The sequence below is a fragment of the Cervus canadensis genome, chromosome 15, assembly GCF_019320065.1.
Source record: "Cervus canadensis isolate Bull #8, Minnesota chromosome 15, ASM1932006v1, whole genome shotgun sequence".
Lineage (NCBI taxonomy): Eukaryota > Metazoa > Chordata > Mammalia > Artiodactyla > Cervidae > Cervus > Cervus canadensis.
Window position 1 is genome coordinate 37,821,190 of NC_057400.1, and position 144,179 is coordinate 37,965,368.

The 144,179-nt window shown below is 37.2% G+C and overlaps 1 protein-coding gene across 5 annotated transcripts; it reads right to left on the reverse strand.

The window, feature by feature from the left end:
* Positions 1–20,171: 20,171 nt before the first annotated feature.
* On the reverse strand, positions 20,172–106,899 carry ACVR1C (activin A receptor type 1C). Of its 5 annotated transcripts, none has more exons than XM_043488104.1 (9): positions 106,592–106,899; positions 77,831–78,061; positions 54,287–54,526; positions 48,578–48,808; positions 45,833–46,000; positions 44,365–44,521; positions 42,376–42,500; positions 37,904–38,034; positions 20,172–27,514 (listed from the first exon to the last, which is right to left on the reverse strand). In XM_043488104.1, the coding sequence occupies exons 1-9, from the start codon at positions 106,662–106,664 to the stop codon at positions 27,389–27,391; spliced, it is 1,482 nt and encodes a 493-aa protein (XP_043344039.1). In that variant the 5' UTR covers positions 106,665–106,899; the 3' UTR covers positions 20,172–27,388. The 5 variants fall into 5 exon arrangements, with proteins under 5 accessions (XP_043344039.1, XP_043344041.1, XP_043344040.1 ...); XM_043488106.1 differs by lacking the exon at positions 106,592–106,899 and adding an exon at positions 106,006–106,028; XM_043488105.1 differs by lacking the exon at positions 106,592–106,899 and adding an exon at positions 103,075–103,675.
* Between the last annotated feature and the right edge of the window lie 37,280 nt (positions 106,900–144,179).

Genomic DNA, 144,179 nt, shown 5'->3' on the forward strand with positions numbered 1-144,179 from the left:
TCTAAAAACCCTTTATTACGCAAAGCTGCTAATAAAGAGAATAATATAAGTTAAATAAATTATTCAGTTAAAAAATATACTATTTTTATTAAAAAGCTACAATAATATCAACATCATTGCCATTCAGCTTTTTACCCTTTAAATGAGCCAAGACAATATTCTACTCCAATTATAATAATTACACTGAAGAGAAAATGGTATGCTTATGGAATTGCTACAGAGGATGAGAAAGCTAACCATTGAAGCAGTGACAATACTAGCTGAAGCTATTTATTTCCGGTTTCAAATGAAACTGGACAAGAGAAGTGAGGGATAGGAAGAGCTCAGAAAAAAAGAAGAAAGAAGAAAAGGGAGGTTATATTGCTGTCAAAGATTATCCTTCAGAATCACTTTTGCCATTTTTCTCTTTATGACAGTGAGAAAAATAGATGTTCTTATAGGTTGTACAGAGCATAGTGATAGTCAGTTGAAGATAAACACTGCTTAGTTAACAAGCTGTTTTGTCTCTAGAGTTTCTTATAAAAATTATTTACAGGATATCCTTTCTTTTCATTCTCTGCATTTGAAATATTGATGATTTATTTTCTAGTTTTACTCAAATAAATTTCAGGAATTCAATAACTGAACAATGTGGATTTGTACGTTAGTGTGAACTTTTGTGTGGTCTGTCTTATGTAAAGTTAGTTGATAAAGCAGCAACAGGGTTTGAGAGAATTGATTCTAATTTTGAAATAAGTTCTACTTTGGATAAAATGTTATTAAACAACATTGCAGACTGCAGAGAAATCATTCATGAAAGGAAGAGTCAACCAACGAAGCAAGCTAACTGGTATCCTATTTTAAGAAATTGCCACAGCCATCCAAGCCTCAGCAACCACCACCCTGATCAGTCAACAGCCATCATCCTCAAGGCAAGACCCTCCTCCAGCCTTGCTGAAGGCTGAGACATGGTTAGCAGTTTTGTAGCATAATTTATAATTTAGGTATATACATTGTTTTTTTAAGACATAATGCTATTGCACATTTACTAGACTACTGTATAGTGTAAACATAATTTTTAATATGTACTGGAAAACCAAAAAGTTTATGTGACTCAGCTTATTGTGATACTTGCATTACTGCAGTGATTTGGATCCAAACCTGCAATGTTGCTGAGGTCAGCCTCCTCCATATCACTTTGTGTGTGTGTATGTGTGTGTTATGTGTGTGCATATTCTGGTGTGAACCTGTGAATAGCATATATATTTAAGATGTCACACTTTCAGTGGACACAGTGAAGTGCTTTCTCATTCCTTATTAGTTCATCTGATCCTCACAGCAACATTTTTAGGTGGGCAGTCTGACAGTACTCCCAAGGTTCTTCCATCATAAACCGTGTGAATACTTCAAAAATTATTAGAGATGCAACTTTGATTCTTTACATTTCTTTAAAAATGTTAATATTGTACCCCTGTTTACTGAGCAAGAAGTATGCATATGCTACACAAAATTTTTTATTTTTCTTTCCCTGATAATTGGAAGTCTTGTAAGAAGCCACATGTCATTCAGGGGATGCATTCCTTGATTAATTAGTCCTCATCAACATGCAAGCAAATATTTATTTTCAGATAAAACCCCGAACTCTCAACCTTCATTAATTCTTTAACAGGCAATGCAAATTCATTTTTCCTGCCAAATCCAGCAGAGGGCAGGATGCTCCCACCAACAGCCAGCTAGCTGGTGCCACCAGCCAAACCAGGGTAACTACTTGGTGGAGAGTGTTGTGATGTTAGAGCAATCATCATTTTCTCCCCTGAATCCAAGAACAGGTGTGGGCTTGACCTGAGAATAGTGGCTGTGGTACATGGTCTGAGAAATGTCAGAAAAAGTATTACTTTGAAGTTTGCCCACATTTTGTTTGGAATTTGATCTTTAAGATACCTGGAAACCAGCCAATTCCAATTATCTTCCTGAAATATCTTGCTGAAGTAGGCTACATGAGAGAATTAATTTAAAAGGTGGCATGATAATTTCTGTTTCTGGGGTTAGGCTGTCTGAGGTCACAGGTGGGCCATTATACTCATATGCCCTGTCTCAGGTCACCATCTCAACCTGTTCTGCACTTCCTGTCTCTCTCTGCTCTTCAGAACTTCTCATGGCTTCCCACTGCTTGGCCTCCTCTGCTTGTCTTCACTGCACAGTCCCCAGTGATAAGGGCTAGTGACCTCCTGCTCACTAATTCAAATCCTCTCTTTCTCCAGGCCTAACTCAGGACCCCACCACCTCTAGGAAGTTTCTGGAGATCCCAGCCCCAGTGATCATTTGAGAAACTTTCATTAAGTGAACTACTAGATGAAGGCTTTGTACCAGGCTTTGGGTCATAAAAAGTATTACCCATTCCCCTAGTCCAGGTCTTAGCACGGTCAATGCAAAATGAAAGGAAGCAAGGATAAACACCACAGCTCCCAGGAGAGACAAACCAGGGCATCTGAAGGTGGTAGAAAAATGGTAACAATCTGTGAGAGTTTCCAAACTACGGACTAGAAATTTATCATTGGTACCATTTATATCTCCCTTTTTCACTCTCCCTCTCTCTCTTCCTGTATATATTATATACATAATAATTTATAGACAATTATTATAAATAAATATATTTATGCTTTTGTGTGTGTTAGTCACTCAGTGATGTCCGACTCTTTACGGCTCCATGGACTGTAACCCTCCGGGCTCTTTCACTCATGGGATTTTCCAGTCAAGAATACTGAAGTGGATTGCCCTTTCCTTCTCCAGGATATCTTCCCAACCCAGGGATCGAACCTGGGTCTCCCACATTGCAGGCAGACTCTTTACCGTCAGAGCCACCAAGGAAGCTAATGTTATGTTTTTACGTGTATATAAAACCAGTAGTGAAATTGATACCTATAATTCTAATACATAAGGTTCCCTCTAGTCTTCTCCCTTTTCCTCATTTGTAACTCCTTTTTCTGACAGTGATAATTCAGCTCTCATTCTACAAAATTTATTTACTTATTTACTCAATTTCTGAATATACACAGTTTCAGAATTACTAATATACATAACCTCTGTGAAAAACAAATTTACTAAAACGAGTGCAATATTTACATGTAGCTCTTTTGTCTGTGGGCTTCCTTGGAGGCTCAGGGGTAAAGAATCCTCCTGCCAATGCAGCAAATGCAGGTTTGATCCCTGGGTCAGGAAGATCCCCTGGAGAAGGATATGGCAATCCACTCCAGTCTTCTTGCCTGGAGAATTCCATGGACAGAGGAGTCTGACAGGCTACAGTCCATGGGATCGCAAACAGTCGGACATGATTAAGCAACTGAGCACTCACAGGAGCTTTTGTCTTTGACCTTGTGGAATATATTCAAATCACTGTTTTTCAACAATACTTAGGTTTATTACTTTTTATCCATTTGTTATGGTTGTGGTATCCATTTCTAGTACACTTATTGAAAGTGAAAGTCACTTAGTCATGTCTGACTCTTTGCAACCCCATGGACTATACAGTCTGTGGAATTCTCCAGGCCAGAATACTGGAGTGGGTAGCCTTTCCCTTCTCCAGGGGATCTTCCCAACCCAGGGATCAAACCCAGGTCTCTCACATTGCAGGTGTATTCTTTCCCAGCTTATTAGTAATCTTTTATATTGTTTGGATTCCCACACATCTTGGTTAGTACTCACATTTTTCATATGTGAACAACTACTTGGTTCTCAAAGTCAGAACAATACAAGAAGATGTGTTTACAGAAGTGTCCCCATTCATCCCTTCTACCCATTCCCAAACATCTCTACAGATAAATTAAAGTTTTAATTTTAATAACATTAAGGTTTTAACTTATTCTTGCCATATTCATTTTTGCCCATATTATATATGTTTAATTTCTTCTATCTACTTCATTTTTACTTGAAGTGTACCATACTCTAGATGTATTTTTGACACTTTGCTTTTTTATATGAAAGCATATTATGGACATCACTGTATGTTGGTTCAAAATGGTCTTCCTCATTCCTTTTTATAGCTGCATAATACTCTCTATAGAGAGGATGTATCATAGTTTATTCAACAGCTCTTCCACAAATGAGCATTTAGGTGGTTTTCCAAATTTTGTGTTTACAAACAATGTTCTAATGAATAATATTGTGCGTTGTGTTACTAGAGACAGTTCTTCAAAATAACTTCCTTGAAACAGGATTGAGTCAAAAAGTAAATGCATATGTGCCTTTGTTAAATATTGCTAAGTTTTCCTGGAAAGCTTTTAATATCTGTTAATGTCCAAGCCCTACTCCCAGAGGTTCTTGTTTAATTGACTGAAGAATATGGCCAAGCATTATATTAGTATCATGTTTCTATACTTTCTGTCACTTGAGAGGTATAATTTGCCCCATAAATCCATATAATCTAAGTGCACAATTAAATAATCTTTAAAATAAATGTGTAGATTTGTTCAAATATCACCACAATTGGTATCTTTTCAAAGCTTCCTAATCATTCTAATGACAATGAAGTCTAAGGCCCACTACTGTTGGTGCTTTTTGCTACCACATGGTGTCGCTATTAAAGGCCCATCTGCTACTTGGAGGCAGAAGGCTTTTTTTTCCTGCACTGCAGCGGCCCTGCTGGTTTAGATTCAGTGAAACCTGTTTCACGTAGAGCAAACTACCCCTCAAAATCAGTTCTCATTCTTCAGAGTGAAATCAAAATCCCTAAGCTACAAAGGCTGCATTTGAGGGAGCTTCCAGCAACAGTTCCACCCTTGTCCCAATCAGGTCTCCACTAAACTAGTGCGCTTAGAACCTTGTCATTAAGCCAGACTTCATTTGCGACTTCTTTAAGGATAATCTCTTTTACATGTCATTTGGTTCCTTCTATCTCAGCAACAATCTGAGCATAACCCTAAGAAAGGAAAACTCAACATAAACTTTAAATATCTCCAGTATGAGATACTCCTTTGAATGTCTCTCTGAAAAACCACTCATACTGTTCCTTATAGAAAGGGTGTAACTAGGGCAGACTCAGTCTGGGAGATGTTGAAAGGGTTTCCTTAGTAGGAGATATTTCAACAAAGCTTTAACCTGGTGAAACAGGTAGATAAAGAGGACACATCCCAGCCAAAGCAAGAGACATGTATATGCAATGACCTTGCAGGAGGATAGAAAAGTAAGGCCAGTGTGACTGGTGCAAAGAGAGATGATGGGGGAATATGCTGCTAGATAAGATTCTATAGAAGCTGAAAGATTTTGCTCCTAATCTTAAAAGCAGTGGAGTCCCACTGAAAAAAAATTTAAGTCCTGTATTAGGGAAAGCTAGGCGGACTGCATGACTTAACAACATTTACTAAGAAAAATTCACTGACTGCAGCAAAGAAAACAGACTGGCAAAAGTAGCTAGTGGAAACCCAATTAGAAAAGTGATGCTTTGAAACAGGGAGAAATGATTTTTTTTTTTTTAATCCAGTGGGTGACTGAAGTGGTGCTAATATTGAGAAATGCAATAGACTGACAGGACTTAATGACTGGCTGACTCTGGAGGCTGGGAGAAAGATATCAAAGATGACTCAAGCTAACATACTATACCACCCACTTCCCCTCCTTACTGCAGTCATCTTCAGTCCTCCTCATCATTCATTTTAAACTTTTAGCTCATAACTCTCTGTCGCCTTCTTGACAATAATCAAGAATTGTCGCTTGGAGAAAGCAACAATAATCTTGAATTGTGATAATTCTTGATTATTTCAATACATCTACAGGAAATCCTTCCATTATCCTGGTTGCTTTAGTTCTTTGATTTCCTCTCCTTCAGTCATTTTGTATTCTCTGTCACCTTAGTAACAGAATCCCATGGACACATACCTGACCTTTCACTCTTGTTAATCGAAATCCTTTCATAGTCTCATTTGCGAAAACCCCTCCTAGCCCTGCAATAACTTTTTGACTCTACTTGGCCCTGTATCCATTGATTCTTCCACAACTGCACTGTCCATCGTCCCATCGTATGCTTACTTTCATTACTAAACAAATTACAGAATTAATTATCACAATCACCCTCTTTCATATACCTTCAACTCACTTAGATCCGTTGCAATCTGTAGACACTCATGGCCAACCCACCATTATGATCATTAAGCGATGCCCTTTGGGGTTGTGTAAAAATAAGGCATATGCCCGGTATCTTATGTTTTTCTCTTAAGATCTAATCTCTTTCCTCTTCCTTCCCACTCGAGGCCCTGAGAAGCTGATCTGTAAGTATTATGTCTGTAGTGTTCTCATGCCCTCTGCTTTCAAATGTGCAAACAATGGAAAGTCCTAGCAGGATATAGAAAGGATAGGGGATTATAAAGTTCTGGTTATTTATTCCATTGGTTCTGTCCCTGCAAGTTCACCAAAGGTTGTCTATATCCCTAAATGAAGTCAGTTCACTGGCCCATTGTAGGGGACTCATTCTCCTTGTGGATTTCGGAAATCTCTGCTTTCACCCAGGCCTTCTATCTAGAGATGTTAGTAGCTCTACTGCTAGTAGACCTGGATTCCTGCACATACCTATAGTTTGACTGCACTCCACTCACAGCTTTTGTTTTATATTTATTATCAAAGTATAAGTGACACCGTGTAATGCACATGAGATACTCTCCTTTGACAAATGTATACACCTAAAAATCCCACATTCGAATTAAAATATAGAAGATTTCCATCACATCTGAACATTTTCTCATGACCCTTTCCTGTCAGTAAAACGCTATTCTGCCACAGCAAGAGCTATTCTGATTTCTGGTCACCATAAATTATATTTATCTACTTTAAACTTCCATAAATTAAATTACATAGTTTTTACTCTTCTATGTCTTGCTTTTTACTATCAACATTATGTCTATGAGATTCATAATATAGTTGTATCTGTGGTGTATCTCCTTTTCCTTAAAATGTTATCCCAGTGTATGGATATACTATATACATTAAAGTGGTTTCTAGTTATTGCTTTTTATACATAAAATATTATGAGTATTCTTCTAGAGTCTTGTGGGCATACATTTTCATTTTTCTTAGATAATTAAAGAGGAGTTGAAATGCTAAGTCATAAAGAAAACCTGTGTTTACATTTGTAAGAAATTTTCATTTGTAAGAAATTTTCAAAGTGATCAAATGATTTTATATGCCATAAGTAAGGCATGATGGCTCCAGTTGCTCCATGTTTTCACAATATTTTGGGTTTTCTTTATAATTTTAGGCATTTTACTGAATGTGTGGTAGTATCTCATTGTGGTTTTAATTTGCACTTCTAATAGTGAGCACCTGCTCATGTGCTTTTTGCTCATTTGTCAACCTTCTTTTGGGAGGTGTCCCAGTCTTTGGCCCAGTGGATAAGGGAGCATTTATCTTTTTATGAGCAAATTATACACAGTTCTTTTTATATTTTCAATGTAAGGCTTTTTCATAGACATATATTTTGACAGTGTTTTCTTTCATTTAGTGCCTTGCTTAATCCACATTTTCTGTAGATAAGAGACCATTATATCGATGTTAATTTCCTGTTTCGATTGTTACATTGCTGTGGTTATCTAAGAGAATGTCCTTGTTTTAGAAGATACACACTGAAGAAGGCAGAAGTTAAGAAACATCATGTCTGATATAGGTAGCAATCTCTCTCTCTCTCTCTCTCACTCTCTCTAATAGAGATAAAATGCTATAGCAAGTATGATAAAATGTTAACATGGAGAATCTGAGTGAAGAGTAATAAGGAAGTCTTTACATTAGCAACTTTTCTGAAAGTCTGAAATTATTTCAACATAAAATTTTAAGAAATAATTTACGATATGAAAGAAATCATAACAAGAAAGTCTTTTAGTGAGAAGGAAGGTGTTAGAGACTGAATCTTTGTTTGGCTGCGCCATGCAGTTTACAGGATCTTAGCTCCCTGACCAGGGATCAAACCTGGGCCACAGCAGTAAAAGCACTGAGTCCTAAATACTGGAATTTAGCACCCAGGAATTCCTGGACTGAAACTTTTTATGTCCCCCAAATTCATATGTTGAAGCCCTTACTCCAATGTGATATATTAGGAGGTGGGGCCTTTGGAAAGTAATTAGGTCTAAACAAGATCATGATAGTGGCACCCCAGTGATGGGATTAGTGCCATTTTAAAGAAGTGAAAGGGAAGCCAGAGTTCCCTTCTCTGCTATATGAGGATACAATGAGAAGTCAGCCATCTACAAACCAGGAAGAGGGATCTCATCAGACACTAAACCTGCCAGCACCTTAATATTAGACTCTCCAGCATCCAAAACTGTGCAAAATACTTATTTGTTTTTTTAAGCTATTCACCCTCTGATATTTTGTTATAGGAGTCTAAACCAAGATGGAAATATTCCTCAGACTTATATACTAGTGGGATGACCAGTCAGATAAGGATGGAAGTATATTGAAAATGTTATGTAGAAGTTAAATTATAGAAAATTTAAATGCCACACTAAAGATAATTTATTATGTAACTAACAATAGAGCAACAATTATTAACAATAACAATAGCATTACAATACATTAATAATTGTTAACAATATGTTAGCAATTATTGACTATTGGGACAATATGTGTGATGTACTATTTTAGGAAAATTAATATGGCAAAGGCATTCTTGGGGAGACAAGAGACTAGTTGGAGGAACCAATTAATAGATAATTGCAATAACCCAGCAAAAGAAGGTTTGAACTTGGGTAGTAATGAGAATGAAAAGGAAAGAACAGATATGAAAAGCATTATGATGCAGTACCTCTGGATGGGCCTTAGAAAGCCATAACCTTCCAAAAGCTCCTCAGGAAATTCCCATACACAGCCAGCCTTTGAGACTAGCAGAGGTAACAGTACCATATAGTGACATAAATGAAGCAAGACCACTGGACAGAGGAATTTGTGATCCAAGAGAACAATGATGCTAAAGAAAGTGAGGGTTACCATAATAAAATTGTGAGTTTAATTATCATCAGACAGAGCACTTAAGCAAAAATGAAGTGAAGTCGCTCAGTCGTGTCTGACTCTTTGCAACCCCATGGACTGTAGCCTATCAGGATCCTCAGTCCATGGGATTTTCCAGGCAAGAATACTGGAGTGGGTTGCCATTTCCTTCTCCAACTTAGACAAAATGAAAACTCAAAATAACAAATCCTAAAGGAATGTAACGAAATGGAAAACTTTACATTGACTAGAAATGAAGCCAGAAATTTAGATGAAGGCTGATTAGTACTGTTTAGGACAACATTTTTTTCTTATATCTTTACTAAATTATAAAGAATTTTAAGTTTTGTTTTATGTATTTTGGGGATTATGAATTAATAAAAATATGTATGATACAATACAAGCTGTATCTACTCTTATTCCTTTTCTTCATCTCCCTCATTGACCCGAGCTGTAAAAAAGTCTCTCTTGCATATTTCCTAAAGAATGAACCAAATACCTGTTCCTAAAACCTTCTAGTTATACATTTAATTCTCGGTAATTTCTACCTCATGACCTCTGCAGGACAGCACAGCACAGAGAAGTTCGTGCTTTACGCTCAAACAAAATGGAGTGAAGTCACCCTTCCAGAGTTATAAGAACAAGGAAAAAATCCCTTTCTCCCACCCCCTCCCTCTCTAATAGAATTCAAATAATTGAATATTTGAATATTTTTTAAGAAAACAAAGTTTGGCTGATCCAGACAGTAAATACACAAGCAAGCAGTGGAATAAAATGAGAGCTACATCAAGCACTTCACGGTGGTCGATAAATGGTATCTTCCTCCACCAACCAACTCCACCCACTATGAGAGGAGAGCGAGAGGTAGAAGAGAAACTGCTGTAATTCTAAAATAAAGTTCATTCGTGTTCTTGCTGGCAACCTCAGTTCTCTCCTCAGGCAACAAATTCATTTCTCTTGGGCCCTCTTGGGATATAGAGTGTTTTACCAAAGGAGTGCAGAGAGGTTATAAAGTAACATTCAGGAGTATTTTCTGCTTATTGTGGGAGGAAAGAGAGAGCAGGCAAAGACCTCTGGGAACAATCTTCTCTCTCCCACTAATTCTACCAGTTAGAGATTCATAGTGGTTAATGAGCTGTTCTTTTAAAGTGCAAAGTTCTTATACGGTTAAGCCTCACTTGCACCTGAATGTCATCAAACAAATATTCTATTTTAGCTAAAATTCAAGGCAGAAAAGCTTATGGTAGAGGAAGGAGACATGAAGAAACCCTTCTTTATGAGGATTAGGGGTAGTGGCAGACTTCTGATAGCTAAAGACTCAAAGAGCAACGAGTATCTGAAACTAAGGGAAGAAATGGCAGGATCTCTAAAGTGAAAGGGGCAATGGGAAGTTCAGTGTTGACATTTTGATCAAAGGTCAAAGAGCAATGGATGTGTGCCACTCATATTCCAGCAGGACTTTCAGATGACTACAGTAATATAGACAGATAATAATAGTTTCTCTAATTTTTATACAAAAAAATATATAATTCTTACAACAATTTTATGACAGGTATTATATCATCATTTCCTCATTGAGAAAACTTGCACACAGACATGATATAGCGTGCTCAAGTTTTACACTAAAACTCATTAATGTAAGGACAGAATTTGACTATCCTTTTTTTTTTTTTCTTACAAAATGTACCTTGTCTTCAGGGAAGGCCTCTGCATTTGGCAGACTATAAATCTCATGTTCCTTCTGCTGGCCTCAGTCTTCTCAGTCTAGAGCTTCATGGACTTGTCTAGTTCAACTCAATGCCTATCTGGTCAACCTATGCCCTTTTAAAGAAGGGTGTCAAAGAGTGGAAAGAATTCAAACTGTGGATTAACTCTGGGACTGCATCTCAGCTCTGCCATTTATGTGTTATGTGCTGTCAGCGTAGCTCTTTGTCTGTAAAATCCATGATCATTCCTCTTAGAGTATTCTTGGTGGTTATTTGAGTTATCTATTGCTGCATAACAAAACACATCACAATTTAGTGGTTTAAAAAACTGATATTTATTGGGCCTTCTCATGTGGCTCAGTGGTAAAGAATCTGCCTGCAATGCAGAAAATGAGGGTTCAATCTCTAGGTCAAGAAGATGGCCTGGAAGAAATGACAACCCACTCTAGTATTCTTGCCTGGAAAACCCCATGGACAGGGGAACCTGGCAGACTACAGTCCATGGGGTTGCAAAGAGTCAGAAGTGACTGAGCACACATTTTGCTAATAATTCTGCGATCTGATCAAAGTCTGGTAGGGACAGGTCATATCTGCTCTACTTAGCATCAGCAGGGGCAACTTGAAGACTAGGGCAAGCATCATGTAAAGCAGGGTTCTCCAACCTTCAGGATCTAATGATGATCTGAGTTGGAGCTGATGTAATCATAATAGTAGAAATAAAGTGCAAAATAAATGTACTTGAATTACATTTACAATTCAACTGAATTACAAAACTTTCCTTTCAGTCCATGTAAAGATTGACTTCGATGAAACTAGTTCCTAGTGCCAAAAAGATTGGGGACTACTGATGTAAATGCTTAGTTACTCACAAGTCTGGCTACCAATTCTGGCTGTAGTCTGATCCCTTCACTGGTGCTGTCAGTCAGAACATCTACATCTCCCTATAGCTTGGGCTTCCTTGCAGAATGGGGTTCCAGAATTATTCAATCCAAAAGAAAGAGCTGTTAGGTGGAGGTTCTATTTCTTTTTATGCTCTAGTCTCAGAAGCCACATAACACCACTTTTTATAGAATGCTATTCTTTGAGGTAGCCACTAAGGTTTGCCAGGTTTTAGGGAATGGGACATATATTCCATTAATGGAGGGGGGTGTGACAATGTTCTGGAAGATCACTGGGAACCAAAAGTAGTGTAGAGGCTGCTCTTGGAAACTAAAATCTGCCAGGATTAACTTTCAGTCATACCAATTCATATCTCTTCCACAAGCAAAATGAACTCACTCTTCCCAAGACCTCTCTTCCAAGCTCATCAGGCTTAGACTTGAGGTTTGGGATCTTGTCATCTAAATCTGATGAAGTTCTTTGGGTGTGACTCCTTGGGTAAGCACCACGAGTACCATTTCTCTTGATTTGCAGATCTGTGAACTGTAGAAATGATTCATCTATTCCACATATACCTGAGATACAATAATGTATTAGATGGGAGAAAACCATTAAATGTATTCATATTAAAAAAATGTAAAACACAGCAGTCACTGGTTCATAACAGTTCTTAAATACAGCCAGATACATGTTATTACCAGTTCCCTGATTAGTGCTCAGTTCTACTACCAGAAATTCTCCATGAGTCTTTGCTTTTGGGGCTCTTTCCAACCACTAACATATGTTTTCTATTCTATAAAATGTAGGTTACCTTCGTAGTTTTGTGTGTTTTTAGTCTGCTTTCTGTCCACAGATTTTAAGGGGTCCAAAGTGCAAAAGGGTAAGTCACTCAGTCATGTCAGACTCTTTGCAACCCCATGGTCTCTAGCCCTCTAGGATTCTCTGCCCATGGGGTTTTCCAGGCAAGAATATTGGAGTGGGTAGCCTCCCTTTCTCCAGGGGATCTTCCTGACCCGGGGATGGAACATGAATATCCCACATTGCAGGCAGATTCTTTATCATCTTAATATATCTTTCAAAGTTATACTATCTCTATCTTTCTCAGTAGAAGGAGATAAAATTCCTTTAAACACTTTGTGGGTTTCTTATGAATCAATTTACAATTCACCCCATTAGACAATAGAAATATGTCCAGATCTCACTGGGATAAACTTTTTTCTGACTTCAGGTCTCCTTAAGGCCATTTCCTTTAAGATTCTTAGAAAGCTTATTATTTTTATAGAATGAATCTGTAAGGCACCTAGCGAGATCCCTAGAGGGCCTTCGTCTGTTTGAAATGGTCTATAAGGTACTATCTAAAAACTTCATGAGGCTTTAACAAAAGATTTTATATTTAGACCACATTTTCCTGACAGCACCCTGGATTTGATCTCTGCTCAGAAGCCACATCTTAATTTTAGAATCATTTGCCATCTGGAGAGGCTGGGAATGAGAAACAGTTTTCTTTTCCAACCCAGCAAGTCCTAGAGAATTTATATATAACATTTCTTTCTTTAGCTCATCTTTCTTCCTTGCATTTTACTACAGGAAGCTAAAAGCAGACAAGAGGCAAATCACATTCAACCCTCTTTCAGCAATTCTTCTTAGCTAGAAAATAGGTGTATTTCTTATTTTCCACCTTATTGCAGGAGACATTGTTGCTAAACTTTCTTTTACTATGTAACAAGATTACCTTTTCCTCCAGCTTCCGATATTTTCCTCTTTCCTTTAAATTTTCACCAAAAGTTGTTTTAAGGTCCGTAAAGCTTTCTCATTTCCTCTATCCCTTTCAGATCTAACACTATCCTAAAGATGCTTCCCATTTCTGCCTGCTTCCAAGTCCTAGAGCCACTTCCTTATATGTTTGGTCTAGTTGTGGCTGAATGTTGCTTCCTGAGACCAAAATGTGTTCCAGCTGTTTACTCCTGCCTATAAAACCACCTTAAAACTCAATGACCTAAAAGAATGACATTTATCTTGCTCAGAAATCTTCAATTAGAGGAAAACTCTGTTCGACTCAGCCTTAGCAGGGGCAGCTTAAAAGCTGATGACTGAATTCCTATTTTGTCTCTGCTCCATGATGTTTGGGATGTCAGCAGGTGAATGATTTCTAGGCTGGGGACTGGACGTGAAGACTTGTTAACTCAAAATTGATATTGGCTGTTGGCTGAAATCTTTTGGGGCTGTTGGACAGAACAACTACACGTAATCTTTCCATGTGTCCTGAGCTTTCCTACAACAGGTGGCTGGATTGCAAGAGTTAACATTTTGAGAGAAATAGTGAGCCAGAAGAAGTTGTATTACCTTCTATGATTTACCCTTAGAAGTCGTGGATGTCACCTGTGTTGCATTCTTCTCATTTAAATAGTCACACAGGCCTTGTAAGTTCAAGTGGAAGAGAAATGGTTTCCCCAGAAAGGACAGTGGCAAAGTTCTGGAACAGTATGTGAAACCAAAATATATTATTGTCATTTTTGGAAAATATGCTCTGCCTCAAAAGGGAAAAATGAAATAATTTACATTTTAAAACATATGTCAGTTCACTGTCTCAAGTAAAACAAATTCCTCTTCTATCTTCACCCAAAATACAACCAAAATAACATGGGGTATATTCATGGTCTTTAAAGACACCTTGGATTGAAGGTACAATCTTATGAGTGTATATGTGTGTATAATTTTTTTATGTGGGAAGAACACATCACATTCTTAAAATATCATTGACAAGAATCTATTACTAAGAACTGTTGCTATGATCTATATTACAGAGTGGGCGTCCCTGTTAGCTTAGATGGTAAAGAATCTGCCTGCAATGCAGGAGAGCTGGGTTCGACCCCTGGGTTGGAAAGATCCCCTGGAGAAGGGAATGGCAACCCACTCTAGTATGCTTGTTGGGAGAATTCCGTGGGCAGAGGAGCCTGGTGGGCTACAGTCCATGGGGTTGCAAAGAGCCAGACATGATTGAGAGCGACTAACCACCACATATTATAGAGTACAATGTTTTAAAACTGTATTTCCTATTCCAGTAATAGGACCTATTTCCAGTAATGCAGAAGGTCAGTTTTACAGATGTTTCCCTCAGAAAAATTAACAGAAGGAAAAAGGAGCATCATTATAGAAAGTTATATTTCCTATCATTTTTATAATCTAATTGGTATGTATTAGATGGTCTTAAGCAAACACATATTGTCTCTTTGCTCCATTCTGCCCTTAAATAAACTCTCTCAACTGAAACCACAATCAATTTGCAGTAATTCAGCATTCCTGTTTCTTTAGCTGCTGCTGCTAAGTCGCTTCAGTAGTGTCCAACTCTGTGCGACCCCATAGAGAGAGTGGGCATCAAAAGGGGTATATTATGATAGTACTGAAAGCCATCAGGGACTGTGTCAACCTGCCCCTAGAGTTGTTCTCAAATTTCAATAACAAGCTCTAGTTTCATAAATCTAGCCTCAAAAGATGTTAAGTCACATTCATGTGGGTCACAACTCAAAAGTGACCAAGCCATGTGAAGAAGGAAGTAATAAAGCAAAATTCTTTCCCCTTCTAAGCCAATCCTCACCACTATAATTCCCATTATCTACTGCTTCTTGAGTCACTAGAGTGGGAAATGGAAGAACACATAATCAGACAGGAAAAGAAGAAAAAGTGGTAGTAAGAATGAGGAATGTAAGTATTCCATTAGGAGGTGTGTCAGGCACTTGCCTCTCCAATCTCCAGTTCCAGACAAGAAAAACTTGTTATCATCAGAAATAAGATAGAACTGTCAAAAGTATATATTATTACTTATATTCATTTAGAATATGAATCAATGGTTTTGTTTCTAGTGTTCTATAAAAATTGCAAATTGATAGGGATCTAGAGCTAAATATCCAAGTAACATAATCATGCTAGAAAATATTATTTTCAAGTTACTTCAACACTGACATTGAACATTGCAGAGACAATTTTGAAAATACTTACAAGTAGTCTGTACCTCAGAAGTCAATATTCACCAGCCCCCACCATCTGTCTATACTAACTCCTCAATATGAACAAATGACTGTGGTCTTTCTCTCTCTCATTGCCTGGTCCTACCTCCTTTAATGAATTGGACCTGTCCAAAATTTTGTTGCAGTTACTCTACTTGATTCAGTTTCAAAAGACCTAGTCCATTGAATAGACGAACTTATTGATAAGTAATTAGGAAAATACATATAATACATTAAAAACTTAAAAGTAAAAATAGATCCTTCTGCTTTCATCCATGACAGACTATCTGGTGCAGTAATTGGTTCTCTGCCATCTAACAACATGAATGATTCCCAAATATATTATGCTAAGCAAATGAAGTCAAATACCAAAAAAAGGACATTTTAACATTTGAGTCGTTAGTAACTGTAGCACATCAGAGCGGATACATCAGGAAGCAACTAAAAATCAGGACTGCATCTTAGAAGAGAAGTTTGGACTATAAGCATGTAGGTTTGTTAAAGACAAAAGAGCAGATGAGATCACGAAAAGAGAATTTTTAGGTTGCAAAGAGCCAAAGCCAGAATATTAGCATTTAAGGAATACACGGAGAAAGGAAACTATGTGAAGAATGCTGAGAAAGAGAAAAAGAGGTAGGAAAAGAAGAACCAGGAGAAGAGATCTTTCAGAAAATAAGGAAAAGTATCTGGGAGAGGACATTCTGTGTCAAAGACCCGAGAAGGACTAAGAAAGAGAAGGGTAATGTGGTTTTTGCACTAGGCTATGGACGGTCATTCCTGAGCATAGAGAAGGTAATTTTATAGTGATGAGAACAAAAGTTCTATTACAGTGGATTGAGGAGTGGATGAGAGGGGGAGATGGGGACAGAGAATATATCCCACTTCTGTAAAAGTTTGTTTCAGAAAGTGAAGAAGAAATCAAGAAATAGCCAAGTCTATGTATCTCTATGAATATTTCTATGAATGTAATCTTCCTACCTGATTGTAAATTTAGGCTATTTTAATAAGCACTTTTCAGCAAATGGATTCTCAGTAAGAGGTTCAGGATATCACCCATGCATATCTGATAAAGGAAAACGGGCTTAGAGAAAAGCATATCTTATGAACTATACTTCACATATAGAAAATCACATTTTATGAACCATAGTTCACATGTTATATGAAAGCAAAGATCCAGATCGTGGTATAGAATTGAAATGAAAGCCTTGTTTTTGTTCTGTGCAGAAAACTAGGCTGCACTTCCTCGTTCTGGTTCACTGGTATCTCATGCGATTGTGCCACCTTGTATTTCTCCTTTTGAAAAGAAAAGGCAAGCTCAGCAGTTCTTTTTCCTAAACTGCTTCAGTAACCAGCCGTTGCCACATTAAAAGCTTTAGCTGGAAGATTATAAAAATAGTCTAATGCTTCCTAGCAGGTAACTACTTGCGAACCAATTCTCTTTTCAGGGACGTAGTGAAGTTAAATCAAATGGCCTAGGAAAGACAGCCTATGAGAGAGAAGAGAGAGCTGGTAGACATTTAAATGGCAAAAGTGCATTGTGTTTGGAATGTTTTGTGTAAATGTTAAACAGAACCCACATTTTAACCACCTGCTTCTTGTTTGGAAGGGTTCAAATGAACAATTTCAAGCACAACTGAGTAACACTCAAAAGAAAATCAAGTGTAATTTCCTAAGTTGCTGAAGCAAGGGTTCTTCTATGAAATCACCACTAGTATTTCTAAACTGAATTTGATTATATTTGAAATTTACTACACACAGTTTGGTGGCACCTGGAAACTTCTTCATGCAGAGATAAAATTATAAGAAAGACTTTTTTAAATGATTGTTTCTGTGTGTGTGTGTTTTAAAATATCTTGGATCATATTTAAGATAAAACCAAATTATAAAAGATGCAATCTTTAATAATTTTTAATTTTTCTCTTTCTTGTGAAAAAAAAATTGTTTTTAAGACATATTAAAAAGTAAGGGGAAAAGTACCATATGAAAACACCTACATGACACCAACCATACAGCTTGTCTTAAAATTCTTTACCTGTCTGCTGTCTCTCAATTTTGGCGGGGGCGGGGGGGGGGGGGGGGGGGGGGGGGGGGAGGAATGCTGACGGTAGAATTTTCAGGTTTCTTAGATAAATCTACTAAGATAACTCTTTTAATACCTTTGTTAAATACCAACTTCACATTGTCATTGCTGCTTTAAAACCTTCAGCCTCCCTCAAAGACAGAACCAAGTTTAAATGCTATAATCTGAATCCCATCAGACCCTCAATTCTAATTCTATAGTTATTCACCAACTACCAAGGACTTCTCGGTCTATTGTACAAATCTTTCCTATCTTACAGCACCAACTCATTAATTTTCATGATGCTTTCAACTTAACTCATACTTCATTTCCATTTCCATATTATTATCATTTAATATATGTACCCATACTCAGCCTTAATAATTTTCTTCCTATGACATCTCTGTATTACTAACTTCTAAGGTTGGATAGCAATTCATGTACATGATTTGTCCTCCTAAATAGATTCTCTTCTTAAGTACAGGAGCTTACTGTTTCCTTAGCACCACCTACAGTGACTGTTAAGATACTATGCATTTAACAACAATATTTGACAAAGATTTGTTGACTAATATATGCTGCTGCTGCTGCTAAGTCACTTCAGTCGTGTCCGACTCTATGCGACCCCATAGATCGCAATCCACCAGGCTCCTCCGTCCCTGGGATTCTCCGGGCAAGAACACTGGAGTGGGTTGCCATTTCCTTCTCTGACTAATAAATGAGAGGAAAATAATTTAACTTATTTTAGAAGTGACTGTAATTACAACTTTGTTAGATATAGCGTTAGCAAAAATTAGAGAAAAATGCTTCTCACCAAATAATTTTGAAGAAACTATTCAAATAAAAGTTTTAACAATGCTCCTTAACTGAATGTACACTCATTTCCTCTAAAAGTCATAAGGCTTCTCTTTAAAATCTCACTTCTAGAACAACCCATAAAACAGCCTGGATTTAATCATTCTCTGATGTTCAGGAATCCATCCTAAGAGAAAAAAGGTAACTCTTCAATTTTAAGTTCATCCATTAGGTAAATTATTTCATCAGCTTATTCAACTTTTAAACACATTAGTGTAAAAACAATCTAATGCTGGGGGAAGAAGGGGGTGGGACAAATTGAGGAATAGCATTGACACATACGCACTACAATGAGTAATAGCACGGGGAGCTCAGCTCGATGTTCTGTGATGACCGATAAGGGTGGGATGGAAGGGTGGAACAGAGGTTCAAAAGAAAGAATATATGTATACTTACGCTGATTCACGTTTATGTACAGCAGAAACTACCACATTGTAAAGTAATTACATTCCAATGAAAAATAAATAAAAATCAAGTTAAAAAGTTATTACAAAATTAGAACTGAAGATAAAACACAACCACTAGTGCTACTGAAATTAAACCACTAGTTTTATTTATTGTGTAGGTTTCACTTAGATTGGTATAAAATATTTTGTCTTTCTCCTCAAATTCAAGAAGTTAATGATGAAGCTTGATTTAATGATTATTGAACAAGAATATTTGGCTTGTGAATCTGGTTAGTACTCACTTAATGCAAGATAATGAGGACACAACAAAACTGCCCCCCAAATGGAAAAAAAAATGAAGAAGCTACACCAAAAACAAAACCAATGCAGAGTTCTGTTTCTCTATGCTAAGTCCTAGAAAAATCTTTGTAGGGTTAAAACTATAAACCAACCTAATTTTCTCCTAATGTCAGTCTGGAATAGCCACTATGAATTTGGCTAAACTATTCTTGATTGGGTTTTATAAGAGACATTTGTTGGGGAGTAGGGGAGGGGTGTTAATGCATTCCATACAGTATTTCTGACTGTGCAAAATAATATGTTAGTCTTAGTGATTAAAAATTACATCTTCAAATTTGACTGAAATTATCCTTAATTCTAGTGCTCAAGTACTTACTCATCATGATTCTATATACTACAGGATACATGGTATAATATAATGTCAGTTAACACACAATGCCATAAAGAAAATAAAACAGACTGAGTGGATAGTGAATGACAAACAGCACTGCTCTAGAAAAGGTGGCCAAAAAAAAGGCCTGTTTGCTGTGACAGTTTTCAAACAGAAACTTAAGCCACATAGATATCTAGAGAGGGAACATTACAGGCAGAGGAAACAAAGCAAATCCCTTGGACAGGTATGTGCAGGGCAGGTTCAAGGAGCAGCAAGCTGGAGAACAACTAGGGGTGGAGGTAATGGGATATGGGAAATAAAGGCAGGGAAGTTTTCAGGGTTCGTGTCCCTAAGGCATTTGTAGACCTCTTGAGTATTTTAGGCTTTTAAGTGTGAAGGAAGCTATCTTAGGCTTGAGGACAGGCCAGTAGTCTTTCAATAAACACTCAAATATTTTTCCTGTTACTCAACAGGAAAAATAAAACAAAGACTATAGTCCTAAGTCTCATGTAGAAAAATAGCTGTTAAAAAAGCAAATGTCTCTTCTAGGAAGGAAGGAAAGAAAATTCCAGTGCCCAAGGAGCCAGCATTTAAATTTCCAAAGCCCCCTTCATAAACTGCATGCAAATATAAATACGATTTTAAAATGATAGAACAATTGTACGGAAACTGGAATATGACAGCTTTTATTTAAAATAGAGCTCTATATGCTTCACAGAAACAAGTGCAAGGAGTGCTTAAGTTATTATCTTTGCCACTTACAAAACAATACATTTTTGGAAAATGCATACATAAAAATATAACATTTAGGCAAATATCTATTTACATCTGGAGACAGCTGAAAGCTAATTGCATAAACTATTGTTATGCAATAATATTTTTAAAAGCTTTAAAATAAATACTTTGATGATTTGCTGTTGGTTAAGTTAAACATTTTGGTATGAAGGCTATCACTGAGTTCTTACTAAACACTAAAATACTCTTATTTTTAAACAAAACAAGTATACATGTATTACTATAAAATGCGTATTTCCACAGATTAGAAATTGATGAAACTTTCAAATATCATTCATTTCACTTTGGAATTTGGAATTCTCTTCAGCTTCAGTGATTCAACTGCAACTACTAAAATCTCCATCTGCATATTTTTCATGTAATTTATTGTCTAATGCTCATTTTAAAACCTATTTTATTTCTTCATACTTCATATATACATTCATTTGTGCCTGTCTGTTGAAAGGTAATATCTTTTTACATTCTTAAGAATTTCAGCTAGTTTATAATAAGCCTTTACAACAGCGATTCTTTTCACAGTAGTTCAAGAGTTCAAGGCATGTTTTGCAATGTCAAAAAGCAATGGTTTTGACATTTGTAATATGTTCTTAGGTATAAGAAAAGTCACACTACCAAAAGAAAAGTATAATTAGTATTAGTACTTTGAAAGTCAATCCAAAATTCCTTTTTTTGAGATCTGAATCTAATTTTCTGTTTTTAGGACAACTTAAAACCTGAAACACAGATTAAGTTTGAATAATTTTCTCCAGCATAGGATGAGAAGAGTATAAGAACTTAACACTAATCACTGTGGAAATGAACTAGAGTTTAATGTTTCATCTAAATTAATCTTACTTTATATAAGAGAAAAAATTATTGGATTTTTAAAAATATTTAGCTGCTTATATTTAGCCTATTGGAAGAAATGGAGATATAGGTAAGTCACACTCTAATCCTGCACTAGTTAGAATTTAGGCAAGTAATTCCCTTTTTAAAGGCAAAATGAATGAATAGGTTTGGGCATGGAATAAAAACTCAGTGGAGATATAAAAATCAGGGTCCCTGTGTCTTGCTGCCTATTTTCTGGGTTGAAAAATTAAGTCAAAAGGATAAACATGCAATCTCTTTTGCTCTCTTGGGGATGTAGCATGAAAATTTAAAGTATTATTTTTTCCAGGTTCTCTGTTCAATTTACAGATGTAAGAAACCATTTTGAAATTTTGGTTTTCATTTTGTGAAGATGTATAAGCAGGCCCATTTCTGAAAATATATAAGCTAATACGGTATGTTTCTGCAAAATATAAAAATATTTATGAGTTGAAGAGCCAATTGCAGGTTGGAGTTCAACTCCTACCTACCCCTCAAATAAGACGATTCATGCAAAGTATATGCCCAGCTGGATTTTGCAGACACTCAATGTGGGCCTAATTTCCTTAATGCAATCAGATTCTTAGTGGCTATGCTAATACTCAGGTTGCTCTACTCTGGGTAAAAATCTATTAGTTAAAACAATTAGATATGGAGAGAAAAACTTCTTGTAAAATAACACTGACCAATGATAAGAAAATATAATCATATTTTTAAATATTAAAATCTAGGATGAGATAGAGCTCATACTCTCCCAATTGTATTAATCTATGACTGAATTAAAAAGTATCTTGGAAGTTATATTAAGAGGGATTTTTCAATGGGGATTACTACTTAATTTCAAAATAATATTATATTCCAAACCATATGGCATAATGGCTTAATTTTAAGAGATGGTCAAAGCAAAACAAAGCAATAGTATGAAGTATAGCAGAAAGAAATTTAGCAATCACATCATGGGACATATATTTCACATTCTCTGTCCACACCACCATCTCTTAAGTGGAATTTATCATTAAGGCAAAAGTAGACATTTCTTGTATATTAACTAAAAGCTAAAATTTAACTAGACTGCTAGTCTTTTTAAAATTTAAAAGAAAGTCTTCTCTGCCATTAACAAATACATTCTTCACAATGCCAAATGAAAAATTGCCAGAGAAGGCCTGAGATGAAAGTTCTCATATTTGGATATGGGAAATTAAAGTCTTGTTAGGAGGTTTAGTGTGTAGCGATCTGGACAGGAGCTAGAATACTAAATGAACAGTGATTGGAATTGATGAAATCCAGCAAAGATATTTTTTTAATGCACTGAAAGAATGAGGATGAGCTCATGAGAAACTAAGAAAAGAAAGAAGATAATGTGCTACTAGACATGGTCCCACATTTAACAAATCATTTTTCACTCCTGCTCCAATGTATGCAGAGAAAAAACAATCACTATAGAAAGGAGACAAGAAGAGCCATGAAGCATCTCCTATCACTACTTGCAAGAAGAAATTCTATATTCTCACAATTCCTAAATTTTACTCAGCACTCCAGTGGCTACCTACCTAGCTTGACAACTATTTTACATTTCTTCCTTAGCCTACTTTGGTTTTTCTCACTAATCTCATCATAAGTGAGCAAATTGTTTTAGCAGAAATCAAGAGAAGTAAGATTTGATCATTTCCATGTTCATTAGTTTACGTTCAAGGTAGGTGCAGATGGATGCTAATTATTTTTTAGTTAGTAAATGTTGGATATGGCAGGGCACTGTGGTAGGTATCACCACTGGGTTCTCATATTAGTTCTGCTAATAACTAGCAGTTGTTTAATCTCTGATCTTTGTTTTCTTCATCTACAAAATATGGGAATTGAATTATAAAATCTCTTATATTCTTTGCAATTCCCAAATACTGGGTTTCAATTTTGTCTGACACCTCTAAAATAATTTAGACCACTAAGGGATTCTCCCTTCATTAGAAGGCTAAATAGTAGCATGATTAAGTTACATAGTAACTAGTCTTTTTTTTTAATTAGGGAGTAAAGATAATTTGGGGAGACAGTGAGGGAGAATATTTTAAAAGGAGGTGAAAAATAATGAAATAAAAAAGAAAAGCTAGAGGGAGAAAAGAAAGTCAAATAACTAAAAATCTGCATTAAAACACTGAAAATTTTCTATACTACAGAAATTCTATTTAACATTGCAATGAAATTTTTGTATTCCAAATGACATTTTTTTCTGTCTAGAAGTTAACTCTCAGGAACAAAGGAATTACTGTCTTTACTAAATAACACATCAAGTCCATGTAGTAGCTTGTGGAGGGAATTAACACAAAATATTATCAAATATAGAAGTAGTATGTTTCACTAAAGAAAAAATATTTATAAACTCTTTGAAAACCACAATGACACCATCTTAAGATACTAATTCTTAAACACTTCCAAATAACTTAAAATGCTGCAGTTGTAAATTCATCTAAAAGAACAATTATTGAAAACATCAACTGACATTAACTTCACTCATTTGCTATTGTTTCCTTCTTGATTTCCTTATGGGAAATAAAATATCCATACTTTAAATTTATTTAAATTAATTATATTTCCAAATTTATTTTAAATAATTAACCAGAAACTATTCCCTGCTAAGTGTTTTCAAGTTGAACTTTGCATAATGGCAAACGTGGATTTCCTGCCTTCAGATGATTTGCTAGTAGTTTCCCTGGAGCTCTAGTGCCAGTGCGTGTGGGTCGCTCAGTCATGTCCGACTCTGCAACCCCATGGACTGTAGCCCACCAGGCTCCTCTGTCCATGGACTTCTCCAGTACTTTTGCATAAATTCTAAGATAGCCCTGAGTTTTCTCTGCCCCAGTAAGTCAAATGGTGGCAAAATTCCAGGATAGTAGAAGTAGTTTTGTTTTATTTAATAATCCTACTAAGGTCAAAGTATTACAAATAATAAGTGTTTACGGGACATCTAACCTAGTGAATCTATTGTAGATTGCCATTTTAAAATCAAAGCTGATTTTGAAGTCTTCAGACACTAGAATCAGGTTACTATTTTCATATAATCATGGAAATTTAAAATGCAAAGTTAATTGAAAGTATAAAGATGAGAAGCAAGTGCTATACCTAAAATAGTGCCCGACACAGTCATGTTTCACTTAACTTTCAAGTCAGAATATGAATTAAGAATTCTAGATGTGACATGCCAAATATTTTAGACAGAATAAAGCATACAACAGAAACTGTACCAATTACATCCTTAAATGCTTAACTTATAAGGCAACAAGTTCATGCTGAAATATTGACAACAAATGATGTTTCCCTTAGTTTAAGGAAGTGATGCTGCATATAAATTCCATCACCACTTTATACAGTACTGAAATTTCATACATAGCATTTTCCCAAGCTTCACATTACACCCAAAGCCAAAATATTTGAAAGGAGAAAAGAACACTGACACTCTGAGTCTAAGAAGAATATTTTTTTGCTTATAACAAAATTCAAAAGAAATAAATATTACACAGTAAGACTCTATCAAAAAGAAGTAATATAAAGTTTAACAGCATAGGTTATATACAATAAATTTGTCTAATGCTCTAAGCTATATCCTATTTTGTAAGCATTTCCTATTTATAATCATTCTGAGAGTTAAGGTCCTTATCATTTTTGTTAACCTACCCCTTTTCTTTAAAAATATGTTTTGGAAATTGAAATATAAGACTATTCAGTTAGGAGGTACAGTTAACCAACACAAAAACAAGAAAAATATCTCAAAATGTACAGATTTCTCTAGAGTGAAAGTTGAATCAATAAAATTATGGAATTATGGACACTTTCAAATAGAATATAAAACGTAATGTCAAGGAAAATGGGGATTTTAAATCATCTCTTAAAATTAAGTAAGTATATTCACCCAACATACATGAATAAAAGAGAAAATATTATTCTTGTTTGAAAGTAACACAATCATAGTACATAAATAATTTCATTCTCATATATGCAGAAACAATCTATGAGAAATTAAAGTAACAAGTACAAGCAAGATTACCCCTTCACATAAGCTCTTTTTAGAATCCCTTCCCATATGTACTTTTAAAAATTGATTACATAATTTAGATTGTCTGGAATAACTAAATAAAGATACTTTCTAAATGTGCTGCAAATTGGGATTTGTTTTTGAAAACCACCATCACACAGAATTTGAGACACCCTAATTTGTATCGTATTTATTTGCCAATTTACTTCCCCCAAACACCCACACCCCTGTTCCTATTCCCAAATTAGACTTCAAAATCCCTGAGAACAGAACCTATCCATCTTTTAATTTCCTTATTGGACCCAAAGTTGTGGCAAGGAAGATATTCTTTAATGAATGGATAACTGCATGAATGAGAGTGAAAGTATATGCAAACCAGAGCTGTCAGATTCTTGCCTTTGATATCTCATCCTAGTCAAATGAAGATGGGCTCAGTAACATATTTTCATAGTAGAATGAAGTGTAATTACTAGACTGTGCTCTACATAGGTGTATCCTTTAGAACACTGTTACCCAAGCCATGCTTTGTAGAAACTAAAATGTAGGCTAATAAAAGGTTTCCCCTGTTTTACATAAAAAGAGTGCCATTGGTCAAATAATTTGGGAAATCCAGTTTAAAGAAATTCAAGTAACATTTTTTACTGCTAGACTCCACAAAGCACATAATATGCTAATATGCAGTATCACTTTCTAAGGTCTATCAAAGAATACTTTTGGTCTTTGATCATCTCAGAAGAGCATTCTAAGGAACAGAGTTTAGGAAACAATGTTTTAGAAGAATAAAAACACTCTGAACAATGTTTTAGAAGATTTAACATTGCACCATGTTAAATCTTCCTTTGCCAAAGCAGAATTATAGATTTGAAAAAAATATTTAATGTTCCATGTACTATTCAGAATGTTTCACTTCTGTCTCTACAGGAAGTAGAAGCAAAATTATCATGAGCATTCTTCCACACTCATTGCTCATTTTGAAAGGACAAGAGAATATCCTTTACAGTTACTGATAATCCTTAGTTGGGTTTGGTTATTACACTTCATTTAAGAGTTTTCTTAATTTTTCCTCAAAATATCTCCTAGTAACCTCTTCCTCTCTTGTCCTCTTTCTAAATGTATATGTACAAAGGTGGTAGGGACCTCTGAAATGCCTTAAAAACATCTCTGACAATGGATTTTTATGACTGATTAATCTCTGGAAGTATTCAGAAAACATTAAAACTATTTAACAAATAGGTTGACTATGGAATTTCCATGAGGAAAATGTCAGTGGATATTGTCCTGAGAGTTCATCCAGGTCCATTACGATTCTGCAAAATAATTTGCCTTCTGTTTGACTAAACCACAAATATCATGAAAGATGTTGTTTCTCCACAGGGAGAAGAAATGCTATAGGAATTAAAGGAAAAGTAGGAAGCTAGCTAAACCTACCATGTGGATTATCACAAGATTTGGATCTAACGCCGGCTCTATCACTAGCTGTGTCACTTTGGGACATTTCTCAATGATTCAAAATGTCAGGGCTCTCATGTGAAAATAAGAGAAAGTAACAATCTCAGTGACTTTCAGATTGTTTGTCTCAGGGGCTGCTGTGGTTGTGCATTATGAAGAGTAGGAGGACAGGGAAGGAGAAACCAAGTAAGTGATCTGATCTCACTTCCATCTTCCGATCAAGCAGTTCTAGTTTTACGTATTTTGTATCCTAAACTTCAGAGCACTGTTTAATTTTTTAAAGGCCCTATTCATTTTTTTAAAAAAATAGAGAAAAACAGATTATATAATTAATGTTTTGTTTAGATATAATATGTTCCAGTTCACATTTTTAATGAAAAGTTTTCATCTTGGGGGAAAAAAAAATGGGCTTTTATATCTTTTTCTATTCATTCATGTGATCCTGATTCAAGTAAAATAAAACCTTAATAACTTTTATTACTTTATATAGCTTATTTTACACATTTGTAATATGTTCCTTAAATAAAAAGATGAGCTGATGTGTTGCTTTTCAAAATAAAATTAAAGACAACATGGGGAGTAGATGACATCAACTCCAGCCCACACTTACTTTAGTTATTTTTTCATGGTGCCTTTGGGCACTTAAATACTGCGCTGCATTATCTTTGAGGTAGAACAAAACAAGGACGAAACAAAGGCAAAAAATTCACATAAAAAGGGAAAATGAGAAAGAGAGTTGTGAGATTATTTCTTTTTAACATGATTTTCATCATCAGGCTTTGCAGTCTTCTTTGACACAAAGTTGAGATATAGTCTTCTTAATCCGAAGAGCAGTTAGTCGTGCTGCCCCATTGGCATACCAACATTCGCGCATTATTCTCCCCATGACTCGGAGTGCCTTAAGAGAAAAAAAATCAAAATCTTTAGCACAAACAATAGTACAAGAGAAGAAAAATCACAAACACAGGAATTGATGCTAAGCTCTGATATAAAAATAGTAAGTTTAAATCAACAGGAGAAGGAAATCAGGGTCAAATCACCTCAAAAATCCTGTCCAGGGTGTCTCCCCTCAGACAGACACCAGGGTGTCTCTGTTCAAACGCAGACTGGGTCATCTCCACTCAGACAGAGATCAGAGTCTCCTCTGAGACAAGGATCACGTGGTAACCAGAAGAGAGGACCAGTCTTCTCTCAAACAAGATTCAAGATACCTCCCCTTAGAAAAATATTAGAGCATCTCCTCTCAGACAGAAACCAGGGTGATTTCTTTCAGAAAAAAGACCAAGGCAACTCCCTTCAGAAAGGCATCAGAGTGTCTCCCCTCAGAAAAGAACTAGGGCTTCCCTGCTGGTCTAGTGGTTAAGAAGCTGCCTGCTAATGCAGGAGTCATGGGTTTGATCCCTGGTCCGGGAAGATCCCAGATGCTGGAGGAACTAAGCCTGGGTACCACACTACTGAGCCTGCTCTAGAGCCCTCAAGCTGCAACGACTGAAGCCTGTGACCTACAGCTGGTGCTCTGCAACAAGAGAAGATGTCACCACAATGAGAAGCCCACGTACTGCAACAAAGAGTAGCCCCTGCTCATGGCAACTAGAGAAAGCCCAAGCACAGCAATGAAGACCCCGTGCTGACAATAATAAACAAATAAATCTGAAACAAAACAAAAACCAGAAACTAGAGCATTTCCCCAGAGACAGAGACCAGGGTCCTCCTCTCATAAAAAGATCAGAGTGTCTCCCCTTGACAGAGACCAGAGGGATTTCATTTAGAAAAAGACCAGAGCTCTACCTTCAGACAGAGACCAAAGTGTCTCCCCTCAGACAAGGACCATGGCTTCTCCTTTCAGGCAGAGACCAGGACAACTTTTCTCAGAAAAAGACCAGGGTGTCCCTCCTCAGAAAGGCACCAGAGCATTTTTCCATACAGACAGCAAGGTGTCCATTCTCAGGGATCAGGGAGTCTCCTCTCAGACAAGGAAAAAGGCAGCTATCCTCAAACAGAGAGCAGGACGTCTCCCCTCTGAAATGAACCAGGGCATGTGACCTTGAACAGAGACGGGCATCTGCTCTCAGAGGGACCAGAGCATCTCCTCACCAAAAGAGATCAAGGTAACTCACAAAAAGACTAGGGCATTTCCCCTCCAAGAAAAAGGTTTCTCCCCTCAGACAGAGACCTGTGTGTCCCCTCTCAGAAAGGGACCAGAGTGTCTGCCCTCAGATAAGGACCAGGGCATCTCCCCTCAGAAAGGGGCCCCAGCAACTTCTCTCACAGACTAGGGCTTTCCCTTCAGACAGAGACCAGAGCATCTCCCCCTAGATAAGGACCATGGCATCCCAGACAGAGAATGACCAGGAAAATTTCTTTCAGAGAAAGTTCAAGATGCTTCCCCTCAGCCAGAGACCTGCGTGCCCCCCTCAGCCAGTGTTCAGGGTGTCTCCCCTGTGACAGAGATCAGGGTGTCTCTTCTCAGAAAGGGACCAGGGTGTCTCCTCTCAGAAAGGGACTAGAGTGTCTCCCCTCAGACAGACACCAGGGAGACTTCTATCATATAAAGACTGGGGCTCTCCCCTAGACAGAGGGAGGGCCTCTCTTCAGACAGAGACCTGGGGGTCTCCCCTATGACAGAGACCAGGTCATGTCCCCTCAGAAAGAGACCTGTCATCTTTCCTCAGACAGTATCCACAGTGTCTCCCCTGTGACAAGAACCGTGTGACTTCTCTCAGAAAAAGACCAGGGTATCTCCTCTCATAAAGGGGCCAGGAGGTCTGCTCTGCACTCAGGCAGAGTGCATGGCCCATTGCTTGCTAGATGGTTTGCAGCTATCATCTGTGGACCTTGAAGGTAGCTATAGGAGATGATAGGGAGCCTTTGCTCAATGGCATTTTGGTTTATGGAATTACACTATTATATTTAAGGGCATGTTTGATTAGCATAAGGTGAAATGAAGATCAGTTTCATTTGTTTAATCTTTTCTGTAGAGATTAGTGTTTATTTGGCTTCCACATACTATGTTAAACATAATTTTAGGAAAGAGAATATGGTCACCTTATACTACATCCTTTTAGAGTAAGTGAAATCAATTGAATATTCTTTATCTTCTTGAGAATATCAATAATCATTGAAATGCAATTAGTTAATATTTTCATGCATTTTATGAAAATTTTCCTCTTCCTTCAAGGTGCATAAAAATAATATGCTTTCAATTAAGAAATTATATACATTATATATAAAATAGCTAACAATTTCTACCCTTGGACTTTCAGAGCATATAAGCTTTCTTTAAAACCTTTGTAGTGAAATTAATACCATGACCTGACAGCCCCACCCATCAACAGAAAATTGAATTAAAGATTTACTGAGCATGGCCCTGCCCATCAGAACAAGACCCAGTTTCCCCCTCAGTCAGTCTCTGTCATCAGGAAGCTTCCATAAGCCTCTTATCCTTCTCCATCAGAGGGCAGACAGACAGAAAACCACAGTCACAGAAAACTAACCAATCTGATCACATGGACCACAGTCTTGTCTAACTCAATGAAACTATGAGCCATGCCATGTAGGGTCATGGTGGAGAGTTCTGACAAAACGTGGTCCACTGGAGAAGGGAATGGCAAACCACTTCAGTATTCTTGCTTTGAGAATCCCATAAACAGTATGAAAAGGCAAAAAGATAGGACATTGAAAGATGAACTCCACAGGTCAGTAGGTGCCCAAAATGCTACTGAAAATCAGAGGGGAAATAACTCCAGAAATAATGAAAAGACAGAAGCAAAGCAAAAATAACACCCATTTGTGGGTGTGACTGGTGATGGAAATAAAGTCTGGTGCTGTAAAAAGCAATATTGCATAGGAACCTGGAATGTTAGGTCCATGAATCAAGGCAAATTGGAAATGGTCATGCAGGGGATGGCAAGAGTGAACATCGACATTTTAGGAATCAGCGAACTAAAATGGACTGGAGTGGGTGAATTTAACTCAGTTGACCATTATACCTACTCCTACTACTGTGGGCAAGAATCCCTTAGAAAAAATAGAGTAGCCATCATAGTCAAAAAAGAGTCTGAAAGGCAGGACCTAGATGCAATCTCAAAAATGACAGAATGATCTCTGTTTGTTTCCAAGGCAAACCTTCAATATCACAGTAATCCAAGTCTATGCTCCGACCAGTAATGCTGAAGAAGCTGAAGTTGAACGGTTCTAGGTAGACCTACAAGACCTTCTAAAACTAATACCCAAAAAACATATCCTTTTCATTATAGGGGACTGGAAAGCAAAGGTAGGAAGTCAAGAGATACCTGGAGTAACAGGCAAATTTGGCGTATAGAATGAAGCAGGGCAAAGCTTAACAGAGTTTTGCCAAGAGAACACACTGGTCATAGCAAACACCCTCTTCCAGCAACACAAGAGAAGATTCTACACATGGACATCACCAGATGGTTAATACCGAAATCAGATTGATTATAACTTTGCAGCCAAAGATGGAGAAGCTCTATACAGTCAGCAAAAACAAGATCAGGAGCTGACTGTGGCTTAGATCATTAATCCCTTATTGCAAAATTCAGACTTAAATTGAAGAAAGTAGGAAAAACCACTAGACCATTCAGGTATGACCTAAATCTGTTGCTGCTGTTAAGTCACGTGGGTCATGTCCAACTCTGTGAGACCCATAGACGGCAGCCCATCAGGCTCCCATCCCTGGGATTCTCCAGGCAAGAATACTGGAGTGGGTTGCCATTTCCGTCTCCAGTGCATGAAAGTGAAAAGTGAAAGTGAAGTCGCTCAGTCGTGTCCGACTCTTCATGACCCCATGGACTGTAGCCTACCAGGATCCTCTGTCCATGGGATTTCCCAGGCAAGAGTACTGGAGTGGGTTGCCATTGCCTTCTCCATGACCTAAATCTAATCCCTTATGATTATACAGTGGAAGTGACAAAGAGATTCAAGGGATTAGATCTGATAGACAGAGTGCCTGAAGAACTATGGACAGAGGTTCCTGACATGGGTGCAGGAGGCAGGGATCAAGACCCATCCCCAAGAAAAAGAAATGCAAAAAGGCAAAATGGCTGTCTGAGGAGGCCTTAAAAATAGCTGTGTAAATAAGAAAAGTAAAAGGCAAAGGATAAAAGGGAAGATATACGTATTTGAATGAAGAATTCCAAAGAATAGCAAGGAGAGATAAGAAAGGCTTCCTCAGTGATCAATGCAAAGAAATAGAGGAAAACTATAGAATGGGAAAGACTAGAGATCTCTTCAAGTAAATTACAGATACCAAGGAAACATTTCGTGCAAAGGTGGGTACAATAAAGGGCAGAAATTGTATGGACCTAACAGGAGCATAGTTTGGGTAAACTCTGGGAATTGGTGATGGACAGGGAGGCCTGGCATGATGTGGTTCATGGGGTCGCAGAGTCAGACACAACTGAGCGGCTGAACTGAACTGAACAGAAGCAGAAGACATTAAAAAGCGATGGCAAGAATACACAGAAGAACTACACAAAAAAGACCTTCATAACCCAGATAACAATGGTGAGATCACTCACCTAGAGCCAGACATCCTGGAATGTGAAGTCAAGTGGGCCTTAGGAAGCATTGCTAGGAACAAAGCTAATGGAGGTGATGGAATTCCAGTTGAGTCATTTCAAATCTTAAAAGATGATGCTGTGAAAGTGCTGCACTCAATATGCCAGCAAATTTGGAAAACTCAGCAGTGGCCACAGGACTGGAAAACATCAGTTTTCATTCCAATCCCAAAGAAAGGCAATGCCAAAGAATGCTCAAACAACTGCACTGCACAATTGTACTCATCTCACACGCTAGCAAAGTAATGCTCAAAATGCTCCAAGCCAGGCTTCAACAGTATGTTAACTGTGAACTTTCAGATGTTCAAGCTGGATTTAGAAAAGGGAGAGGAACCAGAGGTCAAATTGCCAACATGCATTGGATCATTGAAAAAGCAAGAGAGTTGCAGAAAATCATCTACATCTGCTTAATTGACAATGCTAAAGCCTTTGACTATGTGGATCACAACAAACTGTGGAAAATTCTTCAAGAGATGGGAATACCAGACCACCTGACCTGCCTCTTGATAAATAGGTACTCAGGTCAGGTGGTCTGGTATTCAGAATCTGTATACAGAAATCTGTATGTAACACTTAGAACTGGACATGGAACAACAGACCGGTTCCAATAGGAAAAGGAGTACGTCAAGGCTGTATATTATCACCCTGCTTATTTAACTCATATGCAGAATACATTATGAGAAATGCTGGGCTGGAGGAAGCACAAGCTTGGATCAAGATTTCCAGGAGAAATATCAGTAACCTCAGATATGTAGATAACATCATCCTTATGGCAGAAAGTGAAGAAGAACTAAAGAGTCTCTTGATGAAAGCGAAAGAAGAGAGTGAAAAAGTTGGCTTAAAACTCAACATTCAGAAAACTAAGATCATGGCATCCAGTCCCATCACTTCATGGCAAATAGATAGGGAAACAATGGAAACAGTGATAGACTTTAATTTGGGGGGGCTCCAAAATCACTGCAGATGGTGACTGCAGCCATGAAATTAAAAGACAATTGTTCCTTGGAAGGAAAATTATGACCAACCTAGACAGCATACTAAAAAGCAGAGACATTACTTCGCCAACAAAGGTCCATCTAGTCAAAGCTATTCCTTTTCCAGTAGTCATATATGGATGTGAGAGTTAGACCATAAAGAAACCTGAGCACCAAAGAATTGATGCTTTTGAACTGTGGTATTGGAGAAGACTTTTGAAAGTCCCTTGGACTGCAAGGAGATCCAACCAGTCCATTGTAAAGGAAATCAGTCCTGAATATTCATTGGAAGGACTGATGTTGAAGCTGAAACTCCAATACTTGGCCACCTGATGTGAAGAACCGACTCATTGGAGAAGACCCTGATGCTGGGAAAGACTGAAAGTGGGAGGAGAAGGGAACAAAGAGGATGAGATGGTTGGAAGGCATCACCAACTCAATGGACATGAGTTTGAGTAAACTCCGGGAGTTGGTGATAGACAGGGAGGCCTGACGTGCTGCAGTCCATGGGGTCGCAAAGAGTCAAACAGACTGAGCGATTGAACTGAACAGTGAAATTAAGATATTTTTTTTAAATTTTGTAAAAACACAGATATTAACACTATAGAGGATATACATTTTCCTTTAAATGAAAATTAAAAATTAATTTAATTATGGGAATATGACAGAATAACTATTGTACAAAATATTCTAAGAAAGGACATGAAGGACAAAAATGGATATGGGATGGGCTGGAAATTCCCTGTGTTGATCTTGATGGTAAGTATACATGTATACTTTTTTTTTTAAGTCATCAAGCTGTACACTAAAATTTATGCATTTTATTATATGCAAATTATACCACAATAAAATAATGATAAAAATCAGTATAAGTGAACTGGTAAATAAATAGGATAAATAACAGAGGGGAAAACAATGAGAAGGCATGAATCCAGAGTGGTAAAAGAAATCACTGTAGCAAGGAGCTGCTCTGGGGGCATCTTTGGATCTTACAGTCTAGAATTTCAGAACTGACGGACTACATGAGAAAGACAGGAAACATAGTCTAAAGCACACAAAAAAATGTCAGAAGAAGATGCTTACAAATTCTAGACTGTAAGGATGAATTGGCCTTAGAAGGAACTTTGTAAAGAAAATTGCCTAGATCTTGACTCTTGGGAAAGAAGAAAAAATCAAACCTTAGCCTTATGATGTTGCAGTAAACCTGAGTTCATAACGAAAATTCACAAGCAGACGAGGAAACAAACCATCTTTAACAAGAGGCAGTTAAAACAAAAAAATAGGAAAATCAAACCTATCAAAACACTAGATGTTAGAGTTAAATGATATGAAAAATAAAATAAGTAAAAAGCAAAGAGAAAAGTCTAAACATTAGCATAAAAAAGTGTATTTATAAAAGAAAAAGTACTTTTCATGTCAGTAAAACTTGACATGAAAAATATAACTATTATAATAAAAAACCTAAATGGATGAGTTAAATGACAGACTGTGCTGTGCTGTGCTAAGTCGCTTCATTTGTATCTGACTCTTCGTGACCGTATGGACTGCAGCCCACCAGGCTCCTCTATCCACGAGATTCTCCAGGTAAGAATATTGGAGTGGGTTGCCATGCCTTTCTCCAGGGGACCTTCCCAACCCAGGGATGGTAGAATTCGCATCTTTTGCAGCTCCCTCTTTGGCAGGTGGGTTCTTCACTACTAGTGCCACCTGGGAAGCCCAAATGGCAGATTAGACACATGTAAATATAGAATTGGTGAACTAGAAGATAAATATGAGAGACTATTCATAAATACAGGAATATGAACAGTAGGAAAGAATAAGAGACAAGCAAAGTAAAATGAAAGGTCTAACATGCATACAGTGAGTTCTGTAAAAATGGGCAATAAAAAATGCAAAGATGAACTATTTGAAGAGATAATGGCTCAGAATTTTCCACAACTGAGGATAGTCACAAATCTTAAGAATCAGAAAGTCCAAAACATCCAGACAAAATTGATCAAGAGATATCCATACCAAATACATCATAGAGAAACTCAGAATGCAAAAGACATAAAGAAGTTCTTAAAGAGGTCTGGAAGAAAAGATAAATTAACTAAAAATAATCTAAAATTAGCTGACTTCTCAACAACAATAATGGAAGTCAGAAGCTAGTGGAATAACATCTTTAAAGTACTTAGAGAAAATAACTGCAAACCTAAATCCTAATGCCCAGATAAACTATTTGTTCAGAATTGAGGACAAAATAAAGATGTTTTCAGACACCCAAACACTGAAAGAACTTACAACTTTTAGATCCTCACTAAAAAGCAATTCAAATAAAATACATTTAAAAGATGCACATGAAGAAATCAGAAAATTACCTTAAAATGAAGCTCTGAGAGCCAAGAAGGAATGTTGAACAAAGAAAATGATAAACATGTTCATAACTCCAGAAAAAAAATGATGATGGTATAAAAATCTCACAAACATCTAATATGTGGGATTAATACAAAACAAAAGAGAACTAAAATATTGGGCAAAAATGAACAAATTCATTGCATAAAATGTAGAAAATTCATTGTATAAAAATGACATTATTAGGCTTATTCTAGGAATGCATGATTGGTTTAACAGTGGAAAATCCACAAATGCAATCTATCACAATAAAACCCTAAAGCAGAAATGACATAGCACCTCAGAGATAGTAAGAAAGCTTTTATCAAACCAAAGTCAGTTTTTATGAGCAAAACCCACAGCAAATATGACATTCAAAGGTGAGACATGCAAGTTTTTAAGGAGCAAAACTATCGTCCCTTTCAGGCAACATTATACTGGAAGTCCTAGAAACTGTAATAACAAAGCTATGAGGATTGGTTCTAGAACTCTCATTATTTGGAGGTAATGATCATCTATGTGGACACTCCAAAAGAATCTACAGTTTTATACCCTAAAGAAATAATTTGTACAGACATATACACTTCCCTGGTGGCTCAGACGGTAAAGCGTCTCCCTACAATAAGGGAGACCCGGGTTCGATCCCTGGGTGGGGAAGATCCTCTGGAGAAGGCAATGGCAACCCACTCCAGTACTCTTGCCTGGAAGATCCCATGGGAGAAGCCTGGTAGGCTACAGTCCATGGGGTGGCAAAGAGTTGGGCACGACTGAGCGACTTCACTTCACTTCACATACACACAGAGCAGCATTGTTCTAAAAGAAGCTAAAAATCACACATATGACAATCAACAGCAGAATGAAAAACAGAAATTGTGCTATATCCATACAATAGAATACTATACAGATATGCAAATAAACCAATAATAGCTGTACTATATACGGTAAAGTTAAAAAAAAAAACTAACAAGAATATCCATAGTATCAATAATACATTTCACAAATAAACAAAAGTTAGCCATAGATATATAGCTAAATTCTAAAGAAAAGAAAAGTAATAATAAAATGATTAGTTACAATAGCAGCCTCTCAGAGGGATGAAGAATGTTCAAAGGTATTAGAAGTGTTCTATTTTTTAAACTTGGAATTCTAATATTATCCTTTAAATTTATATATGTGTTAATATTCTTTCATTTATGCATGAAATGGTTAATGTTAGAAAAAGTTTTAATTTCAATTTTGTTATAAATGCCTCAAATTCTGCTTCTAAAATAAGTATATTTTACCTATATAGAATACTTTACCTGTATTCTAAACAAAATGGAAATATCAGGACATAAATCTTGCCTTGAATAGAAAATGAGTTGAGTGAAACATGAAGGAGAGGAAAAATGAGGGGAAAAATAACTGTTTAAGACATGACACATGACAGAGACAAAACTAAAAGATGTCACCTAAAAAAACACCTCAAGCATTATACTTACACATGGCAGAAGATAAACAGTCATAATTGGGATAGGGAGATTAAAGCATTAAAATAGTTTTGGAATTTGTTAGATGCTTTATAGTCTTTCCCCTACCTTCCCTTCTACTTTCTGTGGGAGTTAGAAAAGTCTTTCTCTTCACATAGGCAAAACAAGCATTGCAATATGTCTGCTCTATGATGGTTACTACGTGTGTGGTTCAGAATAAGGAGATAAACAACAATGATCCCTGCCACGGAGAAGTTTTCTGATGAAAGAAAGCCATACATTAGGGATTAAGAATAACTTGTTGAATATAAGGATGACTAAAATTGTAATAATCGTGTAGCACAAACATTGACTACCCTCTGAATATGCCTGTGTTTCTGACATCCCCAGTCCCCCTCAGTTAGATGGGACTGTGTAACTGGTTCTGGTCTATGAACCACGAGTGGAAGTGCTGTGTGTCACTTGGGGCAAAGCATTAGAGAGCTGGTGTCTGACCGTCTAGCTTCTCCCTTCCCCTGACCTATGCCTCTGGAACTATGTGTTGAAATAGCAGCATCCCAAGTCAAAGTCACCTGGATTACTGAGTCGCCAAATATAGCACAGATGCTGATGAAAGTTGCCTAACCTGTAAGGGACTTGGCATAGCAAGAAATAAAGTCTTATGTAAAGTCACTGGGATGTCAAGGTAGTTCCTGTCACATAATTTAGCATTATGATACCAACAGCTAAAGGGAATAAAATCCTTCTGAAGCTTATACAAACACATATACCCACGTATGTGAAATGAATTGGAGGCCTAAATTAAGAGAAAGGAACTACATGGTGTCTGAAAATCCTCTCTGATACTTGCCTCAAACTTATAGTGGGAAAAATATATATAAGAACATAGCCTTACTTCACAGCTTTGCCACTGGTTTGGAATACTTGGTCGTAACTTCTGGTCACAAACAACCTTCCTCATTTCTTCTACTGAGGGATCTGAAGGCACCACGTCATAATAAGGCAACTGGTACTCCTCAACAATTCCTACAAAAAATTTACATAATAAATTTTCTGGTGTGAATAAAAAACAAAGATGTTTATTTGAAAATAATACCAATTAAGTTTTCTAGGCACAAGTGGCATGCTGGAAAACTGGAAAATCAGGTTTATTCAAATTATGTATCACTGTAATACCAAACCTACAAGATGAAAGCTCTCAGTTGAGTAGTTATATGTTTATAAAATTATTATGAAAATTTATATAATTTTGATTATCATTTATATGATATAAAACAAAAATATATAATTATTATATAAAATATACTGTTTTATATTATATATTACATTTAATTTTATATAAAAACATTATTACATTTATAGAACTTTTAATAATTATAAAAATACTGGTCACAGCAAACACCCTCTTTCAACAACACAAGAGAAGACTCTACACATGGGCATCACCAGATGGTCAACACTGAAATCAGACTGATTATACTCTTTGCAGCCAAAGATGGAGAAGCTCTATACAGTCAGCAAAAACAAGACCAGGAGCTGACTGTGGCTCAGATCGTGAACTCCTTATTGTCAAATTCAGACTGAAATTGAAGAAAGCAGGGAAAACCACTAGACCATTCAGGTATGACCTAAATCAAATCCCTTATGACTATACAGTGGAAGTGAGAAATAGATTTAAGGGACGAGATCTCAAAGACAGAGTGCCTGATGAACTATGGACGGAGGTTTGTGATATTGTACAGGAGATAGGAATCAAGATCGTCCCCAAGAAAAAGAAATGCAAAAAAGCAAAATGGCTGTCTGAGGAGGCCTTAAAAATAGCTGTGAAAAGAAAAGATGCGAAAAGCAAAGGAGAAAAGGCAAGATATACCCATTTGAATGCAGAGTTCCAAAGAATAGCAAGGAGAGATAAGAAAGCCTTCCTCAGTGATCAATGCAAAGAAATAGAGGAAATCAATACAATGGGAAGGACTAGAGATCTCTTCAAGAAAATTAGAGATATCAAGGGAACATTTCATACAATGATGGGCTCAATAAAGGACAGAAACTGTATGGACCTAACAGAAGCAGAAGATATTAAGAAGAGGTGGCAAGAATACACAGAAGAACTGTACAAAAAAGATCTTCACGACCCAGGCAATCACGATGGTGTGATCACTCACCTAGAGCCAGACATCTTGGAATGTGAAGTCAAGTGAGCCTTAGGAAGTATTACTACAAACAAAGCTAGTGGAGGTGATGGAATTCCAGCTGAGCTATTTCAAATTCTAAAAGATGATGCTGTGAAAGTGCTGCACTCAATATGTCAGCAAATTTGGAAATCTCAGCAGTCATCACAGGACTGGAAAAGGTCAGTTTTCATTCCAATCCCAAAGAAAGGCAATGCCAAAGAATGCTAAACTACCACACAATTGCACTCATCTCACACACTAGTAAAGTAATGCTCAAAATTCTCCAAGTCAGGCTTCAGCAATATGTGAACCATGAACTTCCAGATGTTCAAGCTGGTTTTAGAAAAGGCAGAGGAACCAGAGAACAAATTGCCAACATTCGCTGGATCATTGAAACAGCAAGAGAGTTCCAGAAAACCATCTATTTCTGCTTTATTGACTATGCCAAAGCCTTTGACTGTGTGGATCACAATAAACTGTGGAAAATTCTGAAAGAGATGGGAATACCAGACCACTTGACCTGCCTCTTGAGAAACCAGTATGCAGGTCAGGAAACAACAGTTAGAACTGGACATGGAGCAGCAGACTGGTTCCAAATAGGAAAAGGAATATGTCAAGGCTGTATATTGTCACTGTGCTTATTTAACTTATATGCAGAGTACATCATGAGAAACACTGGGCTGGAGGAAGCACAAGCTGGAATCAAGACTGCCGGGAGAAATATCAATAACCTCAGATATGCAGATGACACCACCCTTATGGCAGAAAGTGAAGAAGAACTAAAGAGTCTCTTGATGAAAGTGAAAGAGGAGCGTGACAAAGTTGGCTTAAAGCTCAACATTCAGAAAACTAAGATCATGGCATCCGGTCCCATCACTTCATGGCAAATAGATGGGGAAACAGTGGCTGACTTTACTTTTCTGGGCTCCAAAATTACTGCAGATGGTGATTGCAGCCATGAAATCAAAAGATGCTTACTCCTTGAAAGAGAAGCTATGTTCAACCTAGACAGAATTTTAAAAACCAGAGACATTGCTTTATAAACAAAAGTCCATCTGGTCAAAGCTGTGGTTTTTCCAGTAGTCATGTATGGATGTGAGAGTTGGACTATAAAGACAGCTGAGTGCAGCAGAATTCATGCTTTTGAACTGTGGCACTGAAGAAGACTCCTGAGAGTCCCTTGGGTTGCAAGGAGATCCAATCAGTCCATCCTAAAGGAGATCAGTTCTGGGTGTTCATTGGAAGGACTGATGTTGAAGCTGAAACTCCAATATTTTGGCCACCTAATGTGAAGAGCTAACTCATTTGAAAAGACCCTGATGTTGGGAAAGATTGAAGGCAGGAGAAGGAGTCAACAGAGAATGAGATGGTTAGATGGCATCACCAACTCAATGGACATGAGATTGGGTAGACTTCGGGAGTTGGTGATGGACAGGGAGGCCTGGCGTGCTCCGATTCATGGGGTCGCAGAGTCGGACACAAATGAGCGACTGAATTGAACCGATAAAATTACATAAATTTGGATTTCCACAAAATGCCATCGTGCAATTCAAAAGTAATACATAATTGCAAAATTTACAGCAGAGCCTCATTGATCTGTGAATGATGTATATTTCTCCATGAATAAAGTATGTTTATCCTTTTCAAAACAAAATGGCTTTCTTCTTTTTGAAAATTGTTAGGTAACCTTTCAAAGGTGAGTTTTTTACATTTGGATTTTAGAAGTGTTACACCTGAAAATGTTCCAGAGAAATGGCCAAAAGTATTTGAAGATGATCTTAATTATCAAAATGATACTTAAATTTAAGAATTTTCTTACAAAATCAGTCTAATTAACTATCGATTTTTTAAAAATTTAAGTATCTAAGAAGTGCCATAATTTAGAAAGTGAAATTCAAATCATGTTACTAAATTAGTATATCAACTATGGAAGAAATTTTAAAGATAAAAATCTAAAAAAAATCTAGGCAAATATCAGTACAAAATTTGAAAAAATAATAACAAATATGTTTGAATCTTGCTATTTACTGAGTATCTTTCTAAGCCCTTTACATGTTTTAACTAATTATTCCTCAAAACCAGTGACTAAAGAAAATACCAGATTATCCCGTGTTTACAGAATCAGGAAACTGAGTCACAAAGTGTGGTGAATTTGTTCAAGGTTATGTCACTACTGAGTGGCAGATCTGGAACTCAGTCCCAAGTTTGGGAATTCCAGTGTCCATGTTCTGTTTCTGCACCACTCTATTGCTTCTATAAATAGTTTCATCTTCCTGAATATTTTACTATCTAACCTAGGAATAAAAGGGGAAAAGCATGTTTTCTCATTCAAATATAATTTTAACCTTGTAAGCTTTTCATTTTTTATTGAATAAGATTGATGTAAGGCAAAATGACATCAATACAAAATGCAATAACTGACCATGGTTTAATCTTGACAGTTATTGTTTACAGAGTAGGCCCTGTACTAAAAGCTTTACATGAGTTAATTGAATTAGTCCATTAAATCCTTAAAACCCAAGAGGTCAGTTTTATTATCTTCATTTTACAGACAAGTGAAGTGAGACCACATACCTCACCTATAGTCAGATATTCAGAAAGTTGCTAAACCAAAGCTTAGGCCTAACTCTGTCTCACTTGAAACTGAAAACTCTAAATCATTTTCTATCAGGATTTAACTTTTCTCCACTGATGCAACAATTTCCTCAGCCTGTGTTTACAGGGTTTCATCCTCCCAAATTCTTCCTCTCATTAATCTCTAAACTGCTGGGAGCAGAATCAGGAAGTTAGTCTTTGCTCACCTCTGCCCTCCACTTTAATTCTCACATATTCATCATCACCGGAAAGAAAAGAACAAGAAAAGCCTGAGAACCAGAACACTTGAATTTAAATCCTGTAGCCTTGGCAAGGCATTTAGCTTCTTTGGGTTTCATTTCTGATAAAAAATAGGAAAACAGCTTAAACAAAAAAAAGTTCAAGGGCTTTGCAAAATATTATTATGGAAACCAGCATTATCAGGAGAACTAAGCAGTAATTACAACTTAAAATCTCCATTCTGTTCAAGATGCTCCATTTTTACCACTGGAAAGATATCAACAAAAGATAACCTTTTAAATGTTTAGAAATAATTTGATATAGTGCATTGGATTCAAGCACCAAGGAAAGGCAGACACAAAGAGTATTTCCAAAATCTTACCTCCAACTGAACACCTCCGGGCTATTTCCCAGTAAACCAGACCAACAGAATAGATGTCAGCTCGTTTGAAGGACTCGAAGATATTCACATTTATTGTATCATCAAGCATTTCAGGGGCCATATACCTTCAAAAACATGCATATTTCAGATTCCGTCTATGATTTTATAGCAGTATGGTAAAACACAATCTTAATTCATCCTGATATATAAGTTAAGGCAGTTTACATCAAATTTACAGGGGGATCTGAGCCACTATAATAGAATAAAATTAAATAATACAGTTATCAAAAGATAAGTTTAAAAACTTTAAAAATAGAACCAGAGGTCATCCTAGTGTTAAAGCATGTGGGTCAGGAGCCAAATACTTGGAATGCACCCAACAGAAAAGATGGAACTCAAGTTCCACCAGCAGTTTGTAGCCAAGAAAGCTCTTTGAGGGCAAGGAGTATATTTTATTCATCATTGTGGGCCTGGTACACAGTGCTCAGAATTATTCCACAAATACTTGCTCTGAATAAACAACTTTATTATATTGGCTTGGCCAATGAACTTTTTGGCCAACTGAATACACTGGCTTCAAAACATATATTCATATTGCTTATTGGCACCAAGATAATTCAGGCTGCTTGAATAGAATTAAATCAAATTCTACAATCCATGGGACCTGACTGAGCCAAGCTGTCCTAGGGAGATTTCGAGGATTTCTCAGAATAGTGACGTGAGGACACAACACTCTTCCCAGTCTTTTAAGTTTTAGATTCTCTGAAGGAATCCAGTATCCAAGTCTTCCCTGAAGTACAGGTTAAAGCTTGCTTTTTAAAGGGAAAAGAGAAGGGCTTAGGGCTTAGGGCTTAGGGTTTAGGGCTTAGGGCTTGCCCAGTCGGAATAAAACATCCTGAAGTGTTTCTGGGGCCCACTAAAGTCTCCCACGAAACCAAGTGAAGGACTCAGCCTGGAATCTCAAATATGGCTTGGACACTAACTATACCAGCTTAGAAATTCTCTACTCTCAAGGGCCTTAACAACTCCAGGAAAGTGTTTTGGTTGTTTCTGATTTCAAGGTCAATAAACCTGGAATTATGCCAAATAGCACAGATCCTTAAATTCAAATGAAAGGAAATGGAAGTATGCTGGCCATATGGCTACAGTCTGGCTATAATAGGAAAACACCAGAAATTCCATTACTAATGGGCCTGTCTTGACATATGTGTGGTATGCTTTATTTATATTATGTTTGTTCTTAACTTTCAGAGATTCTGTTCCTTGAAAGTGGGAACTGTGTCCAAACTCATAGTATCTTAATACACATCAACTTGGGAGACTTCCGGATAAGTACAACCATAGGATAAGTATAACCATATATTATATAATATTTTTAAGTATTGAAAGGATATAATAGCACATATATACATTCACTGTAAGAGTCCCTTACTTATCTGTATATTGATTCTATATCAATTGTTTAGAGTCGGAATATACACAACTAGCCTTGAATTTCAGATCATTTATAAAATATAGAGGCTTTGAAAAAGCTATACATTGCTGATGGTTTTGTTTTTTTTTCTCTCTGTAAGAAAATGTATTCTCAGATGTGACAAACTAAAAGTAATATACCACCATCAATTCCATCATTCCTCTGTACTGATTCCCCACCCAAATAGCTACTTTCTGTAAGATTCAATGCCAAACTCTCCTTGCTTTATAACCATTGTGCCACTGATTTCTCAGTGAACCAGAGAAGAATTCTTGCTTTCTTAGGCCTAATGATGTTGGATATGCTGCCGTCCTCTCTAAACACATATCCCAGGCATTCATGTTTATGGGGCAGTCATAAGTCTTTGGAGTAAGAAATGGCAACCTATTCCAGTGTTCTTGCCTGGAAAATGCCATGGACAAAGGAGCCTAGTGGGCTACAGTGCGTGGGGTAGCAAAGAATCAAACACGACTTAGCAACTAAACAACATATGCTACCAAAGTATGTTATCTTACCTTTTGGTTCCTACTTTAGGGTTCTGAGGTATGTCAATAGTGTTCAGTATTGAATCATGCTTCACAGCCAACCCCAAGTCTGCTATGGCACAAGTTTCACATTTTTTCACTAAGATATTCTTTGATTTTATATCTCGATGAGCAATAGCAGGTTTACCTATGAAGCATAAGATAAATGTATGCACTTTTTCCATTACTGAAGATTGAATCTCTCCAAGAGGATTCATTTTGAAAGACTTGGTTCAGATGTTACCTTCTAAGAAAGGTCTTTCCTGACCCCTAATCAACATCCCAATTCACCATCATCAGACTACCCCCATTTTGCCTTCTTCATAGCTTTTACCGCTATCTGAGTTATCTTATTTATTTGTAGGCATTATTTGTCATTCCCAAGTAGACTGTAGGCTACATAAGACAGTGGTTAAGTCTTACTCATCACCATCCCTCCTTGCTTAGAATACTAGGTGACATTTAGTAACCACTAATAAATATTTGTTGAATAAGTAGGGAAAGTATTAGCATTGTTACATCCACATAAGAACATAGCAAATATTCTCCTAAAAAACAAGTTTCAAACGTTTATTATCCTAGACCAGAAGTCCTCAGATTTGGTCCAAAGATCCCTGGGGGCCCTTGAAGCTCTTTTCCAATGACATATCTGTGTGATGTCACCTTTTCTTTACACACTTTAACCAATAACAACATACTGGGGCAGACTAAATGAAGAACAGGTGTGAAAATCCAGACATTAAGGAGATTTGCAAATGTGTAAAACAAAACCATTATTTTAGCTAGATTGGGTTTTATACTATAAAAATTATGTTTTTAAAACTGTTATTTATTTTCATATTTAATTATTAATTATTATACTTTAAGTAAATTAATAAATATTTTAAAATCTATTTTCATTTCTAATATAGTAAATATTAACAGATATAACCCACATCCACAAACTTTTGGGTCCTCAATAATTTTTAAGCATTTAAAGGGATCAATAATCCAAATCTGAGAAGTACTACAGTGACAAGACCAACTTTCTAGAGCCAATTCTCTATTAACTCAATAAATAGACAAGACAGTGTGTATTATTTGGCTTTCAAGTACATGATATAGAAGTATTTTTAAGATCACCTTACCCTTTCCAATTTTTTAAAAACAGTTCAATTATTTGTAACTTCTGAGAATGGAGCATTTGCTACCAAAGCAAGATCTCTCAGATACATATGCTAAACAGTGACAATAGAGCCACTAGGAATAAAAATATTATTATGGCTAGTATACAAAATGATGAGTATGTAGGTAAGAGTTGGCTATATCATGCCAAAACCTTCAGCTTTATAAAGTACTTTTAGAGTTTCTTTACATTTGAAAACTTTTTGTAATAAACTAAAACCCAGCTGAACACTAAAATACAACTTAGTGCTTCTATCCTCATATTCAAGGAGAAAAAAAATTAGAAAATACATACCTTGTGTACCAACAATCTCCATATGAAGGTGGGCCAGACCACTAGCTATTGATAGTGCCAGCCTGATCATTCCAGCCACTGTCACTGTGTTTCTATTCAAATAGTCATATAAGGAACCCTGTTCATGATATTCAGAGACAAGCCAAAGCTGAGTCCAAGTTCCATTATCTAACAGAAAAATTATTTTGTTGCTGTAAGTTTATGTTAAGAAAGAAGACAAAAGCTTTTAACAAATGTCAGCATTTAAAGTACATCTGTATCGTTAACAAAGCAAAGTTAATTCCGCCAATGATAATACAGTCCGAGTTAGTAGAATGAAAATTTTCAGTGAATTCCTATTGATAGAGCAGAACCTATTACATGTACCCACCATCACCATAGGAAACTGTAAGGCAGTGATTCCAACAACTGAACTACTCCTTTCTTATTCCCTCTATATCAATACCTGCTGGTAATAGCAACCACATTATAGGAGAAACTACTGAGAGATGCATTTAGGCTCAGCATTGTGTTATAAATTATTCTTGAGCTTTTAAGAAAGATTGTACCAATAGGAAACAGAAATACAGCAAATTTACACAAAGTATTATTACTATCATAAAAGCTCTACTATTCCAAGCATGTTCATCTTATTCAGCTTTCAAAATAGGAAGTTTACAATTCCTTTCAAAGCTTATATTAGTACCAATCACAATTACTAGGCCTTTTCAAATAATTTGCCTTATTTAACCAAAAGCTAATCCAGTTTATAAAAGATTTTTAGCAGAAGAGAAATTAGCCTAAAAATTATCTACATGTTAGAGTCCCTAGACTTCGCTTTAGCTTTCAGAATAAAATGCCTACAATAGCCCTGGGAAGTCCTGACCAGTTTTATTCTCAGTGAAAGGAAACTATAATTAATGAACATTTGGTAAGGAATTTTTCCACCTAGTGCTTTACATACAAGAGCTCCTATTTACCCAAATATTTCATTTCCAAATCCAGGTAGTGATAAAATTTCTGAAGAATTCAAAGATCAACATAACATGATAAATTTTGCTAATAAAGAAACAGCCTACATATATTAATAAAACTAATCCTTACTCACACCTCTCTCCCTGCTCAACAGCAGCGGTTATCTTTGCCCTCTCGTATCAATGTCTTAGTCAGACAGTTGACTAAAAGTGAAATTGTAAATGTTGCAAAAGACATAGAAATGCATGAAGATGAAAGTGATGTTAGAGACCATTTGGGATCAAAGCCACAGACAAGGAGGCCATCAACAAAGGTAAACCAGTTAAACTGAATAAGAAACAATCAAGGGTTATCTTTCCTGTGAACATTATTTTATAATCCAATAAATGTAATGATTAAATTAGGTCCATCAGGATAAACCACATAACTACAGTCATTACTACTTTCATAACATTGCAAATTAAGCTAATTAGTAGATAGATTCGCTCAATGTTATACAGAAAAAGTATAAGTTCTTAACAACTTAATCAGAAATGCTTCCTTTTCAATAGTATAGTTAAGAATTTGGAAAGAATCTTCTTTTTTAAGCTCAGTTTCTCCCTGGCTTTACTTGGTTTTACTCACTTTCTCCCTGGCAAATCAGAAAAGACAAGGCATCAACAAATGTAACTATGGGCAAAATGTATAACAACAATAAGATTCTCTTTGGCTATCTAATTAATCACAAATACTTTCATGACCAAGCTTATATTAAATAGAAGTAACCATAGATTTTTAAATTTCATAGGTAATGGTAGGTTTCTAATAGCCACAGATAATTTGGTTTTTTAGAAAAAGGTTACAATCAATACCTTTCCAAGGTTCTTAATGAGTATTACTGATTCAAATAATAAAATAATTGACTGGATCAAGTTTTGCTCACTTTTGTTCTCTGTTTCTCTTTAAGGCAACTATTTCATAGCCAAATGAGTAAAAGCTATGCAAAAAGAAGAAAGACAGCATAGGTAATACACAGGCTTTATATTCAGTCCCTGATTACTGGGCATGTGACTACTGAATTATATACCAAAAAAGTGATGATCTGTCTTGTTCCACAAATCTCAGAATGTTGTGTTATTTGGGGTTGTTAATGTTAAACCTCAAGATATAAACCATACCCAAAGTACATTAATTTCACTAAAATTACCTTGCTTGCTACCATTCTAATAATGTTCATAGAAAACTTGAGTCCTGGAGTTGAATTGTGATGTGCAGAGGAAAGTATAGTCCTAACAAAGATGAATAGTCAGCCATCGTTCACTGGTATTTTTGTATCAATTATCAAAATATTGAAACATTTCTGTCCTGTTTAATTAACAGCTGCTATTCAAAACCTCCAGTGATAATCCTTTGCCCTAGACACCAAAGGCAACTCTGGAACCCTCAAGATGCCTCCGGATCTTTTTATGACTCAGCAACTAAAGGGATAAAACCTAGCCTGGCAGGGTTCTCCCAGAACTCTGTTACAGTTGAAGTTTCTGTTCTGATTGGTTAGTTCCTGTGCCATACCAGTCATCAAATATTTTAAATATCAAACTGGCTATAGTGTCATCATGACTATATATCACTCATCTGCCCTGCTTTCTTGTACATTTATTGCACATTTACTTGTGGACAAGAGGAAAGCATCTTCTTTTCTCAAAAATGAGATCAGACTTTCATGGAGATTTTATTAAAACAAAGAGATTATTTATTCTCCTTTGATAATAAACATAAAATTTTATTTGCTGAACTCAATTAGGTTGAAAATACCTTTGTTGTCAGCAGCAATGAAACCAAGGATGTTTTCATGTCTCAGCATAACTGTCTGATAAATTTCTGCCTCTCGAAACCACGATCTTTCATCTCTGGAGGAGAATATTTTCACAGCCACATCTTCTCCACACCATCTTCCATGCCAGACCTCACCAAATCTACCTTTTCCTACTATTTCCTGAAGTACAATCGTCCTTGCAATTGTTCTTTGAACCAACAGAGGTAGACCTAACCAAAGAAAACATGAAATTGATTATTAAAAACAAGTAATTGCCGGAAAACAATTGTCATGATGACCATTATTTTCACATAAAAGGCAAACATTTAAGCACTTTAATAATTTTACTGATTTTGAAGAAATAAGCACCAAGATACCAAACTTAAATGTCAAAGCATGCTCAAAAAACACTATAGGTTCTTTCTATGAATTTCTCTATTCATATTCACAAATAAAAATTTCATGAACATAGGCTGCCATGGCAGATATCTAAGTTTCCAAAATTATTGGAAATTTCTTTGATTTTCACATTAAAAGCAGTCAGTTTACTAAATATACAAAGGTTAAGAACTATATGCTATTATAAGCCTCTTAAATAAAATATATGGTTCCTAGTACAACTGAGAATGCAGAATTATTTATAAATTATTTTTAAAAAACAAATTAAAATTGGAAAATGAAGAATCGGATTCAATAATGAAGTGAAGCAATCATGTTACATTGAAAGCAAGGTACAGTCATGGAACATATCAAATGGATATTTTCTGTGGAATAAAAGAAAGTCAAAGAAAATATATTCTGAGTGTATTAAAATGTTTAGATTCTTTTGAACCAATAGCTTTATACCTCTAGAATTCTAAAGATGTAACATAAAATGCAGAAGAATTTGTCAAAATATTTAATATATTATTACTTAGAGAAAAAGTAGGGGAAAATGTCTGATAATAGAAAAAATTTTAAATACAGTGCAGAGATTAAGACCACAGATAAGAAAGATGGGTTTCAATTTTAGCTGAACCAATGGTAATCATGAACAAGTTATTGAACTTCTCTAAGCTTCAGCTTCCGTGCCTGCAAAACTGCAATAATATTACCTCTCTCAAAGGAACACTGTGAGAATTCATCAGCATGTTAAGCACCCAGCATGGTATTTGGCATATTACATGCTCCATAATGGCTTGCCCTTAATATTAAGTCTAAGGAGGGGTTGTTGTTTAGTCACTAAGTCACACCCAAGTCTTTTGTGACCCCATGGACTATAGCTCACCAGGCTTCTCTCTCCAGGCAAGAATACTGTTTCTCAGGCAAGAATACTGGAGTGGATTGCCATTTCCTTCTCCAGGGGATCTTCCTGACTCAGAGATCAAACCTGCATCTCCTGCATTAGCAGGCAGATTCTTTACCGCTGAGCTACCAGTGAAGTCCAAGGAAGGATTACTTAGAGCCAAAAATAATGCTGTTGTTTATAGAGATATTTCTTAATGACATAGGAAAATACTTTTGCTATAATAAAAACAATACTTTGTTAAATGAAAAAAATACTTTCGCTAAAGAAAAGCAGCAAATTTTATCCATCTAAATAAGTGTATCTAGCTATTCAAAATATGTCTAGGAAAAAAACTAAAAAGAATATATGCTAGATGCTATGATGGGTATTTCTATTTAGTGGGAATTGGGTGAAAAATTGTGAAATTCTTCTTTCTAATGTTGTACATTTTCTTGATTTCCACAACATTCCACAGATATTTATTACTTTTGTAATTAGAAAATAGCTTGAAGAGATCACAGTATAATTTATTCAGAAGAGTGATGTTTAGTGATCACTGTACTCTGATGTCTGGGAAACTCTGATAGCATCAATCCTGTAAGCTCCTGTAGGCTTCACCTCTACTCCTGAAATGAGCCACAATTTGTTCAAATGTTCTCTTCTTCATGGGAACCACCCACTATGACTAAATAAGCACAGACTATAAGTCTGCTATTATAGGTCTCAACAATTAGTCACAAAGCCCCACAGCCAGAAATTTCTTGAGATCACCTGGTTCAATGTTATCATTTTAGAGATGAGAAAATTGGGCCTGCAGGGTAATAAAAAACTTGCCCAGGAATAACTGGAAGACAGACCTACAACTAAAACACTGGCTTTCAATCCAAATTCTTGCTCTCTCACCATCTCAATGGATACGACTACAGTCCTTGCCTGTTGGAAACATTTTTAGCAGCAAACTTTCCAGGCTATTTTTGTAAGCTATAGTCAGTTTTACTACCTGACACATAATGAAAGTTGTACGAACAATTATTAAGCCAAATTACAATTTCAATATCTCTCCTCCCTCCCCTCATTTTGCACGCACAAATTCAAAAAAGCATAACCATGACCAATCACTACCTATGAAAACACAACAATGACAACCGGCTAGAAAACTGCATAAGTCAATATTTTCAAATTGCAAACTTATTAGGCACATGATCAATACTGCAAACCAGGGACAAAGTAGGATATCATCTAAAGTAATCAGCATAGCAATTAAGTTGAGAGAGTAAAATTCAATGAAAGTTGCTTCAGGATCTTTGAAAGCAACCACCAAAAATAATCTGAGTAACTATTACACTCTTAGAGATTTCCTTTGCAGACACAGGGACTTTGGTTTTCCCTGTAAATCGAAGATCCCCTGGAGGAGGGCATGGCAACCCACTCCAGTATTCACACCTAGAGAATCCCAAGGACAGAGAAGCCTGATGGGCTACAGTCCATGGGGTCCAAAGAGTCGGACATAACTGAAGAGACTTAGCATGCAGCACATAGAAACTGAGGCCTCTCTGGTAGAAACATCATCATTTATCAGGAGTGTGACATCACAACAGAAACCAGCAACCTACCCAGCCCCTTTGAAGCCACCTGAGACACCATCATCTCTCAGAGACAGTCCAGTCAAACATCAGTCGGTTCTCCTCTCTTGCAGGCATTGTATTGCTTTGAAATTTGTCCCTGACCAGGTTGGGATATGCTTCACAATTTTCATCTCTCAACACCTCACAAAGTTGCTTCTTGTTTAAAGTCACCGGCCAGGGAAGAGAAGCAGAGGGGAAGGAAAATGCCCAATTCCCCTCCGATCGGTGAGCTTTTGTGACAGAAGCCTTGCTACACATGGACATATTCTTCCTGGTGATCCAAGGCAATATAGCCATCCATTCCTGTTATCCAGTGGTTACCGCCAAACATATGCCACTTGCTTTGGAGAAAAATGCCTGGAATGCTTTTAGGTTGATCATTAAAAAAATCATCCATGTTTGGGTACATTTACAGCTTTCTTTTAAGAAGGAACTTAGAATAATCTAAAGAGAGGGTCCAGCAATTAGTTAAGTCTAGATTTAGGTTTCAAGATGAACAAAAATACCAAAAAACTTAATTTCTGATTTTATGCCCTGGCTCATGAATATTTTCTTAAACTAAATATTCAGCTTCCAGTTATAAAGTCTCCACTACTTTTATTAGAAAGGGAAATCCTTGATGATCTTAAACATACTCAAGAAGTAGTTCCAGGGTTTCCCTGTTGGCTCACTGGCAAAGGATCTGCCTGCCAATGCAAGAGACACAGGTTCAATTCCTGTGTGGGAAGATCCCACTTGCTGAAGAGAAACTAAGTATATGAGCCACAACTATTGAGCCTAGGCTCTAGAGCCCAGAAGCTGCAACTACTGAACCTACATGTTGCAATTACATGTGCACCCTAGAGGCTGCGCTCTGCCAGAAGAGAAGCTACTGCAATGAGGAGCCCACATCACAACTAGAGAAAAGCCCTCACAGCAACAAAGACCCACTACAGCCAAATATAGGAAAATAAACAAATTATTTTTAAAAACAGGAGTACCTCCAAAACATATATTTCTGCTTTACATCTTCATATGAACTGAAATGTTTTGGTGGGGATGAAATAGATGGTTATTTAATCACTTAAACATTTCAGAAATTATGCAAGATTTCAAGGAAGTTGGCACAAATCAGAGCTTTCTGAGCCTAGAACATCACCAAGGCTCAAGAAATTAAGGCCCAGTGGCCCCCAGAATATAATACTCAAGGAAGAAAGAGTATTAAATCCTAATAGATTTTACTTTTTTTAAAAAAAGGGCCATCTTTCTATCCAACAATGTAATTTGGACTTCAGTTTTACAAGTTTCGCAGTTTGGAGATATTCTTTTCAATATTCCTCCTTTGAAAACATGCCTCCTGATTTGTGCAGTGGTGTAAACACTGAGGCTTTGGTCAGTCAGCAAGCGATCATGCCCCCAGAGGCAGGAAACTACTTGGGCTTTCTGGATGATGTAATTAGGTCTCTTTTCTGATAAATACTTCTGAGTCCAAAGCTGCTATGTGCTAAATATGGTTGCCCGTGCAGAAGCCACCCACTCCTCTATCATCTGCCCTTGTTAATTGTGCCTGCCTGGATGCTCCTAAAGGCCATGGGCAAGGGAGGTCTTCAACATCTGTTTGGGGTAATCATCCTTAATGATCTTTCCAAAGCAGGAATGACCGAAATGGTTCATTCACTGAGGCTCACCCTAGTTCATGTTTCTGCAGCTCCGTGTGCTGAAATATACACGATAGCTGGGAGTCCTCTGCCATCTTAGGGAGTTTGTAATTACTGGGGAGAAGCTGCTCTGTCCCCGGAAACCCAAAAAGCCCTCAGATGCTTTGTGCTACGAGAAAGGCTCGTCTAAGCCATAACACAGCCTGGTGTTTTGAACTGCTTCATCAGGGGTTCTGAAGTTCCATTAAAGAGGGAAAGAGTTATCATGTAACCACAGCAGCTGCAGCAGCCAACACCGGAAGGCTGTACCCTTCCCTTTTGTCTTCTGTTTCTAAGCTTTAAGAACATAGTCTTGATTTGAATTTCAGGTCAGCTCCCTACTAACTTCACACACACACACACACACACACACACACACACATACCCCAGGGGCTGACTACAGATTCCAAAGACCTTCATAATCATAAGCAAAGAACACTACTTTGCATAACTAATATCTTTTCCCCAGAATTCAATGCTTAAGCCCTGTTACACTTTTGTGCCCCTGAAACATGACCAAGACAGCAACAACTATTATTACTAACCAGAATGTGGCAGAGAGCTGAGAAAAGAAACTCCTGGCTTCAGAAATAAATTCTGAAGGCATGTGAAAATGAGAATCTGAATACCTAAAGGCACAAAAAGCAATTGAGAAGATTTAATTCTTTAGGCCAGGACAGTTTTCACTCTTCATCAAATCCTAAAAGAAGTTTCTATGCCAGAATTTACCATGTACCATATCAAATATTTTAAACAATGCAATTAATAATATTTGGGCCCCTTTTTTGTTAAAAAGCGAGGTACCTAGAAGACTCAGTCATAGAGCCAGAAAGTACATAGGTAGATGGCAGAGGCTGGCGGGTAGGGGGAGAAATGGGCGAGGGGATGGAGAGTTAGCATTTAATGGAGACACAGCTTCAGCTCAGGAAGATGAAAAATTCAGAAGATGAAAGATAGTGAGAGTCGCACAACAATGTGAATGTCGTTAGCGTCACTGAACTCTACACTTAAATATAGTTAAAATAGTGTGTTTTATATTATGTGACTTTTACCACAATAAAAAAAAATTTAAGAAAAAAAATGGGATTTATTTTTAAATAAGAGTTTTTCTTACGGAAAAAATGAACAACAGGCACATACCAGAGCCAGATCCAGAGGCAGTCACATCGTAAATCAGATCTTTTAGAGTTTTCCCAGCATTTACCAGATTGCATTCAGAGAGGGGCTCCTCCACGTTCGATCTCTTTTTCTTTCTGTAGGTGCACTGTCGACCTTGGCATGCCCATACAGTCAGCACTGAAGCCATGGACAGGAGGAAAACTGGCACAGTAATAACAATGGTCAGCTCCATGGGGCCAAGCTTTGGGGCATTTGGTGATGCTTTAATTAAGAAAAGAAAGAACATGACCATAAGTCAATCCATGTTAAGTATTTTAGAACTGGAAATGCAGTCACCAAAAATTCACATCTATAATGGGCAGCTACACAATATTCACTCATGCTAGCTGCTAAAGACTTTCTGTGGTAAAAAGCGAAGGCGGGGAAAGAGAGTTGAGGTTAGGATGCAACTGAGGTTAGGTTCCGCCAAGTGACAGTGGGAGACAGAAGCAGGATCATGGAAAGCACTAGCTCCTGGGATCCTTTTTAAAGCCTCCAGACCATTTAACATTTTATGACTATTTTCTCCCCACTTTTCAGTCATCCCTTCTTAAGGCATGTTCATTCCTTTTTGCCACAGATAATCACTGAGCTCTTACAACACGTTGCCACTATTCCAGGTGCCTGAGATAGAGCAGCAAGTGAGGGAGCCCAAATGCTTGCTCTGTGGTGCTTGATGGTCTCACATACCCACGGACGGAAGTGTGATACAAAAGCAAAAGATCATAAGTTGAAGAAAATAAAGTTGAGCAAAGAGACAGACTGATGGTGGGATGATACTTGTAGACAGACTGGTCACGGAAGGCCACTCCGGGGAGGTATCAGGGAGCAATAAGGGAAGTAGCTCCAGGAAGCCCGTTCTCAGCAGAAGGAAATCAAACGTAACAAGGGGCCCTGAGGCAGAGACCTACTGGGCATGTTCAGGAACAATCTTCGCCTGGAGCGCAGTAAACTAGGAGAAAGGTGAAAGGAAATGGGGTCAGTGAGGCCAAAGAGAGAAGGATCATGTGGGCTCTTGCAGGCTAAAAGGACTCTGAATTTTATTCCAAGTAGAAGCTGTCGCAGGGTTTTGAACAGACAAAAGATAGTATCTAACTTATATTCTGCGTGGCTGCTATACGAACAGACGCTAGGGGCATGAAAGTAAAAGCTAAGAAATCAATTACAATGTGTCTGGTATTTTCAGTGTAAGCATTTTTGCCGCAAATATTTTTGCTGAATAACTATTTGGCCATAAGGCAATTTTGCTGTAAAAGATAAAATCAAAAATAAAAGAGTGACATTAAAAAAGGAAACAATGAGGGACTTCCCTGGTCATCCAGTGGTTAAAACTCCGTGCTTCCAATGTATGACTGCTGCTGCTGCTAAGTCGACCCCAGAGATGGCAGCCCACCAGGCTCCCCCGTCCCTGGGATTCTCCAGGCAAGAACACTGGAGTGGGCTGCCATTTCCTTCTCCAATGCATGCAAGTGAAAAGTGAAAGTGAAGACGCTCAGTCGTGTCCGACTCTTAGCGACCCCATGGACTGCAGCCCACCAGGCTCCTCTGTCCATGGGATTGTCCAGGCAAGAGCACTGGAGTGGGGTGCCACTGCCTTCTCCTCCAATGTATGGAGCACGGGTTTAATCCCTGGCTGGAGAACTAAGATCCCATATGCTGTTTGGCATGGCCAAAAAATAAATAAATAAACATTAAAAAAAAAAAAGGAAACAATGAAATGTGAAAATGAATAACAAAATTTTAAATATTTTATAGTGAATATGAAATACTTGAATATATTTTTAAATGTGTAAAGATTCATGGTGATACTGCATAAATAACTAATTTTATTTAGTGAGTTGTACCTAAGAACTTGTCTTCCAAGTCTTTTGTTCATAGTATTATATATATATATATATACACACACACACACACACACACACACACACAGGCTTGTTAATTCATCTCCTCGTTTAGTGTAACACCTTTTTGATAAAATGTAATCCTTCCTTAAGAGAGGTACCAGGGCTTCCCTGATAGTCCAATGGTTGAGTCTGCCTTGCAATGCAAGGAACACCAGTTCAGTCCTTGATCCAGGAAGATCCCACATTCGCGGAGCAACTAAGCCCCTGTGCCACAACTACTGAGCCAGCCCTCTAGAGCCTGGAAACCACAACTACTGATCCCATGTGCTGCAACTACTGAAGCCCGCGCACCCTAGAGCCTGAACTCTGCAACAAGAGAAACCACCACAATGGGAAGCCCATGCCCCACAACTAGACAATTGCCCCTGCTCGTGGCAACTAAGAGAAAGCCCATATGCAGCAACAAAGACCCACTACAGCCAAAAAATAATAAGAAATTTAGAAAAGAAGAAAAACGTATCAGTTTCCAAATACTCAGGTGTATATTTGTAACTGAGTTCGTATTGCTTTGTGAAAGCCTCTATGCTGTTGTTTGTTCTCAGCAAACTGTCACATGTTGATAGATATGTCACATGTTATTAGTCCATGTCCACTGACAGACATTCCAAAGTGGCATGGAAAATGTGGGTTCAACTCTGCACCTTCAAGTTACAGAAGGATTTGAAAACCAACGTTATCATTTTCTAGTATCATATACAGTTTGGCTTTACCTTCTCTTATTTCACATGTCAGTAATTGCTATCATCCAATATTTTAAGATCACCAACATCTACTCATCATTCTATAGATCATTATGACAGCTAACATTCATGTAATATAAAAATGGGGGCACTCCATCAATGGAGAAATGAAACCAAACTATCAAACCAAAGTATCAACCAGTTATTTCATCTTCTACAGCAAAATTGCCTTAAGGCCAATTAGTTATACGACAAAAACTATTTGCTGCAAAAATGTTTGCTGTAAAGATGCTTACCTGGAAAATACAAACAGCTCAATTAGAAACCTGATGCAATAATTGAGGCAGGAGATGATGGTTTTGGCTGACAACTCCATCTAAAATAGTATCTCCTCATTTCTTGTTTATTCTCTACACCTTTTTCCTGTTTTACTTAACTTCCTGAATCTTATCACTACCTGGAATATCATATATTTATTTACTTATTATCCCATTCCTTCCAAAGCACATACGCTAGTTCTTCATGAGAGGAAGAACTAAGTCATTTCTCAGACTTCCTTCTCTGCAATGACAATCCAAGAGAGCTTATTATATTAAATGTACTTGAATTTCACTTACAACATGTTAATCAGAATATGAGAACATAATTTGAAAATAAATATTATTTAATTCTAAAGGAAAAATAATCAAATTCCTCAAAAATGTGTTCACAGAAGTTTCACTATAATCCTATAAATAGTATTCTATCTACTATTAACAAATAAAAAATTTAAAACTGTTAAGTGAGCTTTGGAAACATATTTCATGCTCTTCTATTTACTTTGCCAGGTGAATTTTGGCAGATCAGACTGTTCTTCTGAGTGTCACAGGGTTCCTCTGAAATCATTAGAAGTTGTACAGGTGCATAGAAGGACAGCTTGGCCTACAGTGTTCTTAGGACAAGGTGCTAAAAGAGTTCTCAGACTTGACTTTGATTAAGAAACCATCAACCATGGAAGCTGCAACTTCAAAAGTTTGCTGTTATGAAAAAGTTTTATTGTCCACTTCAAAATAGTCTTTCAAATCTACATTTCAAGTTGCATCCATATTTTTACGTCCTCACAAAAGTATTCCAAGAATTCTAAGAAAGCCACAGAATGCACTTAATAATTTTCAATTTACATAAACATGTACTGACACACGGAGAAGGCAATGGCACCCCACTCCAGTACTGTTGCCTGGACAATCCCATGGACGGAGGAGCCTGGTGGGCTGCAGTCCATGGGGTCTCGAAGAGTCGGACATGGCTGAGCAACTTCACTTTCTCTTTTCACTTTTATGCATTGGAGAAGGAAATGGCAGCCCACTCCAGTGTTCTTGCCTGGAGAATCCCAGGGATGGGATCGCACAGAGTCGGACACGACTGAAGTGAATTAGCAGCAGCAGTACTGATACATGATTTTAAAAAGTAAAATTCCACTATTGGATACATTTATATGGATAAATTTTATTTTGATACGTGTTACTAGGAACTATCAATATAAACATTATAGTTAAAAAGCTTATTGATTGCTTTCATGTTAGTAAAGCTCTATTAAGCAGAGCTCAGATCATCACTATAGCAACCAATAAAGAGGCGAAAGGTCAGCAAGCCTGAAAACAGCACAATATCTATAAAAGTGCTCTTCTCTGGTGATGGTTACTGCACTCAGGGGTGTTTATTACAGATGGGCAATGTTTCTACTTTTGTAAACAAATTTACAGATATGAGTTAGTAAGAAAAAAAGATGACTCAGCTAGAAAAAGGCTAGCAACACCATCCAGAAAGCTCCCTAAGCACTGAGCAATTTTTAAGGCAAACATTTGTAAAACTATCTTCTAAACCAAATGCTGATTGTAATCTCTACAAGGGACAAATGAAGAAAACTGTAGTCTACACCCAATGAGTCATGATAGAAAAAGACAGTAGTGCAGTTAAGAATACATTTTAGTAAGTTATCTTGGATGAGCCTATTAATTTTTCTAGCAGGTTTTACAGTCTTGATCATAGGAGAACTCCTATTTGACAATTTCTAATTTCTCAGACCACGTCAACTGAGATGATTTCTCCACGGAATAAACAGCTCCATGGTGGGGTATACATTAATCCCAAAAGTGAGTTCTAGGAGTGCTGCATTGCTAATTCTAGTTATTTCACTCCCTAGTAAATTAAATAGAAGATGGGAGAATAGAGACAGGTACTAGCCCAGATGGATGAGTGCTTAGCTTACAAAAGTCTCCGCTATGTAAGTTCTGCAATACATTAAACCAAGACAGAGCAGGGGAAGGAAGTACAAATAGGGCAGGAAGAAGGGCATGTATGAGGTGTGAGATTCTGCACAGCTCGAGGGAATCATGCGGAAGTCAAAAGATTGTAAGAAGGTGCATTCGTGCGTGCGCAGTCAATTCAATCATGTCCAACTCTTTGTGACCCTGTGGACTGTGGCCCTCCAGGCTCCTCTGTCCATGGGATTCTCCAGGTAAGAATACTGGAGTACCTACTCCATGCCATGCCCTCCTTCAGGGGATTTTCCTGGACACCAGGAATCAAACTGGTGTCTCCGATGTCCCTTGCATTGCAGGCAGATTCTTTGCCCACTAAGCCACCTAGGAAGCCCCTGTAAGAAGGTAAGTAATACCAAAAATGGAGAAGGAAATGGTAACTGACCCCAGTATTCTCATCTGGAAAACTCCATGGACAGAGGAGCCAGCAGGCTACAGTCCACGGGGTTGCAAAGAGTCGAATATGACTTAGCAACTAAAGAACAACAACAAAGACCAAGGGGAAAAAAATAAAGAAGAGGAAAAAAGAAGAAAGGAAGGAAGGAGGGAGGGAGGAAGGAAAGAGGAAAGAAAGGAGAAATTTTTCAATCTTTGTGAATTTACAACTTTCCCTAGAGGAAAAAAGAGTGAAAACTGGTGATGGTGAATGCAGAGGTGGTTACCAATGCTAAAATAAAGTTCAGAACCAGTTTAGATACCTCAGCTTCTCCCAGGACAGTTTTCATGACCTCCTCGCCATTTCCTATTTCTGGCTTTAGGGAAACAAACTCCTCAAGATTAAAAGAAAAAGATGACAAAATGTGAGGATGGTCCCCATGTTTCCTCCCCTGCTGACGTTTTCTGTTTGTTTATTAAAAATATGAAAAATTATTGATGTGTATGAGATTTATGTGACCTTCACATCAATTAATTTGCATTTCCTTAGTACATTCTATGAGGAGGAGACGCCTTAGAACTAGGCAGAGATGTGGACTTGATCAATTGCTTCAAATAACTCGTATTGACCATGGGCACAAAAGTCTGTAGTATATTTATGTTCAACTTAAAGGTATATTTCTTCATTGTATGTGAATGACATTCAACTGAATAGAAACTAAGATACTACAATGGAGAGATGTATAGAAAATGAACATATATCTTTCTGGCTTACTTCACTCTGTATAAGGGGCTCCAGTTTCATCCATCTCATTAGGACTGGTTCAAATGAATTCTTTTTAACGGCTGAGTAATATTCCATGGTGTATATGTACCACAGCTTCCTTATCCATTCATCTGCTGATGGGCATCTAGGTTGCTTCCATGTCCTGGCTATTATAAACAGTGCTGCGATGAACATTGGGGTGCACGTGTCTCTTTCAGATTTGGTTTCCTCAGTGTGTATGCCCAGAAGTGGTATTGCTGGGTCATATGGCAGTTCTATTTCCAGTTTTTTAAGGAATCTCCACACTGTTTTCCATAGTGGCTGTACTAGTTTGCATTTCCACCAACAGTGTAAGAGGGTTTCCTTTTCTCCACACCCTCTCCAGCATTTATTGCTTGTAGACTTTTGGATAGCAGCCATCCTGACTGGCGTGTAATGGTACCTCATTGTGGCTTTGATTTGCATTTCTCTGATAATGAGTGATGTTGAGCATCTTTTCATGTGTTTGTTAGCCATCTGTATGTCTTCTTTGGAGAATATACTATCTATGGTGAAACAGATCCCCAGCCCAGGTGGGATGCATGAGACAAGTGCTCGGGCCTGGTGCACTGGGAAGACCCAGAGGAATCGGGTGGAGAGGGAGGTGGGAGGGGGGATCGGGATGGGGAATACGTGTAAATCTATGGCTGATTCATATCAATGTATGACAAAACCCACTGAAATGTTGTGAAGTAATTAGCCTCCAACTAATAAAAAATTAAAAAAAAATAAAAGAAAAGAAAATGAACATATAGTGACTGAAGAGATGTGTACAGACTGGACAGCTGTCTAAAAACACATTCGTGCAAAGAAAACAGAGGCCTTCATCCAGACAACGTGAATTTTTATGAACCATTTCAAGGTTAGTGCTTCCTTCCCAAAAGTTGCTATAGCAAGCAGCTACATAAATTTAAAAGGGTCCAAAACATCCCTAAAGAAACCACAGAGTAATTTATCATTAAAACTGCTCCCCTTCCTTTCATTAAATTTTTCCTCAAGTGAAAAGATGCTATTATTGCAAGGTTGAATCCATGAATGTATTAATATAAATATCAAACCTTCAACTGCCTCCTTACTACCACCAACTCCCCCACAAAAGAGAAGCATTTCTTTCTCCAAGCTTGTGGCTTTGAATAGTTCTCAGAATAAATAACCAAAAAGACAGTGTTGCTGGGGATGCCTTCTGATGGGTCTGTTTCTATCCTGGCACCAGAAGAAATGCCACCAGGAACATATAAATGACATGGTGATGTACTGTCCGTCTATCTACCTTATAAACTTCTATGACCTCTGACTTCAATTAAAGAGCTTTTTGTTTACTTCACACATTTCTGGGGGGGAAAGTGTGGAAATAATTGCAGCTGAAACAGAAAAAAGAAATACATTACCTTTAAGATATTAAAAGCTACCTTGTTAATTAGCTCAACAGCAATCATTTCTTTGGTCAAAAACAGAATGACATGTTAAGAAATGAGAAATCTCTCAAATCTTCATGATTAACCTACTTTACCTGCCATTGCAATGTTACTTTAATATGGGTAGCATTATTTCAAACATTTGCTTGATTGTAATGAAAGTACATATCTAATCTAGTTGCTTTACTACATGGGTTCAAAACCTGGAACCAAAAGGATGGGTGTGTTCTGTATAATAATCCTCTGAGAACAACTCTGGGGTTGGAGGCAGGAAGTTGGGCAGACTCCACATCTTTGTGTAGTTTAAAACCTATTAAGGATACATGACCCATCTAGGGTGCAATTCCAAAACAACTTTGTTGTTGTTCAGTCACCAAGTTGTGTCCGACTTTTCGTGACCCTATGGACTGCAGCAGGGCAGGCCAGGTTTGCAGGCAAAACTATGGAGAAAACTTTATAGGAGCAAGGGATATGGGAGATAAAAAGATCATAATGAAGAGTTCCTTTCAAGATGAATCAGTCTAATATAAAGAATATGTAACTAAACTTATATGTGTGAAGTACACACATGGGAAGTAGAATGGGTTGAAGGAATTACATCACAAACACTAGTTTTATTTGTATGACACGTCAATGTAATTCTTTACTCCCGATTACAGGGACCCTCCACACCACCATCACTTACCAAAGCTTGTCCTAGCCTCCTACTTCTTCACAGTGACCCTTATAAATGTTATCAGGAAAACTCCAGTTAGAAGTTAATTTGGTTATCCCTCCAAAATATGCTCCACTATAGGGGGCATTATATGGTCCCTCTTCTTCACAGAGAGAATAATCATGTCAAACAGGTTGTTTCTGATAAATGTGAACCTCAAGCAGGTGAACAATGGCAGAATATTTTCTGCTCTAGAGATTCAACCGAACTCTGACAGTGACAGAAATAATAAGAGAATTATTTCTGCCTTTTGACCAAATCAGATGAGGTATCGACGGGCGTTCCACCGTTCGGTGCTCAATCTGTAAATGGCTATCTGCATACACGTTCTACATGTATGGTCTGATTTCATGAGGGTGGAACAGACAGGGAACTCCACACATTAAAATATTTCCTGGCTAATTCTCCTTGTCCTCCTGGTTTCCGGGAGGAACACTGAGAAGCTTCAAATCTTCTTTTGTCCACCAGCACCTGAATTTAAGAATAATAATTACTTTATATTTTAAGGAAATAGGAATATTAGATTGAAGAATATAATCTTTGGCATAAGGGGTAGGAAGAACTTTGACTCAAGCAGAGTTGAGACTCAAACAATGTAGAATTTAAGTTGGTTTTTCACAGTTTTTCTTCATTTCAGGGCATGTACAAGGGTTAGTTTCTTAATCTGTCATCAAAACACATATTCTTTTATTTATTCATTTTATATTAGAATATATTTGATTTACAAAGTTTTGTTAGTTTCAGGTGTAGAGAAAAGTAATTCAGTTATATATTCATATATCCATCCTTTTTTCAGATTATTTTTCTATTATAGGTTATCACAGAGTATTGAGTAGAGCTCCCTGTGTTATATAGTAGGTCCTTATTGATTATCTATTTTATATGTAGCAGTGTATTTATATATATATATAAAATAGTGTATTTTCTATTATTCTATTCTATTCTAGTCAAAGCTATGGTTTTTCCAGTAGTCATGTATGGATGTGAGAGACTATAAAGAAAGTTGGGCTATAAAGAAAGCTGAGTGCAGAAGAATTGATGCTGTTGAACTGTGGTGTTGCAGAAGACTCTTGAGGATCCCTTGGACTGCAAGCAGATCAGTCAACCCTAAAGGAAACAAGTCTTGAATATTCATTGGAAGGACTGATGCTGAAGCTGAAACTCCAATACTTTGGCCACCTGATGCAAAGAACTGACTCAATGGAAAAGACCCTGATGCTGGGAAAGATTGAAGGCAGGAGGAGATGGGGATGACAGAGGATGAGATGGTTGGATGGCATCACTGACTCGATGGACATGAGTTTGGGCAAGCTCTGGGAGTTGGTGATGGACAGGGAAGCCTGGCATGCTGCAGTCCATGGAGTCGCAAAGAGTCGGACACAACTGAGCGACTGAACTTAACTGAGTGTTCTTAAATGAGGCTTCCCTGGTGGCTCAGGCGGTAAAGAACCTGTCTGCAATGAATGAGACTGAGTTTGATCCCTGGGTCAGGAAGATCCCCTGTAGAAGGAAATGGCCACCCACTCCAGTGTTCTTGCCTGGAGAATTCCATGGACAGAGGAACCTGGCAGGCGTTCATGGGGTCATAAAGAGTCAGACACAACTGGGCAACTAACACTTTCACTTTTACTTTCATTTTCATTCTTCAATGATACATTTCTATAAAGAAATTAGATAGTAATTACTCAAGGAATATGTTTTTTTTTTCTTTTAAAAGTCAATCTTTTCCTTAAGAAAAAATGAAATTTCCTTGGAAACAGCACCCAATCTCATAGCAGAGAGCATTGTTCAGAGAAAGTACTTAAAATATTGATGGTGAAGGAAAAGTTACACTTCTCTGTCTTAAAGTTCCAGCTAATATAATTACTCCTACAGATAACACGAGGGCAGGAGGAGAAGGGGACGACAGATGATGAGATGGTTAGATGGCATGACCGACTCAATGGACATGAGTTTGGGTAAACTCCGGGAGTTGGTGATGGACCGGAAGGCCTGGCGTGCTGCGGTTCATGGGGTCACAAAGAGCCGGACACGACTGAGCGACTGAACTGAACTGAACAGATAACACATTCACACAGAGCAGCTTGTTCACTTGAAAGGGCTGACATTGAGATAATGATATTTTAAGTCAGTTCAATGTCTGTATGTTATAATGACCTCCAAAAGCATTTGAATAAACAGGTAATAGTATTTACATGATTGAGAAGAGTATGGCTTATATAGTGTAAAATCCTCAATTTAGGATTGCTTATAAATTTCACTTTCAATTTCCTATTATATCCCTATGAAGAAAATTTCATAATTAAAATCAGTGTACTTGTTCCTTGAGACAAGAAATGCTTCCTATATTAATCTCTTAGAGCAAAAGTTTGACTTTTGTATGCTTACATTTCACATGCTTTCCAAAATGCAAAAATTATAGCATCTTTCAGTTTATGGGGAAAAAAATATGCCTGTCTGGCACACCTGTCAGGTGTGGGTGAGTCCTCAGAGAATGAGCTACAAATGGATTTGTTGATGTGATGGCAGAACAATTCCACAAGGGGTCCCATGAGTATTTCTCAGCATGCCCTGTCACCTTACACTGCCTAGAGCTATGAATTTATGTTTAAAATAGAAAACCATAAAAGTTAAGAGACATCAATGGGTTTCTTTAAAGGAATTAAGATAAGGAGACTTTTCAACTCCCCAAAGAATAATACTTGGTATCTGAGTCTGCAAAATTTTATAATTATAACATGCTTTGAACTTATTAATTTTTGATAAATTCAATTCTAATGTTTTGGCACTTTATCTTCCTTTAAACGTAATCCTTCAGTTTGGTTTCAATAAGTCTAATTTAGACATGCACCTAATCAATATGCATTGTTCATCCACCCTAGGTTATATAAATAACAAATTGTTCTTTTTTCTTTACACAACTGAGAATAGGAAGGTGAAAACTGTACTGAGGTTAAGAAAGTACCCACATTTTACAGTTATGCACAAATTTTCTGTATTGAAACTAATTATTTAAATTAGTCAAAAATACAATAGTATTAAAATAGTGTACTGAAATCCAAAAGGAAAAATCAGAAATTCTTATTACATTTACCCTTTAAAGCACTGTATGCTTTGGTAGCAAAATAGGAACAAAGACACTCAGAACTTGAATGCTTTGCTGAATAGTCTATTTCCATATGAAGTTTGGTAATTAGTGCACGCATAAACTAAATAGCAAGTCTTATAAAAATTAACCCTATAAATAACAGGTTTCTCTAGCCCAGGTTTCCTGACCTTATCCTGGATGAATTTTCATGACAGTTTTAGTGTGCTCTTGATGCCATTTGACATCACCACTATTTCTCTGAGCATCTTTCTGATGTCACCTACAGTCACCAAAAATCATTTCTGCTACAAATCACAATGCAACACAGCTATGAAAGAAACAAGCAACAAAATATGATTCCTTCATGTAGGAAAAGACATGTTTTAATAACAAGAAAAGAAAATCAGACATAAAATTGTGTTAAACAGAATAACTCGACTATATTAAAATAGAAAATATACTAAACTACTGAAAGTAGGAACTCTGAAAGTGAATGTTGCTCAGTCTCCTCTGACTCTTTGTAACCCCATGGACTGTAGCCCTCCAGGCTCCTCTGTCCATGGGGATTCTCCAGGCAAGAATACTGGAGTGGATTGCCATGCCCTCCTCCAGGGAATCTTCCCAACCCTGGGATCGAACCAATGTCTCCCTCATTGCTGGCAGATTCTTTACCATCTGAGCCACCAGCGAAGCCCAAGGTTACCAGAATATAAGCTCAGTAAGTACTGAATGAGTGAATGAATTAACAAGGAAAGCTCATGCCCAAAAAGGAAGTCAGTCACTTCTGTTTCAGCCATCTGATACCAAGAGGGAGACTTCAAGGATGCCAGATCTTCTGATTTTTAGTCTATGGAATTTTCTAGGCCAGAATACTGGAGTGGGTAACCTCCCCCTTCTCCAGGGGATCTTCCCAACCAGGGATCGTACCCAGGTCTCATGCATTGTGGGCAGATTCTTTACCAGCTGAGCCACAAGGAAAGCCCAAGAATACTGGAGTGGGTAGCTTATCCCTTCTCCAGCAGATCTTCCTGAACCTTGAATTGAACCAGGGTCTCCTGCATTGCAGGTGGATTCTTTACCAACTGAGCTATCAGGGAAGCCCCAAGATAAGCCAGATATCTATATTTTTATATTACGACTCAATGTTTAACATTGTAAAGAAATTCACTTTTTTCCTAGAAATTATATACATCAAATGAAAGCTGTCTTTTCAGATACAACCCATAAGTAGGTAGAACTCTGGATGACTTGTTTTGCTGTTTCTATATTCATTAAAACTGGGTTTAGCTAGTAACGACAGAGGAAGCTATACAGAAATTTCCTTTTCTCTTTCATGTAAAAGAAATTTGAAGATAGGCAGTTCAATGTTTGGGCCCCCCTGGTGGCTCATCAGTAAACCAACCCACCTGCAAGGCAGGAGACACAGGTTCAATTCCTGGGTGGGAAGATCCCCTGGAGAAGGAAATGGCTACCCACTCCAGTATTCTTGCCTGGAGAATGCCATGGACTGGGGAGCATGGCAGGCTACAGTTCTTGGGGTCACAAAAGAGTCAGACATGACTTAGAGACTAAACAACAAGAGTCCAGTGTTAGCAGGTTGGCTCCATGAAGTTTTGGTCATGCTCCTATTATCTCCCCTATTTCCATCCCTGTGGTGTAGTCATTATCCTCATGGTACAAGCAAGCTGCTATATTTCACCCTTTATCTTCAGGCAACATGATGGCATAATAAGGTGCTAGTTGTGTTTTAAATGAGTCTTTTCAGAAGTTCTAAAACACTGCCAGAACTTAGTCATATGGCCACACTTACCATTAAGACTAGCTCAAAATACTGTCAGTTAGGTAGACAGCCACACACCCATCTAAGTCTAGGTTCTGCTACTAAATGGGTATTGGAGGAAACTAGATGTCTTTGAAACATAGCCTTTGTAAACTTTGAGCCGTTAGATTTTTTCCATTAAAAAAGAACACATGTGCAGCAAAACAGACAGCATAAAAATTTATAAGGAAAGAACTGAATAATGTCCTTAGCCTGATAGCTCTCCAATATCAACTCCACATGTTAAGAAAATGTGTAAGTTTTGTAAATTCACCCATTGTCAAAAGTTACTTTGAAACTTGATGTTTTGCTCTTCTTTTGTTGTAAAATATAATAAATACACAGAAAAGTGCATATAATATATACATACAGCATATAATTATAAATCCCCATACATCTCTGACCCCCATATCCCTTCCCTGTTTCCCACTCAAGAGATAACTCACATGATCAGATCCTTTCCCATCCCCCAGGGTATCATCCTGATTTGGGGAATAATCATTTCTCTGTCCTTGTACTGTTTTTCCCAGAATCCCTTTTCCTATATTGTTCCAGGTTAAAGTTGGGATATTTGCATGTGTTGCGCTTTGCTTAGTTGCTCAGTCCTGTCCGACTCTTTGAGACCCCATGGACTATAGCACACCAGCCTCCTCTGTCTGTGGGGATTCTCCAGCAAGAATACTGGTGTGGGTTGCCATGCCATCCCCCAGGGAATCTTCCCAACCCAGGGATCGAACCCAGGTCTCCCACATTGCAGGTGGATTCTTTACTGTTTGAGACACCAGGGAAGCCTGGGATATTTGCGTATAATGTTCATAGATGAGAATGACTTGCTATTTCTTTTTTCATACTGTCTTTTTGGGTTTTGATATCAAAGTTATGCACAGAATGGGTTAAGGAGTGTTTCCTATTTGTGCATGGTTTGGAGGAGTTTGTGTAATAATTACACAATTATCTATTCCTGGAAATTTAGTAGAATTTTGTGGTAGAACCTCTTGGGCTTTGAAATGTTCCTTACAGATATGTCATAAGACAATTATAATTTATGTTATAATTTTCTAAAAGTTAGGTTGTTCATAAATCATGTTGTTTTAGCCTCATGTAGTCTTACCGCTTTTTTCTAAATCTATTCTATTACCAAGACAATGGTATATTAAAATCTCCTTCTGAGATCATGAACTTCTCTATTTTTCCTTATACATCTGTAAATATTTTCTCTATTTCTGAGACCATATTCTTAAGTACACAGAAATTTTAATTTATTAAGAATCCCTTGTAACTTGAAACTTTAATCATTAAAAAGTGATCTTTTTTAACTCTAGTAATATTTTTTGCATTGAAGTTAATTTTATCTTCCACTAATAGAAATGTCAACATTTTTATGTAATATATGCATTGTATATTAAAGCACATATATCACATATATGTATATCAAAGCACATATCAACTTTCTTATACTTTCCTCTAATTATCATCCTCTCTTCCATATTTTCCATTATATATTCTCTATATTACTACATACAAAATAGTTTCTTCTGACCCATATTTCAGGTCCCTAATTCTCTCTTCAGTTGTTGTTATACCAATTGTTGTTAAACCTATACATTAAGTTTCTAATTTTTGTTACTGTATTTTTAATTTTAAAAAGTTTTCTTCTTTTATTGTTCAAATCTACTAGTCCATTTTTTTTTTACAATTTCCTATTCTCTAAGAAATGTTTTAAATTTTCCTTTTGCTTCTTTAAACGTAGAATAGGTGCTCTATAATCATTGTCTGATAGCTCCTACATATGAAACCTTGTGCTCTGTTACGCTGGCTCATGCTCATGTCATTTTGAAACCCTGTGAGCTCCGAGTGCTGGTTCTTCATTATGTACTTCTCATGTCCTTGCAAAAGTGTTTGTGTGTGTCTCTCTGAGACCTAATATTAAAGTACCTTTCTCCAGAGAGTCTGAACTTTCTTCTGGCAGGCCACTGGAGACACTATTAATCTGGGTCTTTTTTTTTTTTTTTTTTTTAAGTTTTTCTTCTGGAGAGTATCACTCGAGGAATGGAAACTCAGGTGTAAAATCTATGTGATGGCTAGGCTATGTCCACACCTTCCCAAGAATAAGGTTTTGGGTTTGTTTTAAAGTTGTTGTTTATCTTTGTTTTTCTTTTCCCCCTGTTCTGCTTACTAATAAATCCAAGCCTCCTCCCTGGGGTTAGAAGGAGATGAATTTACATCCATTCTAAACTGGCAGTAAGGAAAGAGAGAGACCTTTGATATTTCTGCTAAACATGGCAGTTTCTATTAGACGACCCAAATTGAGCCAACCAGGCTTTTTCACTTTTCTCTGAATCTTGAGATTGCTAGTAGCAAAACCCAACATTTCCCTTGCTAGAAAAAGCAGATATGCAGGAGGAAAAAATGTTCCAAATAAGAGTTATCAGAAAGTCAGATAATGATACGTTAAGCAACGATGATGTTCACTGATTCTCATGAAAAGAAAACTGAAAGAAGGCTGTTGACATTGTTGAGTCTGTCTGTATGTTAACAAATCAAAGAAAGAACCTATTTCCAGATTTCTTATCATGTTGAGGCTGTGAACTCCTTCATTGGTTAAGATATTATCTAAGTATTTGAAACTTTTAGTTGAAAACATCCTCCTTTAACTTTTACCAATCCAATGAGTGGGAAAAAATGGTATGTTACTTCAGTTTGCATCTCCCCAACATTTATTTTTTCAGTACTTGATCATCTTTTCAGTACTTGACCACTTTGAATATTTTCTTCTATAAAATTTCTGTAAAATGTGTTTTTTGCCCATTTTTTTTCATTTAGCTCTCTCTTTCCTCCCTCTTTTCACTCTTTCTCTTGCCATGCACGTGGATACACACACAAACACACACACACAGAGGCTCATTATTTTTCAAATAGTTACCTTTTTTTCTAGTCATATATAATACAAATATTTCTATCCCATATTTCATTTATCTTTGGTTTCACTTATGTTGTCTTTTATTATTCATTTTTATTTTAGTTCCCATGTAGTCAATTATGTCTTTTCCTTTTATAACAGTTGGATTTCCTGTCTTATTTAAAACAGCTTCCATACTGTAAAGTCATAAAAATCTTTTTTTTCCTAAATTTTCCTCTGACATTTAAATTGTTTTATGTTTCACAATTAGATATTTAATCAAGCTGTAATTTATTTTTGTATATGGTATGACACTGTGGTACAGCCCTGTCTTCTTCCAGATGGATAGATAATTACGCCAGCATCATTTCAAAAATAAACCACCATGGAATTTCCACTTCTGCCAAGTTACACTTTAGATGTCCACAGAAGCCCTTCTTAGTACATCATACACAAAAATGCTGAATAAAATACAAATGAAAACCTTTTTTCTATTATATGATTAACCTGGTAGGGAAATAAATTCATTACTCAGCAACCAAAAATAAAATTCAGATCCAAAGAGATATCTGAACACTAGGATGGCCATTTACCCTGGAGGCATCTGCCAATCCTTGGTAGTAAAGTGCTTGGCTTATCAGACTATATCACAAGATCAGGAGATAAAACATGGTTCCTGAAATCACAAAAGGTCAGATCAGAGATCCTAGTATAAATCAGTCAAATATGAACGGTATTACATTGAAAATAAAACAAAATAGAAAATGTTCTGCAGAGAGTCCCTGGGTCTATATTCATCTATTTGTTTGTCTCAATCTTCACTTTCAGTAGAGCAGGGAAAAAAAAAGCTCCTCACCATAAGTGTGCATCTATATAGGCATACTTAGAGCCAGAATTTATGCTATATGTTGGCAAAAAAAAAAAAAAAACTAATCAAAATACTGAATAGATTTCAGTTGGTAGCACCTCCAGATACCTGGCAGAAGCTAATATAAATTTCCTCTGGAGGAATATATTTAAAAATAGGCCTCAAAAGTTTCCTCCAGATATGATTCTCAAAATATGAGCTCACAATCAAAAAATTACAAAACACACAAGGAAAGTGGCCAACCAAGAATAGAAATCAGCAGATTCAAATTCATAGAAGCTGTAATTATTAAAATGATCAGAGACTCCAATATTAGAAAATATAGGGAAAAGAGTTTAAGAAGCTTGAAGAATAAAAACAAAGGGCCCAACTTAAACTAAATCAGTGAAGAAACTGTGAAATTTATTAGAGAGCTCACAGACAGAACCCATTATAGAGACACACACCCAAAATATCTCTTGGAACTTTTACAAAAAAATGGAACTTTTTCACTTATTATTTGTTTTTTCACCCTATAAACAACCTCCCTCCCCCATCCTCCACCCAAAAAGTACATGTTTGGGTAAGTCCTTTTTTTTTATTGAAAGGGAAATATTCTTTAAGAGTTAAGAATACATCATTTACTTTTGAAGCTGAATTTTTCCTGCCAAAGTGAATTCTCTCTTAATTTCAAAAGAAGTTGTGAATGGACAATCTGCATGAGTTACCGTGAAAGAAATTTAATAAAGCCTGAGAAGTACTAAATCTAAAGTCACTGGAGTCAGGGCAAGACAAGCAGCATCTGGAAAGGTGGGTAGATATTTCTGGAGTTTAAGAGTTATTTTTATCTGGTCTAAAAATAAACAGTAATGAGAAATTAGGTTACACTACATAAAATATGTTTCTCTTGCTTAATTGATTTGCATTGCCTGTATTTAATTGTAATTTTTAAATATATTTGGTATGCTGCCTAATGAAAATAATAACATATTTGTTATTAGTAGAGACATGAACTCCAAGCATTAGTCAAAACACAACTGTTTTTGGAAATGGTTGTTGGCTTTCAAGTTTACATAAGAAAAAAACCCTCTAAATATTTGTGATAATAGTTGAACTTGAAGGTCACTCCGGTGACATCAAATATATCTAACAGAATAAGCTCCAGGGAAACAAGCAATTTTTTCTAATGTTATATGTCTACCAAACTATAAAATTACTTCTATCAAAAAACTTAACTCCTAAAGATTAAACCCGCATGCAATGTCAAACAAAGAAGTACTTTTTTAAGGGCAAGTGATTGAATTTTATGTGATCTAAATCACATCTTGGTTATAATGATCCAAATTAATTTGACTTTAATCCAATTTAGTATTAAAAATGAATGTGTAAGGTCTTAAAGGCCATTTAAGAAAAAAAACATTGTAAATTAAAATAGTAACTAGATTCTTAATACCAACAGATTGTTGAACTAGTAAATTAAAATAACAAATGTCCTCACTGCATTTAAAATTACTACATTTTAAATATCAACTAAGCAGTGTTTCTTAAACTGTAAACATGTAAACAACTTGTGGGATATGATTAGAATTTTTACTTAATGAAAGTTCATGGAGTACTTTGCACATTTTACAAGTAAGAATATTTTGTAAAATTCTTATTTCAGATATGTGTGCATATGGGGGAAATTATACAAAATGTGTTTCTGTGTGTCACAATGGAAACCTGTACGAAAGCTACTAGTCTAAGAAGAATTAGAATCAAACACTTAAAAGGATTTTAGGAGGGCAAGAGTTTGTGGCTACAGATTTCCAGGTGCTGAGTTATAAGGACACCATCAGGAAGAGGAAATGGGGAGAAAAAAGTCACAAGATGTATTCAGGGTAGGAATTTTGTCACAAAGAAATATAGCAAGAGCTCAATCATCATAAGCAGGACTCAAGGACAGAAAAGAGACAGCTGAAACATGACAAGAGTAGTCACTATGTCTACACCAAGTCAGCTATCCAGAAATGGCCCCACAGTCTGGGGTGATGGCTGAAAGAGCCAAGAGGCAAGGACCCACTTGGTTTTCAGCTGCAACTGAAAAGAGAAGTCCCAGATTTTCTTCAACCTGTTCTGGTCACCTCTCAACGTTTTCTTCTACTATTTTACTCATGAATGTGATGCAGTGTATTAAGTACTGTAGAAATGTCACACTATCTGCTTTTCAGAGCACGTTTATTTATTTCATATATATGTGATCACATTTGAAATTGATAAATCCTCTTTAGGCAAAGCAGGGGATATCAACCACACTTACTGATGACACAAAAGCAGCAAAGTTACTGGTGCTGGCTGTGTCCCTGCTCAGTCTGAGCGTTCCCAACTCCTCTCCAACACTGCTGTTCCAAACACAGCTAATAACCATTCAGCACTACCTCACAGAGAGAACAATCCAATCCAAGAGGACTGCACATGCAGTCCTACTCATCTGAATGTCAATTTACCATACCAAGTCACTAAAAGAAACAAATTCTTAGTTTATGAAAAGAAATTTGATATCATTAAATGTCACAAAGCACTTCTTTGTAGACAAATTAATTACTAGCATGCATACCTTCCCAGTTATAAGTAGTCTTTGAAAATTAATCAAGGTAATCCATATCAGTAAAGAAGTCATGTTATAATCTCAATAAATCCATGAAAATACTTGAAAATATTAATATTCACCCATGATTTTTAAAAAGACTTTCCCCAAACTAGGAATAAAAGCAAATTTCCTCAGTTGATAGCAATTGTCTACCAAAAAACAAAAACAAAAAAACCTTTCATACTTGATGGTAAAAGAGTGAGGGCATTCCTCCTAGAACCAGGAAAAAGACAAGGATATTTACTTTAACCACTCTTACTCATCATCATATTGGTGATCCTAGCCAAGGCAAAAAAAAAGCAAGAAAAGAAATAAAATGCATAGAGATCAGAAAGGATTGGCTGTACTCACAGACAAAATTATTCTGTATGTAGAAAATGTCAAAGAATTTTTTTAAAAGCTACTAGAATATGTTATTCTCATAAGTGTATAGGATATAAGGTCAATATATAAAATTAATTTTATTTTCATATACTGGTAGTTAACATTTAGAAATTGAGATGTCAAAAATACCATTTATGATAGCATCTAAAAGCATGCAATATCTAGAGAAGAATCCAAGCAAAATATGTATAAGATGTGTTTTCTAATAACTACAAACTCTAAGAGTAACTGAAGTAAAACTAAATAAATGGAAAAACATACTATGTTCATGGATCAAAAAAGTTAATATCGTTACCTGACTATTTTCTCCAACTAATCCATATTCAACTCAATCTAATAAAAATTTCAGCATTGTATTTTTATGAAAGTTTTCAAAATGATTCTAAAATTTATTTTTTCCACTTTTTCTTTTTTTTGGCTGTGCAACGGTATGCCAGAGTTCCCTGACCAGGGATTGATCCTGTGCACTCAGCAGTGGGAGTGTAGTCTTGACCACTGGACTTCCAGGGAAGTACCAATTCTAAAATGGAAATGCAAATAACTTAGGCTAGCAAATCAACTTGAAAATGAACAAAGTTGAGAGGGTCATATTATCTGATTTTAATACTTACTATAAAGCTATAATAATCAAGAAAGTTTCATAGTGGCATAACTATAGACATTTGGAGGCCAGAAATATACCCATATACATATGGTCACTTTATTTTCAATCAAAAGATCAAAGAAATTGAAAGGATGGATTTTGCAATAAATGATGCTGAGAACAACTTCAAATACACATGGAAAAAATAAATATTCCACCTGACCTCACAAAATAAAAAAAAATTACATTTAAACTAAACATAGACTTAAATGTAAAAGCTGAAATGTTAAAATTCCTAGAAGAAGCCATAAAAGAAAATATTTATGACCTTTGGATAGATAAACATTTCTTAGGATATGAAATATATGAACTATTAATAATTTTTTAAAAAATAAAATGCATTTCATCAAATTTTGATCTTCTACTCTCCAAAAGACACCTTCAAGGAAACAAAATGTCAAAATCCATAGAATGTGAGAAAATCATCATAATACACTTATCAGATAAACGACTTGTATTCAGAATATATAAAGAACTCTTAAAGTCATCCATAAGAAGATAAATGAATTCTAATATGCAAAAGATTTGACACTTTATAACGAAAGAAACATAAATGTCTAATATGCACAAGAAAAAAAAATAATTTAACATGATTAACCATTAAGGCAATGCAAATGAAAACCACAATGAAATACCACTACACAATCACTTGAATGTCCACAATTAAAAAGACTGATTATACTAAGTGCTGGGAAAATATGGACCAACTGGAACTATCAGACATTTCTACTGGGGATATAAAGTGGTACAAGCAATTTGAAAACTATTTGAGAGATTAGATTTAAAAATTAAACATACAGTTATCATATGATCCTTCAATTCTACCCTTAGATATTTTCTCAAGAGAAGGTGACATATATCCAAAGACTTGTACTCAGTTATTCAGCAGCTTTGTTAACAACAGCCCCAAAATCGAAACAACCTGAATACCCATTGTGGATGGGTGTTTAAAAAGAACAAAGCAAAACCTACAAAGGGATATTACCCAACAGTTAAAAGGTAACAAGCTGCATGAATAAATCTCAAAAACAGGATGAATGAAAGAAGCCAAGTGCAAAATAATCTCCTCCATAGGACTCCTCTGATGTGAAACTCCAGGAAAAATAAATCTAATCTACAGGGATTAGAAAATCAGTTTCCTGGCTTTGGTGAAATTGGAGACTGACTGGGAACATTTTGAGGTAATAGAAATGTTGTGGCAGTTACATAAATGTATGTGTCAAAACACATCGAACCATACACTTAAGATGTGTGCATTTCATTATATCTAATTATACCTCAATAAAATTGCTTGTTTGTTGCATTTTTTTTCTAAGAAAGGCTGGTTACCAACTGGACTTGAAGGTAGAATACAGGCATCTGGGTAGTTAGGCAGAACTTAGAGCTGAACTGGGAAGGATTCACATCCTGACTGCACTCATTACCTTTAATTTGCCCAATTGTATGTGAAATATTTTGTCTTCCTAGACATTTTGTTGCACAGTGTTATCTTGTACCCCTACTGACTGGCAGAACATGTTCTTATGGATAATTATTTCTTGAGAAGACACATTAAAGAGGTCATTGCCACAGACTAATATGGAGACTTTCCTTCCCCTCAGTCTTTTTGATCTTGGTCATGGGAAGAACAGCATCAAATATAGGGGATCTTCATGTCTCTGGTCTACCAAAACCAGGGAAGAAAGTATAAGGAAAATAAATCCTGGTATCACAATAGGTATCAGATGACTACCAAACCAAGGAAGTCTATGGAATCTGAGACAGAATAATTGTGGTGTAAAATCTAAGATTCCTAGTAGCTTTCAGGGATGAAATATTCCAAGTATGACTTCTGAGGTTGTAACATATAGGATAATGCTTTAGAATAATGTTTCCCAAAGAATGAGACAAGTATCAAAGGTGGTATATGAAATGATTTTATTGAAGTGGTAAACCAATATGATACTAAATAACATTAAATCACACAAGATTTTCTTCTCTGGTTCTCTTAGTTTTTCTGATTATGTATCAAAGTGTCTCATTTCATGTCAGTATGTTTTTAACATGACTATCTTCTCTTAAAAAGAAAATGTAAAATAGCTACCAGAAATACAGTCAGTACATTTGTTTGTTTATTTACTTATCTTCTATTTATGCCAAATAAACTTGTTTTTTGCATAAAGTAAATGTTCTCCAGTAAAAAAAAAAATAAAAGGAGCAGTTAATTTATTAATAATAATAATAATAAGTTAAAAATACTATAGTAGAATATGGTGATATATGAATATCTGAGACTGGATAACAGTACTTTCAAATGTTCATTTGTGAAGAAGAATATCTATCTTTGTATAGATACTAACATATTAAAGAAAATTTACTATCAAGACATTTTCATGTTATAAATTAGTTTTTAATTTGAATTCCTTACCTCTTTAATAGTCCCCCAAATTTCAGATTCCAGAAAAAAGGCCAGATTAACATTTTTGTATCTTATAAATTAGGATGAAACTCCACGAAATTGTGGGAAAGGCAGCAATATATTCACACAATAATAGAGGGTCAAATTCTACTCTGTTTTTCTGCTAACAAGTGCTCTCACTTGAGTGTGGGCAGACAAAGAAGATATGCAGAAGGCACCCATGAAAAAAAGATTCTGTTTCCATGAAAGTTGGCAATCTACTATTTTTAGTTTTGCTCTTTTTTCTCTTCTTTTTTCTTGGTATACATTTAAATTTCTTTCCTTTAAAAGGATGCATAAAAGTTTATGTTTTATTCTAGGTTCATTAATCACTTCAAAAAATACAATTCATGTGGACAGATTTCTTCAAAATTGTTATGCTGTTGTCAGTGTTTCAACAGTCTTGTACAATTTTTAAAAAATCAACCTCAGCTAGGCTCTAGAGAATTTTAGCAAAAAAAAAATAGAAAGAACTGTAAAACAGATTTTCTTATTTAAAGAAACATAAGACAGTTTGATTTCTATCATGCTTATAATTTCCCAAGAGTAAAATGAAATTTGGAATGAACAAAGATAAACCTTTTACCTGTTGGAAGGTGCAGTGTTATGTTGTTGCAAAAATCTGTGAAGCAGCATTCCGTTTTGGTAACATTGTTGGAACTATGACAGAAGACTTGTGCATTTAATTCGGGGAGAGAGACACAGGACTGGATCACCTGTTCCCTTCCATTGGTTAACATAACAGAAGCCCAGCATGCGCCTTCTGTTTGGCAGGTAAAGTTTGAAGAGTCACACAAAAGACAAACGCACTTCAAACCTGGAAAAGATAAGGCAAGACGCTTTAAGATGCGAAAGTTATCATGCAAAGAAATTCAGTCTTAATGAAAACTGAGACAGTTTAATAGCACTGGATAAAACATACGTGCTAAAGCTGGTCCTCTCTCTCAGTCATGTGTTTTATCAAAAGCGTTGCCCAGTCATCACTTATTGTTGCTTATATTTTTACAAGCAATCTTTTCAGTTGACACTACATTTTTAAACAATTTTCTCATCCTTGGTGTAAATCCCTCCTTTTTAAACTCAACCAGCTCATTCCTAAATCAATGGTTCCTATGAAATGCTAGGATACAGTAACACAGTAACCTAGAAGTGCAGTCCAGCATCATTTGTAGAACATTTAAGCATTGTTTAAGGAGCTCACTATCCAAACAATCCAGTGTATTCTGTTCATTTACAATTTCTCCTTTAAAGTCAATGTGCTAAAAACACAAAGCTAACCGCAGATAGTCACAGCTTTAAAAAATTGTGAGACTTTACATTTATATTCTATGATATTTTAACAGTATTGTATTGTCACAGGACTTTTAAGGCATTGATGAGCCATTATATGTCCCCCTTTTCACTAAAGAATACATCTTAGAATGAGACTCATTTGAATATAGACCATGACCTTCAGGCGAGTTTCTTTAATGAACACATCTATTCAATAGAGCAAACACACATCAATTGTAGAATGCAATAAATCTACATCAATAAAAATTAGACTTTGTTAATCTGTTCCCTTCACAAGTTTCCACAACATTCCCCACTTAATAAACACACACACACACCCCACATAAACTCACATGATCAAAGTGGTAGAGTACTTCTGTTCTGATATAAAATGTCTATTATCATGAAAAATCCAGTGGTTGTGAGTAACTTATTCAAATTTCATTTGAATTACTTTAAAATAGAACAGTGCTGAATAAGCCTTTGTATCATTACTTAATGAAGATTTTGTTAAATCACAACACCCCCCTGCAATATAGTTTTTCTATCCAACCATTTTTACTCAAATTAGTCTTGAAATTGCTAATTACTCAAACTGGAGCTGATTTTATACCTGTAAAATATGTGATATATTAATGGCTATTTTTATACTCAACTTCAAATGTCAATGTAAGCAATACAGATAATATTTCTATATAATTGCATGTGTAAGAAAGAAAAACCACATATTGATCAATAGAAATTCTCTCTTCTTTTGATAATTTTTCTTGACCAGTAAAATACTATCTCTATAACCATTTTTATTATTACATACTAAGGGACTTAAAATCATGAAATAAAATACCATTTTGTTATCAACACTGGATCAAGTATAACAGCTTACTCTTCTATTTATACCACTGGTTATCAATATAAATAAATATAATCTTCTGTTGATATTTATGTGCTATGGTAGAACCTTATAATGTAGACTGATTGGGATTCAGTAGAACTAGATATATAAAATGTAGATGATTTGAAAATGTTTTAAGTCACTCTTCCTGCATAAAACAGAGCTCATATAATAAAGATCCATCTACCCAGGGATCTTCTGACAGTAGAATCTCTCTCTCTAGCATCTTCTGATTCAAATTTGACAGAGGCCTTCATATTTGGCTATTGCTTGCCTCCTCTGTGCCTCCATTTCCTTATATGAAAGATAAGGGATTCCTCCTCATGGTGCTGTTATGGAAAATAAAATAATCTATGTGAAGCCCTTAGAATAATGCCTAATACCTAGAAAGCACTATGTAAGTTAACAACTACTAATTACTATGCAATTAGTGATGATGTCTCATTTTACTGGAGGAGTTAGAGCTAGTTGTTCTATGAAACAATCAAAATACATTTGTAATTCATATAGGAATGAGTGAATGAACTAGGTACACAGACCATTGGAAAAACGTCACAAAGAAATGCATCTCCTTTCATACTGCCGAGTGAGTTGAACGTTCTCATTCTTTTAATGGCCCAGACTAGATCCCAGATGATGACACAGCAGGATGATCTGGTGATGGTATAGATAAAGAATTCAGGAAAAGTTGAAGGTTCCAGTCATAGCTCTATCACGCCCTTGCTGATTGACTTTGAAGAAGGTCTTTAACCTTACAGGGTTTCAGTGGCTTCCTCTGAAAATGGGAAATGAACCAGGGGAGGGGCAGTAGGTCCAGAAATCCTGAAGTTTCACTGAGTATTATTTATCTCACGATTCTATTAAATTACAACTTATGGAAATTTACAATCACAAAATATGGAAAATTCTTTCAAAGTTAAAAAAACCTTCCCTACTGTGGTTATTCTTCAGTCTCATATTTTAAGCGTTTGAAGTTGGGAAGAATAAATCTCCCAACACATAGTCTCAAACCATTTGTTACTACAAATGGTGGTAACATCAGGGTCTCCTTGAATTTTTTATTTCCAGGAGAAGTATAACCTGGAAATCAAGACACGTAACTTAGGGATATGGGTCCACTGAGTGAACACAACCAGAAGGTACTCAGCAGCTAAACATATGCTAGTCTCATGCATGCTCATCATTGCGTATAATTCCCAGTGCAACCATAGGAATTAGTTGTCACTCTCTCCATTTTACAGATAATGAAATGAGGCTCAAAAAGATCAAGTGACTGAATTTATGTGGCAGTTATTAGGCTACTTAAACAATGTTGTTTCTATCCTACCAAAGCTGATATTATTTTAAAAACAAGATGAGTACAAAAACCATCTTCCCACATCACCAGTTTCTATCGATGGTAAATAAAATATAACTTCTTATAACATTTATATTTTATATATAAGAAATAATATTTTACTTTTAGAATAAAATATAATTCTAATATAGCAAAAACAAATTAAAATTACTTAACAATGGACAGTTGAGATTTTGATCTTTATATTCAAATAATCTTTTTAAGCAAATTCTACCTACTTTTTGAGAGACAGGTGGTCAGATATCCTGTGCCATACATCTAGTATAAATAACCTTACCTTTCAGTTGGTTTAAGTGTTTTAAGTGTAAGCTTCTAAGTATACCTAATCTAATACTTTCTCTTGGAAGCATCACTAGCTCCTTATAGAAATGATTATGTAATAGTTCTTATCAAGGAATAATGTAGATACTCACTGAATGTTTAATAGGCTATAAAAATATCCTCAGTTTAAAGTAAAAGGTACCAATCAGAAGAATAATACAGACCGAAGTGATACAGTTAAGTCATAGTAACTGACATGCTTACTTTAAATCCTGCACAATGGAAAACATTGACAAAATTGAGAATTTATTGATGATAATGGCTTCAAACAATTGCTAAATGTCTTCATTTACTCCAAGTCAATTAGCTCTACTGTATGTCACTCACAGAGAACAAACAGCAAACTAAAAAGAACCTAAGATGTGTATCTAATACACAATCTACAACATAGTTAATCTTGCACATAGTGAATAAGTGGGAAATAAAAAATGCAAGACAACATAGAATTCTAGTGTTACCAGTTAAAACATAGGTTGCCATTAGAGACAACACACATTCATATTTTGTTTTTTAAAAAATTGACGTTAATTGAGTCAATTGCACTAGAATATTCTACGATAGGATAATCTGTTAGCAGATAACAGGTCAGACTTAACATTTCTTTATTTTATACTTTCTCATTATACTGTACTTGAGTCATACGGAAAGTGATAGCAAATGAAGTTGAAGAAGAAGGTAATTACCCGTAATAAGGAGGCCTATTAGACTTTTCCCCACAAGGAAGATTGCACTTTTCTTGTGTCTCCTCCCACCCTTTTAATTATCCTCTTCTTCCCCCTTTTTGCCAATTAGTCTATAAAAGCCAAGACATCTGTTACCCACAAGACATCTGTTACCCACATGAAACCAAAGGATGTGAACATTCCTAATCAACCAGAAAATAAATGTTCATCCATATTTACACGTGAGGGCAAGCATACCCTGGCGTCTGGAAATGCAAAAACCATCAGATTACATAAAAGAACCAAGTGTATCACTTGTATTTGTGTGCTATTCTTACTAATAATATTCGGTGGGGAAATATTAGTTGTTTTGAAATAGATACTATTTTCAATAAACTGATTTCCTACATTTGGTGGCTATATGCTAACACATCTATTGGCCAGTGCCTTACCTAAATTTTTGATACATGCCCTTTCTTCTTTTCCAGAAATTAGTTGATTCAATGTCCCTAATTTGTGAGTTTGATATTAAACAAAATATTTTTTTAATTTAGAAAACTGTCTCAAGTTTGACCTCATGCCATTCATCATTTGCAAGCTTCTAAGTTAACAAAAGATTAATTTAAGCTCATCAGTGTGCTGAATATGAAAAGTATAGCAACAAGAAAGTAGCCAGGACAACCAGAACTGCTGTCTGCAAAATAAAGCTAGACAGGGTCAAAGGAAACCAGGCAGGGATCTGTCTTCCTTTTTCATTTCTTTTCAAATTTTAATTTTCTTGTCATGTGGTCATTTCAAAGTATTTGCTTTTCTTAATGGCAAGAAAGAATAGAGAAAGAAAGTAGCTTTAATAAAATATTAGTTTAGTTCAGTACTAAGTCACTTCAGTCATGTCCAATTATGTGCAACCCCATGGACTATAGCCCGCAAGGCTCCTCTGTCCATGAAACTCTCCAGGCAAGAATACTGGAGTGGGTTGCCATGTCCTCCTCCAGGGGATCTTCCCAACCCAGGGATCGAACCCACGTCTCTTATATCTACTGCTTTGGCAGGCGGGTTCTTTACCACTAGTGCCATCTGAGAAGTCCCAAATGCAAACTTTTTGGCCAAATGACCTTTCAGCCAAAATTCAACTTCTAGAATTCTATTTGCCCAGATATATCCAAAGAAATTCAGAACTCCTAAACTATTGTATACCAAACACAAAGGAATATTATTCCTTTGTGCAAGTGGCTATTGTGTTCTCTGTTTAAGAAGGTCTCACTCTCCTAACTGAGAAGGAATGGAACTACCCTAACAGGAGAGATTCTACCCAGGACAACTGCTTTCACCTCCAGTTGCAGGGTTCAATTTAAGAAGAGTCCAGTACATCTTGAATTCTAGTACTTGCCACTCAGAATATCCTTAGCCCAAAATCAGCACTAAATGAAACCTGAGGTTTCAGCCCACCTCTACCATAAACCACCTAACTCTTCAGACAAATTTTTCAACCTCTCCACATCCTAGACTCCTCATCTGAAATATCATAAGGTCAGGAAGTAGATTAGAAGATTTTTAGGTGGCTCAGACTAAAGAATCCACCAGCAATGCAAGAATCCTGGGTTCAATCCCTGGATCAGGAAGATCCCATGGAGGAAGGCATGGCAACCCACTCCAGTATTCTTGCCTGGAGCATTCCATAGACAGAGGAACCTGGAGGGCTCCCTACAGTCCATGTGGTCGCAAAGTCAGACACCACTAAGCAACTAACACACACAGAGACGCCTCCAGATTTACAGCCCTCTGTTACTCTGAGCTCGTTCTCAACTTAAGTAACTTTAGGGTTACCATATCCATGACAGACAGAGAGCTGTCTGTCAGAAACATGAGCACCCGGTGAAGGACAGGTTTGCATTCCCATATTCACACACTGATATTTCAGTGGGTGAGCTGATCCTACCAGTTTATAATCCAACAAAACTTCTCCAGTCAATATTAAAGGTTATTTTGCCCTATATTTATCATATGAGAATCCATTGTTTTTTCCAATGTCAACATGATATTTGGGAGAAGCAGAGGAAAGTTCAAAGCCTCTCTGAATTGGTGTAGACATCAAGACTCGATTAATCTCTAAAATCACAATATATACACAATTACAACTTTAGACTTTGACTATAAGTGGCTGGATGGCATCACCAACTCGATGGACAAGAGTCTGAGTAAACTCCGGGAGTTGGTGATGGACAGGGTGGCCTGGCATACTGCGATTCATGGGGTCGCAAAGAGTTGGACACAACTGAGCGACTGAACTGAAATTAACTGATAATCATGTAATGAAGAAAAGGACCGACTCTATCTGGGGTCTCCCATAGCAAAGCATGTCAAAGAAAAGGTTATTCCTAATCACAGGACACGTTTCTTCTGCTGACATCCCATATAATTCTGACTTAAGTTAAGAAGCTCTTTTTTTACTTTGGCAGCCTAAGTGGCTCTTTATCAAATTTTTATTTCAAGTCCTAAGATCTGTACTGTGTTCTTAGGAGAAGAGTAACTCTCAATGGATTTCAATTACAATCCAATTACATTGAATAAAACAAAACCTACAATTGTTATTATAACCTAATAGGCTAGAAAGTCTGAATTCTTCCAAATCTTTGAACGTCATTTCTTATAACTAAGCCTCCTAGACCCGCTTGTCTCCATTTTATAGCTCTAAATAACAAGTTTCTTTCCCACATCATGACCTTGCCACTATGGAGTCAAAGTTCCTCCAAAAAATTTTAAGCAGAACTATCATGTGTGCGTGCTCTGTGCTAAGTCACTTCAGTTGTGTCTGACTCTTTGCAACCTGATAGACTATCGCCCACCAGACTCCTCTGTCCATGGGATTCTCCAGGCAAGAATACTGGAGTGGATTGCCATGCCCTCCTCCAGGGTGTCTTCCTGATCTAGGGATGGAACCTGTGTCTCATTATGTCTCCTGCACTGGCAGGCAGGTTCTTTACCCCTAGAGCCACCTGGGAAGCCCAGAACTATCATATGATTAAGCAATTCCACTTCTGCATATTTACCCAAAGAAAACAAAAATACAAACATGAAAAGATATGTGTACCCCGTGTTCACTACAATGTTATTTACAATTGCCAAAATAGGGAAAGAACCTAAGTGTCCATAAACAGATGAATGGATAAAGAAAATACAGTATACACACACAATCACACACTCTCACACACATTGAAATATTATTCAGCCATAATAAGAAATGAAGTCTTGCCATTTGTGACAAGGATGGACCTTAAACATTATGCTAAGTGAAAAAGGCAGACAGAGAAAGACAAATATATGATTTCATCTATATGTAGAACCTGAAAAAAAAGTTTTATTATAATATATGGTGATAAATGTAAACTAGATTTTTCTAAAGGGATATTGTATTAGGGTTTTCCAGAGATACAGAACCAGTAGAACATATATACACACACACATGTATACATATATCCATAGATATAAACATCTATATCTACAAACAGAGAGAGAGATTTAGTTTAAGAAACTGGCTCACTAGATTATGGAGGCTGATAATTCCAAATGTTCAGGTTAGGCCAGCAGGAAGGAGACCCAGGGAAGAGTGGATGTTGCACCTCAAGTCTGAAGATGGTTTGAAGGCGTAATTCTTTCTTCTGGAGACCTCAGTTTGTTTTCCTCATAGGCCTTTAACTGATTTGATGAGGCCCACCCAGTAAAGGAGAAGAATCTGCTTTACTCAGAGACTATTGATTTAAATGTTAATCTAATCCTAAAAATAACTTTACAGCAACATCCAGACTGGTGGTTGACCAAAAATCTGGGTACCATGGTCTAGTCTAGTTGAATCGTAAAATTAACCATCACAAATATTTACTATGTATCAAACACCATGGTAACAAAGGAGGTAGGGAGAAGAGCAAAAAGGCCATTCTCTAAATGAATGACAGTGTTAAAGGACATTACTACAGTGTGCTAAATGAAGCCAGAGGTGGTATACAGTATATTAGGACACAGCGGCTGAATGTTACTTAATTCAGCAGGGGAGGGGGCAGGATAGATAGGGGAGGCTTCTTTGAGATGAGTCTTGAGGAGCACAATTATTCTTCACCATCCCCAGTCTCCCCAAGACCCCCATCGCCATCACCCCACCCCCATTCCCCCCACACACCCCCACCCCCGCCATTCAGAGTACCAGTCCCACCCCACCCTCTCAGCAGTCCTCAAATTAGCTTCCAGTCAGTCCCACCAGCCTGGGGAAACCACGGGCAGTCCTCACCCACTGGACAGTGGGGAAATAGCTCTTCTTGTGGGGTGAAATACATGGACACTAACTTGCCTCCACTTTACCAATACGTTCCTGTAACACCCACTCCGCAGATGGAACTCCATTCCCAATCCAAGCATCTTGGCGTCCCGAGCACCACGCTCCCAGGGCCCTCTGGACTGTACTACTATCTGGGAAAGATGGGCCACCTTCCCCAGAGTAGCAGTTTGGGGGTCGGAGCCCTCCCCCAGCGCAGGGCCCGGGAACTTCCACCTCCTGTTCGCCTGGGGGGTTTGCAGGTCCTCCCCGGGGTCGCCAGGACCCGAAGGATGGTCAGCGGGCCTTGGCGTGAGTGAATTCCGGACTGTGTCCGCTCAGCCTGGCTTCTCCCCCTGCCTGCCCCGAGAGTCTCAGTCCAGAGATGCCTTCCCGGGGATCCCGGGTGCCACCTGGCGGCAGCAGAGAGAAGACGCCGGCTACTTTTTACAGGAACCATTCCGAAGAGCGTTTCTCAAGCCTCGTTAATCTGCCACCCTTCGTTTTCTGTTATTTGACATTTGAAATAGAAAGTACGGGCGTCTCAGGTGACGCTAGTGGTAAGGAAAGTGAAAGTCGCTCAGTCGTGTCCGACTCTTTGCAACCCCATGGACTGGTCCATGGAATTCTCTAGACCAGAATACTGGAGTTGGGTTGCCGTTTCCTTCTCCAGGGGATCTTCCCAACCCAGGGATCGAACCCAGGTCTACCGCATTGCAGGCGGGTTCTTTACCAGCTGAGCCACAAGGGGTAAGGAACCCGCCTGCAATGCAGGAGATGCGGGTTCTGAGGAGGAAGTGGCAACCCATTCCAGTCTCCTTGCCTGGAGAAGACCGTGGACAGAGCAGCCCAGCGGGCTTCAGTCCAAGGGTTCGCAGCGTGGAGCACGACGGAGGGCCGAACACACAGACACATAGGGAGTACAGCTTGTCTAGAAACAAATCAAGGCCGTGGTGACTTGAATGTGCTTCTCCGTTGGAAAAGTGGCCTTCTGCTCTCCAATTCCCTTGACTGTCACACCCCTAGCCCAGGGGAAGGGCTTTGAAAGCTGCTGCTTGCTAGATCAGAAGTATTAAAAGAAATCTCTTGCTTGCCCCCACAAGATCCCAGCTATCCAAATACTGCTAGCAAAGTTTTTCCAAATTGTAAGAAAAGAAAAATTGATAATTAAGCCTTCAAGTCTTATTGGCATATTCAGTAAGATCCCACTGAGCAGTTATGTTGATGTTCATATAAAATCATACTTGACAATACCGATTACTAGATTTGGGGGTATCACCGCCTATAAAATCTCAAAAATAATTCTAGGATTTAATCAAAGATTGAACTAATTGCTTTCCCCAGGGAGAACATTGAAAAAAAAAAAAAAAAGCAATCTCTATTACCATCATTTTCAAAAAGAAAAGGAATACCAACCAAGTAAGTAAGGATATAAATCACAGATCTAAGGACAGGGCTTAAAAGATCAAGGATATCTTTTAAATTTTTCAACTGTTGAAAAACAATTGCTATTATCATGTCACATTTCTTTGTCTTTCTCTGATACAAACTGTTAATCTGGGGGTGGACTGTGCATCAAAAAGTGGAACTCAGAGTGTTCAACCTGTTCCTGCACTGTTTTGTTGATGATTAATGGCCACAATCCACACAGGAATTTTCTCTTAAATGGAAGAGGCAACCATCCATAGTGCTGTTTTTATTCAGTATGAAATGTTCCAAAAAAAAAAAAACTGAATAAAGCTGAATAATAAAAGCCATGCATCCCAAGCTACAAAGAAAGCTAATAGTAGGAGACCAGTGTTTTGACTGTTTTCTTTGCTCAGAAAACAGATTGCTGGGCCTTCTGGGCTCAACTCAATGAGCTCACCCTAGGCAAATGCTCATCTACCAGTGATTCACTGTGTAAATGCTTCCACCATTATAGGGGCACAGATATTAGTACTGTATTTGATCAGTCTGCACTTTTAAGTCTATTTTATTGGACAATGGTATTTTTTGAATTATTACAGACCTGTGTTCAATATACTGCTTCTCAAATCTATGATGAAGTCTTGATCAGAACACATCACATAATTTTAATATTGTTTCCATGAGAATATTACCAATTATAACCAACACCTGAAGAATATGATTTCCAGCAACATCTTGTAGTGATAAGCACAGATTGCTATTCTGTTACATGGAGAAATGAACCTATGTAAAGAAAAGAATAGCCCAGGAGTCCTGATTCAGCCCAGTGTATTTAGGAAATGGGGTGTTAATCCTAGCTCTAGTAACATTAACTTTGAGGCTTCTATGACCTCAACTGTTCCACCCAAGAAAAAATGGTGGCTCAGACGGTAAAGAATCTGCCTGCAATGCAGGAGAATCAGGTTCGATCCCTAGGTCAGGAAGATCCCTTGGAGAACAGAATGGCTACCCATTCCAGTATTCTTGCCTAGAGAATTCCATCGCCAGAGGAGCCTGCTGGGCTCCAGTCCATGAGAGTCACAAAAAATGAGACAAGACTAAGCAACTAATACACACACACACACACACACACACACACACACACACACACACACACACACACACACACACACACACTGTCCTTCTCAGTTCTAAAGTTCTATGACTTTATGGTGAATGCATTGATGGCCACCAGGCAGTATGAGACAGAACAATGTCAATGAATGCATATCCAGGGAACAAAGAAGTTATATTAGAATCTTAGTTCTCAAAGAAACCTATTCAGAAGAATGTTACATTATTCTGATAAAGTCTGAATTGTGTAATCAGAGTTTATACTTTGGAATTCCACTGAGTCATAGAAGCCTAGTTTTGTGTTTTCAATCTCACTGAAGTTGAGAAGATAGAAATCATGTAGGAGAGGATCACAGGGAATTTGGTGATGAAAGGAAAACAGAAGACATATTTCATCTATTTGTGAAAAATAGAATAAAACACAGAAAGTTGACACAAATGTAAAGTTTTAAAAGCTAAAGAAGCTCTAGTTTATTTAAAGGAGGCAATTAAAAATAATCAATCAAGAAAAGAGTAACTAATAATCACCAGTCAAACTACAGGACTAAAAGAATATACAGATAGAAAAAGAGACAAAACAGCCTCACATTTGGAATGCAAGTAGCAAATAAAATTGAAAAGTTAGTCTTCAGAGTTCTCAAGGGCTCACTTGTCAGAAATTTTTATCACAATCCACATTTCTTCATTTCTATGATCAGATATGGTAAAGAATAGATAATTCTCAATCTAGAAATAAAAGGAAACTATACAAAGTAAGAAGCTGCTCTAACTAAAAATAGAGTGACAAGTGAAGAGTTGAAAGGGGAAAAGGAGGGCAAGTGATTTAAAAGGAAGTTTTCTCTAGGGCTGATCCCAACTTTTCCACACTGACCCCAAAACTCAAAAGTTTATTTAGCTTGGATACTATGAAGAAAACTTACACTGTAGAAGCAGAAAAGGGGCAGCATGATCTGATCCTCTATTTTAAAAAGTTGAGTAGGAGTGGAAGCTGATGAATGGGAGATGAAATTTTTAAATTCATGATTTTTAAAACATATGTAATTCTCAGACTTTGCAGGATTATCACAGCTGCTATAAAAGGTGGGTTACAAGGCTTTCCCTGGAATTATGTTTTCTTTCTGGGCTTTCCTAGTGGCTCAGAGGGTAAAGAATCTGCCTGCAATACAGGAGACCTGGGGTCAATTCCTAGGTCAGGAAGATTCCCTGGAGAAGGGAATGGCAACCCACTCCAGTATTCTTGCCTGGAGAGTCCCATGGACAGAGGAGCCTGGCGGGCTACAGTCCATGGGGTCACAGAGTCAGACATGACTGAGCGACTAACATTTTTTTTTATCAAAGCATTATTAAACAAAATAACTCCTTGCTTTTTTTCCAGCTATGCAAATATATTTCAAGACATAAAAGTGAAGAACTACAAGAAATTAGAGGACCTTGGAAGGCTCAACTCATATTAAGCCAAAAAGCAGAGAAAGTCTAAGACAGGTTGTCCTGAGTTTTGCTGCTATTGTCACAATAAGCCAGTACAAAACAAAACAAAACAGAAAACTATAGCAAAAGAATAAAAACAACCCTTATCTTTGTGGCTCTCTTCATTTGAATTTAACATTGTGGGAATTCAGCAAGGTGTAGGGAGAGGATCCTCCGCCTCAGAAGACTCCACATCTGTATTTGAAATCCTGAGTCACTCGCCTGGCCAGCTGTGTAGCCTAGGAAGTCTCTCCACCTCTCTAAACATGACTATGCACTGGGGAAACAGGGACCATAATTCTAATCTCACAAGGTTTGGTGATTAAGAAAGCTGTTTTATATAAGACATGTGACACACAGATGTTAAAAACCTAAAAATTAAGTTCCTGCTATTATAAGTTATTGACTATTAGCTGTTCCGAGATCATCATTCAAAGCCCAAAACTCACTCCTTGACTATAACTGTGACTATTTAACTCTTTATGGCTTTGATTAACGTTTTCTTTGGTAGTGAAACTGCAGCACTAACATGATAAAATCAGCAGCTTCAACTCCAAATAGACTTTCTTTGTCTTAAAAACAAAAACAAAAAATTTTGGCATCTAGGCATGATCAAAGAGTAGAAGGATCTAGAATCTTAATTCTCATATTGATTGTTATACTAAAATTTTTCTAAAATTTTATATAAAATTATACTAACTATAACTATAATTATAATACTATAATTAACTATACTAAAACTTTTCACAAAAATGATTCTACTATCAAGTAGAATCAATGACTTCTTCAGTTTGACAAAATATATTTGAAAAGCCATTAAAAAGAATTCATCTGAATCAGTTCTAATGAGATGGATGAAACTGGAGCCCATTATACAGAGTGAAGTAAGCCAGAAAGATAAACAGCAATACAGTATACTAACGCATATATATGGAATTGAAAAAGATGGTAACAATAACCCTATACGCAAAACAGAAAAAGAGACACAGATGTACAGAACAGACTTTTAGACTCTGTGGGAGAAGGCGAGGGTGGGATGTTCAGAAAGAACAGCATTGAAACAAGTATACTATCAAAGGTGAAACAGATCACCAGCCCAGGTTGGATGCATGAGACAAGTGCTCAGGGCTGGTGCACTGGGAAGACCCAGAGGGATGGGATGGGGAGGGAGGTGGGAGGGGGGAACAGGATGGGGAACACATGTAAATCCATGGCTGATTCATGTCAATGTATGGCAAAAACCACTACAATATTGTAAAGTAATTAGCCTCCAACTAATAAAAATAAATGGAAAAAATAAATAAATAAAATAGAAAAAAAAAGACAAGTATGTCGGTAGAGAAATGAAGTAGATGAACAGAGAAAGAAAAACTGTCAATAAACATAAAAAGATTTGATCTCATTAATAATCAAAACAGAAAATTAATACAACAAAGATATAATTTTTATTCAATATTATTTTGTAAGTTATAACACCCAGAAATGACAAGAGGGGATCAATTAAATTTCATCTTTATACACAGATGGAGTTTCATTTACAAACTTTAGGGAGTACAATTTGACATATTTGCCTCAAGAGTCCTAAAAAGGTTTATCATCTTTGCAGTTGTATTCCCACTTCCTCTATATGAAATAATCAGAAAAACAAAATTTTATTTAACATTTCTACTGCAAAAAAAATAAAATAAAATTTCTACTGCAGAATTATTATTCACAAAAGTAAAAAATGGAAATAACCTACATATCTCCAAATCAAAATGTTTAAATAAATTTTGATAATACATATGATGGCATAATATTCTGTATTTAATAATATTCAACTAGAGCACCGTGCTCAGTCATTTCAGTTGAGTCCACCTCTTTGCAACCGCATAGACTGTATCCCACCAGGCTCTTCTATCCGTGGGATTTTTCAGGCAAGAACACAGGAGTGGGTCGTCATGCCCTCCTCCAGGGGACCTTCCCGACCCAGGGATCAAACCCAAGTCTCCTGCGGTTCCTGCTTTGCAGGCAGATTCTTGTCCACTGAGCCACAGCGGAAGCCCATTTAATTAGAGTGGCTCACTACTCTATCAAATGAAAAGTAGAATCATAAAATCAAATGAAAAGTAGACTCATAAAACATATAGGATATGATCTTAATTTACATACATATGCATAGAAATAAGGATTAGGAGGAAATATATCAAAACATTAATAGTGCTTATCTCTGAGGTATCAAACTAAATGATGATTTTCACATTTTTCAACACTTTTTCCGAATCTCCTATAATGAACACATATTAATGCTGCAATCAGAAACAACAAGATTTTAACATCACTTCTCCCTCTGTTAAAGTACTTAGCTCATCGACAGTCACTGAGGATATCATAGGGATATCTTCAGCCAACTCTTCTGCATGTGCCTTTAAAAAAACACTGATGGTAGAGTCTGGTGTTCACCCACATGTGCACTACCATGTTACCCCATTGCTTATAGCAACTCTACTTTTGAGTTCAAAAATTTTAATTTCTGCCCTGAAAGTAGGCTAGCATATTTGAAAATAAGGCATTCCCTGAAAATTCAGATATATGAGTATCACATAATGACCCCTGCTCTACACTGGAAGCTTACCTGATCTCGAGGACGTAAACCAACAAACTAGCCTAGCTTGATGATCTTTCTACAACATTTCCTCTCATCTTTTGTCTTAGAAGAGGGTCAAAATCAGCATGGTGACTTTCCCCGAGTGTGTAGAAGACAATCAAGAAAATGCTGACTGCCCACTGGGTGCATGACACTGTATTAAGCAAGGGGTACCTCTAACCTGACTCAGCAAAATAAGGTTTGTTAATGCATTAATGGCTCTTTGTATAGACTGCAGCTGTAAGCAAAATTCTCCATAAGCAAGCTTAATGCTATAGTAAACAAACAAAAAGAGCCCAAGCAGCCCATAAGTGCTCTCTTGAAGGTGACAAATGACCTTTCAAGTTGAACCAAATACGTTAACCTAAAAGAGCAGGTAAGCAATACCATTTTTACAATGGACTTTATCTGTGTATGGATAATGACCCTCAGTTGCAATTGCCTAAGAGAAGAAAAAAATCCCTACTCCATGCTAATGAATGAGACATAGACTTATTTATCCTAATTTGATTTCATTTCTCTCTATGCCATTTTACAGACTGAAGATGATATACACAAAAACATTTTAATATGTACAGAAACCCCTTTCTTATATAACAGAAGTTAACAAAAGTAAATCAATTATTTGTAATCAATTTTTTTTTGTTTTGTGTTATAAATGCAAGTGGTTAAAATTTTTTTAAAAAAGTAGGTTAGGAAAAATTGAAATGAAAAGGATCTGTCCAGTCTCACATTCCAGAGGCACCTACTCAATTATTTTTGTATTAGGGTATTATCTTATCTTAGGGCATTAATCTAAAAATACAGTGCTGTTCTTGATTAACCAATTTGAATAGCTATCTGCTGACTTTACATGCCCTCCAATTTGAGAAGTAGGTCAAGTTTATTGAGATATAATTTACATACTGTAACATTCCTCCTTTTTAGTATACAGATTTTAGTTTTGACAACTTCAGCTCAGTCATGCCTCCCCCAAATTTCCTCTTACACTTTTTAGAAAACTTCTCCTTCCACCCCAACCCATGGCAAATGATGTTTTCTGTTCTTATACATTTGCCTTCTCTAGAATGTTGAATAAATGTAGCTTTTTGGTTCTGGCTTCTGCCATTCAACTTTAGGCATCTAAGATTCATTCATGTTGTTGCATACAACAAGTCATTCAATGAGGATGAACCTAGAGATTATAATACTAAGTGAAGTAAGTCAAGCAAAGACAAATATCATATAATATCATTTATAAGTAGAATCTAAAAAAAGATACAAATGAATTGTTTACAAAACAGAAATAGAACATTTTTAAAATTTTTAATTAAAGAAAGTTCATTGAATGAAGGTTCAACAATTTGTTGATTCATTCACAAGTTAAAGGACATATTCCCCCAGTTTTTGCTGATTAGGAACAACTCTGTAAGAAATATTAATATACAGATTTTTATATGAAATAAGTTTCATCTCTCTTCTCTAAATATCTAGGAGTGAGATTACCACATTTTATAAAAAGTGTATTTTAAATTTATAGAAAGTTACCAGTGTTTTTCAAAGTAGCATTTTATATTCCTAACAGTAGTATTTAAGAGTTCCAGGTACTTAGCAGTCCTGCCAGCACTTGGTATTGTCATCTTGCTATTTGTTTGTTCATTGTTTTGTTTTTTAGCCATTGAAAGAGGTATGTGGTGGCATGTCATTGTGGTTATAATAAGCATTTCCTCATTTTTCTGGTGTGCTTATTTCTATTCAGGTATCTTCCTGTTCAGGTCTTTTGCTCACTTCTTGCTGGGTTCTTTGTTTCCTTGTTATTGAGTCCTGAGAATCCTTCATGTATTCTGAATTAAGTGTTTTACAAAATATGTGTCTTGCAAATATTGTCTCCCGGCTTTCAGCTTGTTTTTTCATTCTCTTATTAGCACCTTTGAAGGAATAGAAGTTTTAAATTTTGATAAAGTCCTATTTATCAGTATTTTCTTTTATGGATCATGTTTTTGGTGCTTGCATCTAAGAAATGCTGCCTAACCCAAGAGTAGAAGCTTTTCTTCTAAGTTTTTATAGTTTTAGATTTTATTTTTACACTCATGACCCATTCTGACTTAACAATTATAACCATGCCAGGCATGTTTTGAGGTTCTTTTCTGACTCTCTCTTTTTTTTTTTTTTTTTTTGCCTATTTTTCCAGCAACATGTGTTGAAAAGAATGTCCTTTCTCTATTGAATTGCCTTTACACCTTTGTAAAAAAATCAATTGATCATTAATGTGTGGACCTATTTCTGGTTTCTCTATTCTATTCCATTAATCAATGTTCCTCTCTTCTTTTGCCAACAACACACTATCTTAATTACTCCAGATTTATAAGCCTTGGATCAGGCACTTGAAGATTTCACTTTTCTTCTTCTTTTTCCAAATTGATTTGGTTTTCATTTCCCTTTACATGTAATTCCTACCTGCCAATGCAGGAGAGATAAGAGATGCAGGTTCAATCCCTGGGCCTGGAAGATCCCCTGGAAGAGGGCATGGCAACCCACACCAGTATTCTTGCCTGGAGAACCCCATGGACAGAGGAGCCTGGCATGCTAGTCTATAGCGTCACCAAGAGTCAGACACGACTGAAGTGACTTAGCACATAATTTTTTAAAGCTTGGTGAATTCTGCAAAAATCCCTGCTTGGATTTTTATTGTGATTACATTGAGTCTATAGACCTATTTGAAAATAACTCACATATTAGCAACACAGAAACTTCAGTTCAGAGAATATAGTATATCATTCCATTTATTTAGGTCTTTGAATTCTTTCAACTGTGTTTCATGTTTTCCAAAATAGAGATTTTCCACATATTGTGTTAGATTGACACCTAAGTATTACATGAATTTTTTGATGCCACTGTATATGGTTCCTTTCTCCAATTTTTAAATTTCCATTGCTATTATATAAAGATACAATTGATTTTTTTATATTAAGTGTATCATGCAACCTTGAACTTCAACAAGAACTTATTGGTGCTAAAACTTTTTTTGGAGATTCTTTAATATTTTCTATATATAAAATCAAATTATCTGTGAATAGACAAATTTGCATGTATTCCTATGTAATCCATATGCTTTATATACATTTTTCTTATCTTAATGCATTGGCTAGGACTTTCCATTTGATACTGATTAGAAGTAGTAAGAACAGACATCTTTGCCTTGTCCTCACTCTTAGTGAGAAGCATCCAGTCTTTCACAGATAAGTACAATGTTAGCTATAAGTTTTCTGAAAAAGCTCTTTCTCATGTTAAGAAGTTCACTTCCATTCTTAGTTTGGTGAGAGTTTGTATTACAGATGTTGAGTATTGTCATTTGGTTTTTGTGAACCTATTGATATTGCCATATTTTTTCTTTACTGAAATGGGGAATTGTAATATTAGATTTCCTAACATTGAAAAGTCTTGCATACCCAGGACAAACCCTGCTTGATCATCATGTATTACCCTGTTATTATATTGCTGAATTCAACTTGATATTTTGTTGAAGATTTTTGCGTCTCTATGAGAGATATGGGTCTGTAAGCTTTTCAGATGAAAAACAATTTGGTTTTATTGATTTTCTTTGTTTTATTTTTCCTTCAATCATTTTCTATTCTTATCACTATTTCATTCCTCTACCTACTTTGAACTTAATTTATTCCTTTTTAGTCTATCTTTTTAAGTTGGTACCTTAGATCAAAAGTTGACAGACTTTTTCTTAAAGGGTCTGCTGCTATTACTGCTAAGTCACTTCAGTCGTGTCCAACCCTGCGCGACCCAATAGACGGCAGCCCACCAGGCTCCTCTGTCCACAGGATTCTCTAGGCAAGAATACTGGAGTGGATTGCCATTTCCTTCTCCACTTAAAGGTTCAGATAGTACATATTTTAGTTTCATGGGCCCTACAGTCTCTGTTGCAGCTACTTAATTCTGCCATTGTAGTATAAAAGCAAGCATAGATGATACATAAATAGGTGTTGCTGTGTTTCAATAAAACTTTATTTACAAGTTGGACAGCCAGTGGGTCATAGTCTGCTGACCCTTTCTTAAGTCATCACTTAAGACGTTTCTTTTTTTCTGCTATAAGCATTTATAGCTCTAAACTTCCTTCCCAGCAACTGCTTCAGCTCATCCATAAATTGTGCTATACTGTGTTTTTGTTTTCATTGAGTTTAGAATATTTTCTATATTTTGTGATGTTCTGGGACCTGTGGGCTATTTAGATATGTGTTGATTAAATTCCAAATATTTTGGGAATTTCCAGATTGTTTTGTTACTGACTTCTAATTTAAATCATTGGGGATGAAAGGGCATCATCTGCATGATTTTAGTTATTTTTAATTTCATTTTTATTTATTTCAAAGTCTAATGTGCATCTGACCTGCAGAATGTACCATGTGCACTTGAAAACAACATGTATTCCATTGTCAGGTGAAGTGTTCTATAAATGTTATTCAGGTAAGTTGCTTAATGTTGTTATTCAAATCATCTTTATCTTCACTGATTTTCTGTCTTCTTGTTTTATCAACCACTGAGAGAGGATTGTTAATACTTTCAATTTATATTTGAATTGGGCTATTCTTCTTTTTAGTTTTTGAAATTTTTGCTGCATATATTTGAAAAGTTTGTTAATGGGTACATGCACATTAAGATTATTATGTCCTCTTAATGTATATTTATTATTAGGAAATCTCTTGCTTTATCCCTGGTAATACTTATTATTATGACATGTCTTTCTTTATCACTGGTGATATTCTTTGCTATAAAATCTACTCTCTCAATATTAATACAGATATCCCAGCTATGCTTAATATTTGTATTGTTTATCTCTCTTTTCATTTGGTTACTATTAATATAGTAACCATTCAGTTTTTTAGTGCTGAATGTCTGCATATTAGAGATTTCCCATCTTCATATTCTTAACTTTATGTGTACATATGTACACCTGCAAACATACATGCATGCATGTGAAGTCACTTCAGTCATGACCAACTCTTTGTTACCCTATGGTAACAGCCAAGCTCCTCTGTCCATGGGATTCTCCAAGCAAGAATACTGGAATGGGTTCCTGCAGGAGGCCATGGCCTCCTGCAGGGGATCTTCCTGACCCAGGGATCAAACCCACATCTCTTAGGTCCCCTGCATTGGTGAGTGGGTTCTTTACCACTAGCACCACCTGGGAAGCCCACATACATACCTGCTGCTGCTGCTGTTGCTAAGTCGCTTCAGTGGTGTCTGATTCTGTGCAACCCCATAGACGGCAGCCCACCAGGCTCCTCTGTCCCTGGGATTCTCCAGGCAAGAGCACTGCAGTGGGTTGCCATTTCCTTCTCCAATGCATGCATGCATGCTACGTCACTTCAGTCGTGTCCAACTCTTTGCAATCCTGTGGACAGCAGCCCATCAGGCTCCTCAGTCCACAAGATTCTCTAGGCTAGAATACTGGAGTAGGTTGCCATTTCCTTCTCCGACATACATACCTATGTGTGTATAAATGGTTTTCTTGAAGAGAACATATGGTTGGGTATTGTTTTACATCTAGTCTTCCATACTTATCTTTTAACTGGAGTGTTTAGAGCATATACACTTAATGTATGTATCAATGTGGTTATGTTTAAATGTTATCTTTTTATTTTTATATCTCTCCTTTTTTCCTCAATTTTTGCCTTCATTTGGTTTAATTGACTGTTAGTAATCTATATTATTTCTAATATTAGTTTATAAGCTACATCTCTGCTTCCTTTTTAGTTATTACTACAAGATTAAAATATGCACCTTTAAATTATCATAGTTTAATCTAAGAACCTTATTATCATATTCTTCTATTTCTCTCTTCTTGTCTTTTGTGCTATTAACCTCATGTTTTACATGTTTGAAAGAAATCAATAAAATTAATAAATCTCCAGCTAGACTGATCAAGGTAAAAAGAAAGAAAATTCAAATGCTCAATGTCAAGAATAAAAGAAGGGCTAGCACTACAAATACTATAGGTATTAAAAAGTAATAAGGAAATACTATGAAAATCTTTATGATAATGATAATATCCAAAGGAGAGTTCAAGTCCAGCTGTTTTAACAAAGTCAACTTTCTTCTACATGCAAAAAAGCAACACTTTTTAACATAATAGAGCTAATATTTATAGAGAACAGCTATAGGAGAGAAAGATTTTAAAAGGGAGAGAAGTTCATTCAACTATGCATTTATTACTCTTTAAGGAATCTTCTGCTAATCATATAATTATTTCTTATTCAGTATTTCAAATTTAGAGTGTATGGGCTATTTCCTGGAAATACACATTTCCAGGAATTTGGAATTTGAGTGGAATTTGAGTGCCAATGCAGGAGATGCGGGTTCGATCCCTGGGTCAGGAAGATCTCCTAGAGGAATGGCAACCCACTCTAGTATTTTTGCCTGGAAAATCCCATGGACGGAGGAGCCCGATGGGGTACAGTCCCTGGGTTCACACAGAGCTGGACATGACTGAGTGACTAACACACACGCAGTCTTTCTATGGTTTTAGAGAGGTAAAGCTTCACAATGCAGATCTTTACCCTTGAAGAGCAATAAAGAAAATAGAAAGGGGAAAAAAAAACACACATTTCTAGAGGATCAGGCCAGGAAAATGTCATGGGATGAAGCTATGAGATGTGATGAATTAATATTCTTTAATATACTTTGGCTCTGTTTTAAAACAATCTGGTTCCTGAAAACTGTTAATATGGATTACCGCCCTCTGAGTTAACATCTCTAAACTAAGCATGCATTTATGAAACTAGACATTTTGCATTAAAATGATCATTGTCCAGATCCTAATGGATTAGATTTTTTTTCTAATCTGGTTTTTGACCAGAGTATTAATTCAATCATGACACTGAATGAAAAATGTACAGGGAGCTTAATCAACATACAGAGATGTGGCATCTATCTTTGTCATTTTACCCTAGCATGAGACAAAAATGATAAAACAAATTAGAAGAAAATATATGTGTTTTACTTGCAAAATTAGAGCAACTAATCATTTTCTCCATGTGAAAAGTTTAATGAAAAAGTAGATTGATCTAAATTGGGATGCTTAAGTCACTGACACATTTAAATTGTTTTAAAAAAATAATAAGCCAAGCTCTTGAGTCATACTGAATGATTCACCCATGAATTCTTGAGGGGATTAATTTAAAACAATTCCAAAGAAACAGTATCTTCGCATACCTACTCTAAATAAGAAGAAGAAAACAATGGAAGAGGGAAATTATTCTAGAGGAGAAAAAGGGAAGCATCAGGACAGAACAGAATCTTGTTGGTCAATCAGAGCAGGTGAATTCAAGAGCCACGTGATAAGGCAAAAGAGTGAAAAATAATGGAGGGTTGGCTTCTGTGGAAATAAAAGTCTTCCTCGTCTCTTTCACACTCCTACTCACCTCCTCTGTGTTACTTTTTGCTAGATTCCTAAATGCAAAGGAGTAGTGATCATTATTGTTCATGTTCCAGGGAACCAAAAGGCCCACATGCTTCAAGGATCCAGTTTTCAAAGAACATGAAAGGCACAGGGCTCTTGGTCACGGCCCTGTCTCCTACTTCTTTGCACAGCAAGAATGGGAAGGGCAGCATCCACTTCATCATAGAACACAACCAGCCACCCTTCTCCACAGACTCTGCCTTTCTCCTACTTAGCAGTCACCCCTGAGATTATGGCCTGGAACTGTCAGAGCTGCCATGAAGGCTGGAGCACCATGAGCTACTGAAGATAGAGGGCCCCCACTTTGTCACTCCGGCTTCATCCAAGAATTGCAAGACCTTTTGATGATATCGTAGTGTCAGGATCTAGGATTCTGACTTATCACAAACCCCCTTTCTTTATCCTAGGTTATTTAACTTTTTAAAGTTTAGAAAAAGGGAGGATATTAGAGTTCTACCAAACAATTTGAGGCCAAAGTACCAGGTGACAAAGAAAGTTACTCTGATTTATTTTCCCTTTGTTTTCTACATGTCCCCCTTAGTAACTCCCCTTAGACTGGAGGAGACCCACAGCTGAACCGAGACAGTATTCAGGTATTCCTAAGTCTGTTAGCAAAAGTGGAATTTATTTTTATTATTACTATTAAAACTACTTTTTAACAGCTTTGTTGAAATAAAATAATATTCCATACAATTTGCCAATCTAAAGTATATAATTTGATGGCTTTAGTATATTCATATACTTGTGCATTCATCTGGAATTTCTATATCACTTATGAACATATTCCAATATTATCCCAATTTCTTAAACAACATAAAGATAAACCTTGAGATTTTTTCCTATTAGCTGTGAAATTTTTTTAATATGAAGTCATAAGTAATCGGAGAAGGCAATGGCAACCCACTCCAGTCCTTTTGCCTGGACAATCCCATGGATGCAGGAGCCTGGTGGGCTGCAGTCCATGGGGTCGCTAAGAGTCAGGCAGGACTGAGCGAATTCACTTTCACTTTTCACTTTCATGCATAGGAGAAGGAAATGGCAACCCACTCCAGTGTTCTTGCCTGGAGAATCCCACAGACAGAGGAGCTTAGTGGGCTGCCCTCTATGGGGTCGCACAGAGTTGGACATGACTGAAGTGACTTAGCAGCAGAAGCAGCAGAAGCAATCAAAAAATCCAAAAAAAAGCCACACAGATATAAATGTTAAAGAATGATAGATAATACACACTCTATTCTTAAACCTTTTCCTTTTTCTCCTGTTTAGTTCTGTTTTCTATTTATATTTGAAAATTAATCCTGTTGTTTGATTATTTATTAAAATAAACTATTTATATACATACGAACATATCTGTTTGAGCTAATTAATGGTTCATGCCCACAGTTGATCATTTATAGGATACTTTTCCCCTACATATTTCAAAATGAAGCCAACACTAATTATTTGGTAGCAGGTCAAGACTTAGCTAGAACAGGAACTACACAGCCTCTGGATGACATTTATGTATCCCTGACCCTCTCCTGAAGGACTTGAAATCACTCTCTTAGGAATATGTTCTGGAACCTCAAACTGTGTCAGGTTATTAAGTCGTATGTGACTCTATTCATTCTCCTCTCTCCTTAACTTTTTCTTGTTTACAATAAGAGATGCAGGTTCTGCCAAGAAAAATACAACAAGCTTGATCTCAGCTACTGCCTAGAGTTCTTTAAAAAGGAGAATACAGTTGGCCTCCTTATCCATAGGTTCCACATTTGTGGATGCAACCAACCACCTCCAGAAAGTTCCAAAAAGCAAAAACCAAATTTGCCATGTGTTGGTGGGCTTCTTAGATGGCGCTAATGGTAAAGAACCTGCTTACCAATGCAGGAGACATGAGACGCAGGTTCAGTCCCTGAGTTGGGAAGATCCCCTGGAGGAGGACATGGCAACCCACTCCAGTATTCTTTCCTGGAAAATCCCCATGAATAGAGAAGCCTGGCAGGCTACAGCCCATAGAGTTGCTAAGAGATGGACAGGACTAAAGCAATTCAGCATGCAAGCACAGCAACTCTTTACATAGTTTTTACATTGTACTTACAACTATTTACACAGTGTTTACACTGTATTAGTTCATATAACTAATCTAGAGATGATTTAAAGTATATGGGAGGATGTACATAGATTATATGCAAATACTACAGAGTTGTATGTAAGGGACTTGAACATCCTCAAATCTCTGTATCCCAGGGTAGAACCAGTCCCCCTGTACTCTAAAAATGGATTTGAAAGTAACAATCACATTAAAAAAAAAAAAAAAACATAACCTTGGGAAAACCCAACTGCTTTCACATAATAATAATCATTCACAGACTCTAGAGAGTACTTCTTTTTCACACATCCTTTCATGTTAAGGTACTCCTTCCTGTAAGTTAGTAAAGTCTGGGTATCCCTCACTGTTGACTAAGCCATGGAGACATCCAGTTCAAAGGCTTGGAAGTCACCTATTCAGAGATACATATGGAGATGGCAGCAGAACAAGAACAGAAGTTTTAAGAGACAAGGACAGGAAAACAGGTTCATTTTCTAATGCAAAAGCTTGGAATTCATATAGTTGAAGCAGTTCATCTCACTACAATACTTTTTTTTTAGTGTTAGATTGTCAGATAAAAGTACAGAATGCCGAGCTAAATTGATATTAGACAGCAATTAATTTTTAATATATGTATGTCCCATGTTATATTTGCAACATACTAAAAAATTATTTGTTGTTTATCTGAAATTCAGTTCAACTGGACATGCTATGATTTGCTAAGCATATGACTATTTAATGTGGCTTTTAAAATTATCTGTAAATGCCTTTGGCTCTAGATTTTTAAGCTTCAGGTTAGTCTTACCCACAAAACTCCAGACTCAATACAACCAACTGCTCACTTGACACCTCCACTCAGTGCTTAACAGACATTTAAAGCTCAACATACCCAACACCAAGCTCCAACTCTCTGCCTCCATGCCTCAGTCCTCCTCAGACTGCTCCTGCAGTTAGCCTCACCCTCTTAACGATCTCTTCTATTACTTAGGTCAAAACTGGGTGTTATCCTTTGCTCCTCTCATACTCTCACACCTCAAATACTTCGTTTTTGCATCCTCGTAGTAAAACGGAGGAATTCTCAATGGGTGCAGGCAGTAGAGACGATGAACAAATATACCCCCAAGTACTCCCGCAGAGTTGCTTCTAGTCCAAAGAAGTCTCTTTTTCAGAAGCACAGAGCCTCTTGCTACATTTGTGTCAGTCAACCAATAAATGACTGTCCTTAAAGAAAGGCAAAGGTGACATCTTTTGCATGATAAACTCAGTCAGTCCAAAGCTTTCACTTTCAGCGCAGCTTAAAATGTAGAGTAGGAACTGCTAACTGCTGTTAAGTGGGAAAACAAGACAAAACTTATTACCTGAAAGCCCCACTCCCACTCGAGTTATTAAATGAAAGTTATCTTTTCACTTTTAGAGTAACAGCGCCTAGACTTCTAGAGGCCCAATAATCCTTTCCAACTAGAAGACAAAGGACTTTCATAAAATAAGTAGAGGATATACAATGTGTAAATCTGTATAACACCCAAGTCCAGCTTCAAATTTGAGAACTCCAGGACATTTTCTGACAATTTTTTGTTTAGTACACATGATAAATGTTGTGAGGTCATGTCAGGTCTTCCTTATCAAACACCAAGGAACACAGAAACTAGATAATTAGAGCAACTCAGAGCAACCTAATTTTTTTAGCCAGTCCAGACCAATAAACATTTTCTCTAAGTTTCTACCAGATCAGCAGTTACCCTCTGAGATTCTCAACAAGGAGCAATGATTTCTACTCTGCTGTCAAGGCTTAACATGCCTAAGGTGCTAGAGATGCTGGAGGAGAACAGCCAAAGCAAAAAGGGTTTATTGGTTCATCAATATTTTCAGATATTTCAGGTCCTAGGCCTGGTGCTCAGCAGAGTCAAATTGGAAAGTGGTGTTTTCTGTCATGCAATTTTGCTATGTCACTGTGTCAATAGCAACTTTTCATATAACATGTCAATCACTGCATGTATGTTTTCAAAAGATGGTAAATGTAATTAACAATGCAGTTTGTAAGTGACTAGGTCAAAACGAATGAAGGTAACTACATGAGAAAAACAATTTAAAAAAGATGAAATAAATTACCTTGAATCCCTCTATCAAATAATCAAAGATTTTTATAAATACAAGAATCAAAAATGCAATGCACAATCTACATTTTTTCTGTGGGACACAAAGAGAAGTAAAGCTTCTTAAAGAGATTAGAAAATGATTTCATTCCACATAGAAAAGTTCACTGTAAAAGTTCGATTTTGATAAGTACTTTTCTACTATATTGCCACATTATCTCCATATCAGGCATTTTCCATAGCCTTTGCCCAATAGCTCAGTTGGTAAAGAATCCGCAATTCAGGAGACCCCAGTTCAATTCCTGGGTTGGGAAGATCCCCTGGAGAAGGGATAGGCTACCCACTCCAGTATTCTTGAGCTTTCTTGGTGGCTCAGCTGGTAAAGAGTCTGCCTGCAATGTGGGAGACCTGGGTTCAATCCCTGGATTGGGAAGATCCCCTGGAATAAGGGAACAGCTACCCACTTCAGTTTTCTTGCCCAGAGAATTCCATGGACTGTTTAGTCCATGGGGTTACAATGAGTTGGACACGACTAAGCAAGCAACTTTCACTTCTTTTTTTCAAATTTTCAGGAAATAAGCAAATTTGAAGGGACGATCTAATTTTCTTTGTTTTTTGCACATTTTAACTTCAAAAGGTTCCATGCCTTTTTGAGAACATAGCAGGGCATATTTTCCTATGTTGCTATGCCTAGTGTTTCTAAACACTGAAACTTTCTAAAGATTTTGTCACATAATAAAATAAACCTTTCAAGCTAGATTAAAAAATAATTGCATCTACTGTTTAAATGTCTGCAACAAAACTATTAGTTCCCTGAAACAAAAAAGGGTGTACAGATAGCCTTCAGAGGCAACTTCAGAGGTGCCCAGTCAGAACTGTGATCTCCAGCAGACTGTGTATGCATGTGTGTAAGTGTGTAAATTCAATTAAATCATCAAGAGCACTTCGAATACTCCAAGTTAGTGGAGTTTCTGCCCATTTCTTATAAAGACTTTCCATAGCCATTTTTCTTCCCATTGATGAATTTACTGACTCTGAACACAAATGTTTCCCTTTATCACATCATCTTCCTGCTAAGTCTCTGGGTAACCGCTCTCCTAAAAGGCTGGCCTTTTCAAAGATAACTGAAATGTTTTAATCCTCATATTGCATCAACTGATCACTTCCAACAATTAAATTCTCATTTAAATACAACTTTTGGTAAGTCTCTCAGACCATCTGAAACACTGACTCTGCATGTGACAGCAATCATACTATTCAAAACATTCTCCCCAATATGTCGCTAAGAGGAAAACTGCCCGCCCTGTAGTATAGCTATTAATGTCAAACAGATTGTCATCTAAGAAAATAAAAATGCCTCAAAATCATCTTTGGACAAAGTACAGCCCAACGGAAAAACACCGTAGTTTTTATGTGCAAATAACTTAAATGTCTTTTTGGAATGTTTAAAGAATGAGTTAGCAAGGAATCTGCTCCTGGTCCCTCTCCATAACCCAGAATAACGTTATAATGAAACGAGTTTTAGAGTTAAAGGGTTTTTCCTCATAGCACACTATAATTTTACTAAAAGATGCATTTGCCCCAGTTCTAGTAAACATTATAAAGAAATGTTTAATTTCTAGCTTGGGCCGAGGGTTCTATTTAGCCTATCAAAGCACAGACCTGTTATAAACGCTGGGATTCTTGCCAGAACATTTTTCCCCTGCAACTCTTAGTAAAGATCATACCTCGAAAGCACTGTGCCTTGCAAACCACGCAGATGTAAGCTCCCACTCCCACCTACGGAGCTTGGCACCAGCGGCTTTTGAGGTAACCCTCATCTCTTAAAACTCAGACTGAATTGCCACCACCACTCCCTACCCTCCCACCACCGTCTCCTCATCCTTGCTCAGCTCTCCGGAGCTCAGCACGGAGCGTCCCTAAAGCCCCAGCAGAGTGAACTCAGGGTGTCACCCAACTGCCAGCTCTGAGCACACCCACAAACACTCTCCTACTCCCTCCGCTGCAAACTGCCCCCTAATCTGTCACTCAGCTCCCCTCAGCTCCCCCCTAACACCATACCCCCACGTCCCTGTAGCTTTTTCCCTCCTCCTAGTGGCTTCATCCACGACACACCTGTCTTCCCTGCTAGCAGACGTCAGGTGCCCACGCTGCGCCCTGTCCCACGCCCCTCTCAATCCAACTGGCGCTACCCACCCCTCCCCGAGGAAGGTCATTTCGCTCGGAGCACATTCTTCCCCCATCCCTCGCCCACCCGCAAACAGCCCCCGACTTCCACCCTCGCGGGCTCGGAGAAAAGAAAGCCTGTGGTACCTGCCGAGAGTGCGGCGGCGGCGGCGAGCAGCAGAAGAGCCTGGCGGAGCGCGGCGCGGAGCGCTCGGGTCATGGCCACAGGGCGCCGCGCCCGGGCTGCGAGGCCCGGGAGAGGAGCGGCCGGGGCAGCGCGGGCCGCTTTGAAGTTCCCGGGGCGCGGAAAGGAAGCGCAGCCCGGCACCCTTTTGAAGTGTGCGGTTGGCTCTATTCAGCGCCGGCGTCCCCTTCTCCGGCCTCCCCCATCCCCCGCCCCCCGCGGCTGGCTGTGCGCGGGGCTCCAGCCACTGGCCCCGCAGCGGGGCTGGCAGGGGCGGGGGTGGGGGGCGACAGAGCCCGCCCCTGCCGCGCCTCCGCCCCTGGGCTCTCCGGCTGCTGCCGGGGGCCTGGCGCTGCCCAGCAGGCGGGCAAAGGCGGCTCGTGGGAGAGGCGGTGAGATCGCCCAGAGGCGGGGCGGGGATGGGTAGGGAGCGGAATAAGAAAGATGGTGGGGTGGCGCGGAGTCCCCAAGACGGGGTACGCTGAGAAGCGGGTCGGGACAGGAGGGAAAGCTCTACTGAGACTTTCGGAAAACTTAAACCCTGCAGCAGCTGCTTCCTGGTGGCTCCGCTCTGTAGTCTCCTACTGTCGATCCACGCGTCCAGGTCTCTTGACACTCACTTATCGTCAGCGCCCTCAAGGTTTTCCAACGTGAGTGAACCCTGAAACACCCAGGCTCCACACTCTGCCACGTCCTGGCTGTGCGCGCCTCTGTGGAAGGGCGCCCTCTGTGTCCAACTCTGGAAATAATCAGTTGCCCCCCTGCCTGGGTTCCCTGTAGAAATTTCTTCTCTGATCTGGTGCCTTCAAGCAACCCTTCCCTCTAGCAACCCATCCTTCTATGAATGGCGACCGAAGGCAGACTACCTGCGCCAGCCTATGTGGTCGTCCGCAGTGCGTAACCCAGGTTTGGAAGGAAGTAGAGGACCAGTCCTAAGGAAGATATTTTAGCAACTGCAGTTTTAGTAATTGAAACACTGAGGGGGCAGAGTGGAATCAGACACAGGGTTTAAGGAGAGGTGAAGAATTATATAAAGTAATATTTTAGAAACTTGTTTTAGTATTGTTTAAATCCCTGGGGCTTATCAAATGAGTGTGTTTCCCATGTGGATTGTGTTTGCAAGTATAAGGGCAGTCTTACCAACTAATAATTAGCCTAAATTCAATTCACATATTTAGCCTGTATATTAAAGTAAGATTTTTTTCAAATTTTTATTGGATTATAGTTGATTTATAATGTTATGTTAGTTTCAGGTGTACAACAAAGTAAATCAATTTTTTATATATATATATATACACACACATATATCCACTGTTTGAAACTTTTTTCCCGTATAGGCCTTAAGAGACTATTGAGTAGCATTCCTTGTGCTATATAGTAGGTCCTTCTTGTTGTTATTCAGTCGCTCAGTTGTGTCTGACTCTTTGCGACCCCATGGACTGCAGCACTGCCAGGCTTCCCTGTCCATCACCAACTCCTGGAACATGCTCAAATTTATGTCCATCAAGTCCGTGATGCCATCCAACCATCTCGTCCTCTGTCATCCCCTTCTCTTCCTTCCTTCAATCGTTCCGAGTATCAGGCTCTTTTCTAACAAGTTGGCTCTTTGCATCAGGTGGCCAAGGTATTAGAGATTCAGCTTCAGCATCAATCCTTATTAGTTATCTCTTTTATGTATAGTAGTGTATATATGTCAGTCTGAATGGAATTATTTTAAACTGAAAAACACAGAAAGCCAAGAATCCAGTACTGGTATTATTGCTGCTGTTAGGTGGCTCTTTGAAGAATGGTTGTCATATAGATTAATTGCTTTAGAGTAAGAGATATTACTTGCTTCTTCATCTAGTTTAGCACTAAATAATGCATGTTCTTTCTGAAGTCTGTGAAAGACTTCATAGATGAAGTCTTCATAGATGAAGGTGAAATGATGTATACAACTGACTTAATCGAAGAAACCACAGTATTGGGGATGGGATGTTTGTCAGATTGCATGATAATGACAGTCTTGAGGATCTTACAGAGCCCAAACACCACCACCACTTTGCATGAATCAAAACATCCATAAGCATAAAATGACTTTGTTCTCCTTTCACTCTGGATCCAAGTAAACAAATTTAAAAAAAAAATGGAGATGTGGGACAAGCCTGAGCCCTTCCAGACACCCACAAAACAGATGCTTTTTTGAGAGAAGACAAGAAAATGCTAGGACACATTATATTTTGACTGACTTGGCTTGCTCGTTATTTGTTAAGTATACCCTAGATTGGAATCTACCATTGGATCATGAGACTTGGAGCCTAAAGATTGGGGCCTGTTTCCTCAAAAGTAAATGGAACTTCTTTCCTCCCTATTTCTCAGAACTACAAGATTAATAAGGGTAGTGAATGTGAACATACTGTCAAACCTTAAGGCATTACAGTAATGTCAGATCTTTACCTTGCATATATTTAGTCTCGTAAATACAGTAAGAAATGTCCCTGCAAGTTGGAAAGCTCTCATCTTCTAAGAAAACAAGGTTAGTATCCTAAGAAGTCTGATACTGAATAACATCAATATTCTAAACAAACTCATCATTTTCCTCTTAGCCTAATGGTGCATTGTCCACTGTGGTATCTGCCAGCCGCATGTGAATAGTGAGCACTTGAACAAGTGCTGTAAGTATAAAATGCATGCTGGATTTCAAAGACTTGCTATTAAATAAGAATATAAAATGTATCAGTAATAATTTTTATATTATTTACATTTTGAAATGATAATATTTTTGCTACATTGGGTTAAATAAAATATATTACTAAAATTAATTTCACCTATTGCTTATTACTTTTTAATATAGCTATTAGAAAATTTTAAATTACATATGTGACTCACATTCTGTCTCTATTGGACAGTGCTGGTCTAATGAATCCTCTTCAAATGGCAAAAGATCATCATGTTTGTTTTGACTTAAGCACAGTATACAAAAGCCGAGACTCATTAGATACCTTGCCAGTCAACATGTGGCCAGCCAATGAAGGAAGCAGGAACTCTTGAGTTCTTGGTGCAAACTTCTATGATACAGAAAAAAAAAAAATTAATATTTCAAAATCTAAGTACCTTAGTTTACAGGATTATTTTACACTACATCTTCAAATCCCATTGTCCTCTGTCCTAAGTGCATATTCTTCTTCCAACATTAGTACTATGGCAGATTTTAAGTAAAGTGTTAACCACTCTCCAAATATTGAATTCCAGTGACTGGCAAAGTAAATATTTAGTCAACTGTAAAAATATCAGGCAACTGTAAATATTTTTTATATGCTTTAAGAGAAGAGTTTCATGCTTATAATGTGTCACAGTTTTTACTTAAAAGAATATACTTTATCTGTATATGCACATAAACACACCTATGGAAATTAATCCCGTTTTAATGTAGTATCTTTTAAAATGAGCTATTATTCAAAGAGTATTATTAAGAAAATACTCTTTGGAGTGACTCTTGCTATTTAATATAAGCAGCACAAATGCATTGTTCAAGATGTGATATAACATAGTACATCTTTCACATTTTTGTATGTAACAGAAAAAAATTTACATGGGAGACTCTTTTTTAATTTCATTGGAAAAAAATTTACATGCAAATATGTTTCTCAAGATTTAACCTTCTCCACACCCTTAATCATCTATTTGTACATATTCATTACCATAGCAACATTATATCATGACTCCTGGATTCTCATCATCGAAGGAAAACAAAAACAACAAATAATTGAGAAGTTCATAACCCGTCAGCAAAACAGACTTTGGGTGAGTAAATCTTATATAACCAATGGAAGCAAGTATAACTTGTAAAGATTTGATACATTTGCAGAATAACGTTCCGAATCAATAAGGCAAGTAAATGTGTAATAACAGAACTTTGAAAATGACTACTGGTTGAATGTAGTTGTTTAGGTTTCTTTTTTATCATACAGGTTTCTTTCATTATTATCCTTTCCAGAATCATGAATGCCATGCATCTTAATTTCTCATTTCATCTTGGAACATGAACTTGTCATTGAACAAGCATATGGTGAGGAGGCTTGCTATGATAATTTGTTATATACTGTCAAGGTCTAATCTTTTCTCATTTTTACTGCATTTTTCCTTCCCTAAACTCACATTCTCTCTAAAAAAGTGCATGAGACACTCGTCTCCACTCATCTCATCTCTTGATCCCAAAAATCTTTCCATTGGGGAATCCTGATTTCATTTCAGTTCTTCTTCTTCTCCTTCATCTGTTGTTGATTCTATTCCGTGAAAATAGTCATGTGTTTTAGGACCTTTGTTGAAATTCTACAATATGTACCTTCCAAGTGTATACCTCATGAGATAGCTCGGGTCTCATAAAAAAGAAAAATAATGACTCCCCTCTGTGGACATGGATAATAGGGGAATATCAAACAGTTTCTTAGCTCAACTGCCACTAATAAAAGCTTAAAGTCTTTTTTAAGATTCACGCTATGTGTTTTCATCACCTTCCCAAATGGCTGTACCCCTTCATTGATTTTCACATGCTTTTAATACTATTAATAAATAAGGTCTTTCCACAAACTCAAACTTTGTTTTCTCTTCTGCTGACTAATGTCAATGTGCTGAGATGATTAGCTGCATTCAATACAGGCTCTATCTGTAAAAGGCAGGTCAGAGATTCATTTCCAAGTAAGCAAGCCACCACTATTTGTATCATTTCCTTAGAGTGGGCCTATAATTATACTCTACCAGAGTGAGGTCACAAGGAAATAGGAGAGTTAGATGACTCAGTACAAATCTACCCTTTCCTAAGTAAATGACTCAAAGAGGACAGATATTTTTAACCCCAGACAAATAACCTGTTTTTTCCCCCTTATCACTTTCCTGTATCATCTTTTATATTCAATTAATCAGCAGTTTCTATGGATTCTAACTTTTATAAAAAATCTCTCATATTTTTTTTCACTTCTTTCCATCTCACTGCGACCATCTGACCTCAGATAATCATCTCCTTTAGCTTGCAATGTCAAAAATGCCTCCTCACTGGTTTGCCTTCCTTGAGGTTCACTCCTCTGCAATCTATTCTCGTGGACCCATCAGTTAGAGGGATCTTTTTATAGCACAAATGTGATCATATAACTGGGCTTCCCTAGTAGCTCAGTTGGTAAAGAATCTGCGATCATGTAACTGAGCGCTACCTAAGACATATTGCTAGTTCTAATGCTGGTAGTTCTGACATTGGCAGCAGAACTTAACTTGGCACATAACGAGCACTGAATAAATACTTATTGAAAGAATAAGTAAATGACATTTAAGACCCTCAACCGTATTGCCCCAAACCTGCTTTTCCAAGTGTATGTCCATTTTTCTCCCTGCTCCCTACACACTAGCACTGTATTTGTTAAATGAATGACTTAGCTCAATGACAGCAGTGTTTTCATAGCTAAAAATCTGCCCCTTGGTATTCACATTGCAAAACCAGAGACTGTAGCTTGGGTAAGTACCAATAATAAGAATGAATACTAAAACTGAGCAAGTAAACCTTAAAAGGGACCAAAGAATGTTCACTGCCTGACTTGGAGGCAGAGTCATTCCAGTAAAAGAAATTTGAGCTCTATATCAGGCAAGGTTTTAGTTGCAAATAAACCTACCTTAATAAGTTTAAGCAGCTCATAACTTCTCTAGAAAAGCCCATGAACTAAGCTTGGAAGTTATACAGACAGGGATAGTATGCCAGCCCTGCTATCCTACTGGCCTTTGAGGTGCTCTGCCTTGAGTCCCAATGGACACAGACAGTGTGTCTGGCACCATCAACACCCTGAGGCTGGACAGAGGATGATTCTGCTAGGATCACTCCTGCTGCTACATCTGAACACTAACTGTGGTTTTCCTCACTCTAACTGTAGCTTCAAGGAAGGCTTGGGAACCAAGCATCCAGTTTTTATAGTGAGGGATAAGGATGCATAAGGTAGAGAATTCCCTCCAAATAAGATGAATGTTCAGAGGTAGTCCAAAAGGAATGGCGAGCTGGGAATCAGAAGCCTGGGTTTCTAATCACACTTCCAGAATTCAGACAAGTTATTAAATCTTTGCAAAGTTAGAACCAGAAATTAATGTTTCAGACCTTATGTAAACCCTCTTTGGCCACAACTTTACCACATTTTATATTCTTCATCTATAAAATGGGGAAATATATCTCCAAGGTTTATTTTGTGAATGGAATACTTTAGATTATTATGCAAATATGTGTTAATAGTTCTATTGTCACAAACTGGGAATAATATTTTCCCAAGCAAAAAATCTTTCATAATGAAATAAAAATTATGTAAAAGTCTTTTTGAATTTTTTAAAAAGTTGGACAAATACAAGCAATAGAATTTTAATCACTTATGTGAGAAGGAAATAAATACTTAAATATAATTAAAATTACAAGGATTTAATATTGTTGGCGGTGAAATTCTTTAGAAAATACTGGATGTTTGCTTTCCTTTTATTGTTATGATAATAAAGTTTATGTACAAATATTGGTCGCCATGCTTCCAAATGAAAGGGCCCACATATGATTGTGTTTGTTCCTTTCTATTTGTCTGTTTATCTGTCTGGCAGGGCCTTGCTTCTCCATGTTTTTCAAAACAAAATGTAAAACATAAAATGCACAAGATAAAAAAGATTGCAAATGACAAAAGTCCTAAAAATAGTTATCAAAATATTCGCTTTCACTCCCCTAAAAGTAGGATTCTTATTCCTAAACTCAAAAGTCAGGGGTTCTTCTAAAACCTAAAAGGACAAGAAACCAAAAAGAACAATGATAGAAAGCATTACTGCCCAAAGCTCCAGAGGAACAAATTTGAGAGTGATGTGAAGGATGTTGAGAGATACCCCCCAGATTTCAAACTCAGTTACTTCCTATTGTATTATCTGTGATGCAAAGCTTTTACTATCCAGATGCCAAGTGGGGTACTTGTCTTATGATTGGGGCCCCACATGTGTTCTGCTCTTAGAAGTTCATAATGTCATTATCAAACCACTCATTTCCTTCGAGGTGACTCCTACATTAGGATTATCAACTATATAGTAAATCATGACATGTTGGAAGATGGGTACATTATTTTCTTGGTATGCCCCTTCTCCTTATCTATTGTAAGAGATGTAACATATGCTGATACTTCTATTTATGGATTCTCTGGGGATCAAATACTTAAGAAACTGTTGTGGTTGAAGAAAAATCACCCAGTACTTGATCCATCACTGAAAACCAAGTTGGCTTATTATCACTTCCCACTCTTGCAAAAGGACTCATATCCAGTTGAAAGTAAATTAGCCTCACTTCAAGAAAAGAGGCCAAGTAAGCCCAGCTTGTCTTTGATATTTCTATCCTCTCTTATTCCCTACCCTTTTGGCCCCTGTCCTCTACGAAGGGCTCCTAATCTCCTACCCATTCTTCCCATTCAAACAAGAAAGGTTCTGAAATTGTACTGTTATTGGTCAATAAATTATATTTCAGAATGAACAAAATTCTATCAGTCTAGTACAATAGCTCAATATTCGTATATTGTGCCTTCATGGGTATTTTTTTTTAAGAAATAAACTTTTTTTTCTTACATGACTTTCAGAAAACAGCAATGATTATGGGGAAAATCTGAGGACTTATGGAGAAACTTACTAGAAAAAGACTCTAAAGATATCCTTCAATTAAAAAATAAATTAATTAAAATAAATAAACAAAATTTAAAAATAAATAAAGAGTCCAGAATCTTGCTCAATAACTCAAGTCTAATACCTTCTGAGGTTTCAATATAGAGAATATTGTCCTGTGGTGAAGAGGTAGATGGATAAACAACTTAATAAACAACTCTGCTACCACCACATGGGCCCAGAGAGTGGGGACATGGGGACCTAAATAGAAGAACATGTTCACCTGTAATAAACCAGCTTAATGTGGAACACGACTGTTCTCTAAATTCCTAGTACTAGAGTTGATCCAGGGATGCAAGAGAGAATCAAACTCCACTTTAAGCTCTGATATAATAAAAAAGGGAAACCAAACCAGAAAGGAGGATACAGCCAGGCAACATAGTTAATAAAACATTGGTTGTTCATGTTTTATCTCCTGCTCTCCTGGAGAGCCACTTCCCACACCAGCTCCAGATTGATTTCCCTGTGGCCTGTCCCACAGAGCCCACCTTATTTAAGGGGAGGCTGACTCCAGAGAGCAACAGACATTCCCTCTTTCTAAAGCCTTTCTAAAGCCCACCTTCTAAATGTTCCTTCTTTTCTGAGAATGCTCTTCTTCACCACATCATCAACTCCAGGACTATCCAACTCTTTAAAGTGAGTTGGATACAGCTACATAGATGAGGCCTTACCGATTCACAGAAGAACCATATCAGAATGCAAAGCACCAAAAGAGACACACACTTAGATGCACACACACACACACACACACACATACAGAGTAGTAAGGGACCCAATTTAGTACAGCAACAGACGTATCTGTGGATGACTGATAGGTCTGAAATCAAAAGCATCAAATATGAGTTTTGCTGAAGAGGGTGGCCTTCCCATTCATTACCCTGAAGCAGCGATCTCTTAAGAGACCAAGCCCAGAGGGAGGCAATGACGTGCACAACCAGTTGTCATCTGTTTCTTCAAGGTCTGGGAAGACATATTAGCAAGTTTTTATGTCCTTAAAGTGAAAGTAGCTCGTGTCCGACTCTTCGCGACCCCATGGACTATACAGTCATGGAATTCTCCAGGCCAAAAATACTGGAATAGGTAGCCTTTGCCTTCTCCAGGGGATCTTCCCAACCCACGGATCGAACCCAGGTCTCCCACATTGCAGGCAGATTCTTTACCAGCTGAGCCACAAGGGAAGATAAACAGAATAGAGAACAGGATTTTTCATACTCTCGTAAATCTCAAAGGTCAAAGTATCTGATAGCACATGGCATGGAAACAGATGGAAAATTTGCTATGTTTTATCATGACTTAATTAAGATGGCTCCCAGAAAGCCGTAAACTTTCACTTTAGTTTTAAGTTTTATGGGAAATTAATACATCTTCAGTGTGCATATCAAAGCACTACTTCTAAGAGCCTTTCTTCATTCCATAAATGGAGTGACCATAATGTGATGCAAATGGTTTCTTGACACTTGAGTCAAATAGACCGAGATCCCAGTGTCTTTTTTTTTTTAACAAAAGTCTAAATAAGTTGACATAATTGTTCATAAATATTTATTGAATGCATACAACATAAAAGATATTATCCATAGTAAGAAGATAAATTTGGTCCTATTATTTCCAAAATATGAACTTACTTTGCTGAGACCTTTGAATTATTGCCATCTCTGTCATTTGATAACCCTGTAACAATGGTCAACTTATCCTTGGGGTCTCCATTCCTGTCTCATGAATTCTCACTGGCAGTTGTGAGAATTACTCTAGAATTAATATCACTTGATGATCTAAAGCCCTTCTACACTATAAGCATTCAGTTACATGGAAATGCCCATCCTCTTCTTTCTTAGTTTTTACTATAAATTTTGTTTAAATTTGACTTATTTGCAAAGGAAATAGAAATAGCAATATTAAAGTTTAATAATTTCTGAAAGGTAAAAATCATATAACTATTTAGAGTGGCTTTTTGCCCTAACTTACACAGGTGGTTCATCAATTCTTTCTTAATTCACCCAATACCTATTTTATGCAAAGCACTGTTTCAGACACTGGTATATAGTGTGGAAAAAAAAAAAAAGAAATGTCAACTACTTCTTTGAAATTTATGTCAAACAAAAGGAAAAAAATCTTAAAAACTAGTTACATAACTAATTAAAGTGTGATAAGTATTAGAAAGGGCAAATATAGGGTACTATAAAAATTACAATGGGGTGAATCTGTCAGAAGTAGCAAGGAAAGTTTCTGTTAGGAAGTGAGTTTCTGTTAGGAAGTGTGTCTTGAAACTAGAATAGAAATTAGTCAGAGGTTGAGTGCTTGCTTGTATGCATGTGCATGTATGTTTATGTACATGTGTATGAAAGACTGAAAGCAAGTAGGCACTTGGTTTTAGAGAAATATGAGTGCTGGAGTTGAGTCTGAAGAAGTATTCAGATCACGTGGGTACCTTTTAGCCACATTAAGGATTTGTATCCTGATTTTTTAAAGTAATAGGAAGTCACTGAAATTTTTCAATAAAGGGAATGACATGATCAGACTGAAATGTTAAACTATCACTCCAGCTTCTAATGTGGAGAATGGGCTGTGCCTAGGCAAGAGTGAAATCTAGGTCACTAGCTGGGAGGATTTCTCAGTCATTTAGATGAAAAAAGACTTTTGGCAGAAACCAATTTTGGCAGAGGAAATAGAAAAAAGAGCAGTTTGTTGAAAGAGGAGGGGGAGACAGGAAAGGGAAGAATGATTCAAAGTATCCATTGGGGCTCTGATGCCTGCCCTGGGTGGACCATTCCACTCAGAGAGGAAACACCGAGGAGAGTCAGGTTGGGATTAGCATATACACACTACTATATATAAAACAGATCGCCAACAAGAATCTACTATATAGCACAGGGACTATACTCAATATTTTGTAATAACCTATAAGGAAAAAGAATCTGAAAAAGCATATATATATGTATGATTCAATTATATATATATATAATAAAGTGATTCAATTATATATATATATAATAAAGTGATTCAATTATATATATATATATATATATATATATCTCACTTTGAGTGCTGGAGATGAGTCTGAAAAAGTATTCAGATCACGTGGGTCTTTGTCTTCCACCTGAAATTAACACAATATTGTAAATCAACTATACTTCAGAAAAAAACAGTCAGGTTGGAAGTATATGAATTCCATTTCAGATACTGAGTTCAAAATGATGAGACATTCATTAGAGCTGTGGAGCTGGTAGTGATATATGTAAGTATAGGGTTTATAAGACTGATCTTGGCAAGAAGCAAAAATTTGAGAGTTCTCTTGATATACAGGAAGTAATTAAAACCAAGGCTATGGATAAGATTTTCTATATACATTTTTTTTTCAGACATTCACTAAAGCTGTCTTATGGTTTTTCCTGACTTTTTACAGTCTCCCAGTAGAGTTCCTAATTGGTCCAATCTGATTTAAAATGTTTTCAAGAATCATGTTTTATGGTACCAACATTTAGACTCTTAACCAATTACTTATTGTAACTCATTAAGAAAATCCAAAGTTCTTTCCTGATAAAATGTTCACTCTATGCATAAATACCAGCATACTAGCTAACTCCTATGCTGATATGTTGATCTTTTGATTGGCTAGACTTCACCTTCAGATACTCAAGTATACATAGCTGGGAGAGAACTTTGCCCTTTCAAATCTGGGTTTAAACCATATGGTTTTTGTTAGAGTCACAACACAAAATAGCTACAGTACAGCTGCTTCTCAGAAAATCCAATCATGAATGAAAGAAATCCATGTTGCCTGAGAAAATATTTGTGGGGTAGGAGGGAAGCAAGATACAGTCCTCTAAGTTAATCAGTAAGAAAAACATTTGTCATTGAAGGCTTTTATATTATTTTAATCGACTATATTGCCCTAACTGGGGATCATTTCCTTGACATGATCTTTGAGGGTTAAGAAATTAAGAAACAAATATTTTCAAGGTCTTAAAGCTCTGCCTTTCTTTAAACTTTCTGGTTTCTTTAGGGCTTCCCTGGTGGCTCAGAGTGTAAAGCGTCTGCCTGCAATGTGGGAGACCTGGGTTCGATCCCTGGGTCAGGAAGATCCCCTGAAGAAGGAAATGGCAACCCACTACAGCATTCTTGCCTGGAAAATCCCATGGACAGAGGAGCCTGGTAGGCTACAGTGCACAGGGTCACAAAGAGTTGGGCACGACTAAGCAACTTCACTTTCTTCTTACTTTTCTTTAAGCCTGAAGTGACAGAAAAGAAAGGAGGAAAAGTTAAATTTTAAATTTATAGTCCTCTGTGTTCTATAAAGAATTTGAGATGCTTTAGAAGAATTTATGGAATTTAGACACTGCTTTCTGAAAGAGGACTTGTGTTCACCTTACTTGCTACAAATAATACATCCTTCCTTCTCCCCACCCCCAAAAAATTCATGGAATGAAACATAAATATTTGTTTATACATACACACACACACACACACACAAAAAAGGAAAAATACACAAAGCAGATGAGTATAACTAGGGTGAGGTAAGATGTAAGTATGTAGGCCAAAGATCCCTCCAGAGGTACTAGAGTTGGATTGTAGGTATGAGCCTGACATTTTGGCTTTTGGGTAAAGGGATGCATCATTATTTTCTTTGTGATACATAAGGAAGGTAAATTCTCTCTTCTAAAAGTAATTTATTCCTTGGAGTTTTGTTTAGAAGACATTGAAAGATATATTTTAAAATATTCTAAAGTAAATGCATTAGTAGTAGTAGATTTTATACAGCTATTTCTGGCAGTATTCTTCAAGACTAGGACATTGTTCCAAAAACAACTCAGTGACAGCAATTCTATGAGGTGACAGAAGTAGAGGGAAGATGGTCCATGTGGCTATGTGATGGCCTAACTCAATCCACAGCTAAAATCTGACAGATACAGATGACTGACTCTTTACTATCTCAGATGAGGTATCCTAAGGGAATCTGCTTAAAGCTAAGGATCTCCAGAAAAACACACATTGCATGCACAAACACATACAATGTAGCATATAAATTCAGAAGGTTCACTAATCTTTTAGTCTTTTAGAATCCAGGTTATAATATCAGGGATCTTAAGTGCCTATTAAAAAATTCTATAAAAAGTTAGAGGTACTATGAAGGAGTACTTGAGATTATATGCACTGCCATCAGACATATCTCAGTTTGATTCCAGGTTCTGCCACTTGCTGGCTGTAGAGCTTCAAGCAAGCTATTTAAGTTACATTAACCTCAGTTTTCTGATCTATAAAATGGGGTCCATGATAATCTTTAATTCATAGAGTCAAGTTGAAGATTAAATGAAGTAATGCATACAAAGGGCTTGGCACCATGTCTGTACCATGGTAAGGTCTTAATTAATAGTAGCTATTAGTTATTAATAGGGCTTCCCCAGTGGCTCAGTTGGTAAAGAATCTGCCTGCAATGCAGGAGACTCAGGTTCGATCCCTGGGTGGGGAAGATCCACTGGCGAAGGAAATAAGAGTTTAATTAATAACTGAAACTATTACTGCTAGTTACATTGTTTCTATTTCCCTAGATGACCAAGAACATTAGAGAATTGGTAATCAATCCAAACTATGCTTATATGTAAATGTAAATTGTTTCTCTAGGAAGGGTATATGTAAGCTTTTGTCAAATTTTCAGTGGGGTCCACAAGTGAAAAATATAAAGACCATGGCAAAAAGGCAAACACAAGTTGACTCTGTTCTCTATGAAAGCACTGATCCACAGCCACAGTTCCCCACTCAAAATTTTGAGAGGACATTCACCAGCTCAGGGCAAATATTTACCTTATATGTTTTCTCTCTGAGAGACAGTAGTGGCCTCATGGGTCACTAAATGTTAAAAGTGATCTATTTCTGGACACACCATCATTGACCTTAACTTGCCTGACCCACTTCTTAGATCCTTGGATGGGTCAAAGACACATTAACATAAGAAATGATAGAAAACCTCCCAAATAGGTTACTGAGTTATGAAAATTACCTTAAAATCTCTTTCAAAAGGCAAGCAGTAATCATTGCTTCCCTGTTTTAAGCTGCTCACTCCTTTTCTATTTCCTTGGTTATTTCACCCAATGCCTCCACTGTCCTTTTTTTTTTTTTTTTTTGGCCTACCCCAAACCCCACCCATTTTTATCCTTTTTAAAACTAACATTTTCAATAAGAATGTTTTTTTTTGTTGGCCAAACAATCAGGGTACGTCTCTAAATCTTAACTCTTCTTCGGTGTTTATTGTATCATGCTCAGAGATTTGTTTTTCTTGTTGCTAGACAGAAAATATGATTTACTTTATCTTTTTTTCAATTCTGAACCCTTCTAAACAATTGGTCTCCTTTCACACAAGCAAGAATTCACTATATTGACATGAAAATTTTAAAGCTTTAGAAATTGGAAACCTTCCAAAAGCCTTGCAAAATGACGGTTAAAGATGAAACCTGTGGATCTGGAGGTCTGTGAGCTTTGTTTTCTGAAGCTCTGCCTTGGTCATGTGTTTGTGACTCAAATGAGTTTGAGTCATGTGACTCAAATAAAAGACATCTCCAGCTCTTGCGTTTGCTATTTTATTTTTATTTTAGTATAACAGTTTGATATTACCAACTTAATTTAAAAATTAAATTGTTGTGAATTTCTTAGCTCAAGAAATTAATATTAGGACAATATCCTCACTGTAAACAAACTGGGCCCCTTATAAGTACATACAATAAATAAAAGACGCATATAGTGCTTACTCTATGCAAGATGCATGCTCTTGTGCTGTCATACATTATCCTATTTTATTTTCATCACACTCTTGTGAGGACTGCTACCCTCCCCATTTTATAGGTGAAATGGACTAAGACTCACCGAGTTTAAATGACTTAAGCTTATTGAATGTAAAGTTTGGCTTTTTAACTTGTTTGTCCCTTGTTTCTCTGACTTATCAAGAGGGATCCAATTAAATTCATCAGAAACAACAACAGAACTTTATGAAATTATATATTTTTGAGCCCCTGAAGCTTCTAATTCATTAGGTCTAGGTAGAACCTGGAAAACTGGTAAGGACTTGATCAATTGTATCTGTTGTTAGTTATTAGTTATGCTGCTTCAATTTCTCTAATAAGACCAAGAACATTAGAGAAGGGGGTATTAATATTCAAAGCATTGTGTGAATATGCAAATGTGCATCTCTCTGGGAAGCCTTCCATAACCTTGTTCAGATTCTCAATGAGGCCCTTGAATCAAGAAAGTTAAGAACCACTGGATAGAGGCAAACACAAGCGGATTTGTCCCATTTTTTTTTAAATGAAGGTTTCTATTCACACCTGAGTACACTTGATTTGCCCTTTAAGAATACCAGTGTGCTCAGGGCAGGTGTCTTTATTTTATATAGTGTTACACTATAGGTCACAAAGTATCTCAAAGCTTTTTTTATTGTTCAAATTACAAATACCTTGGACCAGCCCACTTTTCTTACTCTTCATCCATCCCACAGCCTCTTCGAATTTCTAAAGTCCATGTGATTCAGATTCACAGCCAGGTTTGGGAACAACTAGTGTTTACTGAACCTCTTGGTGTAATACTAATTCTATTTATTAACTAAAATCTCTTTATTAACCACTACCAGTTTGCTGGCCTGAAATAATAAAAGTTTCCCTCAATACATACCACATTTGCATAGATACCAGAGCAGTTTTTAAACAGTATATATCTTATTACCACAGCTAAATTCACAATAGTTGTTACTTTTGCACACCTTTATCCTCCAAGCTGTTTGTGGACATGAATGCCCAATCTTTAGGAATGCCATCTTGGTGTGAGATAACATCCTCCTGGCACTGGAATCTATTCTTTAAATTGATTTCTAAAGGTGATACAGCACACACCTTTGGTTGCTGCTCCATCCCTTATCATCCTCTTCCACCTGATTTGTTGGTGGCAATGCGTCCAACTCTGTGGAATCAATTACCACTGGTTTAAGTCACTCCCCTTTGTCTAGTGGGGCTTCCCTGGTGGCTCAGATGGTAAAGAATCTGCCTGCAATGCAGGAGAGCCAGGTTCATTCCCTGGGTGGGGAAGATCCCCTGGAGAAGCAAATGGCAATCTACTCCAGTATTCTTGCCTGGAGAATCCCATGGACAGAGAAGCTTGGCAGCTGGCTACATTCCACGGAGTCACAAAGCTTCGGACACAACTGAGCAACTAGCACACACACAGGCATATGACACTATTTAACAAAAAAACTGGAGGTGGGTAGTCTCAGCACTGGCTTGATAGATCACATTGTCATAAAGAAGCAAGTGTTCCACGCCAGCCTCAACTCTGCACAGACTACATACACAGTTTTTTCAAAAGAATTTAGGTTCCTACCATCAGTTCAGTTCAGTCGCTCAGTCAGGACCGACTCTTTGCAACCCCATGAACTGCAGCACGCCAGGCCTCCCTGTCCATCACAAACTGCCGGAGTCCACCCAAACCCATGTCCATCGAGTCAGTGGTGCCATCCAACCATCTCATCCTCTGTCGTCCCCTTCTCCTCCTGCCCTCAATCTTTCCCAGCATCAGGGTCTTTTCCAACAAGTCAGCTCTTCGCATCAGGTGGCCAAAGTATTGGAGTTTCAGCTTCAACATCAGTCCTTCGAATGAACACCCAGGACTGATTTCCTTTAGGATGGACTGGTTGGATCTCCTTGCAGTCCAAGGAACATATTTGATGATAACTATTAAAAGATTAATTTTAATAACATTAAAATATCTATTAAAAACTGATTAATTTGATATATGATCACACTAATCAATTTCCAGTGAGCATGGCTAACATTAAATAATGTCTTGAAGCTTGTTAGATGATAATGTAGGCAAGGCATGAAAGGGATGCAGGATATTTTATTGAACAGAACATTATATGCAAAGCTGAGTTGATAAGCAATTAGTTGCCCCACTTCAATGGTAAGATATTTCTTTGGTTTCTTCAGATTAGTGAGAATCCTGAAGAATTGATTTAGAAACAAGAACTTCAACATGATGCAATGCTACAATGTTTAAAAGAATAATTGATTCATACTATTCACAATGATATGGTTCAAATAGTTGTCATGATTTCAGCATGGATTCACAAATGCTCACCATTATACAAGCATGTTGTCGTTGAGAGGACACAGCCAGACATATCTCCCTTCAATTCACCTTGGGTGACTTTTTTAAACCACTGGAAGCAAACTTGACTTGAAAGGTACTCAGTGGCTTATATAAATGCTTTACATAATATATTCCATGTGAGGAAAAGAATTTGTCTGTTCATCTCGTCCAAATTTTTATCATTGTTCTCATTTTGTTTTGTTTTTGCTTAAGAATCTTTTATCTTTACCTTGCACTTATTTTTAAAGGCTACAACAAAAAGCTCTCATTGCTCAACCCTATTACTTAAGTATTAGGTGTTCAGAGGGTAAGGTCAGTGCCAAAAATAGGGAACAACTAATCTGCCATTCAGTTCAGTTCAGTCACTCAGTTGTGTACGACTCCTTGTGACCCCATGAACTGCAGCACGCCAGGCCTCCCTTTCCATCACCAACTCCCGGAGTCCACCAAAACCCATGTCCATCGAGTCGATGATGCCATCCAACCATCTCATCCTCTGTTGTCCCCTTCTCCTCCTGCCCTCAATCTTTCCCAGCATTAGGGTGTTTTCAAATGAGTCAGCTCTTCGCGTGAGGTGGCCAAAGTATTGGAGTTTCACCTTCAGCATCAGTCCTTCCAATGAACACCCAGGACTAATCTCCTTTAGGATGGACTGGTTGGATATCCTTGCAGTCCAAGGGACTCTCAAGAGTCTTCTCCAACACCACAGTTCAAAAGCATCAATTCTTCAGTGCTCAGCTTTCTTTATAGTCCAACTCTCACATCCATACATGATTACTGGAAAAACCATAGCCTTGACTAGATGGCTAACAGATGAAATAGCATGAAAAGGCAAAAAGATAGGACACTGAAAGATGAATTCCCCAGGTCAGTAGGTGCCCAATATGCTACCGGTGATCAGTGGAGAAATACTTCCAGAAAGAATGAAGGGATGCAGCCAAAGCAAAAACAGCACCCAGTTGTGGATGGGACTGGTGATAGAAGCAAGGTTCGATGCTGTAAAGAGCAATTTTGCATAGGAACCAGGAACGTTAGGCCTGTGAATCAAGGCAAATTGGAAGTGGTCAAACAGGAGATGGCAAGAGTGAACATCGACCTTCTAGGAATCATTGAACTAAGATGGACTGGAATGGGTGAAATAACTCAGATGACCATTATATCTACTACTGTGGGCAAGAATCCCTTAGAAGAAATAGAGTAGCCATCATGGTCAACAAAAGAGTCCGAAATGCAGTACTTGGATGCAATCTCAAAAATGGCAGAATGATCTCTGTTCATTTCCAAGGCAAACCATTCAATATCATGGTAATCCAAGTCTATGCCCCAACCAGTAACACTGAAGAACCTGAAGTTGAACATTTCTATCAAGACCTACAAGACCTTCTACAATTAACACCCAAAAAAGATGTCCTTCTTTTAGAGGAGACTGGAACACAAAAGTAGAAAGTCAAGAAACACCTGTAATAACAGGCAAATTTGGCCTTGGAGTACAGGATGAAACAGGACAAAGGCTAAAAGAGTTCTGCCAAGAGAACGCACTGGTCATAGCAAACACCCTCTTCCAACACACAAGAGAAGACTCTACACAGGGACATCACCATATGGTCAACACCAAAATCAGATTGATTATATTCTTTGCAGCCAAAGATGGAGAAGCTCTATACAGTCAGCAAAAACAAGACCGGGAGCTGACTGTGGCTCAGATCATGAACTCCTTATTGCCAAATTCAGGCTTAAATTGAAGAAAGTAGGGAAAACCACTAGACAACTCAGGTATGACCTAAATCAAATCCCTTACGATTATACAGTGGAAGTGAGAAATAGATTCAAGGGACATGGGACTAGATCTGATAGACAGAGCGCCTGAAGAACTATGGATGGAGGTTCATAACATTGTACAGGAGACAGGAATCAAGACCATCCCCAAGAAAAAGAAATTCAAAAAAGCAAAATGGCTGTCTGAGGAGGCCTTACAAATAGCTATGAAAAGAAGGGAAGTGAAAAGCAAAGGAGAAAAGGCAAGATATACCCATTTGAATGCAGAGTTCCAAAGAATGGCAAGGAGAGATAAGAAAGCCTTCCTCAGTGATCAATGCAAAGAAATAGAGGAAAACAATAGAATGGGAAAGACCAGAGATCTCTTCAAGAAAATTAGAGATACCAAGGGAACATTCCATGCAAAGATGGGCTCAATAAAGGACAGAAATGGTAGGGACCTAACAGAAGCAGAAGATATTAAGAAGAGGTGGCAAGAATACACAGAAGAACTGTACAAAAAAGATCTTCACAACCCAGACAATCACGATGGTGTGATCACTCACCTAGAGCCAGACATCCTGGAATGAGAAGTCAAGTGGGCCTTAGGAAGCATCACTACGAACAAAGCTAGTGGAGGTGATGGAATTCCAGTTGAGCTATTTCAAATCCTGGAAGATGCTGCTGCGAAAGTGCTGCACTCAATAAGCCAGCAAATTTGGAAAACTCAGCAGTGGCCACAGGACTGGAAAAGGTCAGTTTTCATTCCAGTCTCTAAGAAAGGCAATGCCAAAGAATGCTCGAACTACTGCACAATTGCACTCATCTCACACGCTAGTAAAGTAATGCTCAAAATTCTCCAAGCCAGGCTACAGCAATATGTGAACCGTGAACTTCCATACGTTCAAGCTGGTTTTAGAAAAGGCAGAGGAACCAGAGATCAAATTGCCAACATCCGCTGGATCATCAAAAAAGCAAGAGAGTTCCAGAAAAACATCTATTTCTGCTTTTATTGACTATGCCAAAGCCTTTAACTGTGTGGATCACAATAAACTGGTGAAAATTCTGAAAGAGATGGGAATACCAGACCACCTGACCTGCCTCTTGAGAAATCTGTATGCAGGTCAGGAAGCAACAGTCAGAACTGGACATGGAACAACAGAGTGGTTCCAAATAGGAAAAGGGGTACATCAGGGCTGTATATTGTCACCCTGCTTATTTAACTTATATGCAGAGTACATCATGAGAAACTCTGGGCTGGAGGAAGCACAAGCTGGAATCAAGATTGCTGGGAGAAATATCAATAACCTCGGATATGCAGATGATACCACCCTTATGGCAGAAAGTGAAGAAGAACTAAAGAGCTTCTTGATGGAAGTGAAAGAGGAGAGTGAAAAAGTTGGCTTAAAGCTCAACATTCAGAAAACTAAGATCATGACATCCAATCCCATCACTTCATGGCAAATAGATGGGGAAACAGTGGCTGACTTTATTTTTCTTGGCTCCAAAATCACTGCAGATGGTGATTGCAGCCATGAAATGAAAAGACACTTACTCCTGGGAAGGAAAGTTATGACAAACGTAAACAGCATATTAAAAAGCAGAGACATTACTTTGTCAACAAAGGTCCGTCTAGTCAGTTCTGTTCAGTTCAGTCGCTCAGTTGTGTTATTGATATTTCTCCCCGCTATCTTGATTCCAGCTTGTGCTTCCTCCAGCCCAGCATTTCTCATGATGTACTCTGCTTTTAAGTTAAATAAGCAGGGTGACAATAAACAGCCCTGATGTACTCCTTTCTATTTGGAACCACTCTGTTCCGTGTCCAGTTCTAACTGTTGCTTCCTGACCTACATACAGAGGATCAATTAAACTTGTTAAGGTAGCTGGAATGAAAGTCAGAAAATTTGTGTTCTCTTTCTGGTTCTTCCACTACTACTATGTATTTTAGGAGTAAACCAATATTTAATTAGTTTTCACAACATGTTAGGAATTTTACCAAGCATGAAAAAGGGGTTTTCTCATTGAAACAACATATTATCCCTCTGAAGGACTTAATATTATTTCCTCATCCTCTCAAAAGAAAACTGAAGCTTAGAATTTACAGCTTAGTTCACATGACTAGGAAGTGGTAAAGCCAGGAGTTGAACCCTGATACTATGATTCCAGAAACTTAGCTCAACTACACAGATAGTCTTCCTGCCTCTCCTAACCTCATTTTCCTCTTCGATCTAATAACAAGAGAAATAAATCAATAAAATAATTTCTAAGGCCCTTCCATGCTTCAACATTTTTTTAACATTTATGATTCCAGGTATCTTGCCTTACAAGGTATAATTCAGCAAGAAAGATAAGTCTCCACTATAAATATATACATAATACAAGGTTATCCCTTGTAAAAATGGCAAAGTTCAATTTAATAATCATCAATTCAGTACTGCAAATGTAGTTTAGTTATGTAATTGATAGTACATTGTGTATTTATACATATATTAATAAAATATTCAAGATGGGAAAGCTTCCAGTTGTGACTTGAAGCTTTGGGGAGGAAATGGCAAGTGTAAGCTGATCATTTTAATAATATGAATCAAATTCCATGATGGAGATATTTTTAGGAAGCACTTAATTTATCCTGAAATGAAGGGGGAGGGAGAAGAAGTGAGAAAAATCTTCCTCTGAAAGAAGATGTCCATGCTGAGCCACAGTCAGGGAGTAGAGCTGGCCAGAAAGGGAGGGGGTGAGAGATGGAAAGAGCAGGAGCAAATTCACAGAGCTTTGCAATAGAATGACACATCTGGGACGCAGCAAATACTTTCTTGATCCTGGAGCTTCACATATGAGGCAGGATATAGTGGATGATGAGACTAGAGAAGAAGGTGTGGCCGCATCATGGAATGATTTAAATGCTATTTTAAAAAGTGTAGATCCTAACCAATTGATCATGGTTAGCAAAGAAACAGCACATGTACCACCTTCCTCCCTGTCTATTCCCAAGGTAGACATCATTAACAGTCATTGAGCTTCCCACTATACCTGGACATACATAGTCCTCCTCAAATTAGTGCACCAGGCAACTACCATAAATGGATTGCAATTTGCATTCAAGACGGATTTCATCTTCCATTTCAATTTGTAGCTGATAAGGAGCTATCCAGAAGCTCTTGTTGGGCTGGCTGTATACAGTCAATAGAGGAACTTGTTAAAAACATAGTTGCAAATTTAGTACACTGAATGGGGCCTTGTAATCTGAATTTTTAATAGTTTTTACAGATCATCCTTTTGCACTGCCATGTTTGCAGACCTATGTTGCAGAGCATTCAGGACAAGAGTGACATGAAACCAAAGTTGCAAAGTGATCCACAAGCTAAATTTGTTTCCATATGTTGTACAGGGCTGGCTAAGTGATTTTTATATATTATATTTTGCATATATATTTTATATTTCCCAATATTTAAGAATCACATAAGCTCAGAATTTTTTTTCTCCTGGAAAATTAGAAAATCTGCAACACTGGTCTTCCAGAATGATAACAACCAGCTGCAACTAAACAATGCTGCCTCTGGATGGAGCATGCACTTCCTGTTTTGTCACAGTCTTCTTCATTCCCTGCTTACTGTGGTGAACATCACTGCTGTTTACCATTGTATTTTCACTCTTGCTTTGCTAATGCAAATAGTGTTTACAGACAAGAGGAACGTGAAATATTTTTTGGTCCCTTGTCTGTGTCAAAAAGCAGGAAAACAGATGACAGACCTCAAAGGCCGTTCTTAGAAGCAAAAAATTCATGAATATTAGGGCATCGAGCCCTTTGTCATGAAATTTCAAGAAAGATTAACGATGTTCTTGTGCAACAGCTTTGCCAAACAACTGTAATTCAGTTTCACAATTTTAATGATACTAGGGAAGTTTCATTCTGCCCCTGTTTTTCTTATATGTTAAAGAGCAAAAGTTCAGTAGGATTGCAGCAGAGAAAGAAGCCTGTTCCAGAACGTGACACTACTTGCTGCAGTGAAGACTTTAGTCTGATGTGGCTGGATGCAGTTTGTCAGCAAAATCATCTCATTATAACCTGGCACCAGTTCTAATGAAGACCTCGGCATTGTCTTAAAACGCGTACTGCTGTGAAGCCAGTCCTAAATTCAGTGGTTTATTAACAATCCTGTTACACACCCTGATTATTTGTGACCTCATGAATGGTTTTCCAACTATATTCTGAAAATATAAATTATCTTAGGTGAGATTTTAGAAGTAACTATTCCATTAAGGGCTGCCCTGGCAGCGCTAGCGGTGAAGAACCAGTCTGCCAATGCAGGAGATGTAACAGATGCAGGTTCAATCCCTGGGTCAGGAAGATTCCCCTGGAGGAGGCCATGGCAACCCACTACAGTATTCTTGCCTGGAGAATCCCATGGACAAAGGAGCCTGACAGGCCACAGTCCATCGGGCTGCAAAGAGTATGACACAACTGAAGTGATTGAGCATGCACTCACATTCCATTCAACTTTGCAGCGAGCAGTACTGTGTAAGGACAACCATGATGTGTTCGTGTTTTAGATACACAAGTACTTGATACAGTCAGTCATCAACCTTTAAACTACAAAGAGATACAGAGGATACAAAGTGAAAATCCCCCATATTCTCTCTCCTACCCCCCACCTTCCTTCCTTCAAAGGATCCCACTTTCCTTATCAGAAGCACTCTAAACTGTTGGGTTGGCCAAAACATTCATTCGGCTTTCTTCTGTAACATTTCACTGTAAGAGCTTACAGAGAAAATGGAACGAACACTTTGGCCAACCCAAGGTACGACTTTTCCAGACACTCTTCAATGTAGTTATATACATGATATATACTTCTGTCCAGCGGATTTCTTATCACTCTGTAATCACACTATACATTTTGTTCTGCAACTTGCACTTTCATATAATGGCATGTTTGTGAAACATTTCCTTGTCAGAATTTACATGATTTTTTAACCACTATACAGCATTCCATATTAACCATTGTTCTATTGATGGATATTTAGGTTGTTTGTATATTTTCTTCATGATGTGGCAATTAATTCTCTTAATCATATATCTTAGTACACACGTGTGTAGAAAAGATGTCTCGAAGTGGCATTTTCCAGTTCAGAGTGAATGTATAATTTTTTAGGTATTCCCAAACTGTGTTCCTGGCTATCGTAAATATTTTAAATGTCTATCTAAGGACAAAAATATATCTCTGTTTGAATTTGCATTTGAGTATTTTCCACATGTTTATTAACCATATGTAATTTCTCAAATTTCTATTAGGTTGATTTTCTTATTAATTGACATGAAATCTTTAGATATTAAGGCTAATATCATTTTATGTACATAAATTGCAAAAATTTTTTGTAAGGTTGGCAATTGTCTTTTGACTTTGCTTTTGATATCTGTTGCATAGAAATTCTGAACTTTTAAATATTAAAATCATTTGATGTTTTCCTTTATAATTATAGAGTTTATTCTGTAATTATATATCATTAATTTTAAATGAATAATTATAAATTATTAAATTTCCTGAATTTATTCAGGAAAGTTTTATCTCTTTCAGAGTTATAAATATACTCTTATTCTCTATTTTCTATACTAGTTACTCACCAGACCTACTGGCCTGGACTTGAAGCTCATAATTAGATGAACATGGGTCTGCATGCATGCATGCCAAGTTGCTTCAGTCATGTCTGAGTCCTTGAGACCCTGTGGATTGTAGCCCACCAGGCTTCTCTGTCCATGGGATTCTCCAGGCAGGAATACTGGAGTGGGTTGCCACGCCCTTCTCCACGGGATCTTCCCGAACCAGAGATTGAACCTGCATCTCTTATGCTTCCTGCATTGGCAAGTGAGTTCTTTACCACAAGTGCCATCTGGGAAGCCCTATTTTCTATACCAGTTACTCACCAGGCCTACTGGCCTGTACTTGAAGCTCATAATTAGATGAAAATGGGTCTACAGCATTCTTAAAAGCTTGGTGGGCAAGCCAGGCTCTTCAGGGGTCCTATAATAATGTCCAGTGACCAAAAGGGAACCTACTTTTCTGTATAATCCAGCTCTAAAATCACATGGCTCTGGGACTGTGGCATGTCTATAGACTGTAAGTTAGACAATGACATTCCCATTATATGTACATTTAGCATCATTCAGGCTCTCTCTAGATTGGCAGAGGAATCTCTCAACTGGGACTCTATGCAGCAAACTGACTTTAATAAAAATAGCAATAATAATGCTGTTATTAATTATTAATAATCACATTAACAGTGATGATAATAATCACACCACACATTGCCAGTTAGGTGAATCAGAATGACATGTATCACCTCATCAAATTTTCTCAGTAATCTTGTGATATAGGCCTTATTACTGCTATGACCTTCAGCAACTTCTCACATTGCCACAGCTAGTAAACAGCAGAAGTAGATTTTAAATCAAAATTCAGAAGCTATAATTATATCCAAGAAGTTATCCTGCCTCATATCAGATGGGTTATGAAAAACCCCTTTGGGAGTAACCAAAAAAACAAAAAAACTTAAGGACACCAACAAAATGGGTGAGGTCCTCGAATCTAGTTAAGTAGGGTTTTGTGCCATGTTAGTCGAGCACTAAATTAGTATGAGTAAATTAAAAACTTGATATGGGTTTCCAGATGGACATAAGACCTAAACATGGAAAAGTATTAATCCATAGAAGTGCTAAAAAGATCATGATTTTTTTAAACAACTTTGAAACACATGTGAACTTTCTAATTATCAAACAAAACTCAAAACCAATAAAGTTAGGTGATAAATTCTACTACGTAAAAATAAAAACTTTCCTCATTGCAAAAGTGACCAAAAGCCATTTTGTGACCAAAGTGACAGTGACCAAAATGACAACTTTGTGGAGGAGGGTGGGAATTTGCAACCAACACCACTAACAGATGATTAATTAATAGAAATTAATAGAAAGGATAATACAAGGGTTATTAAATATATGAATTATTGTTTAGCCTCACTGATACTTTTTAAAAACAGGAGGCAAAATCATAGTGGAGTTACATTTTCATCTACCAGTTTGGCAAGAAAAAGAGAAAAACTAGGTTGGACAGAGTTGAAGGGAAAATACATTTTGCAAAATGAATTATGAAAATATATATTTCTTATACACTGTCAGTTGAAAAGTATATTGATCCAGCCTGTCTACAAAGGAAGCTTGCAATTTTAAATTTTTCAAAATAAAATTGCTCATACTCTTTGATCCAACAATTTCCCATTTAAGCATGATGCTACAGAAATGTGAAAATGGTATGCATATAAAGATATTCACTTTATTGTAATAGCAAAGATAGGAAACAACTTAATAAGGGACTACTTAATATTTAATAAGATAAATAAATATCACTAATCCATCCAAAGGAATACTTAGAGACAATAAAAAGAAATAAGTAGCTTAAACAAACCAATCTATTATGAAGTTCAAAAATAAGGTATAGAGGAGTGCATAGATAATGGCAGCATATATGGGGGAAAAATTTGTACACACACACATACACACAGAAAATCTCTGAAGGATTCACAAGAAAAAGAAGGAAATAGAGTAATTGGAAAATAGGAGTAGGAGAGACATTGATTTTTCATCATATACTCATTTGTACCTTTTGAATTTTCAATTAAGTAGAAATTTTACTTATTAAAATTATAGTGATAAATATTATTGGGAAATATACAAGGATATCTTCAACAGGAAGCCTTATTTATAGAAAAAAAAGTTGAAGGCAACCTCAATATCTATCAACAAACAAATAATTTTTTAAAAGGTGATACATGGAATGACAATACTGCTGTTAAACTAATCCTTATACATGATCATTCACTTTTAAAACTAAAAAACATGTTACCATTCAATAAGTTCCAGTGATTATAAAACAAAGACTATATAGGTATGTGTATATGCACATATCTAAGCATGTCTGTGAAAAGAGGGCCTGAATTTTATACTCTATGGATACCTGAAAAGCAGGCTAGAGGTAGGTAATCACTCTCATGTTTTATTCACCTCGGTGTTGTTTGAATTGTACAAGGTCATGTGTTCATTTATCAAAAATATATACACTTTTACATGTAGATAACTAAACAATTATCCATATAATTAAAGTCATTGAGACCTTGTTTATGTTTGGAAAATAGAGAAGTAAGTGACCTTGTGGTTAAATATCTTATTATTTTAGAATATATATTATTATTTTATTATTAATTTATTATTTTTCTCTGGGTCTCCCAGACATGCATATTTTCTTTTTAGTGTTAATTTTTTATTTTTAGGTAATTTTAAAGTGACATGCATTTTTTTTTTTTACTAAATATATGCAATATACTCAAACCTTAGGAAATGTATGTAAAGTAAATGAGAAATACTTACTTGCTTACCAAATGTTAAAGTTTATATTCTGAAATTAAACCTGAAATTAGTCAACATTTAGACCTTAGTGCAAAGAAAAAGCACTTGATTAGGTTAAAAACAACAACTGGGATTTCATATTAAGTTAAGAAACAGCCTCAATTCTAACTCTGAATTTTTTACTATGTATTTATTCTTTGAAGCTCTGTGTCAGGCCAATTTACAGATGGTTTGGTGAGCGATAGGAAAATAACTCCACTTAGCTCATGAATCATAAAGAGTTACTGCAAATAGTTATTAATGCAGCCTCTCAAGGCATCTGCTTTACCCCAAGAGAATATTTTACCCATAAGTTTGAATCGTGCTCAAAAGCAAAATAGGTAGATTGCCACCCTGCTTATAAGTGAAGCTGCTTTATAATGAAGTCCTTTGGGTACTTCATAATCTAAATTCCTCACCACAAAGGATTAAAATTAATTTGATTTCATACAGAAATTCTGCTCTGTAATTAGTAGAGTTTATAAGAAGAATCATGTTCTATGGTTTCACAATTAAATACAATTGTTCAGTTCAGTTCAATCACTCAGTCATGTCCGACTCTTTGTGACCCCATGAACCGCAGCACGCCGGGCCTCCCTATCCATCACAAACTCCCGGAGTCCACCCAAACACATGTCCATCGAGTCGATGATGCCATCCAACCGTCTCATCCTCTGTCGTCCCCTTCTCCTCCTGCCCTCAATCTTTCCCAGCATCAGGGTCCTTTCCAATGAGTCAGCTCTTCGCATCAGGTGGCCAAAGTATTGGAGTTTCACCTTCAACATCAGTCCTTCCAATGAACACCCAGGACCGAGTACCCCAAAATAATAGAATTCCTTCACTTTCAAATTTTTTGGAATGCCAGCTGCTAACAGACAGAAAGTGTTTCCACATGTTCTTTAATGTACTTGAATCTTTAGTTGTATTTAACATACATCAACAAACAATGAGTTTTGCATTTTGAAAAGAACTCACTTATCTTGCATATGCCTATAGAACTTAGTCCTGGATGGTTATGGAGTCCTCCAAGGACTTAAGAAGCCAAATCAAGTTCTATTCACACTTATTGAAGTACTGTTCAACCTTATTCTAGGGATGTGGTTATTTAATTTCATTGTTTTAGGTATGAGAAATGTATTATATACTACAAGTTCCTACAATATAATTCAGTGTGGCTTATTTGTCAATGATATTACAGAGAATGAGTATAAGATCACTGGATTTACAACCCTTCATAATATACATGTTAGTGATAAAATAACTTCCCTAAAATGCTGAAGATGGCTGATATGTTATGCCGTCCATGAAATATCCAGGTTAACAGAGCTTCACAGGTAGCAATGAATATAAAAGTATTCCCAGAACCCTATTTTAACAATAGGCTGTCTCCATTCCTACCAAACATGTTATTTATGGAAGAGCAAAGTGTTTTCATTTCTACATTTTCCCCCTATGAAATGGATATTCTGGCAAAGATTGTACTATCTAGAAGATAAGAGCAAATTGTAGTATTGAAAAGATCACTGTACTGGAAATCAGAAAATGTGAGTTCTAATCAAAGCTCTGCTAAGAATTGGCCAAAGAAAAGTCAATACACAGTGGTCCTTAGCTTCTCATTTTGCAAAATAAAGGGCTAAAATTAAAATTTCCTTAAAGTCTCACTAGGCCTAAAGCAATACAGATTGATGTTTAAAAGAGTATCCTCAATGGTGTATAAATTTGGGCCAATAACTAACTTTTTTTGCCTTAGTTTCCTCTTCAGAAAAATCAAGATAATAATAACATCTACTTTAATGGATTATTGGGAGTTACCAAAGAGTTAATATGTGTCAAGAGCTTAATATATTCTCAATAATAATGATGGCAATGATGAAGATGATGATGATGGTGGTGGTGGTGGCGGCGATGGCTATGGTTTTATGCACTGAGCATTATGAAAGAAAATGGAAGGTAAAAATATTTGGATCATCTACAAACTATAAAATTCTAGAAAATATAAAATGTGATTATATACAGTGGCCAAAGAGAATTAAAGTTGAGAAAATTTGCAATGTAAGTCTCATCAATGTTTATCATTTTTAAGGTAAGTGACCTTAAGGTAACTGCCTTAGACACTTAATCATTAGATAAATAAATCCCTGATTCTGTTAATTGTTTTAAATACAAAATTAATGAAACTTAAATATCTGAGTTCAAGAAGAAACACTGAAAAAGAGTCAAATAAATTTTTTCACTAGACACAGATATTCTTTGAGAGTGATACTGCATGTATTATTCCTTGCCTTACTCTTATCTGGGCTTCCCCTGTGGCTCAGCCGGTAAAGAATCTGCCTGCAATGTGGGAGACCTGGGTTCAATCCCTAGGTTGGGAAGATCCCCTGGAGAAGGGAAAGGCTACCCACTCCAGTATTCTGGCCTGGAGAATTCCATGAACTGTATAGTCCATGGGGTCGCAGAGTCAGACAGGACTAGGCGTCTTTCACTTTCATGTTAGTCTTATCTAGTGATATCCCTCATACATGTTTCTCTCACCATCCTGACTCAAAGACAGAAGTTTCTCAGTCACTTGGTCATAAAATGTTAACCTTTAAAGAGTGGGAATCTTATCAAAATGAGTTATAAAAACATGAGACTAGTCTGTAGTACATGTAAACATGAGTCAAGTGATCTGCATTGTATTTCTCCCCATTTTACCTTACTCTGATACCTTTGGTCAAAATTCTACATTACTCTGTGTCCATCTAAGTAATTCTTAAAAGTGACAAGAATACTACGTATCCCTTTCCTACATTATTCAAAGAAAATCAAGAATTTGTAGTTGATTTCTCACCTTCAAAGATTCATTTTCCCTTAGGTAACTCATAGATTGTAATTCTTCAAATCATCAAAAGGAAGTCTTCCTGGTACCTTTTTCACTTCCTCTTTTTCTCTCTCCAGAACAGAGCCACCATCAGATACTATATTGTGAGAAATATTTAGTCACATAATAATAAAGACTCTTCACAAGTCAACAAAGTAACCTGTGTATCACCTGGGAATGAAGTTCCTAAACCAAGATCCATAATCCCTTTGCCTAGATGGCTAGCAATTTTGTCCTTGAATTTAGCGTGCCCATCTGTTTCCCTTCTGTTTTTAGGACCTCCTTTCTTATTAGAGTAGCTGTTCCCTGGAAAAGCCTAGTTAGTGACTGACAACATAAAGCAACTTAGGCAAGCCTCCAGGAAGTACTATTTTGCCAAAAGATAGTGAAACTCTAGCTTGGTGTTTTCCACTTCAAGCCCATGTCCCTGGGAAACTGTGAGGGTGTAAGATTAAAAGTCACTCTCATTAGATTTGCAAAAATTCTCTAGTTAATGACTGACTGGGGCTATTATCAACATCATGAGAGCCATGCACACCAACCAATAAGAAATGAGAGGGGATGGAACAAAAGGGTAAAGGATACAGTTACTTCCAATGAAAGATATGGTGGTTTTGAAAACAACAAATTCGATCATACTCTTCATGGAAAGGCAAATCAAATGTGTTTGTTTTAAACTCTTTCAAACACATTTTCTGCACTATCTCCCAGTTCCAGTAGATAAAATCAGCCTTCAGCAAAATTATTAATAAGTTTGTTTGTGGAAATCTAATCTCTTGTTCATCCAATAAGCAAGGATAAACACCGTTCCTTTTTAAATTTACTGTAAGCTGCAGGCAGATATCCAATTGTGTTAAAATTCTGTGTGAGATAAGAGTAAATTGGTTGAAAGCGAGGGCCTGAATTGTTTTCCTGCAAATAAAGTACGTGAGCTTTAGTAAATAGACTCAGTGACTTCTGTTTTGGGCACTCAAAGTTTATTTTTACTTATTGAATGAATGTTGTCTTTCAAAATTCGAGATTCTTCAATTAGCTGTTGTGGCTAATGAGCATGTTTGCCATTGCCTTACAGCTGTTCAGTCATCTCCATGTTTAGTATATCTGTCAGAAATTCAGGGCAAAGGCTCTGCCCAAGCCAATTGATCAAGGTCCTACTCAGCACAGGCCATAATGCACATTCACTCTTAAAGCCAGGTAAAAGCAATAAAAGAGAGTTAAAACAACAAAAACAACAACTCAGATTTGCTGAAAGATGAAATCCATATCTCCCCATTTGGCAGAGGTCCCCTGAGAGCAAAGACCCTGTATTGCAGACACTGAATACAGTTCCTAGCACATTGTATATTAGTTACCTTCATCATTACTTGTTGACAATGAATTAATAAAGGAGAATATTTTAATCCACTCATAACCTGATACAGCATGATGTAGTGGCTAGTTTACTCACTTTCTGAGTGTTTCCTCATCAGTAAATGGAGTAAACAGATTTAATTTATAAGGCAATTGTAAGGAGTAACAGAAAACACATGTGCTCATGCAGGACCTAGCTCAGTATAGTTACCATTTGTTGAACTAGAATCTTTGACACTTTTTAAATCAATTAATAAGCAAGGAAATACATGAATTTCACTTATTCCAAGAGTTTATTTGAATCAGAACAGCCTGCCTCAAGAAGAGGTGGTGGACTTTCCCTAGACATGTGGAATATTTTTAGGTAGTCTTCATTCTCTAGACATGGAGGATGAATTTATAACAGCAAAGGATTTGATGAGAAAAACTTGCTGTAGTCCAGAATCTTAAATCCACTTATACGCTCTCTAGGCTCTGGGGCACTGAGTCATTCAAGCACAACTGACCTTTAGGTCTGTAAACCCAGTTGGACCAGCATCCTCAAGCCTGCCCAGCTGAGAAACTGCTTCAATGAATCTATACAGTCAGCATCCTACTGCAAGGACCTGAAGATCCATTTTGGAGTGTACAAATCTCTTCTTTCTCTTTTTTTTTCTTCTAGACAAAATTTTTATTTTAACTGACTCATTTGAATCTGCATCAGGGAAATGGTAAGTGAGATAAAGAAAATGATATCCAAAATCTAATTTATGAAATCCTAACTGTTGAAATGGGTATAGTAAGGGCAGGAATAGATGACATTAAAACCATGGTTTCTAAACCAACCCTGTCCCCTGCTACAGTGCTGAATTGAGAGTGATTAGGACTATTCTTCTCAGATTCCAAAATAAACAAAATGTACTTTGTCCAAATTAATGAGCTAAAAAATTTTGTGTTCTTTTCTCTTTGACAAAAAAATCTGAGCCCAAGGTTAGTGCAATAAAAATCTTGGGCAAAACAACAGCAACAAAAACAGGCAGGCAAACCAAACCAACTTCTTGTGTGTTCCTCACTGTGACAAAATGTTACAGTGACGAAGATGATGAGGAGATTTATTCAATTTCCCAGGTTGACGCTCTAGAACCGCTCATTTACCATAACAAAAGAGCACTCTGTGTCCATGACTCCAGATTTTATTTTGGATTGTTTGGGGAGGGAAGACACAACTGCTTTAAAGAGGAACACCATGTGCTATTGGAGACATTCAATTACTTGTCTCTAAGTAACTTACAGAATATTCTACAACTCTCACTGGTATTCACATAAAGCATTGTTTGATGGCAGTCAACCTATTTCTTTTGTTGGAACAGGCTCTATCATGCTGTCTTATGGCTTAATATGATTTTTGCAGGCTTCCAGGAATCGTTCCCAGTGCTATGTCTCAAGAGCAATAGAAAAATAGCTTTTTTTGATGTGACTTTTTTTTTCATTTTAGAGCCACCAAAACACATTATGGATAGCAAATAACTTTTAAAAGAATTCTCTGCCTCTCCCCCACAAAGTTATTAGTACCAGCTACAGATACAGGGGAAAAAAGAAATCCGAAACAGTGAGATGGACATGGAGTGGGTATTTTTGTCATTGCAATAAAATGGAGCAACGAGGCATGTAATAAAAGAACAACTGCTTCTGACCAGCACCACTGATCCCCCAGAGCCCCTTTTGGATTCAAAAATACTCAGGGTTGGCCTCCTTCAAAGTATGTGGCTACCTAATATGTAATTTTGGAGAAGGAAATGGCACCCCACTCCAGTATTCTTGCCTGGAGAATCCCATGGACAGGGGAGCCTGGTGGGCTGCTGTCCATGGGGTCGCACAGAGTCAGACACAACTGAAGCGACTTAGCATGCATGCATGCATTGGAGAAGAGAATGGCAACCCACTTCAGTGTCCTTGCCTGGAGAATCCCAGGATGGTGGAGCCTGGTGGGCTGCCGTCTATGGGGTAGCACAGAGTTGGACACGACTGAAGTGACTTAGCAGCAGCAGCAATATGTAATTTTAGGAGTACTTACAGTTTCTCTGGCCCCCAAATAGTCACATTGTCAGTTTTCATAGTTTTAAGATTCCATTGGTGAGGTTTTTATCTTTGAGGTTCTTTTTTTTTTTTTTTTTTTTAAGATTTATTTATCTATTTATTTTTGGCTATTCTGGGACTTTGGTTGTACGGGGCCTTTTCTCTAGTTGTTCCAGTCAGGCCTACTCTCTAGTTGCAGCATGTGGGCTTCTCACTGTGGTGGCTTCTCTTGTTGTGGAGCACCAGATCTAGGGTGTACAGACTTCAGCAGTTGCAGCGCATGGGTTCAGTAGTTTTAACTCCTTGGCTTCAAGGCACAGTCTCAATACTTGTGGCCCACATGCTTAGCTGCTCCAAGGCAGATGGAATCTTCCAGAAGCAAAGGTCAAACCCATGTCCCCTACACTGGCAGGCGGATTCTCAACCACTGGACCACCAGGGAAGCCCCTTCCTTGAGGTTCTGAAGTATGGCGTGTTCACATAATGATATTTCTGAAACCCATAAACGTTCAACCACCATCTAAACTTTCTGCACATCTTAGAGGCAACATCTTCTCAAGAGTGAGTTCTTTGAGGGGTCTCCTCAATCTCCAGAGGCATCTAGATCAGTGCTCTCCAACCTTGATGTACACACGAATAACCTGGAAATCTTGTTAACATACTGTTTCTGATTCAATAGGTCTGGGGTTGGGTCCAAGATTTCTATATTCATAATAAGTTTTACGATGCAATTGTCTCTGATTCACAGACCACACTTGGAGTAGCAAGCTTCTAGTTTCTTCCCAAGGTCTCCCAGATTGGGGTACAGGATCAGGGGTCAGCAAGCCTTTATTGTAAAAGTTCAAATTATAAATATTTTAAGTTTTGTGGGCTATAGGATCTTCACAGGAACCATTCAAGTCTGCCATATAGCAAGAAAATATCTATGGACAGCAAGGAAGGGAATGACTCTATATGACTTCATTGACTGTAGCCCATCAGGATTCTCTGTCTATTGGATTCTCCAGGCAAGAATACTGGAGTGGGTTGCCATGCCCTCCTCCAGCGGATCTTCCTGACCCAGAGACTGAACCCAGGTCTCCTGTATTGCAGGCAGACTCTTTACCACATGAGCCACAAGGGAAGGTAAATGGGCATAACTGTTTCAATAAAGCTTTATTTACAAAAAGAAGTAGCAAACAAGATTTGACCCATTGGCCATGGTTTCCAGACCCCTGCTCTCCTCATACCTAATCAAGGGAAAGAAAAAGGTGTTCAGAATGCAACCAAGAGAGCAACCAGGGAGCAAAATTCTGGGTTTGAATATCCTCACAGGAAGATCCTAGAAGAGGAAATGACAACCCATTCCAGTATTCTTGCCTGGATAATCGGACAGAAGAGCCTGGGGGGCTACAGTCCATGAGGGTGAAAAGAGTCGGACACAACAGAGCACACACACATGCACAATAGAACATTTAGAATTCCTTTCAGAAACCTAGCCCGGTGCCCTAAATGGATAGGACCTGAGAAGTGGATGTGAAAGAAAACCTAGCCACCTATCATTTCACTATTGGACCTAAAACTTGCCTTGTGCTCACTGTGTTTTCCCTAGTGTAGTATGGGACCTAGGTGTGGGAAAGGAGCAAGGCAAGTTTACATTTTGTGAGCTCAGGCTTCAACCACCAGTCTTCTGTTGATACAGATGAAATTACACTTAAAATTTTTTTTGGAAGCCAGAAAGAGAAAAGACATTCCTGATGGGCGCTGAGGTCCATTAGACCTCATCTCACAGTGACACAGATGGTTTTGCCCTTTGTTTTGCTGAATATTAAACTGCCATTCCATACTTAAGAGCCCAGATGTGTTGATGCCTCTCGTAGGCATTCTCATATACCCAAATTCCCTCATTTACTCATCAAATATTTACTGAGCATCTATTTTGTAAGTGGGATAGCTGTAACTCCCGGGGAAAACATGAGCAAAACAGATATGTTCCCCACCATAGAGTTTTCAGTATAGTGGTGGCTTCACACAAGTATATACATAATTGAGCTCCAATGTGCTAAGAACCGGAGAAGGCAATGGCACCCCACTCCAGTACTCTTGCCTGGAAAATCCCATGGACGGAGGAGCCTGGTAGGCTATAGTCCATGGGGTCGGGAAGAGTCGGACATGACTAAGCGACTTCCCTTTCACTTTTCACTTTTATGCATTGGAGAAGGAAATGGCAACCCACTCCAGTGTTCTTGCCTGGAGAATCCCAGGGATGGGGTCACACAGAGTCGGACATGACTGAAGTGACTTAGCAGCAGCAGTGCTAAGAACCATGAGGCCAAGAATACTGCCTCTCCAAGTGATGGCAAGACAGACATGTAACTGATCTAAGCTGCAACCTAAAGAATGAGCAGTGTTAAAAGAAGATGAAAAGTGGCCCAGAAGAAGAGAAGTGTGGGCAATAGTCTGGAAGCAAAAGAAAGAATGTGTCAGGAGACTGGAAAGATATTTAGTTAGACTGAGACAACAAATTTAGCTAGAAAATGATGAGAGGTAAGACTAGTGAGGTATGCAAAACCCAAATAATGAAAAATCTTATAAATAGGATGAACTTAAAATCTATTAGCCAACCAGGACACATCTGTGAGTGAAAGAAGGGCTTGTTAGTAATTATGCTGAAATAGCAGGCTAAAACAGACTATGTGGGACTTAGGGTCAGCCTACTTATAAACTATATGCAGGAGACAGGTGTGTATACAGAAGTAATGAGAAGTTGTTAAATATTTGGGGTAAGTGGTGACCAGATATGTGTCTCAAAACAATCTCTTGGCTGCATTATAGCAAGGAGAGTGGGGTCTGGCTTTCAAAGTTATTGGAGTAATTTTAATGCACCCATGCATTAGGAGAATATTCTAAGTTTCCAGAGTCTCAGTCCTGACTGAGAGAGAGCTTCCACTTTGCAAAGATCAGTCCTGACACTCAGATACAGCAGTCTCCAACAGACTTGTATTTCAGTCCCATTTTTGCTAATTACTAACAATGGTATGCATTCATCAATTACATTCAGATGTGTGAGGTTTTTTCTTCATCACCAAGCAATTCTCAGACACCAGCTGAGTGCCCTACAATTCAACTCAATTCTGACATTGTCTACTGGAGATAGCATCATATCCCACAAGTTAAGGGCTTTGTCCCACAAGACTGCCACCCCCCCATCCCCCATCTTGAAATGCCAATTCTAAATCCAGGCTGTCACCTGTACTTCTGACCCACTGCCTATGGATTGGTGGTTCTAATGATCCTTTCCTTGGATTTGATTCTACAGTGGCTCACAGTACTCAGATAAACACTTTACTCACTAGATTATTGACTTATTATAAAAAGATACACATCAAGACAACCATATGGAAGACAAGATACAAGGAAAGTGGGTAGAAATTCTGTGCTCTCTCTGGGTCCGCATTTTCTCCAATTCAGAAGCTCTCCAAACCTGTGCTTTTGGGTTTTTATGGACGCTTCATTACATAGGCATGATTGACTAAATTACTTACATTGGTGATTGAACTCAATCTCCAGCCCCTCTCTCCTCTGAGGTGACAGAACATGTGTGGGTATGGGGAAAGGAAAGTGAAGTCGCTCTGTTGTGTCCAATTCTTTGCAACCCCATGGACTGTAGCATACCAGGCTCCTCTGTCCACGGGATTTTCCAGGCAAGGGTACTGAAGTGGGTTGCCATTTCCTTCTCCAGTGGGTATGGGGAAGGGGACTGAATTTTCCAACCTTCTAACCACACAGTTAACTCCACTGGCAACCTGCCCCATCCTCAGGTGCTTTCCAAAAGTCACTCATCCACATAACAAAAGCCACTTGTATTGCTCTCTTCACAGGAAATTCTAAAGATTTTAGGAGTTTTGTATCAGGAACGGGGATGAATGTCAAATATATATTTCTTATTATAAGTCACAAAATAACATTAGTTCTGCGTGACCTCAAGAAAGTTGGTTAACCTAATTGGCCCATTTGTAAAATGGGTAAAATAGCAACTGTCTTCTAAAATTGTGTGAACATTAGAAATTGTCCATATAAAGTGATTAACACAAAGACAATATATAATATGATGGAAACAGCAGTTGCAGGAGTAGCAATACTTGTTGTAGGGGTACTTGTAGTGTAGATACTGCCACTAGTATAATAATAATAGGAGTGGTAGTAGTCATAAAAGTAGTAATAATAGTAGAAATAGAAATAGTAGTGAAGAATTAGAAAGACGTACCTGAGTAACAGAGAACACTGGAATCTGGGGGAGTGGGCTCCATAAGGA

Coding starts and splice junctions, on each gene's coding strand:
- ACVR1C (XM_043488104.1), bottom strand. CDS start 106,664: ATGACCCGAGCGCTCCGCGCCGCGCTCCGCCAGGCTCTTCTGCTGCTC. Junction 48,809..54,286: donor TGCCTCTGGATCTGGCTCTG/GTATGTGCCTGT, acceptor TTCTTTGGTTAG/GTCTACCTCTGTTGGTTCAA. Junction 42,501..44,364: donor CCTAAAGTAGGAACCAAAAG/GTAAGATAACAT, acceptor ATGTTTTTGAAG/GTATATGGCCCCTGAAATGC.